Source organism: Mustela erminea, chromosome 6 (genome assembly GCF_009829155.1).
Source record: "Mustela erminea isolate mMusErm1 chromosome 6, mMusErm1.Pri, whole genome shotgun sequence".
Taxonomy (NCBI): Eukaryota; Metazoa; Chordata; class Mammalia; order Carnivora; family Mustelidae; genus Mustela; species Mustela erminea.
This window is the reverse complement of record NC_045619.1, coordinates 51579303-51706665: the sequence shown is the minus strand read 5'-3', so window position 1 is coordinate 51706665 and position 127363 is coordinate 51579303. Positions and strand designations below refer to the sequence as shown.

General features: G+C 42.8%; 1 protein-coding gene across 4 annotated transcripts; it reads left to right on the top strand.

Moving 5' to 3' along the window:
* The first annotated feature begins 5801 nt into the window (after positions 1 to 5801).
* On the top strand, positions 5802 to 87867 carry TBC1D30 (TBC1 domain family member 30). Of its 4 annotated transcripts, XM_032347151.1 has the most exons (14): positions 5802 to 6535; positions 11219 to 11383; positions 51459 to 51520; positions 52041 to 52106; positions 53920 to 54045; positions 56085 to 56270; positions 61918 to 62086; positions 64427 to 64595; positions 68529 to 68634; positions 75730 to 75842; positions 77338 to 77477; positions 80615 to 80821; positions 80987 to 81046; positions 83979 to 87867. In XM_032347151.1, exons 1-14 carry the CDS (start codon positions 6076 to 6078, stop codon positions 84758 to 84760), a joined length of 2811 nt encoding a protein of 936 aa, XP_032203042.1. In that variant the 5' UTR covers positions 5802 to 6075; the 3' UTR covers positions 84761 to 87867. The 4 variants fall into 4 exon arrangements, with proteins under 4 accessions (XP_032203042.1, XP_032203043.1, XP_032203045.1 ...); XM_032347152.1 differs by lacking the exon at positions 80987 to 81046 and having other exon boundaries at positions 5805 to 6535; XM_032347154.1 differs by lacking the exons at positions 5802 to 6535; positions 11219 to 11383 and adding an exon at positions 46951 to 48033.
* The last annotated feature ends 39496 nt before the right edge of the window (positions 87868 to 127363 follow it).

Sequence of the window (127363 nt, the reverse complement as noted above, 5' to 3'; positions counted from 1 at the left end):
GTGTTCTTTCTGCTATTGCTGCCACCAGTCTGGGCTTTGGTCTTTTCCTGGCCACGGTGGGGCCTTGAGACTCCCTGACTTCCCTGAGGCATGAGCATGCGACAAGTGCTTCGGGCATGACTCCTGCTTACTGTACTCCTTGTCCTGGTTTATCTCTTCTGCTCATGCACATGTCCCATTGGACTTTATTTTCAAAACACAAGTTCAAAGATAAAATTGTTAATAATTTCAAGTTGGTCACCACAAAGCATAAGCCAAGCATGGGGACCTTCTGAGAGTGAGGCTCTGTACAACTACAGGGTCCACATCTTGAAGTCCGTCCAGGTGCCAGGTCCCATTTGTGACACAAGTAATTCTCTTGCTTGGACCATATACTCTGGCAGACCCAATGATATTTTAGGTGTCACTGATGAGAAAAGATGCGATGTGGGACAAGTCTCCATGGGAAAATTACAGTACCAACCCTTAGGGTTTGGGAGCAGGGCCATGTTATCTACAGCAGGAATTATGCATCTTTTGAAAAATGGCTTCAAGTGTACCGAGCCCTGATAGAGATAGAACTCTTGGCCATGAGACACCAAGTGACCATGCATCATGAGTTGGGTCCTCTTGGACCTACCAAGTCAGAGTTCATCAGGATCAGCAGTAATTTTACATGTGATGAACTGTTACATTTGGAACCAAGCACAAATAAGATCAGAGGGCATCGGTAAGTTCCCATATCGTTCATTATGGTTACTGGGTACCAAAGGGAGGAGGAGACGGCCCAAGCTTTGTTTATGGGTAGAACAGCATAGTATATTGGCGCAGGGTGGAAATGGATGGTGGGTTGCATTACAGTTTCACTTAGGGCTGGCCTTGTATGACAGTGGTGTGGGAAAACCATCCTAACAGGCATGGCTTTGGTTGATGCACCTGACCATCCAGTTTGTGAGATAAGGTAAGTAGTCTGAGGTTGGCATATATATGCGTTCATTGGTAGTGGTGAATGGCCTTGGCTGGCCCTGTCATGGGAGTGGAAGGAAAATGACTGGAAGATTGGAGATAGGGAGGTCTGAGGTAGAGGCAAAAGGATGGATATACAGGAACAGGCACAAAGTGTGAAGAACGTGGTGTGACGTATTTATGCTCACCAGAAAGCATTCACCGTGGAAGAGGCACTAAACCGATTAGACAAAATAGCTTATTTGGTTTAGGTTTGCCACTCTGCCTGGATGCTGGTGTGGTAGGAACCTCACTCTCAAAGAATGTAATGTGTACAAATGGGATATCAGAAGTTTGGCTTCCAGCTGATATAACTGAGCAACCACAATTTTTTACTATTACAAAGGAAGGGTGATATTCTGTCACTTTGAAATCTAGTGTCACAATAAAAGTGTAGTCAGATCTCCAAAGTTCCTCTAAGCACTTAAATTTTATGGTTTAAATGTCATTCATCATTAACAGCCTTTGCTTATTGACCGTCTACTATGTATTACTATGTATTTCCCAAGGTCTGTTTAAGGCTTGTTGGTTTTTAGAAGTACTAAAATCCTGTGTTTACCTGGCATCCCAACTTTTTGGATTGAAAAATACGAGTCCTCTTCATGTATAGTTATTAAACTGAGAACAGATTGTATTGCAGTCCAAGCATATAAATAAATTCTAATCAGCAAAAATAAAGGGCAGAAATGAGCTTTCATGAGCAGAAGCTGAAACATAGAAATGACCTTTTGAATTTCTCTTATGCTTGGGAATGAGTAATTCCTGAAGTATTAAAGCGAAAGGTTAAATAGATTTTAGAAATCAGCCATTCCAAGCACTATCAAGCCTTTCATTATAGCAGTTCAGTATTTATGTGTGTGTCTGAACATGCTGAAAAAAATTATCAAATTGTCAAAAATGTTGAGAGTCTTGTTAAGGTATTTTTTTTTTTTTAAGATTTTATTTATTTGAGAGAGGAAGAGAGAGAAAGAGCACGAGAAGGGGCAGGATCAGAGGGAGGAGCAGACTCCCTGCTGAGTGGGGAGCCTAGTGCCGGACTTGATCCCAGGACTCCAGGATCATGACCTGAACGGAAGGCAGATGCTTAACAGACTGAGTAACTCAGGCATCCAAGGTAGTTTTTGTTTTTGTTTTTTTTTTTATTTTATTTATTTATTTATTTATTTATTTATTAAAGATTTTATTTATTTATTTGAGAGAGAAACAGTGAGAGAGAGCATGAGCGAGGAGAAGGTCAGAGAGCGAAGCAGACTCCCCATGGAGCTGGGAGCCTGATGCGGGACTCGATCCCGGGACTCCGGGATCATGACCTGAGCCGAAGGCAGTCGTCCAACCAACTGAGCCACCCAGGCTTAAAGATTTTATTTATTTATTTGACAGAGAGAGATCACAAGCAGGCAGAGAGGCAGGCAGAGAGAGAGGAGGAAGCAGGCTCCCTGCTGAGCAGAGAGCCCGATGCGGGCCTCGATCCCAGGACCCTGAGATCATGACCTGAGCCGAAGGCAGCGGCTTAACCCACTGAGCCACCCAGGCGCCCTTGTTTTTGTTTTTAACAAGCTTTAATTTATTTTTTTGTTAGGTAGTTTTATTTATTTATTTATAAAGATTTTATGTGTTTATTCGTCGGGGGAGAGGGAGAAGCAGGCTCCCTGCTGAGCAAAGGGCCCATTGTGAAACTCAATCCCAGGAAGCTGGGATCATGACCTGAGCTTAAGGTAGCTGTTTAGCGGACTGAGCCACCCAGGCATCTCTTGTTAGGTAGTTTTAAATGATGGGTATCAGAAGGTTATTGACAAGACCCTGATACCTGTTTGGAAATAATTTAAATGTTCATAGCCTGCAGCTTGTGCGCTAGAGTCACATAAATGGCAACCTGTAGGTTTTAGTAAGTTGCACTCAACTTAGAGATAGATGCTTCTTAGCTGCTTGTAAATATAATGCATCACTAGACCTTGTACCTGGTGTAAAATAATGAGTATAATTATTTAAATATTAAAACTCAGGTTCTAAACAAGTTGGAATACTGATTATTATCAGTAGCATAATTGGCCATAGTAAATTTAATTTTAACTATTATCTTTAATCATGATCAGTTTGAAATCATATTCTGTGAGACCAGTAGTTCTCTCCTATACCCAATTAATTGGCTTCAGTCGTTCAGGGAACTCACTTCGGCCCTCTAGTCACCAAGTAGCTGTAATGTAAGATCCAAAAATGGGCTGCTCTTTGCTAAGAGTACTTCTAAGATTCTTTTTAATGAGAATCACTTTTCATAGGAAAGCAGGTAGTTGGTTGGTCTTTTGTCTAGTTTGATGGGCTCACATCAGTGAACAAAATAGACAAAAATTCCTGCCTTGCCGAGCTTACATTTTACTGGCAGAAGGTAGATAATAAATCAGTAGATGATATAGTATATCGGAGGGTGGAGTATATTACGGAAAAAAGAAAACAATGAGGGGGAATAAGGGAGGGTGGGAAGCCACAGTTTCAAATAAGGTGGTTAGACCCACTAAGAAGATGACGTTTAAGCAGAGACTTGACCCTGGTGAGGTAAGGTCATTTGCATACTGGGTGGATGATCATTCCAACATGTCCAAGGATCTTGAATCTGCTTTCCTTGTTATATTTTATTTTGACAGTTTCTTTTTATGTGATTTGATACTGATGGGAAATGAGAAATGATTTTTGAAGTTCTAGTTAATTTTGAAATGCTGATTGTCAATGATCTATTGTGTTTACTGGTCTCTTTCACCATCCCTTTCAGTTCACTTTTAATTTCTTCATGCATATGTCCCAACAGAGATACCCAGCATGAGGTGCTGAAAACTAGTAATCACATCTCTTACTGCATGGAGTTAGAGAACGGGCTGGGAAGTCAGATAAGAAACAACCCAATTTCAGTGTTTCCCTTTATGCAAGTCCTGCTTGTTGCAAAGTTTGACATGTGAAGGAAGGCTCCCAGGACTCTAGTCAATGCTGGAAACAATAATTAAAAAAAAAAAAGCTCAAAAAACAAAACAAAATAATTTTATTTTTTCTATTTCATACATTTTAAATTAAATGAATATAGTAGTAGTTAATATAGTTATAAAACCATAAAATAATATTTCTAAAATAACTTCAAATTCTGGATGCCTAAGGAAAAAGTTACTAACAGTTTGCTTTTCTTATAATAACTCCAATTTCAAAAAGGGTCCTATTGTTCTCACCCTGTTTACAAGTATTGTGGTGGTAGTGCCAAGAGACATCAGGTTTTTACCTGTAGGGTCAGGCTCTATTATGAAAATGCCTTGAAAAGTAAAAAGTGTGCTGAACAGACATACAGCACCACCACTGTTCACTAGGGGCATTGTGGCTCTTTTTAGTAATACAGCAAATATTTAATAGTGCTAGGAGATAGAAAAATACATACTCATCCGTAAGGAATATGTATTTATTCATAATGAAAACCAGACACTTAAAGATTTAAGAGAAGTTCACTTTATTCTTTGTGATGGGCAGTAATTCAGCCTCTCTGTGCCTCAGCTCCCTCATCTGAAAAGTGAGAATAAAATAGCACTTACCTTTGTAACAATGTATGGTGAGGAATGTTAACTAGGCTTGTCCTGGTGATCATCTGGAAATATACTGAAATACTGAAGTGTTATGTTGTGTACCTGAAATAAACTAAAAAAAAAAAAGTTTTTATTTGAGAGTAAGTGAAGGAGAGAGAGAGCATGAACGGGGTTGGGGTGGGGGGGAGGGGCAGAGGCAGAGGGAGAAGCAGGCTCCCCACCAAACAGGGAGCCCAACTCCGTTCCAGGGTCCTCGGATCCTGACCTGAGCTGAAGGCAGACGCCCAGCACAGTCATCCAGGTGTTCTGAAATTAATTTTTTTTTTTTTTTTTGGGATAAAGATTATTTATTTGTTAGAGAGAGGGAGAGTGAGCACAAGCAGGGGGAGTGGCAGGCAGAGGGAGAAGCAGGCTCCCCACTGAAGGAGCCGCATCCCATCCACGGCTCCATAACAGGACGCTGGGATCATGACCTGAGCTGAAGGCAGACCCTTAACTGACTGAGCCACCCAGGCGCCCCTGAAGCTAACTTAATGTTACGTCAATTATACCTCAATTAAAAAAATACTATTTACCCACTTTATAGGGTTAACATGAGAACTAGGATAAATTGTGCAAAGAACGAAGAAGAGTTTCTGGCACACAAAAAGCGCTCAAAACTGAAAATTGTTATTAAATTCACAAAAATACAGTGGAGGGGCATCTCCGAGTTGAGATCTAATATAAAGATACATCGTTCAGGATATCACAAAAACTTTTGATTTTACTGTCAGAATCAGCCATGTCAATTTATTGGTTTGGTCATCTCATGGACAGTTATTAAAAGCCTCATTCTGTTAGGTCCCATGCCTGGGAATTAGTTGATCTTAATCTAGTACTTCACTTTTCACTGAAGGATAAAAGTTCACAGCGTTATTAAATCTCAAGTATATGCCAACTCTTCCAAAAGGTTATTGTCAGAAACTAAGAGCGCCTTGAAGGCGCCCAGATCAGGTGGGGAGGTGGGAAGGGCTGGGTATTGTGTCCGGACTATGCCAAGAAGGGAGCTCCTGGCCTCCGCCGACTGCGTGGTATTTAGAACTCTGGGCCTGATTTCGAGCTGGTGGCTGAATCGGATGCAGGAGTTGCCCTCTTTCTGACTTGAATCAAGTGCTTAAAAGTGAAGGTGGCGGCGGCCAGAGCGTTCTACCCCCTCCAGCTAAAGGCTTCATCCTGGTGTGTTCTGGCCACATCCTCCTCCTTAACGCGGATCGGATAGCGCTCCCGGGCGAAGTGGGGCCTCACCTGCCGCAGGTGTCCCTAGGGAGTCCGGAGGCGTGGCCGCACCCCCACCCCGCCCCTCCAGGCCGGGAGCTGCGGGCCGCCGCTCGGGTCCCCTAAGCCGGGAGGTCAGGCGTCCCAGGGATTTGGGGCCCGCTGGCGCGGCGCCCGGCCGAGGGCACCCCAGGCGCCGAATAGGCCGCGCCTCCTCCCGGAACTGGCCCGCGCCGCAGGGCGGGAGGAGCGGCAGGAGCCCGGCTATCGCACGCCGCGGGCCATGGAGGTCCTTCCCGCAGGCGGGGGCCGGATGGGGCGCCCGGAGCCGGGGGCAGGGCCGGAGGACGCGGAGGAGGAAGCGGTTCCCGGAGTGCCCGGAGCCCCGTGCCTGCAAGGGACGCCGTCGGCGGAGCGGCTTCGGGGCTCTCGGGACTCCTGGGGGACGGAGGAGGACCCGGAGTCCGGCGAGCCGCGGGACGGCCGGACCAGCCGCACGGCGTCCCTGGTGAGCGGGCTGCTCACCGAGCTGTACAGCTGCGCGGAGGAGGAGGAGGCGGTGGGCGCGGGCCGCGGGCCCGGGGGTCGCCAGCGGCGCCGCGACAGCCTGGACAGCTCGACGGAGGCTTCCGGCTCCGACGTGTTCCTGGGCGGCCGCGGCAGCGCGGGCGACTCGCGCGTGCTGCAGGAGCTGCAGGAGCGGCCGAGCCAGCGGCACCAGAGGCAGTACCTGCGGCAGAAAGGTGAGCGCCGGGGCCGGGGGCTTCGGGGACTGCCTGGAGCCCCGCCCGCTGCGCCCGCCCGCGCCCCCGCGCTCACCTGGGCTCACCTGGCGGAGCCGCGGGGCGCTCAGTACGTTTGCGGCGTCTCCTCTGACCTGCTGCTAATGCCCGCAGTGTTACCAATTCTAGACCAAACTTGGTTCTTACTGCCCCTCGACCCCCATTCCCTCTCGAGTTGTCCAGTGGAACCTTAGCGCCGGGTCACGTGTTCGTGGAGGCCCAAAGGGAGAGTCCGTCCACCTTCTGATTTCCCCAGAACAGCCGTGAGGACAGGTTTGGAGTTTCTGATACGTGTACCAGAAGTCACCTAGAGGGCGCCGGGAGAAAAGAGGTGACTCCTGTGGCTGATTTTTTCCCCCCTTCCCCTAATCCGTCCTACCCTGGCTACGCACTAGGATAGTGTTTCACTAGTGAGGCGGAATAACTCGATAATGCAGTTTCTAAGCAGAGCGCATGAATTCCATTTCGGCCCGCCTGTCTGGTTTCAGGAAGCTCACTAGGCGAATCCCGCCCCCCCCCCCCCCCCCGCCCTGCCCCTACAGTGGAGGATTACCGGAGGGCCCCACTGTGTTGGCGGTATCACAGGATTTGACTGCTGGTGCCTTCAGTTGGAAAGGTCGACCTGAAAATGGCCTTCCTTTTGGTGGGTAGAGGCTAATTTGGTATTTCTTTTGTTACCAGACTCAGAGGCTCACGGCCTGATTGAGATTTTTTCCCCCTGTCAACTGTGCGTAATAGTTTGCCTTTCAGGCACTAACACAGTTATTACACTGTCTTTTTTATAGGTATACCAAGACTCCAATTTACAAAAGAAGTGGGATGTGGAAAACAGATGCTAAGTCACCATAACATTTCTTGAATTAATATCCTCGTGCTAAATTACCAGAAGAGGGAGGAAGGAGAGGATACTGTCGAATGGCCTCCTGTCTCCTGATTGTAGTTGGGGGTGGGGGTGGGGAAGGGGCCGAGGAGGAAAACACACAGCAGAAAAGGAATAAATCTGTCCGCTTTCTCAAATCTATGTAAACAGTTTTCAACTTCCTCTTGGCTTCCTAGCTTTTTTTTTTTTTTTTTTTTCTTTCCCATCTGATTGTTACAAATGGCTTCCACCTTCCTCCCTCTGCCTGGGACTTTGCCTGGAATAGGGCCATTTTATTTGATACAGTTATTTGGCTGTTCTGAGTGTCTTGTTTATGCCAAGAGTTCCGCAGGGCAGTAGTTTTTTCAGAATCCAACAAAGTCAATTTTGAAGAATTATGATTTGGCTTTCTGTTTTTGCAAGGCTGTTTGCTTTTTCATTACTGAGCAAATTCTGGGGATTGGTAATTTCCTTTTGGAAGAGGAAATTTGGCAAACTACATTATAAAGAAGAGGTAACAGTACAGCTTTGCATGTGGATTTCAAACCAGTGACCACTCTATTAATTCATAAGACCTTTAAGAGTATGTTTTTTCCCCAAGTCTCCAGTCTTCTTGCCTGGTTAGTTGCCTGCTAACCTTTTCTTTCCTTTAAATCAACCCTATCAGGATGAACAAAAGTGCTATATTCTAATAGTCTTACACACAGACACCCATTTATTGATGAACATCATTAGAATACTAAGAATAAAGAGCTGTGAAAACAGCTGCCTATATAAATAATTTTATAGTTTATTAGATTACTTGATATATTTTCAGGGTCAAAAAGTGTCCCTGCTAACCTAGTGCTCAGTAAGAATTTCATATAATGCAAATAGATAACCGGTATGATAATTCAGTCTTCTATTAGGAATTTTGCTGTAGCACTGATCTAAAGATCTTTAACATGTGTGGGCCCTTTATTTATGTGCGATGTGATGACTTCTCAGGAAATCTTGGCTCTATTCTCAGCATTTTTATAAAGCTGGTGGACTTTGAGGTCAGAATGCTGGAATTCTGTTCATTACTGTTCATTACTGCCACTGTTCATTACTAGCTGTGTGACTTCGGACAAAATTTTTAACCTTTCTGTGTCTCATTTTCCTCACTTACAAGTGGAGATAATAATAACACCTAACCGGAGAGAAGGCTGTGGTGATAATTACATAAGTTAATGTGTGTAAAATACTCAACAAATGTTAGATATGATTTTTATTATTATCGTATATACCAGAATGCCTTAGAGAGGAGGTCATCCACAGCTTGTCAGTTGGTGGTCTCACTTTTACTCATTTATTTAACACTCATTTAACAGCAAAAGTGTCTGATGTGGTAGAACATACAAAGATAAAGGAGAGCTTCCTTCTGTCTTCAGGATGCTTATGTATCAGCAGGTATTACTGTAGAAATTTCTAAACTCACTCTGGAGATTTTTTCCTACTTTGGACAATACATGTAATTCAGAGAGTCACAGAGCTGTAGATACCTTAAGAGTCACTAAAAATGATCGTTTGTTGGAAGAAATCTATAATGTAAATTCAAGATGATGATATTCCTACCCTTTTTCTTTATGGAAGGAAAAATTTTAAACATTGATAGAAAGACTCTTTGTTCAATGGAAAGAATCTAGGAACTTGATCTAAGAGCCCTCTGGTCTCTTGTAGCTTGTTTCCATATTTAATTGTCCTTAGAGCACAAAAAATATCATTTAACCTAAATATGCTCTTACTTCCCACTAGATACTACCATGTTAAACTCAAGGTAAGAGAAATAACCGGCCTTTGTTCTCTTCCCTTATTCTTATTTTAGTGTTATTTATATTGATGTTTATAAAGACTATTCACATTAGTCTCTTAGAATGATCTTGTATGCTAAGCATTAGACATTAGTCTCTCAGAATAATCTTGTATGCTAAGCAGAATTTGAGACTCAGAGCACTACCTTGCCTAAGATCAGAAAGGTAGTTGCTTGATCCAAAGGGAGTTCTTTTTAAGATCAAATGCATTTTCCATGTTGTAGTCAAATAAGACTGCTGTTAAAGGACCCCCTTGTACTTCTGTTATACAGACCCCCAAAGTTCATTTTCTTTGACCTCTAAAATTTATTTATTTTTACTTTTGAACACTTCCTTTGTTCTCTTCTGGTCCTCACTAGTTTCTCCAAATCCCTTTAAAAATGAATGGATCCAAATCTCACACAGGACCTTTAATGAGAGCCTAGCTAATGCCAAGCTGAGTGGAAGCTTCTTGCCTGACTGGCAGTCACACTATAGTGACTAATGATAATATCAAGTGACAAACAGGGGCGTCTGGGTGGCTCAGTCAATTAAGCATCTGCCTTTGGCTCAGGTCCTGATCCCAGGGTCTTGGGATCTAGCCCTGTGTCCCTGCTGAGCAGGGAGCCTGCTTCTTCCTCTGCCCGCTACCCCCATTTGTGCTCTTTTTGTCTGTCTCTCTATCAAATAAATAATAAGTTCTTTAAAAGAAAAAGTGTGACAAACAGAACTCCCAATAGTAATGATTATTCATATAAAGATTGTCAATAGTTCTGATCCCCAAATCTTTTTTCACTTGTGGAAAGACAGCTTTTGTTAATATTAATTTTATGAATGTGGAATTATCCTTACTTTATCCATTGAAAGGAAATGTATTTTCTCTCATATTTGAAAAATTGCTGAGTTTCTAATATGTTGTACCTAATAGTCAAGCTACTGGAAGATTGTATATTCAAAACAAAACCAATATTGCTATATTCATCTACATTAAAAAAATGTGGTTCTATTATTTACTTTTTTAACTGATCGTGTACAAACATGTAAGTGGTTTTAAAAACATTTGTTATCAGCTATTAGGTTTATCATTGATGTGATAGCCCCAAAAGGATTCTTTTTCTTTTTTAAAAGATTTTATTTATTTATTTGATAGACAGAGATCACAAGTAGGTAGAGAGGCAGGCAGAGAGAGAGGCAGAAGCAGGCGTCCTGCTGAGCAGAGAGCCCGATGCTCGGCTCGATTCCAGGACCCTGGGACCATGACCTGAGCTGAAAGCAGAGACTTTAACCCATTGAGCCACCGAGGCGCCCCCCAAAAAGATTCTTATAAGCTTACCATCTGAGCTGAAGTTTAATGATACAAAATACACATGCCAATTTTCAGGCAAGGAAAAGTAAACCAGAGCTAAATATGACAAGAGACTTTGCTTACATGTTGCAGGTAGTCTCAGGGGTAAAATTTACCTTATAGTATTTGTTTCAGTGACAGGGCAGGAAATGAGTGAGTGACTTATTTGATCAGAATATCTCAGCTGGGGGGTATAGCTCAGTGGTAGAGCATTTGACTGCAGAATATCTCAGCTGGGTGCACCTGCATAGCTCAGTGGATTAACTGTATGCTTTTGGCTCAGGCTGTGATCTCAGGATGGTGGGATCGAGCCCCCTCATTGAGCTCCCTCTTAAGAGAGTCTGCTTCTTCCTTGCCCTTGCACCCCCCCCCCCCCCGCACCGTCCTGCCCCGCCCCTGCTCCTGCTTTCTCTCTCTCTGTCTCAAATAAATAAAATCTTAAAAAACAAATAAAAAGAATATCTCAGCTGAATACATACATGTAATCCTGGGTGAGAGAACCCAGAATTACCTGGTTTAAATGAGTGTTGTAGGTGTTTATCCTATGATTAGCATTACATTGGAATTTGTGTCCCTCTCTGGGTATTTATTTTCTTTTCCTTTTTCTCTTTCTTTTTCTTTACTGATAGACACTAATGAACTGAAGACAATCCTTCAAGAGCTAAAGTACAGAATTGGCATTCAGTCGGCAAAGTTACTTCGGCAGCTGAAGCAAAAAGACAGGCTTCTGCACAAAGTACAGAGAAACTGCGACATTGTGACTGCATGCTTGCAGGCTGTGTCCCAGAAGCGAAGTAAGTGCAGGAGTGCGGGTCAGGTTTTTGGCCACATGTGTCTGGAATGTTAGTGGAGTTGAGCAGTGGTCGTGTTTTTGGCTATATTGCAAAGCTTTAATGGAAGCTATGGCATCGCAACTAAGAACTATGAACAGTTCAGTTTCCTAGTTTTTTGGTTGCAATGTATAGTACATGTCTGATGTTACAAACTTAGTTTTACTATTTTGGGTTTGAAGTAGTACTTCATTTTGACAATAGTTTTTAACCTGATGCTAAATAATGACTGAAATATTTATTTTTAGAATTGCATCAAATAGACACAACCTAAAAGACATATCTTTGTTCTCTTACCCTTTGTCACTCTAATAAGTGCATTAAGAATTGACTTAAGAGAAGGACACTTTTGTAACAGGATCTTACAACTTGCTTTGAAATCTAAAAAGGACAAAATATTTTAACAAATTAAATCCGTCTCATGGGTCATCCATTCATAGCTAAGAACTGCGTGGTTTGTTAATTGAGTTAAAAATGTTAAATAACTGATCCATGTTTAATATTATATATAAGAGCTTGTGAATTAATTTTTTAAATTCTCCATGCAGTAGTTTTAGTTTTATTCTGCTAACATGTCCTCATTTTTTTTTTTTTTATTCTTTATTAACATGCAGCATGGCAGAACAGTGTGTTCAGGTATGGCAAATAGAGACACCAATGATGTTTTGATAAAAATGCGTGTGAGAGCTTTTCAAGTGCACGTGATAGTTAGTTGCCTTACTTTGTTCCTTTACCCTGTCACATTTTAGATATAAAGTGATACCTTTTACAGTTTTTTTAAATTCCAAATTAAGATGTGTCTGTTTTCATAAAGCAATTTTCAGGGCTTGATTAGTTTCAGATAATAGAATTAATGGCTTAAATGCCATTCTTCTGTTCATTATTAAAAGTAAATACCACATTTTCTTCCTCTTGTTTTATTATATCACTGTTTGTTATCCCCAAATTATTCTTGCTGTTTACTAAACAAGGTTTCAATCTAATGTATATCAAACAGGATGTTGCTAAATTATCATGATGATATAATGGTCCATAGAGAAAGGGGGGGAGAAGGTCATTGAATAGACTGGTTTTGAATAAGGTTTTCTCCAGAGCCAGGCACTTGTCTGACATAGCTAGAGAAGGAGAATACAGATGGAGATATACATACGCATCTGCATATATTTATATATGTCTGTCTACAAAAAGTTAGAGTGTGTTGTCGGTATTGGATATTTTCCCATGGATTCTGATTCCCAAGTGTCGAGTAAAAATGCTATTATTTTGCCCTTTTATTTTGAAATACCTTGATTTTTCTTTATTTCAACTGTGTTTTCATCTACCCATTATTATCGTTTGTACCAGAAGTTAAAAGCACAAAGTGGTAAATGCATGGAGTTTGGGTGTATGGGAGAGTCTAAGGGCGCATGGGACCAGTATAAGGAGATGGAGAGGAATGGCTGGCTGGCACGGGATCAGGGGTTGATAAGTACCAGGGGCTGATAATCGTTTAGGGTCTAAATTTATGCTTGACTGATAAAAGGACTGGCATTTGTGTCTTTTCAGAAAAATGTGTTCACAAGCACCTAATTCAATTTGCGAATTTGTGAATGCAGCCTTCCTATGTATTTTAGAGTTTGTCTCTTTAAATCCAGCCACAGTTTTGTATTTCAGAGAAAATGGGATGAATGCCTCTTAACCTCGGGAATTCAATTATCACCTTGGCAATAAGACTTAACTAAATGGAACAGAATTTTTTTTGTTGTTGAATTAAGAAAGGACAATGGATCAGAATTATCATTCTCATCATACATTATATTATGACGTAGACATTACTCAGAATTTGACTGAATGGTTATTTCTCCAGAGGTTAAATGTTTTGGGACTCAATGTCTGATTCCCATAGATATATTTGCTTAGAATTCAAAAGAATTTAGATTTCACTATTTTACACTGAATAACTGAGCTTTCATTTTAGTAGTGATGGGCAGTGATGCATTTAAATACAACATGTATGTTGACTTCTTGGTATTTCACATACAAAAGTCCGGATAAACCCCCTTTCCCCTGCTCTATATGGACCCAGTGCTTATAATGCTTTCCGTAAGTGATGCTCCTCCTTCTATAACATGTTGTAATATAAAACTATTTTAATCTTTGATATTAAAATGAGTCATTTCCTGTTGATACACCAAAGGGGATATAATGATTTCCTAAGTAAGTGTGGGTAATGAACCAAAATGACCAGATCGTTTTTATTTTGAACATGTATGATATAACTGCCTGGATATTTTGGTTTCCTACACCAAGGTTTATGGTAGAATCCCTTTCTTTCTTTCTTTTTTTTTTTTTTTTTAAAGATTTTATTTATTTATTTGAGAGAGAGAATGAGAGAGAGAGCATGAGAGGAGAGAGGTCAGTGGGAGAAGCAGACTCCCTGCCAAGCAGGGAGCCTGATGCGGGACCTGAGCCCAGGACTCCAGGATCATGACCTGAGCCGAAGGCAGTTGCTTTACCAATTGAGTCACCCAAGCGCCCCAGAATCCCTTTATTTCAAAACAGGGGTGGGAATAAGAAGAGCAGAATCACTGTATGCCTTGTGAAAGCAAATTTTTCCCTATATTTAACTGTCTATCTAAGGATAACCATGGTATAACCAATTTAATATTAATAATAACATTAATGATAAGAATAGAAGCAGCTGTCACTGTTCATTAAGTACACGGCTGTGTGTGCGGGGAGATCTACTTCATGGCTTCAAGACAGTGAGAAGAATAAGATAAATATTTGGCCTGGAGTTTGATTCTGATGTTAAGATTTTTAAGTGATTTGCTTTCCTTATGATTTAACTACTTTTTCCCCTGAAGGCAGAAGGAAGTTCCTCTTAATTATCAGCATTTCCTAATATTATAATTTTCTGCATCAGTGTAGTAAATATTTAAGTTATTTATGCTGGTTGAGTTTGTGAAATGGTGGTATAATTCAAGTGATAAAATCTAGCTGTCATTGGAAAACTGTGATAAGAGAAAAGGGTGGAAAAAATGTGAACATTCATGGAAGTATTGTCTTTATTTTAACCTTGTCAATAAGTACAGGAATTTTTAAAGTTTACAGCCCTATTTGATTGATGAATTTACCCCAACATCTTGATAAGAATGTGATTAAGGCTTGCTTTCCTTCATAAATGCCTGGTGGTCACTGATACTTGTCAAAGAGTTAGTGGTCTTTGTTCTTTTCCTATGGTTGTCTTCTCTAACACAGTACCTTGTTTTCTGTGGCAGGAGAAGGAATTTGTGTGGCTGAGTTTGGTGGCACTGACATTCAACATTTTCCACAAAGAAACAATTCTCTGTGTTTTTAAAAACAAGTTATAAAAGTAAATGAACTTAAAAAGAAAAAGTGAATGCACTCAACCAGTCATCTCACTCCTAGAGAACTGAAGTTATATGTCTCCATGAAAAGTTGTACATGAATGTTCATAGCGGCATTATTCATAATAGCCCCAAAGTGAAAACAACTCACATGCCTATCAGTGGATGAATGGGTTAACGAGAGAGGTATATCCATATAATGGAAGAGTCTTGTCATAAACCAGGAATGAAGTACTGATTCATGTTACAAGATGGATGACCCTTGAATGCATTTTACTAAGTGAAAGAAGTAAGACACAGAAGTCCATGTTTTGTATGCTTCTATTTGGAATGTCCAGGAGAGGTAAATTCATAGAAATAGGAAGTTCATTCCTGGTTGTCATGGTTTTTTACTGGGATGATGAGAATGTTCTGTAATTAGGTGATGGTGATGGTTACACAACTTGTGACTATACTAGAAATTGCTAAATTATACAGTTTAAAGGGGTGAATTTTATGGTGTTTAAATTATATCTCAATACAAAGTGTTAAAACTATAAAACACTATGGAAACTTTGGAAAATACAAAATTACAAAGAAGAGAAAAATCATTTTCTAAAGACAGTCTTTTCATAGTTCCAAATATTTATTCAAGTTTTTTTTTTTTTTTTAAGATTTATTATTTTTTTTTTTATTTTGAGAGAGAAAGAGAAAGAGAGGAAGCTTGAGCAGGAGGGATGGTTAGAGGGAGAGGGAGACAAGCAGACTTTCCACTGATGTGAGGCTTGATCCCAAGACCGTGAGATTGTGACCTGAGCCAAAATCAAGAGTTGGATGCTTTAACTGCCTGAGCCATCCAGGTACCCTCAAGTCGTTTTTTTATACAAAGTTTTTCCAAAGCCAGTGTATTAAAGAACATTTTTGTATCTTTTTTTTTTTTGCCATTGACATAAATTATCCATAAATACAGTTTTCAATGATTAATGCACTGATTTTCAATCTATTGTTTTTTGTTGTTGTTGTTATAACATTATAATAGTGAAGAATCTTCTTTCATTCATGAGTACAGAAACACAACTTAAACTGATTTAAGGGAAAAAGGAAATTGATTGGCTTACATAATTAAAATTCCAGGGTTGTAGCTTCGGGGGTAACTAAATCAGATACAGCTGCTCAAATAGTTTTTTTTTTTTTAATTTTATTTATTTATTTGACAGATCACAAGTAGGCAGAGAGGCAGGCAGGGAGAGAGGGGGAAGCAGGCTCCATGCTGAGCAGAGAGGCTGATGCGGGTCTGGATCCCAGGACCCTGGGATCATGACCTGAGCCGAAGGCAGAGGCTTTAACCCACTGAGCCACCCAGGTGCCCCTCAAATGTTTTTTTTTTTAAGACTGATCTCTTAGCTGTGCTTTCCTGTATACTGGATAACACCAAAATGGCCAATAGAGCAGCTTCTATTAAGCAACCTTACCTCAAAGAACAGATCTCTTTATCCATAGTTCCAGAAAGTTCCATAATTCATTTTCCTTGACCTAGTTGGGCCACCTGCTCACTAAAAATCAATAACTATTTATGTGTTGTAAGAAGGTGGTCAAGTGATAAATAGGAAATTAAAAAAAAACAAAACAAAACGGTAAAGACAGATTTGGAGTGGCTAACAATTGGTACTGGTGTTGCCAGTCTTTTAAATTTTAACTATTCTAGTGATCACTCACTAGAATAGTGAGTGGCTGTGTGATTTTTAGTTTCATTTTGCTGATTACTTATGTGGTTCAGCATCTCTTCATATATATATTGACTATGTGTCTCCCAAGAAAAGGATTGTCAACTTTTTCTTATAGAGTTTTTAAAGTGTTCTAGATATGATGTTATTTATTTTGGAGAGAAAGAGAGGAAGTGCAAGCCAGGTGGAGGAGCAGGGGGTGAGGGAGAGAATCTGAAGCAGGCTCCCTGCTGAGTGTGGAACCGAGCGTGGGGCTTGATCCCAGGGCCCTGAGTTCATGACCTGAGCCTGAAACCAAGAGTCAGATGCTCAACCAACTGAGCCAGCCAGGGACCCCAAGATCTTTTACCTCTTTGCTTAGGGTTTATTCTTAGGCATCTTATGGTTTTTGGCATATTTTATAGTTTTCTATATAGAGGTCTCACATATCTTTTACTAGATTTATTCTTAGGTAGTTGAGGTTTCTTGCTGTTTTAAATTGGTATGTTTTAAAGAATCCTTTTTTATTTGTTTCTGATACATAGAAATATGATTGTTCTCTGCATATTGACCTTATATCCAATACTCTTACTTTTTAAATTGTTGATTCTACTTATTTATAAATTCTTTTGTGTTTTATGTTTTTTGAATTTTTATTTCATTATTTTTTGAAGATTTTTTAAGGGGGGAAGGGCAGAGGGAGAGGGAGAAACAGAATCTTTTTATTTTTATTTTTATTTTTCATATCCTTGAATCTATATTTATTCCAAGATGGCATTTTTCAAACAGCTTTGGTTATATATATTTTTAATTTTTATTAACATATAATGTATTATTTGCCCCAGGGGTACAGGTCTGGGAATCATCAGGCCTACACATTTTACAGCACTCACCATAGCACATACCCAATGTCCATAACCCAGCTACCCTATCTCTCCCACCTCCCTCCTCTCCAGCAACCCTCAATTTGTTTTGTAAGATTAAGAGTCTCTTATGGTTTGTCTCCCTCCTGATCCCATCTTGTTTCATTTTTTCCTTCTCTACACTCCACAACCCTCTGTCCTGCCTCTCAAATTCCTCATATCAGAGAGATCATGTGGTAATCGTCTTTCTCTGATTGACTTATTTCACTTAGCATTAATACCATCTAGTTCAATACAAATGATGAGATTTCATTCTTTTTGATGGTTGAGTAATATTCCATTGAGTATATATACCACATCTTTATCCATTCATCTGTCGATGGGTATCTGGGCTCTTTCCATATTTGGCTGTTGTGGACATTGCTGCTATAAACATTCGGTGCACTTGCCCCTTTGGATCACGACATTTGTATCTTTAGGGTAAATACCCAGTGGTGCAATTGCTGGGTTGTAGGGTAGCTCTATTTTCAACTTTTTGAGGAACCTCTGTGCTGTTTTCCAGAGCAGCTGCACCAGCTTGCATTCCCACCAACAGTGTAGGAGGGTTCCCCTTTCTCTGCATTTGCCAGCATCTGTCATTCCCTGACTTGTTAATTTTAGCCATTCTGACTGGTGTGAGATGGTATCTCACTGTAGTTTTGATTTGTATTTCCCTGATTCTGAGTGATGTGGAGCACTTTTTCATGTGTCTGTTGGCCATCTGGATGGAGAGACAGAATCTTTTTTTTTTTTTTTAAAGACTTCATTTATTTATTTGGTAGAGAGGGAGATCACAAATAAGCAGAGAGGCAGGCAGAGAGAGAGAGGGGGAAGCAGGCTCCCCGCTGAGCGGAGAGCCTGACGTGGGGCTTGATCCTAGGACCCTGAGATCATGACCGGAGCTGAAGGCAGAGGCTTTAACCCGCTGAGCCACCCAGGCGCCCCCTGGAGAGACAGAATCTTAAGCTGGCTCCATGCCCTCTGTAGTCTGATGTGGGGCTCGATCTTACAACCCTGAGATCATGACCTGAGCTGAAATCAAGAGTCAGATGCTTAACTGACCCAGCCACCCAGGGCCCCAAAGATTTTATTTTCTTTTGAGTAATCTCCACACCTAATGTGGGGCTGAAACTTACATCCCTGAAACCAAGAGTCACACGCTCCATTGACTGAGCCAGTCAGGTGCCTCAGTAAATTCTTTTGTATTTTTCAAAGAATGTAATCTTTATCATCTGTGAACACTGTCAGTTTTATGTCAGTTTTCATTACCATTTTCATTTCTTGTTCTTGTCTAGTTAGGACAAGGTCAACCTTGTACTGGTTAGGACCTCCAGGATAATGTTGAATAGAAGTAGAGATACTGGGGTGAAATTTTTATCTTTGGTACAATCTCAGAGGGAAAGTTTTTTTTTTTCCCTACCATTTCCCTATTGAGTACAATGCTTACTCAAAGTTTTCTGTAGAAATCCTTTATCCAATTATGAAAATTGTCTTGTCCAATTTGCTAAGATGTTGAACTTAATCATATACTTTATTGTTATTTTGAGATAATATGTTGACTGTTAAGACAACTTTGCATTCCTGGAAATATCCTAATTTGGTTATGAGATATATATATATATATATATATATATATATATATATACACACACACACATATATATATCTAGATATATGTGTATGTATATAGATATAGATATATCTATATATCTTTATATATATTTATGTATATATTTATATAAAAATATTTTAATATTATATAATTTAGATTTTATGTATAATTTATATTTTATTTTATATTAATATATAATTTTAATTATATATTGAATATTATAGATCTATAAATATATATTTATATCTATCTGTATATATAGATATATATAGATACATAGATATACATAGATATACAGATATATAACTTCCAAGACTGAATAATAATTACCAGCACATTAGAAGCTCCTGAGTGCTCCTTGCTGGTTGAAATTTCCTCTCTTCCTCACATCTATGTTAATCATGCCCTGACTTTTCTTCATAGTTTTTCTACTTCCTGTATACTTTCCTAAACAATGTATAATTTTGAGAAATAGAGTTGCAAGCCCAACTCTAGCTGTACAGGGAAAGGGTAATTCATGTTGCCTGTGTTAGATTAAAAACTCCCCAAAGATAAACCAGTCTCTGGGTCACAGTCTGGTCTTGGGTTCCCCCGAGAACGCACGGGACCCCCATCTGGGGGATCCAGGGATCAAGGTTATAAGTGAGCTCTGTGGCACCTTTTGCTGAGTGATCATCTAAGTGAGAAAGTGGCCTGCTTTTTATTTTGATTCAAATCTGACCATGGCCTTGCTCTTGTTCACAGAAGTAGGTCAAAGCAGAACACTTTTGTGGACACGGAGGGGAGGAGAGAGTGAGCACTTTGTCAGTACATTGTGAGATGAACAAGTACAGATCAGAATGTGGACCTGCTCTTTTAGGCCTTTTGTCCTCGAGTTAGAAAGATGGTCCAGGAGTAGGAAGGATCCTGTGTTGACTACCATCAGCACACCCGTCACTTTCGCCACACTGCTACCTTCTGGACTGGTTGTGCTCAGTCTGGTGCATGCATAGCTCCTACCTTGGGATTTCCCTTCCCTCTTTGCCTCTCTCCTGGGTTGGATCTTTTGTTCCCTATGTCCCACGTTTTCTTCTTTCTCAATTATTCTTTTTAGACCAGTGCCTGTATTCCCTTGAGCAAGAGTGCCCGTGAGGTTGAATTTTGGAAATTGTGCAGGAATGAGAATGTCTTTAGTAGAACCTCACTTTGACAACTCTATACTTACTGTGTCAACTGCTTGCTTCCACTCTTGCTCTGGAGAAGTCTGAGCCTTTCTGATTCCTCATCCTTTGTCCTGGATTGTTTTTTGTTTCCTCCTTGGAAGCTTATGGAATCTTCACTTTGTTCTTAGTGTCCTGAAATCATCATGTTCATGATTGTGTTGTTTGGTTGTTTTGTGCTGGGTGTAGATAGATTCTTTTAGTCAGGCAACTTACATCCTTCAGTTCTGGAAAATTTATGTGAATGATTTCTTTGATGCTTTTCCTCCCTCCTTTTCTTTTCCCTCTTTCTGGAATTCTGTTTTTGGGCGGTTGGAACTTCTGGACTTTCTTTATTTTCTTCTTTTCCATCTGTCTGTTTTTGGTGGGGTTTTTTTTTTTTGTTTTTGTTTTTGTTTTTGGAAGAGTTATTTATTTTTAGAGCAAAAGAGCATAAATGCATATGAGCAGGAGGGGCAGAGAGAGAGGAGGAGAAAATCTCAAGCAGACTCCATGCTGAGTGTGGAGCCTGACGTGGGGCTCCATCTCACCACCATGAGATCACCACCTGATTGGAAACCAAGAGTCTGATGCTTAAGCAACTGTGCCATCAAGGCACCCTTTTATTTTTGTTTTTGGTTTTTAGTTTTTGATTTACTTTCTTGGAGACCGTCTCAACTTTATTTTCCAATCCTGTTATTGAGACCTCTTTTTTTGCAGTATTTACTTGAATGTTCCTTTTATATATATAGTATCCTACTCTTGTTTCACACATTCATATATTTTCTTATTGCCTCAAACATATTAATGATAGAGACTAAAACAGACAAACAGAAAACAACCATTTGGAAGAAAGAGATTACACAGGGAGGAAAGAAATTTCCAGAAGTGTTCTGATATTTAGAGTCCTTTCTCAGATATCTGGTAGTCCGTGGCTGTCTGCTTATAATTGTGTGTGTGGGAGTCTAGAGCACTGACTTGGACTCTGATCTGTCCAGTAAGGCTTACTGATTTTGAGCTTCACTGAAGAGTCATCTGGATGGGCTCCCAGGTAAGATTCTTCAGGTCTTTCTTTCGGGACTGCTCAGATTCCTCAGGGTAGAGTGCTGACCTCCTGCTTGGATGGCAGCTGTTGGTGGGAATAAGAGTGGGGGTCTTGGCATTCAGCAGTCTGCACGCAGGTGGTCGCCGAATCCGTTTGTTTTAGGAAAGGTTCTCACCCTCAGCTGGCTCTCCAGCGACTCCCTGCTTTATCCTTCTTTAGAAACGAAACCTTCGCACTTTTGTAGGGATGGAAGAGGAGTAATTGCCCCGCCTCATGAAGTAGAGGAGAGCACCTAGGGATGCAGGTGTTTCTCAACGGTCTCCTCCACGTCTCCTCAGACCCGGCTGCCTGCCTCTGAGTGTTCTGTGGACTATGTGGGGTAACAAAGCTTTGCCCTGTCTATTTGGGATTTGGCTTTGTAGGATCTGCTAAGTTGATTTCTACTTGTCCATACGCTTTTTCAGCTTCAAAATTCTGATGTTGTCTGTTTCTTTTCCCCCTGGTCCTTGTAGGTTATGATAAAAATCCCCATACTGTGTTTTTAGTGTGGTTTTGGTGGGGGCCAAAAATACAGGCAATTTTTTTCAGTCTTTCTTCTTAACCTGGATGTGCACATTCCTTTTTTTTTTTTAAAGATTTTATTTATTTATTCGACAGAGAGAGATCACAAGTAGGCAGAGAGGCAGGCAGAGAGAGAGGAGGAAGCAGGCTCCCTGCCAAGCAGAAAGCCCGATGCGGGACTCAATCCCAGGACCCTGAGATCATGACTTGAGCCAAAGGTAGAGGCTTAACCCACTGAGCCACCCAGGCACCCGTGCACATTCCTTTTTAACGGGATCATTTGTTTTGATAGGTGAAAAGCAATCAGCATTTTTTCCCGAGTTTTAGTGAGATATATTTGACATAAAAGGAAGTTAGCTTTTAAAGTAAGGTAAATTTGCCTTCTATTTGGAACGTTGTGGCAGAATTGTGAATTTTGGCATCATTCTGTTAATATTGATAACAGATTTAGGTATATTTTGGTATATAATTAGCAGTTTGGTCTGCCTTGAAGTAACTTAGTAAGGATTTAACTAGATGAAAGAAATGAGATTATAATTGCTTATGATATTTTTAGCCACAGTTTCCTCTTATTTTCTTTAAATTCTTTAGTGTCTTGCAGCTAAGGATCCTTTTTTTTCTGTTTTGTCCTAATTTACTTATTCTTTTTTTTTTATAAAGATTTTATTTATTTGACAGAGAGAGATAGTGAGAGAGTGAACATAAGCAAGGGGAGTACGAGAGGGAGAAGCAGGGAACGCCATGTGGGGCTTGATCCCAGGACTCTGGGATCATGACCTGAGCCCAAGGCAGACGCTTAACGACTGAGCCACCCAGCTACTCCTAATTTGGTTATTCTTACACATAGTGCACATTTGTATAATATTTAAAATAGTAACAGCTTTTGAACCTCTGACTTCTGAGACATTCTTGTGACTTTGGGGGGGAAAAAAACAGCAGATGTTTCTTTGAGCCTTTACAAAGGGAAATGGCTTTTAGAAAAAAAAATCTGAATCTCAAAGTCATAACATTTAGCGTCAGAGGAGAACTTAAACCTGATTTCTACTTACTTCCAACCTTATGGCTGAGCAGGGTGAGGTGTGGGGGAGTTGAGAGCTTTGCTAAAACTCACTCAGCTGGTTGGTGGGTGACTCAGGAGTTCCTGGTTGGTATCCTTGCTCTGAGCTATGACAAAAGAAAAATATATATCCAGTCAGCGGGGGGGGGGGGGGGGGGGGGGGGGGGTCTCGGTCTCTTATAAGCCTTTTTTAAGAGCAGTATTAAATTTATGTTCTCTGTACAGTAGACCTCTTTTATGCATAAGCAGTAGGTTCCAAGAACCCCAGTGGATGTCTGAAACCTAGGGTAGTGCTGAAACCTCCATATGCTGTATTTTTTCCTGTATATCCATACCTAGGATAAAGTTTAATTTATAAATTAGGCACAGTAGGAGATTAACAACAACAACAATAATAAAATAGAACAATTATAATATTAAACTATAATAAAGGCTATGTGAATGTGGTCTCTCTCAAAATATCAGATTGTGCTGTACACACTCTTCCTGTGATGCTATGAAATGATACAGTACTTGTATGATGAGTTGAAGTAGGGATATGATACATCAGGGACATCATTTGCTTCTGGACCTTGGTTGACTGTGGGTGATGGAAAGCCAAGCCACAGATAAGGGGGAGCTTTTGTGTGGTCTGGGCTTGAATCCCACTTCTGCAACTTACTAGATAGGCAGTCTCCTGCAAGTTTCTTAACACCCCTGTGCTTCATTTTACTGATGAGTCTTCTCTTCAGTAAACGGGATGATAATACCTACTTCAGAGCGTTGTTAGGAGAATTAAGTGAGCTGAAGTATGTAAAATGGTTAGAATAGTGTTGGCTGTATTATTTACTATTATGCCCATTATTGTGGGAAGGTTTAGAGGCTGGCTTTTCCATCAGTATTTGGATATTCACTTTTTTAAGGCAACTGTGAAGGTTTCTAAATCTCCTCTTACGTAGAAAAAATGATGGGGTACGGGGAGCGCCTGGGTGGCTCAGTCACCTTGAGCCCAGGTGGTGATCCTGGAGTCCCAGGATCCAGCCTGCATTGACCTCCCTGTTTCTCCTTCTGCCCTTCCCCCCAACTCGTGTGTGTGTTCTCTCTTACTCTCTCAAATAAGTAAAAAAATCTTAAAAAAAAAAAAAAACAAACAAAACCCCGATGGGATGGCTCTTGGAGGAGGAGATAGCAAATAATCATCATTAAGTTTTTTTACATTTTTTTTTAGCTTTCTTGGAAAGAAGAGCGCACTCTTCTCCAAAAACGTTCAAGGGGATTGCTCCTCATTTATGTGTTTTGGTTGGTAAGAAGATGTATAAACATGTTTTGGGGATGCATGTTATATCTGAAAGTAGGCAACTGCCTGTCTGCAGTAGGAGCAAAGATGAGAATCACCTTGAAACATCTCCAAGAGCAAGGATCAGAAGAATGATGGGCATGTGCCTTGGGGACATACGTGCCTCACGGGGAGACATTTCAGGCAGAGATAATGGGCCAGAGGCCTGGAGAGCATCAGGTGTTTGGGAGATATTTAGTACTCAAGGGTTGCTGGATACAAAACTGAGGGCTGGAGGCAAGTAGCACAGCTTGAGGGTGGAGTTGACATGGGGTCCTATAGAGTGATGTGGCTGGATTTTTCTTTCGAGGGTGACTCTGGCATGAATAAGGAGGACAGGCTGGAGAGGGTCAGTGGACATGAGGTGTATCAGGAGGCTGGCGCAGTAGGGCAGTAGAATTGGTGGGCCCAGGGAGAAGGAGCCCTGGGACTGGAGAAAAGGCAGTGCGATGTTTCGGACTGGGAGGATGGTGTGGCAAGAGGAGGACCCTGGGGACTCAAGGATTTGGATAAGGTGTAGGGGGCGTCGGTAAGTGCTTACGGCTGAGACCCCTGAGGGGCACCACATGGGGCAGCTAGGGAGGACTGTGGAATGGCCAGAGCACAGGCCTGGGTCACAGAAGAGCCCACAGACGAGAGCTGGGAGGAGGAAGCTGTTGGAGGACGGAGACAGCTTCGAGGAATTTTAGCTTCTAGAGAACAGTTCTCAAGAGCTATTGTAAGGCACCTGTGGCTGTGCATTTAATTACTATAGAGAAGTCAAATAGGACAATGACGGAAAAGGGCATTGACTTTTGCCTTTTTAAATGTTGGAGAGGACTTTCTATTTCAGTCGAATGGTGGAAACAGAAGCCACATTACACTTGGTTTATACCACAGGGGTGTTATGTTCCTGCCAAAGCATTTGGTGATGGGATGAGATGGGTTGAGAACTAGGCTTGTCCTGACTTTTGTGTATGGAGCCTTTCCTGTGTCCTCTTTGGTTATCATTGATTAACCTTTTCCTCTTCTTAACCCCTCTATTCCCTATCCTTGGTTCTACCAAAGCACCAGTAACGAATAACGTATATGCATCGTTATATAAATTTATGGTGGTAATTTGTTTCTTTATTTCCTTCCCCTGCCATTAGACCCCTCTCCCCTGGGGGAGAGAGGCTGTATCATTCACATTTTTATCTTCAGTGTCTGTTACAGTGCTTGGCATTACAGTGGAGCTCACTGAAGATCTTTTGGATGGATGGATGGGGGGGTGGGGGTGGATAAATTAAGAGGTCGGTTCAAAGTTGCTGTGTACATGGGAAGTGACTTGGTGATGGAAGTGAGACAGGCAGGCAGAGCAGGCTTAGAGCTTGTGAACAACAGTGCTGTTTGGAATCATCACTTTGGTAAACGGGAAAGGGACCGATTAAGAAGGAGCGGTATTAGGATTGCTGAGATTGGAACTTTTTAGTCAGAAAATATGCGGAAATTTTGCAAAATTATCAAATCTTAGAATTTTGGAGCTAGAAGTTTCCTCAGAATTAATCAGTGTCACTATAATTGAACACAGAACACTAGTGTGTGTGAACTGCCTTCCTAGTGACATTGAAAACGATTTGGAAGTTTGGCTATTTGGCAAGTTTATATTTATTAATTGATGATATTAATGCAGTCTTAGCTCTATATGATGAAGGAGTGACTAGAGAAAAATTTGGTTATATCGGTCTAGTTGGAAAGAAGGTCTGAAAAGTTGTTTGAAAATTTATACATCAGGCAGCAGGACAATAGCAAATACAGATAGTTCAGCTTCATTGTCTTTATCTCTTTAACAGCATTGTAAAAGTTTACTTACCTGACTCTAAATAGGCATCTGATTCTATCTCCCTCCCCAGGATGTTGGATTTTTCCCCCTGCCTGCTTCTTGGTGTTTTTGTCATGATTTTTATGTTTGATAGATTATGCATCATTGAAGGGTAATGTAACATCATTTTTTTCCTGGTAATTGCATGAACAGGTAGGTGTTAGCAACAGACTCTATATAAATATGCATATGTGAATATATATTTTTAAAGATTTTATCTTTAAAGAGAGAGAGAGCATGAGTGAGGGGAAGGGGCAGAGGGAAAAGGAGAAGCAGACTCCCAGAGGAGCAGGGAGCCTGATGTGGGGCTCGATCCAAGGACCCTGGCATCATGACCTGAGCTGTAGGAAGCCGCTAAGTGGACTGAGCCACGCAGGCACCCCAGAAATATATTCTGATATCTTATGTTGGCAAAGAATAGTTTCTAATGAGTGTATATTACAACCCGTACCTAGCCTTTTAGATGGAGCTTTTTTTTTTTTAAGATTTTAGTTACTTATCTTATTTGAGAGAGAGAGAATGTGAGCAGGGGAAGGGGCAAAAGGAGAGGAGAAGATCTCAAGAAGACTCTGTGCTAAGTGTGGGGCCAGATGTGGGGCTCCATGCTATCAGCCTGCGATCATGACCTGAGCAGAAACTACGAGTCAGCTGCTCAACCGACTAGCCACCCAGGCACCCCAGACAGAGCTCTTTTCTGGTTTCATCCAGCATCGCCTTCTCAACACCATTTGCAAAAAGGGGTCCCACTAACACAACGTTTGAGTTTGCCCTTTGGCCTGTGATCCCTCCCATAAGTTTTCTGATAGGTGGCAAACTTGTAGATGGGCGGTTTGGTTCTTTGCCTGTCTGCATCCTCATTCTCAGGTCTTGCTGCCACTCTGCAGACTGGCCAGTAGAGGGCAGGCTTGCTCCTTTCCCTGATCTCGGGCTCGGCCCCCCCCACCTTCCCGCCCCTCTCCTTCCTGCTCGGTCTTTCTCATATCCAGCCAGCAGTTTTCTGATTTGTCAGACCGCACAGTTTCTAGACTCGGTATGTAAGATAATTAAAAACGAATGGAAAAAAAGGCACAAAAGTCATTTCTCTGTTTTCTCCACACGGTGTGACTCTTGGGGCGATCTCTTCCAGCCCATGTTGATGGCCTTCTCTGAGTTTTTCTGCCCTAATTCTCCCAAGATCAACCACAGAAAGTATAAGGTACTCAATCTTTGAACCTTGTGGTTTTCAGGTGTTAGATGATGACTCTTAATAGAACATTAAAAGGGCACTTGGGTGGCTCAGTCAGTTAAGAGCCTGCCTTCAACCCAGGGTTCTGGGATCGAGTCCTATAGGGAGCTCCTTGCCCCGCAGAAAGCCTGCTTCTCCCTCTGCTGCTACTTCTCCTCCTTGCTCTTGCTCCCTCTCTCTCTTTCAAATAAATAAGTAAAATTAAAAAAAAACAGACTTTTAAAAAAGAACATTAAAGAGGCTTCTTGTGTTTGATTCCCACACCAAAGTCCTCAATACTTCAGCTGTCCTACAGAAAAGTTTTATGGAGCTAAACAGTCCGTACACATCCACATGCGTAGGTTTTGTTGCTGTTGTTCTTGGAAAGATGTGATAATAATAATCCTCCCTCTTAGAGGAGGAGCCAAATTTATTGTGCACCGTATTGGACTGAGTTCTGGAGTCCTGGATTCTGGTTTTGGTGTTCCTCTTTTTTTTTCGGCAGATCATCCTGCTTGCCTGTTTGTAAGCTTAGTGTTCTTCCCGGTGCCTTACTGGTGGCTCTTCTCCAAGGTGTCTCACTGAGAAAATGTGTTTCCTCTTTTGAAGTTTTACTTGCTGTGTTTGGGAGTGGGGAGGATTCATGCCACACCAGAAAACACAACAGATTTCTTGGGGGTAGTGACCTCTTCTCTCTGCCATCCCAGCATGGCCATTTTTTAAATTTAGTTGCAATTTTATCTCTAAGTTTTTTTTTTTTTTTTAAAGATTTTATTTATTTATTAGAGAGAGAGAGACAGAGACAGAGAGAGCACAAGCAGGGGGAGGGGCAGAGGGAGAAGCAGACTCCCAGCTGAGCAGGGACCCTGATGCGGGACTCAATCCCAGGACCGTGAGATCATGACCTCAGCTGAAGGCAGCCACTGAGCCACCCAGGCACCCCTAAGTTCTATCTGTAAGTGAACGTTGAACAGTGAGTAGAAGGCAGCTCTGTTACGGTCATTGCTAACAAGCTACCCTACCTGTGTTGGGGGTGAACTGTAAAGTTTGCCCCAGCTGTGTGGACCCATCAGCTTCAGTACCCGGTGCTATCTGTGCCCCTCTCTGTGGAGGGCTGGGGCCTGGCTCTCTTAAAGTTGCCCTGCACTTGAGTTTCAGTCTGTGTTTTACTTGAAACCACATCCAGAGTGTGTCACTGCTGTGAATATAGTTAGGGAATGTGAGCCTCAGAGTGATTAAATGACCTGAGTTTTTCCAGGAAGTCAACCTAACTCTCCCCTCACTTCATAGACTGATGAAATTGGAGATCCTTGGGCATCATTTAATGCAATGTACTCATTTTACAGATGATGAAATTGAAGGCCCAGAGGAACTTAACAAGATCTTTACAACCACCTTACACCTATTAGGAAGGTCCCTATTAAAAACAACAACAACCACAACAACAGAAAATAACACTGTTGACAAGAATGTGGAAGAAATGGAAACCCTTATACATTGTTAGTGGGAAAGTAAAATAGTGTTGCTATTATGGAAAATAGTATGATAGTTCCTTAAAAAATTAAAACTAGAATTATCATATGATCCAGCATTTTTGTTTCTGGGTACATGCCCCAGAGAATTAAGAGCAAGGTCATGTGTAAACCCGTGTTCCTAGCAACGTTATTTGTGATAGCCAAAAGGGGGGAAGCAACTCATGTGTCCGTCAGTGGAAGAACCGATAAACAGAACGTGCCATAGTACAGTGAGACATAATCCAGCCTTCCTGACACAGGCCACAGGGGACGAACCTTGAGGACGTTGTGTGAAATGAAATAATGCAATCACATAAATCCTCCAGGATTCCACTTACATGAGGAACCTAGAGTCGTCAGAATTATAGAGATGTAGGGTAGAATGGTGGTTGCCAGGGTACGGAAGAGGGAGGAATGGGAAGTTATTGTTTAATGGGTACAGAGTTTTAGTTTGGGAAGATTAAGTTTTGGAGATGGTTGTGCAACAGTGTGGATGTACTTAACACTACAGAACTGTAGACTTAAAATGGTTACTATGGTAAATTTATGTTATATGTATTTTAGTGCGTACGCACACACAAATGCCTGTGGCCACATGGGTAGTTGGTGCTGTATTTCCTCCCACCTCCTGTCCTGTGCTTGTCCTAAAATGCCATTCAGGGCATTTCTTTCCCCACAAAATTACTAATGGATCAGAAGATAAAGCATCCTTCCTTCGATGGGTTTATTACCATCCAGAAAAATAATTTTCATTGTTGATGTGTGGATGCTGTCTGACTCTCCACTTCCATCTCCCTCACATCACTTCCCACGCTGTGCTCCAGGCAGCAAGAGTTACAGTGCAGTGCCGGAAACTCACCCTGTTCTCTCCACCACAGAGAGGTCCCCTGCCTGCTACTCTTTTCTCCACCCCCTCTGTATGGTAATTTCCTCGTCCTTTCTTCTTTCTCCTTCCTTTTTTCCTTCCTTCCTGATTTTATCTATTCACTTGACAGAGAGAGAGCATAAGCAGGGGAAATAGCAGAGAGAGGGAGAAGCAGACTCCTCGCTGAGCAGGGAGCCAGATGCAGGGCTCCATCCCAGGACCCTGGGATCATGACCGGAGCTGAAGGCAGACACTTAACTGACGGAGCCACCCAGGTGCCCCTATATGGTAATTTCTGTTTTTAGGGTCCAGCTGAGCCATCAGCTCTCCTGCAAAGTACTTTGTTCCACGTAGTCTGAATTAGATGCTCACCCTTTTCAGGGTCATCCTGGCCACATGGAATTGCCATACTTTGTTTCCTGGCCTGTGTCTTACACTGGATTTGATGTTTCCAGTGTCTAGCACACTGCTTATGTAGGGTAGGTGCTGGAAAATGTTTGCCAAAGATGAACCGTACCTTGGAATACCTTGCTATAAGGGACACATTTTCAAAATTACCTGACACCCAACTGCCAATCTGCAACTCGATGGCTTTTTTCCTTTAAGGGCATCTCTCATTTTGTTTTAAAAGATTTTATTTATTTATTTGACAGAGGGAGAGAGAGAGAGAGAGAGAGCACAAGCAGGGGGAGCAGCAGGCAGAGGGAGAGGGAGAAGCAGGCTTCCTGCCGAGCAAGGAGCCTGACATGGGGCTTGATCTCAGGACCCTGGGATCATGACCTGAGCCGAGGGCAGATACTTAACCATCTGAGCTACCCAGGTGCCCTCTCATTTTTTTATTATGATAAAACGCACATAACGGAAGTTTTACCATCTTAATGATTTTAAAGGGTGTACAGTTCAGTGGCATTAAATACCTTTATATTATACAACCATCACCATCACCTAACTCCATATCTCTTTTGATCCTGCAAAACCATGCCCACTAAACAAGAACTTCCCATTTCTCCCTCTCCCCAGCCCCTGTCAACCAGCATTCAGTATTTATCTTTTCGTTAGCCTACTTGTTTCACTTAATGTTGTTAAGGTTCAACCATGTTGTAGCATAGGGCAGAATTGCCTTCCTTTCGAAAACTGAATAATGTTCCACTCTATGTATATACCATGTGTTGTGTATTCATTCGTCTGGCGACGGACACGAAGTGGCTCCCACCCCTTGGCTATTGGGAACAATGAATGCTGCCCCAGAGTAGCTCTGACTTTATAATGTTGTATATTCCTTCATCTGGTGACGGACACGAAGTGGCTCCCACCCTTTGGCTATTGGGAACAATGAATGCTGCCCCAGAGTAGCTCTGACTTTATAAACACGGTGAACCTGTCCCTGTGCTATTCATACAGTCTGACATCAAAAACACACCTTCATACCCTGAGTTCTTTTTTAATTAAAAAAAGAAGATTTTATTTATTTATTTGAGAGAGAGAGAGTGTGTGAGCGAGCACAGGGAGAGAGGGAATGGGAGAGGGAATCCCAAGTAGACTCTACTCTTGAGTGTGGAGCCCAACTGGGCTCAATCTCACCACCCCAAGACCATGGCCAGAGCTGAAGTCAAGAGTCTGACACTTCATGCACTGAGCCACCCAGACACTGCTGCTCTGAGTTCTTTGTAGCCTTCATCCCGAACCATTTTTCTCCATCTGTCTGCTTTCTGTCCTGTTCCAGTCTCCCCAGCTTTGATCTTGGGACTGTTTTTTCTTCACTTGAAATGGCCTCTATGGCTTTCATCCGCTCCTGCGATTCATACCCGCCCACTTGTTTGTGGTTTCAGGTCAGTCATGCTGCAGGTCTAGTCTGAAGACTTGCTGCTATACCTCGCGGGGTATGGGATCTCGTGGTGGAAGGTGTTCCCCTCCGTCTTCCTCCTGTACTTGCTCCTTCCCTCCGCGGCTTTCCCTTCTGCTTTTCCCAGCTGCTCTCATCAGAGAAGGGAGGATTTTCTGGCAGTAGCTCTCCCAGGCTCTGCTCTGCACGAAGCCCCCTTTCCTTACCCTCCATTCCTGCCGCTCCCTCTCCCCACGTCTCCTGCGACTGCCAAGCCTGGGAGAAATGAAAAGTGACCTCCTCGACTAGGGACCACCAATAGCAAAATATAGTCCCTGCTCCCCGCAGCCCTTGTTAGGGGATCTGGGCGGGGGCAGCAGTGTTTTGGATCTATTCTGATGCAGCCATCTGACTTCTCCACTGCTATGTGCTCTCCGCCCCCGTGGTGCATCTTGCCTCCTCATTCCTCTGCTTCACTCTCAACCTGTTCCTCCTCTGTCATTCCCCAAAGTGCCCCTGGCATGAGGCTGGTTGTGAGCTGAAGGTTCCAGCGTAACACGGAAGAAAGCTATACCACTCATGGAAGGACACAAGAAAAGGCTGGCTGTTGAATTAAGTCTGAAACGATATTGTTCTTAAGTGTTCTGCTCTTTGACAGTCATTTCTGTTAGGCCCTAGTCATCTATTTTATTTATTTTATTTTAAAGATTTCATTTATTTATTTGTGAGAGAGCTTGAGAGACAGAGCACAGTGGAAGGGGAGGGACAGAGGAAGAGGAAGAAGCTGGACTTTGGATACAGGGCCCCATCCCAGGACCCTAGAATCGTGACCTGAGCCGAAGGCAGGCGCTTCACCAACTGAGCCACCCAGGCACCCCCCAAGTAATCTATTTTAGCGCTCAACTGTCCTTACTGTTAGGAAGCCAGAAGACTTAGGGGGTAGAAGGTAAACTCACATCACTGGCCTAATCTAACTTCTCCTCCTGGAAGAGTCTGTCATAGAGGAATTTGCTACCTCTATGAGGTCAGGTGTGATGGTGGAAAGCACCCTAAACACTTCTCTTTGACTAAAGTTCATCTTGAATCAAGTTGTACATTGAATTTTGTAATGCAAATGTTGGACATTTGGCAAGGGAGCATCTGAAGTCTTGACTCACTGCATCCAATCTTCAGCATCCATGAGATTTTGCTACCGTGTGTGATACTGCGCAAGAGTTTTCAAACACGTTTTTAAAAGTCTGGGCAATTTGGTTTGAATCATCTCAAATGTTATCCTGACTCCGAGATGTAGTAATTACAACAGCTGCTCCTTGCACATGAGGGAATGCAACAACGGCACGAGCGTCATTCAAGACTGATTATACCCTGAGTCCGCGTCATTTACCACCCGCTCTCTGTGGAGAGGGTCTCTGGTTGTTGCTTTCTCAGCTAATTAAACCAGCTTCCTGTTTCCTGTTTCACATTTGGCAAATTCTTTTTAGAGATAAATCATATCTGCAGTTTCTTGGGGGGACTTCACGGTGGCCCAGATTTTCCTTGGATGAGTTCTGGGGTGAGCTGATGCAGAAAGACATGCCCCGTGGGGTCTCCACTCAGCCTCCCTCTCTGAGGGCATTAATTAGCTCCTGCGTGCCCCATCATGTTGTGCTGGTTTTCTGTAATCCGAGCCTAAGAACTTCCCTCATTTGCTCTGGCATCATGGGATTTTTGTTGTTGTTGTTCAGGGGTGGGCTAAGCTGACCTTGCTGAAGAAGCTCCTTTGTTACTGCCAACCACACTTTGTTTTAGTAGGTAAATAGAACCAGGGGGAATTTGAGGAAATGATGGGTATTTTATTCACTTTTGGGTAACATAAATGGGGCTGTGAACACGTCTTTCAGAACTTCCAAAATGTTTTTGATCCTGCTCAGATTAAAAAAATGTCTGGTTCTGGGGCGCTTGGGTGGCTCAGTGGGTTAAGCCTCTGCCTTCGGCTCAGGTCATGATCTCAGGGTCCTGGGATCAGAGCCCCACATCAGGCTTTCTGCTCGGCAGGGAGCCTGCTTTCCCCTCTCCCTCTGCCTGCCTCTCTGCCTACTTGTGATCTCTCTCTGTCAAATAAATAAATAAATAAATAAATAAATAAATAAAAGTCTGGTTTTATTTTATTGGCATAGCAGATAGAGTGTGGCTTTGGAGTGAGACACACCTGGGTTCAAATCCTAGCCCCACCACTTATTATTTGTGTGACCTTTGGAAAGTTATTTCATCTCTTGGTTTCTTTGTTTTTTGTTTGTTCCTTCTTTCTTTCCTTCCTTGGTTCCTTCTTAGGGAATAAAAAAAGTCAGGAAAGTACAAAGAAAAACACAGGAAGCTCCTATATTCTCACTACCCAGAATTAATGGTATTGGATTATATTTTTCTTTTAGGCATTTGTTTCCAATGCTTAGCAAAAAGTTATCCTGGTAATGTATGCATATACTTCCTTTTACTCCCATTTCTTGGAAGATAATACCTGCCTTTCTGGGTTAAAATGAGATCATTAAATCATCCAGCTTAGTAGAGACTCAGAGTAGACAATTGGTATGTGATGGTTGTTGTTATTAGTTGTTCATCTCCTTTTATCCTTGCTTCTTTCTTTGTGCATCTCCCTTAGAAAATATAGTCCTGGGAAATTGACAGACTTGTAAAAATGATTTTTTTTTTGGACTACTTATTTCTCCTTCTGGGATGTCTTTGCTACCCTCAACGCAAGGAATTAGTGTTAATACATGTGAGAATGTGGAATACACCATAAAACTTATTTATATTGCAAATCAAAATTTACTGAAAGTCCAGAACATTCTAATAAATGATGGTCTACATTTGGGAAACCCTATAAAATGAAATGATTGAACCAATTTTTGGACACTTGCATACATTATTTAAAAAGTTATAATATTGGTGGAATGGAAGGATTGAGAAGAAAATTGCTTACTTAAATTATGCCGTGAATGATTGATTTCCTGCTTGCAGCGATCTTGCAGAGCAAGTGGCTGTTGGGTAATTAATGCTAGGACTTTATTAATTCACGAAGAGCAAGGAAGGATTAGCTTGTCTGCATTGAAGTGAATTCTCCTCAACATGTTAAAAAAAATCAGGATGATGAAAAATGCGGGCAACTTGTCAATTTAAATGATGTCTTTTTTTAATGGGCTTCCTAGACTAGTTTTGCACTAAAATCTGTATTCCAAAATGGGTAGTGACATAATAAAAGAGCAAAGATGCTGGAGTGTGCTGGTTGCGTTGCTTGTAATCGGTAGCAATATTGATGAATTAGTTTAAAATGTCTTTCCTTGAAAAGAGAGTCTCGGGGCACCTGGGTGGCTGTCAGTTGAGTGGCTGACTCCTGATTTTGGCTCAGGTTGTGGGATCAAGCCCTGCCTTGGGCTTCAGACTCAGCGCAGAGTCTGCTTGTCCCTCTGCCTCTGTTCCTCCCTCTGCTCTCTCTCAAATAGAGAAATATAAAATCTTAAAAAAAAGATAGTCAAAATGCCTTTTGTATTATATATTTCTCTAAGATGTATTGTATTTGTTTGTTTGTTTGTTTTAGAGGGAGAGAGAGTGCATGCGTGTGAGTGCACACTTCCTGCAAACAGAGAGAGGAACAGAGGGAAAGGGAGAAGGAGAGAGAGGCAGGCTCCTCTCTGAGTGGGGAGCCCATTGCAGAGCTCCATCTTACCACCCTGTGATAATGACCTGAACTGCAATCAAGAGTCTTATGTTCAACCAACTAAGCCACCCGGGTACCCCCATTGTACTATATATTAAATATATAATAGGGGGAGCCTGAGTGGCTCAGTTGTTAATCGCCTGCCTTCAGCTCAGGTCCTGGTCCCAAAGTCCTGGGGTCCAGCCACGCATTGGGCTGCCTGCTCAGCCGGAAACCTGCTTCTCCCTCTCCCACTCCTCCTGTTTGTGTTCCTTCTCTCATGGTCTCTCTCTCTCAAGTTGTCTCTCTCTTTCAAATAAATAAGTAAAATCTTTTAAAAACCCCAATATAATTGATAATATTCATATAGAGCTTACTGTGGACCAGACAGTGTAGTAAGAGCTTTACCTATATCATTGGATCATTAGAATAACTCCTATGAAGTAGGTACTTTAATGGTCCCATTTGTGGATGAGAAAATTGAGACAATGAGTTTACCCCAGTTACGTAGCTATGGAGTGGTAGAGCCAGATTTCAAATCCAGGCAGCTGGTTCTAGAGTGTGTGCTTTTTAGCTACTATATTGTGCTGACTCCTATATATAGCATTTCTTTTTTTTTTTTTTTTAAGGTTTTTCCCCCTTATTCTTAGAGCATTGCTTTTCTCACTTTTATTTTTTTTTAAAGATTGTATTTATTTATTTGAGAAAGAAGGAGTGGAGGGGGAGCAGGGGCATCGGGAGAGAGAGAAACAGTCTCCCTGCTGAGCAGGGAGCCTGACATAGGGCTTGATCCCAGGATCCTGAGATTGTGACCTACGCCGAAGGCAGATGCTCAACTGACTGAGCTACCTAGGCGCCCCTATATCTAGCATTTCAAGAGCATCTTTCACCTGATATGTAGAGCAAGTATGTGACATTTGAGCATCACATATTTTTGAAACTTGTCAGGGAGACTAAGAATAGTGTTTTTAGATTTTTTGGTACATTGTACAAATGTCAGTCAAAATAACTGTTTATAAACACATCTGCTGCTTGTTTCTCTTGTAGTTGAATAAAAAGCTCTTTTTCAATGAGTGGGAAGGTAGGGCTCTCTTTTTGGCATGATGAATTTATGATGTTTATTTTTAACATTCGTGTACTGAGGCCCAAATGTGTACAGAGTCCCAGGTTTGCTGCAGGCTGGGGAGGGGAGAGATACAACAATGAGTAAGACTTCATCCCTACGCTAAAGGAGTTAATGATCTATCGAGAGGAAAAGATCTGCCTATAAATAATTCAAACACAAAGATGAGTCAGCTGTGGGGTTGGGAGAAGTGTGTCATATGGAATATAGGTGTGAAAGCAGGTACCATTTCTAAAAAATGACTTATTTTTATTGAGAAATAATTTACCTAAAACACTGTATTAGTTTTAGGTGTATAGCATAGTGATTTGATATATGTACATATTGTAAAGTCATTGCCACGATATGCAGGTAACATTTTTATTTTTTTATTTTATTGTTTAAATTTTTATTTGAGGATGGTTGGTGCATGATGTCACATCCATTCCAGGTGTACAACATGGTGATTCAGCTTCTTGTCCATTATGCTGTGCTCACCACAAATAGAGCTACCATTTGTCACCATAGAACACTATCACAGTGCCGTTGACCATATGCCCTGTGCTGAACCTTTCATTCCCATGACTTACTCGCTCTATAACTGGAAACCTGCATCCTTCCTTTACTCTCCATCCATTTTGCCCATCTCCCCCCACTCCCTTCCTTCTGGCAGCCATCCGTTCTCTATAGTTCTGATTTTGCTTTTTGTTTGTTTGTTCGTGCATTTTGTTTTTTAGATTCTACAAATGAGTGAAATCATACAATATTTTAATCTTTTTTTTAAAAAAGATTTTATTTATTTATTTATTTGACAGACAGAGATCACAAGCAGGCAGAGAAGCAGGCAGAGAGAGAGAGAAGGGGAAGCAGGCTCCCTGCTGAGCGGAGAGCCCGATGCGGGGCTCGATCCCGGGACCCGGAGATCACAACCTGAGCTGAAGGCAGAGGCTTAACCCACTGAGCCATCCAGGTGTCCCCAGTATTTGTCTTTCTCTGCCTGACTTATTTCATTTAGCATAACACCTTCTGGGTCCATCTATGTCGTAACAGATGGCAAGATTGCATTCTTTCTCACGGCTGGGTAATGGACCAGTGTATATTTATACCACATCTTCCTTATTCATTTGAATATCAGTGGGCACTTAGATGGCTTCCATATCTTGGCTATTGTAAATAATGGTGCAATGAACATAGAGGTGCCTATAGCTTTTTGAATTAGTGTTTTTGTTTTCTTTGAGTAAACACCCAGTAGTGGAATTATTGGATTGTATGGATTTCTATTTTTGATTTTTAAAGGATCCTCCATACTCTTTTCCACAGTGGCAGTATCAATTTGCATTCCCACCAACAGGGCATGAGGGTTCCTTTTTCTCCACATCCTCGCCAACACTCATTATTTCTTGTCGGATTGATTTTAGCCGTTCTGCCAAGTGTGAGGTGATAGCTCATTGTGGTTTTGATTTGCATTCCCTTGATGATGAGTGATGTTGAACATCTTTTCATGTGTCTGTTGGCCATCTGAATGTCTTCTTTCGAAAAATGTCCATTCGGGTCCTCATGCAGGTACCATTTTTTTTTTTTTTTTTTTTTTAAAGATTTTATTTATTTATTTATTTGACAGACAGAGATCACAAGTAGACAGAGAGGCAAGCAGAGAGAGAGGAGAGGAAGCAGGCTCCCTGCTGAGCAGAGAGCCCGATGTGGGGCTCGATCCCAGGACCCTGAGATCATGACCTGAGCCGAAGGCAGAGGCTTAACCCACTGAGCCACCCAGGCGCCCTATGCAGGTACCATTTTTAAAAGTTTAATCCAGGACCATGGTCTGATATTCTTTGTGTGTCATAGAGGCAATTAAAAAAACCCACAGTGTTTACTGAGTGTCTATGTTGTATCAGGCCCTGTGCTAGAAAATTACTTAGACTTTTTCTAAAATACATGGTGATACTTAGTTTTCAAAGATCAGGAGGGTTTAAAATTTAGAGAAACCAGAGGAAACTTTACTTGTTTTAGGACAATCTATTCCCTTGCTAGGAACTGGCATATCTGATTGATTCTGGCATTAGGCCAGAATGACATATTGCCAAGTGACTCCCTGTGTAAGCTGGGACTTAAGACAATGGTAATTAAAGGTGTCAGCGCTGCTGTATCAAGTACAAGAGTATAATAGGCCACATTTGTATTACTTCAGGAGCAGAAGGAGCACAGAGAAAGTGTATTTATTAAGAGCTGTCTGCTTCTTTAAGAGTTTCTCTCTATTACTAAAACCTTAGGTTGACTTTCAAAAGCTAGAACACATATATGACCATTCCCAAGGATACACTGCTGGATCCCTAAATCTTTTATAAAGGTAGAGCTAAAAGTGAATGTAAATCACCAGATAGGCTTCACTGAGGTCTGGGTTGTTTGATAAACTATAACATTCCTCTTACTCCCAAGTATCTGTCACCCATGTAGTTCAGGGGATAATCAATTTCCTTTTAATGTACTTCCTAACAAGATTTGGAATTTCTTTCTAATACTTGTCTTGGACTCTTATATGATAAGAATAATGATCTAAAGATAATGTAAGATTCTTAATAAATACATAAAAATTCAGTTTGCTCAGAACATTCTTTTTAAGTCAAGAAAGTATAATAATACATTTTAAGGTATTCTTGAGGCAGCTGGGTGGCTCAGTTGGTTAAGCATCTGCCTTCAGCTCAGGTCATGATCCCGGCATCAGGTTCCCTGCTTAGTGAGGAGCCTGCTTCTCCCTCTCCCTCTCCTGTTGCTCCCCCTGCTTTTGCTCTCTCTCTTTGTCAAATTAAAAAAAAAAAAAAAAGGTATTATTAATGAGGACTGAATCCGAAAGGATTTTTTTTTTTTTTTGCTTAAATTTCAGTTTACCTGAAAATATAACAACCCAGATTGTATTCTCTATGCATCACAGTTGGTAATCATATTGGATCGAGGCCTTCTTACAGCATAATAGCATCTGAGTATCAGTTAAGTTGAAGCTATTATACCGGTATTGATTGTTGAGCCTTACCTCATTTTCCATGTCCTTCCAGGGTACTCCTGAGTGCTGGGTGTGCAGCCTGGGAGCTGTAAAGGACAGGACATTGAAGACCTCCTGAGGCTCAATGTTTTAGTCCAGATAGAGCGTTCTTTAATTCTGCTATCTGCCTCCCTGTGACTCTGATTTGGTCCTTTGGAGTACACATGAGGCTAATCTCAGTATTCTTAGCGGGTGGGTGAGGGCAGTAGGGTAAGAAGGCAAAAGAGGAACGTCTGGAGAGGACCTGAGTGAGGTGCTCTGGCCAGTCAGACTCTCCTGTGGATCCGGTTCTGGGTCCTTTGCTGGGCAGACATCTGGAGGGACCACCCTCTAGCCATTCTAATCTTTATCCTGTAGCAACACTAACAACAAGTACGAGGAAAAAAAGGACACCGAAAGTAAATGTATCGAATGCCGGCTCTGCATCACTGTGTGCTAGACTCTTCACTTGTCACGCCATTGCATTTTCACAAGAACGCAAATTGGTATCATTGGTTCTAAAGGTGAGGAAACAGAAACCCAAGAATTAATGATCTCGCCTAGGGACATTGAGCCAGTGAGTGTGGGCATTAGAATTCTAACCTTATCTGCCTGCCTTCAGTGGTGGTGCTTTTGTGACCCACCACACTGCCTTCTGGAGAGCTGTAGGAGGTGCGGAGATTGCTTTCACACATTCCCTCATTCATCCGCACATTCTGCATCTTTTCTCTGAGTCATCTGAGCCTCCCAGGCCAGCCAGGCCAACATTTATGTCCATTCTGATCTCTCCTTCCCATACTCCTCTCTCCTCACCATCAAAGTTAAACAAGTTCTTTTCCAAAGCATGACCCTTCTCCTCTCTCTGAACATATATTTCTCAGCCATACTAACTTACAACTATAGGTATCAGAAACCTCTCCTTTCATATCACTGGACTGGATCAGAGGAATCTTAGGATGGTTTGGCACAAAATGTTAACCATGACTAGCTTGAACCATGATTTCATCTTCTAAAGCAATGGTGCAAGTCTTCAGTTCTGCTCTTGGTGTGGAAGCAAAGAGCCAAATACCATACTGTAAGAGCAGAGATGAGCTTTGTCCTTGACTTATTTTCAGTGGAAATATTATTGCTCAGTGAAACAAAGCCTAGGAAAACACTGGAATATATAATCCTCAGGAGGAGGTAAAGATAATGCTACCCCTCCGAGTACTCATGTAGTATTTTAAATACTCACAGAGTATTTTATTTTATTTTTAATTTTGTGAGATAGAGAGAGGGAGAGAGCAAGCAAGTGCAGGGGAGGGACAGAGGCAGAGGGAGAGAGAGAGAGAGAGAGAGAGAGAGAATCCCAGGCAGATTCTACGCCTAGTGAGGAGCCCAACTCGGGCTCAATCTCAAAACCCTGAGATTATGACCTGAGCTAACATCAAGAGTCAGAGGCTTAACTGACTGAGCCATCCAGGTGCCCTCTCATAGTAATAATTGAAACCTGTCACACTGTCTTATCAATATCCACTTTGTCTCTCCTTCAGTAAACTATAAGTTTCTTGTGGGTAGAAAATGTACTAAATTCATACTTTTATTTCCCACAGACCATAGCATAATGCCTTTCCAATAGAAATTGACAAATAAATGTTTATTTCATGAATAACTAAATAAACAAAAGAAATAGAAAGATGTTTTTATATCGGCCACATAAACCTACCTGAAGTAGTATTACATCAGTTTCAGTTATTTGGAGGCAAGAAAATACTTCACAGAAAATAACAGACCAAGAGAAATAATATGATGGTTTCTAAAATTTTGGGTTGGCTGTGTATCTGAGGTTACATGGACCTACGTGACTGCAGGATTTTAGGTACATTTCCAGTATGGTACCCTGAAATAGGCTTCCACTCACCTTGTGAATTAAATTATTATATCAGTTTGTGATTTAAAAATTTCTGGTCTGTAGATAAAAACGGATTATTCTTAAAATACTTCATCCAAAATATTTCAGTGTGTTTGGGGGAAATGTGAGGAGTTTTGTTCTTGAAAGTATCTGATTAAAGGGAATGGCCTTGGGAAAGCATCAACAGGGACTCTTAAGAGACAGAAGGAGGTGCTGAGTTGATTTGGTATTGGAATTTAAAAGCTTCTCTGTTTCATGCTTGATAGAATCCTTTCTCTGAAGTAAACCAAATACAAAAGCCACACCTGATGGTCTTCAAGGATGCTTGTATTTATTTATTTATAAAAAAGATTTTATGTATTTATTTGACAGAGAGACAGAGCAAGAGAGGGAACACAAGCAGGGGGAGTGGGAGAGGGAGAAGCAGGCCTCCCTCAGAGCAAGGAGCCTGATTGATGTGGGGCTCGATCCCAGGCCCCTGGGATCATGACCTGAGCTGAAGGCAGATGCTTAATTACTGAACCCCCCAAGTGTCCCCCAAGGATGCTTGTATTTAAATAAAGAAATCAGTTTTTATGACTGAGGGGAGAAATCATACAAAAAGAAAAGGAAATGTTCCCATGTATGTAAGGTGATGGGTCAGACAACTGTAAGGTTTTTCTTCCCCCTCAGTTTCTTCCTGCTTCTTCCTCTGCCTCTTCCATGAGGGGAAAATGGTTATGAAGCTTGTCACCATGAGCTCATAGTGTGTGGGCTTCATCCTGGATAAGGATGAGGGAACTACTTATTACGGCCTTCCTTTAAGGGAGGTCTGAGGAGAGGGTCACCTTTGTACAGTTCTGGCCACAGTTACCGTCCCTTTAGGGGAGATGTTATTTTTGCTATTCAGAAGTTGCTCACCGACCTTCCAGAGCTGTGGGTCGAGCAGAGAGGAGACTAGTGGCTTTATGCCACCAGACCCCTACCGTGTTATTAGCAGGAGTGCAAAGACGTCGTGCCCACTCTCTACCCACTGGGAGACACCCTAGAGCTGCTCTCTGCCCAGACCTCTTCCTACCCTTAGAGACCTGTGCAGTCACGAACAACTGCCAGGGGACTCTGCCACCGGGAGGATGAGCTCCAGGCCCATCTCCCCAGAGCAAGCCAGCTCCCTGTGGTTTTTCTCTCTCCTCAAAGCAGGCTTCCAGGGCCTTTTCTCTTGGTAGTTGTCACCACTTGTTCTGTGCAGTCCCTGAAGATAGGCACGTAGGCCCTTTTTATTTTAAGATTTTACTGTGAAATAAAAATAGCAGCGTTAGGAAATCCAGGAGTCCCAGACCTGATTTCCATCTGGATGCCCCTGGGGACAGAGCTTTTCTTCCTTACGTTGGGCTTTCCGTTCCTTTTGACTTCTTCCCCCTTCTCCCATTCAAGGGAGAGTTTGCTCTCAAGGAAGCCTCACTCCTAGCTCATAGGCCTGAAGGTGCTGGGGTAACCCAGCGGTCCCTACTTCTTGGGTCCACCTAGGAACTTCCCTCTCTGGGGATGGCCCACGGGGACTGGACTCTCTGGGACATGCAGGGTGTTCCTTCAGCAATGCAAGGAAAATCCTTGTGAAGGGTTCACTGAGCCTTCAGTTGTAATTCAGCTTCAATTGTAAGTGCTCTGGACTGGGCCAAGATACAATTTGCCCAAGTGTGAATTCACTGTTATTTGATTAGTAAAGATCACTCAATTAGTAAAGAGGGATGTGAAGTTGGCCTTGGCTGGAAATCTCACCACCCGAGAGCTTTAAGCAAAGTCCATGCTGGCATTGTTTCTGCTGCAAGCTGACTTCAGGTGACATCTTTTGCTTCTAGAAAACAATATTCCAGACATGAATAAGAAACTATGAGTCATACAATAAGCCTAATACTAGGTTTGTGCCATGACTGCTTTTAGACCATTGTATTTTAGTGCTTAATTATCTGTTTGCTATAAAAGTTGGCAATCTTGGCTTTCCTCTCCAATGTAAACAAAATAATATTTCTTAATTCCCTCACTACTTATTGGTATAATAGAAATTTTCAAATTTTTTTTTTTCTGTTTTCCATTTCTGTGTAGTTTAGAATGGGAATGGGAAGTTTTCAAGGAAACTTTTTTTAAGTAGGCTCTGCACCCAGCACGGAGCCCAGTAGAGGGCTTGAGCTCAGAACCCTGAGATCAAGACCTAAGCTGAGGTCAAGAATCAGATGTTTAACTGTCTGAGCCACCCAGGCACCCCAGAGACTTTCTTTCTTTCTTTCTTTTTTTTTAAGTATTTTTTTTAAAGATTTTACTTATTTATTTGACAGAGATCACAAGCAGGCAGAGAGGCAGACAGAGAGAGAGGAGGAAGCAGGCTCCCCACTGAGCAGAGAGCCCAATGCGGGGCTTGATCCCAGGACCCTGAGATCATGACCTGAGCCGAACCCACTGAGCCACCCAGGTGCCCCACCCCTCCCTGCCCCCGCCACAGATTTTCTTTTTAAAGAGTCAGTTTTTCCTTGTGATGAATCTGAGGTAAAAATAGAATTTTTATCAACAAGCGCCCATTACCAATGGCAAAAAAAACTATTGTAACTGAGGAAGAGTTTCAAGGAGAGATCTTTTTGTCAACTATGACACATCTAGGTGGCTTGGCAATCTGGGGTCCAGATTCAGCTTTGGCAGTCCAGAAATTTGATTTCCTCAGCTCCCTGAGAGATTAGCAGATTCAGGGGTATTGACTGTGCTCTTAATGGGTCCAAACATTCTCTTCTTTGCAGCAAAATCTAGGGGAAGTCAGATGACATTCGGTGTTTGCTTGGTGAGCATGGAATCTGAGCCAGAGGAAGGGGGATGGTCTGCGCGGTGTATGTCAGCCAGCTGTGGGAGCTGAATGTCCTTTCCACTCCAGAGGCAATGTTGTAGAGCAGCGCCCATTGCTCCTCCTCTTGGCTGCTTAGGCTGTCTTTCCTGCTGGCCCAGTGCTGGAATCAGAGTGTGAATAGCTTCCCTTGTTAAAAGAGAACACAAAACCCTCAAAGGTTTGAGCAGATGAGAACTGTGGAAGACGAGACGGTGCATGCAGACACCAGCTTGTTTTCTTGGATTTTCCCTCTCCTTCCAGTTCCCTTCCTTTTATTCTGGCCACTAATCACCATCTTCACCCCCAGGGGCCTGGGGTGCCCTCTAAAAAATTGGCCAAAGCCGAACATCATTCACTTTCTGTTATTTTTATCAGCACAGCTGAGATAGGCTGGAATAGTCAACAGACATCAATTTAATTTTATTAAAATTAAGAGAAAGCTAGGGGCGCCTGGGTGGCTCAGTGAGTTAAGCCGCTGCCTTCGGCTCAGGTCATGATCGAGTCCCGCATCGGGCTCTCTGCTCAGCAGGGAGCCTGCTTCCTCCTCTCTCTCTGCCTGCCTCTCTGCCTGCTTGTGGTCTCTCTCTGTCAAATAAATAAATAAAATCTTTAAAAAAAATTAAGAGAAAGCTAAAGAAATGAACATGGACTGAAACTATGAAATCATCAGGCTGATGAAGGATAGATTTTTGTACCCAAGCTTGGTGTAAAATGTTGGGGAATCTAAGCCAAACAGTTAATCATGACCAGGTTAAACAATGACTTCATCTTCTTAAGTGATGAGGCAGAGTATTGCCTTTTCAAAGGACTTTTCCTCTGGTGGGGCAGGCATAACTGAGGAGCTCAAACCCTGTCTGAGCCGTGTTTACTTTTGTAGGTTAACAATCTCATCTTAACAGATTCTTACATATGAAATGTTCATTTCATGCTTAGAGTTGTGTCACTTCTGACGTTGTCCTCAAATTCTGGGGCTACTTCACAAAGCCCAGAATGTACTTCTTACCAAATAAGTCTGCCGGAGTCATTAAGAATGACTGCTTTTCCAGCTCTTGTAGAGTCTCACTAGGAATGCATTTAATAAATATTCAATACTTTTCAATCAATAGCAGCCATTGTTTTTGAGGCTCAAAATTGTCCATCGTTGGCTAATAGTAGTCTATTCATGTGGCCCTTACATCCTTTTGACATGACGCCATTAGTCTTGGAACACTTCCATACTTCCTTAGCTCATCAAAAATGATTTAGGCTCATCTTATACTTTTTTCAGGCTCAGTCCTAGAATCAGTCAGACTTCAAAGAAGCCCTGATTCTTTTCAGTGAGGAATAGTTTTTAGAGACCACCACCTGGGTGCTGTAGGTGTTCATTAGTTTTAACTGTACTCAGGGGATATACCTGACCCTTGAACAACATGGGCTTGAACTGTGTTCATTTATAAGTGGATTTTTTTCAAGAAGTACTGTAAATACATTTTCTGTATGATTAAATTTTTTCTCTAGCTTTATTGTAAGAATACATATTTTAATACATAAAACACACCAAAGTATTTTTTTAATTTTTTATTTTTAAGTAACTGTCTACACCCAGTGTAGGGCTCGAACTCACAACCCAGAGATCAAGAGTCACATACTTTACTGACTGAGCCAGACAGGTGCCCCAAAAGTTTGCATAGGAATTAATTTTTAAAAAGATTTTATTTATTTATTTTACAGAGCTTGTTGGCTGGGGGAGGGACAGAGGTGGAGGGAGAGGGAGAAGGAGGGAGAACATGAAGCGTACTCTGGACTCAGCGCAGACTTCCAACACTGCCTGGCGGATCCTAGGACCATGAGGTCATCACCTGAGCCAAAATCAAGGGTCCCCGCTCAACTGACTGAGCCACCCAGGCACTTCAGGAATTAATTTTTTTTTAAAGTAAGCTCTATATTCAACATGGAACTCAGGACCCCGAGACCAAGGGTTGCATGCTCTACCAACTGAGCCAGCCAGGTGCCCCATCCAGATAGATATGAGTTAATTGACTGTTTGTTATTGGTAAGGGTTCTGGTGAATAGTAGGCTATTAGGTCAAAATTTATTTGCAAATTTTCCACTGTGGGAGGGGAGGGAGGAAGGTTGACCCCCCAACTCCTCTGTTTCTTGTTCAAGGATCAACTGTGTATGTATTTTTGGGAAAAAAAAAGGGGGGGCACCTGGGTGGCTCAGTCCATTAAGCAGCTGCATTCAGCTCAGGTCATGATCCTGGGTTCTGGGATGGAGCCTCCTTCCACCCCTTGTCGTAGGGCTCCCTGCTCAGTGGAGAGTCTGCTTCTCCCTCTCCTCTGCCTCTACCCCCACCTAGGCTCGCTCTCTCCCTCTCGCTCTCCTCTCAAATAAATAAAATCTTAAAAAAAAAAATAAAGACATTTGACACATGTTTCGAGACATTAAAAAAAAGAGTTCATACTAGTATTTCCAATTTAATATAATATTGCAGGATTTAAAAACCCCTAATTTCTTTGTATACTTGTATTTCCTGTCACACTGAACAGATCTTGGTCCCTTTTGACAGTAACAATTATTTGCTTTATCCCATAGTATACATAAGAATTAAAAGAAAGCAATATCAAATAACAATAATGCTACTTGTTGACATTTAAGATTTCTTTGCAGCTCAATTTGCTGTTGGAATATATGCCACCATTGATGTACAGTCATAATACTGTATTCTAAAGCAACTTACTAATTTTTTTCCTGTATTCTTGTGCCATCAACAGGATATTCAGTTAGGTTCATTTTTTCCCATTCATTTTCATTTTTTCTTTTTATTAATATGTTATTCCAGAGTCAAACTATGTAAGGTACATCCAGAAGACCTCTCAGTTTTCCATTCCTCTTTATTCCACACTGTTCCCTCCCATGTAAATATCTTTTAGTTTTGGTTTATCCTTGTAGTGTTCCTTTTCTAAATATTAGCAAATACAGATGTCTCTATTTGCTTCCACATCCTTTCCTTCCTTATTCCTCATTCATTTTTATGATTAATATTCAATTGGTTAATGTCATGGTTTAAGAATGACTTTAAAAAAAAAAACAGTAGTGATAGTTAATAGTTCTAAACTACTTAATCTCCGGCTGGAGAGAGGAGGAAGCACTTAAAAAAACAAAAAACAACCAAAAAACGCTGCTTTTAAATGTGAACACTTTTTTCTTAAAGGCTATTCTTCCAAGAGAAAGAACCATTATTATTATTATTTTTTACGTGCTTCCCATGCCTGTCTAAGCTGCTAGGAGTTTAACACAATTTGGGATCAAGCTTGTGCTTCACCATCTGCCAGCTTCTCTGCCACACTGCCAGATTCATCTTTCGGGCCGCAGTCTCTTCTGACGCTGTTTGGTTAGGTGGACTCTTGCATCTCTCTGATATTCTGCACCTGAGACTTGCCCTCTTTGGTGCCCCTCTCCAGCTCCTCCCAGATCTTGGGAAGAGCACAGCAATCTCCGGCTGCTTCGGGTCCCTGGGCGCAGTTGTTCCCCCGGCAGTTCTCCAGTTCCCAGGCTCCCGGGCTCCGGGGTTTCCAGGCTCCGCAGCTCTGCGGCTCCCGGCTCCCGGGCGCAGATGCCAGGAGCCGGCCTGGCGTTGGGGAGCTAGGGCCGCCCCGCCTGCGCACAGTGATGCCGGGATTGGGGGCGGGAGCGCCGCCTTCGTCTCCCTCGCGCTCGCTCGCTCCCGCCCTCTTCCCCGCCCCAAGCCGTCTCCTGCCTCAGCCGTGCAGGCTCCGCACTGCAGATGCCTGCCGACCGCTCCGCGCTCGGTGGCTTCTGCGGTGCCCCGCAGGTCCCTTCGACCGTCGAGCGCCGGCCGCACTCTCGCTGCTCCGGAGGGCCCCTCGGCTAAGCGGACTCGCCAAGTCCCGCGCGCGAAGCCGCTACGCCGGCGGGGTAGCTGGGACCCAGGCGGACGGCGGCCGCGCCGGAGTCCGGAGCGCTCTCGAATGCGGCAGGACAAGCTGACCGGCTCCCTGAGGCGCGGAGGGAGATGCCTGAAGCGGCAAGGTGGCGGCGGCGGCGGCGGCGGCGTGGGTACCATCCTGAGCAATGTGCTCAAAAAGCGCAGCTGCATTTCTCGGACCGCGCCCCGGCTGCTCTGCACCCTGGAGCCGGGTGAGGACCCGGGGCTGCAGATGGGGCACTGGAAAGTAGCGTGGCGCCCCGGAACTGATGCCTCTGCCTCAGTTGGACTCCGCCTAGGCCGGGGAGCGCTTGCGGGCCGCGGGGTGCAGGGTACCGCGGCTTGGCGCAGGCGGGGCTGGGTCTGTCTGGGAGGGAAGAGCGCGGGCGAAGGCCTGGGCGCGGGCAGCGGCCTCCCAAGGCTGGGAGGACCCGATGCTGCCGGCGGGTCCCGACCCCGCGGCCTGTGCGCACTCTAGCCCTATTTGTGCCGGGAGCTTCGGGCGAGCGGCGCGCTCGGCCCTGTGCGCGTGGTGGGGAAGTGTCCGCGGCTACCCGGGCCACCAGAGGCCGCGCAACCAATTGTGCTCTCGGCTCACAGGAAGCCAGATCTTGAAAGAGGTGCGTGAGGTGGAGAAAGGCACAGGTTTGATACTTGGGGACGGACGGGAAGGCAGCGGCTGCGAAGGAAAAATTGGGGGCATTTTCCTGAGGATCTGTGCGGCGTGAGTGCCAGGGCCAGCTCGCCTGGAGCCTTTAATTTGTGTGTCCGTGTGGGGAACGGGTTTGAAACACTCTTGCAAGTAGTGATTCTTTCTTAGAGCCAAAGTCCGGGAGCTCGCCTTGCTTGCTAGGCTAGGCCCTTTATGCTGCTAGCTTGTGTTTACATATCCCTGTTTCTCTAGGCTGCATAACTCCGCGTCTGCTCCACCGCCCAGTATCCCTCCCTGGGGTTTTATGGGCCCGGCCGTGGCGCGGACGCCTGGGGCAGAGAGCTTTCTGCAAGGGGTGGCCGCAGAGGGAGCCGGCTGCATTCTCATCGGTGCTTAGCGCTGCTCGCTTGTCCCCAGCGTCGCCCCAGCGGGGTGCCAGACGACTTTGTCCTCCCCGAGCCCCTGCCTCCCAGCGCCATCGGGAACCTGCTATCCTGAGGCTGCTGGAGAGAATATGACGAGGCGCGGAACCCCAAAAGGTGGAACGCTTGACTGCCTTTACGAACCTTGTGGTTTCTTTGTTTTTCTCCCCAAGGAAGTGTCTAATTGCAGAGACTGTAGTATTTATTCACCATCTTCCTTTACCCTTAAAAAAAGCTTCTTCCCACGTTAAGTGTTTTGTATTTCTGAATCCGGAACAGCCGTGACTATCAGATGAAACATAAACCTTCTCCCCTCCCTTACTCAGTTAGAAGAAAAGAGGGAAAATGACCTGATTTCAGCTATCGCATGCAGGTGGTGAATGATCAATTCCAGTTAAGTCCTGTGACTCATTTTAGATCGTGAGAAAATAGTTGTGGTTTAGACTAACCCCAGCCGGTTTTCAGCACCTGATGCCCAGCAGGTGCTCTGAAAAAGCAAGGGAGCATATTCGGTCATACGGTCAGGGAATCCAGAGATTTTAGGTCGGTTGAAGTAACTGCGCGGGCCGAATTTTCTTGCCTTTGTTACAATAAAGCAAAAGTCATGACGACATGCTCCTCCGTTCAGCACTCCGCATCTGGACAGCAACCTTACAACGAAGTGTGTTTCTCATAGTGCCTTAAATCATTCGCCCCAGCTGGAGGCAATCATGTGGCCATTGTGTCATTGCTCTGCACCATCGAAGCAGGACTTCATTTAAATCATCTCAGAGAGATTAGAATTTGAGGGGGGTACTTCTCTTGGGGAAGGAAATCTTTTCAGGCAGAATATGCTTGTGGTCCTGAAGCTCTGAAAAGACGGATCAGGGCATTGACTGGATGCCTGGGATTCTGTAACACAGCTTGACTTTAGAAATCTAGGACCCAAGTCTTGTATTCACAGTACTCTTCTAGGACTTCCAAGAAGGGCATCTGCACACTGTCATGGGCTTGGGCAAATCGTATATTTCTTGAGTCCACTAGTCTACTTTATTATTGTAATTCTAAATTCTGAAGATAGTTTCTATCTACATACCAACTCCTAAGCAGTGGAAGGTGTCAGGAGGTTTTCAGTATGCCTAATCTGCAGTCAACATCTTAGAAGGAAACATATTGTCATAAATGAGACTCATAAATTTTAAAACTGAAATTCTGTTAATAATGTTTGATATATCTTGATCCTTGAACTTTTAAGTAATAATCTTTAAAAAATGACTTGAAATATGATTTAGTTGATTTTGAAATTGTAGAAAAAAATAACACTTTCAGATTTGATTTTATTATTATTTTTTAAAGATTTTGTTTTATTTGAGAGCAAATGAGAGAGAGAGAGAGAGAGAGAGAGAGCAAGCACCAACAGTGGGGGAGGGGCAGAGGGAGAGGGAGAAGCGGACTCCCCATTGATCAGGGAGCCTGACACTGGGCTGGATCCCAGGACCTTAGGTTCATGACCTGAGCCGAAGGCAGACGTTTAAAGACTGAGCCACCAGGCATCCCTGATATTATTTTTAATAAAATAAACATGGGAATAAAAATTGTCATGTAATTTCCTTCAGGAACAACAGCACATACATCTAACATGGGATTCTGAGTAAGAGCCCAATATGAGTATTTCATATTGTCTTTGTATATTATAAGCACATTGTCTTGATACATTCTCCTATTTTTTTTCTCTTCTTCCTTAGATTTGGGACTGGAATCAAAGAAGTTTATTTAAAGTTATAGACAACTTGGAATTAGCTCAGTTATATTTTTAGCTTGTAGTCTATGATTAAACATACCAACTGTTTTATCTTCAATGAGCAAGTGTATCATGACAGAATTTTAAGATACATGAAAATCTCTGAATAAGATTGTTAATGTGGATTATTCCACAAGTGAGAAGGCAGTGGCATTATTTTCATAACTTTTAATATTTCACTGAGGTTTCCTACATAGATTTAGTTCATGCATGTATTAGAAAACAAATTCTATAAGTAGAGAATTATCTTCCTAAATTTCATAAATATAAATTATACTGTGCTAGGTGATTTATAGTTAATCATTACAACACTTAGTCTACTGAGATAGATATTTTTACCCTCATTTTAAAGATAAAGAATTGGGCTCCTGGGTGGCCCAATGGGTTAAGCCATGGACTCTTGGTTTCGGCCCAAGTCATGATCTCATGGTCCTGAGATCCAGCCCTGCCTGGGCTCTGCTGTGGGCATGGAGCCTGCATAAGATTCTCTCCCTCCCCCTCCAAGTCTTTGGTGTCATTTTTTTTTTTTTTTTACTACTCCAGACAGCTGTGGAAGCCACCATTCTATGTGATAAGCTTCATTCTAGTGGCCACAGGGTATTTTTCTATTTTAGAAAATCAATATTGTTACTTTCTATTTTAACAAAATTGACTAAAATTTAGCAAAAAATATATGTTCTAAAAATTTATGATGATTCAGTAGAATCAGGTTAATTTTTACTTTTATTTTTGGTCTAGCTTGGTATTTTCTTCCAAAATAACAGTTTTATATTTTTCTTTTAGGAGTTGATACAAAGTTGAAGTTCACTCTTGAGCCATCTTTAGGTCAAAATGGTTTTCAGCAGGTAACTATTTTTGGTTATTGAAAATACTCTTACTTGGGGGAATCAACAAGGCACACAGGGTATATTCTCAAAGTAGGAAAACTAACATATACTTTACTACACATAAGGCACGTCAGTTTTTAAAATTATAGATAAATTAGCTTAGGAGCTTATAAATGGCCTGTGTTTATACCTGCAATGAAAAATTTTGTACTTGCTATGTGTGTGAGTTTTGTACTTGCTAGGTGTGAAAAAAATTTTTAAAAACGGAATATCTATTATTTTGAATCCATAATACATGTTTTTGTTTCTGAACTAGAGCTTCCCAGCCATTGTGTGTGGATGTGAGTCTCAGGTGTCTTAAGAGGACTTCAGGTGGGGGGTGGGCAGGCCTTGGAGCCTGGCTGAAAGAAGCTCTGTTTACCTCAGTGTGCTGTACAAATTTTCTCATACTTTTTGGATGTCAAAATAGGAAAAAGGTTGAAAAGTGCTTATCCAGGTCAATATTATCACTTTGCCAATGTTTTTTCTGTGTTCCTAGTGGTATGATGCTCTGAAGGCAGTTGCCAGGCTGTCAACAGGTATACCAAAGGAATGGAGGAGAAAGGTAAGGAGGATTCAGAGGGCTAAAATACAAAAGGATCGGCACTCTGTTCCTCTTTAAAATGTCTGAAATGTCCAAAAGAACATTCTAGATTTAGTAATTTGAAGGCTGTCTCTTCATGATTTATTCATCTAGTAAGTATTTATTGATTATTGATTCTATGCCAAGTACTGTTCCAGGTCCTGAGGATACAGGAGTGGGAGGATTAAGAAAAACAGACCCAAATTTTCCTCCTCATGGAGTTTACAATGCATCCAATATAAAGTATGTCAGATGGTGATAAGCGCCCTGCATAAAAATAAAGCAGAGAAGGAAAGGAGAGCCCTGGGGGTGGGGGAATGGAGATAAGGAGGTGGCATTTTAAATAGCAAGGTAAAATTTGAATAGGGCCCTGATGGTGGTGAGGGGAGCTACCTGAGGGACCAGCACTCCAAACAGGAAGCACCCTCCCACGATTGTCTCAGGAGTATGCAAGCACTAGGAAGGCACTGGGGGTGCTGAGGACAGTGAACCAAGGGGAAAGCATTTGGAGAGAGGGTCATAGAGGTAAATGTGATGGGGGTCAGGAGTTGGCAGGTCATGTAGACATTAGAGACTGCCGTAAGACCTTTGCCCAGTCTCAGATGGGAAGCATTGGGAAGTTTTGAGCTGGGGAGTAACATGATAAAACATATTTTAAATGGACCTCCCTGGCTTGATAATATGAAGGACAAGGGCGGAAGCAGGGAGATCAGTGGAAGACTTGGGGTAATTCAGGCAAGACGTGGATCAGGGTTGCCATAGTGGAGATGGAGAAAAGGGGTCAGAGTCTAGATGTATTTTGAAGGCTAAGTGGACATGGATTCCTGTTAGATTGAATATAAGGTATGTGATTCTGATGCTTGGGAGAAAAATCTGGCTGGTGATATTGATCAGTGTTCCTCCTGCTAAATTATGTTCAAATACCAAAACTTGAAGTGCTTTCTTAATATATTAATTTACAAATCTAGTCTTTTTTTTAAAAAGTAAAATATCATGTATTATTTGTTTCAGAGGTACAGGTCTGTGATTCATCAGTCTTACACAATTCACAGCACTCACCATAGCACAAACCCTCCCCAATGTGCATCATCCGGCCACCCCATCCTTCCCACCCTCCTCCCCTCCAGCAACCCTCACTACAAACCTAGTTTTAATACTTTTAGAGTTTGAACATTGGGGGTTCCCCTATTTCTTACAGAAACAGCTTTTTGGAATAAAGTCATCAAAGGAATAAAAATATCCAGTGACTCTTTTAAAAAAAAGTTATTCATTATGGGACCCCATCTGTCAGTTTTGTGTGTGAGAGAGAGATTGAGGGATGATTTAAAGGCAGAGGCTGCTCCATGGTGAAAAAAGACCCATTTTCCATGAGTGTCCAAATACAGAGAGTGATTCCAAGCCAAGTATAATAAGCTCAGAAGATAGTATAGCTAATCCAGTGAACTGAGATAAGAGTTGAAAAAATTTTTTGTTTCCTTAACAGTATCCCTCCCTAATGGCTGAATCATTGCTTAGTGCATAATAGAAGCTCAACAAATATTAATGGAAAGAATAAATGAAAGACCCTAATTGGTGCAATTCAGTATAGCAAACATTTCAATGAAACGTTGATTTCTACATGTGGATCTGTTCCCATTTTCTTGTTAGCTGCAATAACTATTTTTTTTTAATAAAGAAAGGTGAAATTATATATTTTACTTTAGGATTTTTCTTTATCTCTTAATATTTTACTTTAGGATTCTTCTTTATCTCTTAATATTCTTCTTTATCTCTTAATATCTCTTAAATATTTTAGGTGTGGTTGACTTTGGCAGATCAGTATTTGCACAGTATAGCTATTGATTGGGACAAAACCATGCGTTTCACTTTCAATGAAAGGAGTAATCCTGATGATGACTCGATGGGAATTCAGATAGTCAAGGTAAGGCCCCTGAGTTTGACCTGTTTATTTTGACTTGGAAGGAGGTTTCTAAGAGCCAGATGTTTCCTGGACAGAGGATCAAATGCAATGGTCTGAATGTCCGTATATTTTCTGCTTTCTTATTCCCTTAGTTAACAGCCTTTTAATGGGAACTTTGACTCTGTCTTGTTTTCATAAATTTGCATGTTGGCGGTAAGAAGAAAATGTTCCTATTCATATTCTATTTACTTGCTCACTTGATAGGAGATTGAAATTTCTTTTTCTTTCTTTAGCATGGGTCAGTGCTGTTAGCTGGATTTTTACATGAAAGTTACAGGTTGTGAAATTTAAAGTTAAGTATATTTCATGTTAGAGTGGGTTCTTATTAGGATCTTTGATAATTTCTTAACTGCCAATTTATGAAGATAGTCAGATTGACTGATGGGTCTACTTAAAACCAGATGGTCAAGGGTTCAAGCCAGCTGTGGAGACAGCTGTGGTTTGCCTACTGGGATTATTTCAATTGATTAGGGTCTGTTGCCAAAAGCCAAGGTTGCTGATTCAATTTGATCCCACTCTTGTTCTCTTACATAAGCCTCTAACACATGGCTTTTGGTTTTATATGAGTTCATTACAGTATAATGCTAAGCTCGGGTTTTATTTATTTTTATTTTTTATTTTTTGGAAAGATTTTATTTATTTATTTTATTTAATTAATTAATTAATTTATTTGACAGCAAGCAAAGGAACACAGGCAGGGGGAGTGGGAGAGGGAGAAGCAGACTTACCGCTGGGCAGGGAGCAGATCAGGGAGCCTGGATGGAGTGGGGGGTTAGGAAGTGGGGATGGGGGGTTTGGGGGGTTGGGGGGCTCCAGGGGCTTGATTCTGATTCCAGGACCCTGGGATCATGACCCGAGCCAAAGGCAGACACTTAACAACTGAGCCACCCAGGCACCCCTAAGCTGGAGTTTTAAAAGGGAAATTGTCTTTCATTAATTTTGGCCATCAGAATTTGGCTAAGGTTTTGACAGATTTGAAGATACTTTTTTCATGAAGAAGTCCTAACTATGAAAGGAGTTGCTTTATGATCTAACTCAGTCCATTTCAGACAAATGTTAAAAAGAATGATGAAATTCTATTTTGTATGTTTATAAAGCCTGGGCGCTGTCCATATTTTAGCTGTTTATTTGGAATTTCAGAATGTTTCTCAGAGATAAGTATTCCATGTTTGAAATGTTTTCTTTCTGTTTAAATTGTGAGTTAAGGCAGTATACATTTTATAACAATCATGTTATTTAGAGGATCTTTAATTTTTCTCATTGAAGTGAAAGCTGTGTCAGTAAAATGACATGAACTCCTGAAAATCATAGTCTCTGCTTAGTTATTAAATTATATATATTGTCTTCATTAAATACTAAAGCACGATAGAGGTTTATTTTTTATACAAATTTATAAAATAATTTGGATAGATTTTTCTGTCTTGGACAGAATGATTTTCCTGTCTCTCTACAGTATTGCATTTTTTGATATTTTGATATTGCTCCTTAATATTATTTGGAGTTGAATATGATAGTTGAATATTACATCTCATTTCAGAGAAAGGAATAAGACTAGCATTGATCACGCATATATTGAAATGACTCTTATTTTATCCGAGACTTAGAACTTAAGGAAACTTTCAGTTTATATAGAAATAGAATGTAATTTCTGTTAATTGAGTCACTTTTGTATTAATTCTGGAAATACCTTAAATTTTGACAGAAAATTCTGAAGAAGGTTAGAAAATTTGCCTGACTGAAATTGCTCTTGACAGTGTTCAAGTCAACTACATCTCAGAAAAACTGGGAATAAAAAATGTATCTTAGCATATTAGAAAACATTAGGAAAAAGAAAATTTTAAAAATTGTTTTGGCCCATGTGTATAGGGTACATAAACATTCTTAAAAGCTAAAATCCATGCTGATAATCTGATTCTATTTAATGCTGAGGCAAAGTTAAAGGCATTTTTTGGAGAGACTATAAGGAGATATTTTAAAAGAATATTGTTTGCCTTCTTCAGGATCTTCACCGCACAGGCTGCAGTTCCTACTGTGGCCAGGAGGCTGAGCAGGACAGGGTTGTGTTAAAACGGGTCCTGTTGGCCTATGCCCGATGGAACAAGAATGTTGGGTACTGCCAAGGCTTTAACATCCTGGCTGCTCTAATTCTGGAAGTAGTGGAAGGCAACGAAGGGGATGCACTGAAGGTGAGTTTGGGGCTCTGAAGAAGGCAGTTGAAATTCTTCTGAGAGTGAACTGTCATTCCTCTTCCCTGATGGCCATTTGCTACACCTTGTACTGACCCATAATCACCACTTCCCCCATGTTAAAGCCAGGTCAAGTGACGGACTCACATATCTGCCAGATGTGAGGAGAATGATTGTTTTTGGTCCCATAGATAAAACATCACATTTTTAAAGCAAGTTGAATATGAATTGTATTAATTTATCGTGATTTGTAACAAATTAACTGCTTAAAATAGCAAACATGATTTACCTCACAGTTTCTTGGAATCAGGAACCCGGGTCCACTGTAGCTGGCTCTAAGTCATATTGTTGTGTCATCCAAACTGCTGGCTGGGTCTGCAGCCTCATCTGAAGGCTCAGCTGGGGACAGCATTCACTTCCAAGTTCATGTGGTTGTTGGCAAGATTTAATTCCTCACAGGTGGCTGGCCCAGGGCCTGGGTTCCTGGTTGGCTATTGGCCGGAGACCTTTTATAGTTCTTTGCCATGTCTCCATCTTACAGCGAGGTGGCTGGCATCCCTCAGAGTGAGGAGGAGAGTAAAAGAGAATGAGCAAGGCAGGAGAGATTAAACTGCAGATTTGTACCCTAATACCAGAAGCTGCATTCCATCATTTTTGCCATATTCTATTCATTAGAAGCCAGTCATTGGGTCCAGCTCTTACTCAAGGGGAAGGGCTCATATAAGAATGTGACTGTCAAGAGGTGGAGGTCATAAGGTCGTCATGTTAGAAGCTGCCTGCTCCACAAGTTATGTTTAATTCCAGTTGTATCTTTTTATTGCTTTACTATCTCATAGATGGGGAGTGGTATGGAGGAGGTAAGCTAAGAGTACATGTATATGATGGAAGGTATTTGCATGGAAAAAGGTTATGGAAATGAATGATATTTTATTATCTTTTAATCTTTAGTGCCTGGAGCCTTTATCAGTAAAAACATTTTGGAAACACTTTGAGATGGGTTACAAACAATTTAAGCTAATAAATTGGAATGTGAGTCCGTGAGTCACCAGAAATAATCTTTATGAGAAATGAAACATTTCACAGGCACAGGATGGCTGCTTCCTTATTAGCCTGGGGCAGTATGGGGTTGCTAATTCATAATTGAACCCTCAAACTGCTAGGGGTTGTAATGCTTTGTGATGGATGGGATGGATACTCAGTCTTTGTTTTCAGGAGCCTCCCCCGGCCCCAGCCTTGTGTTTGACTGCGATAAATACCTTAGTGATATTCCCGGGCACTGACTAATGTCATATGGAAAAATAAACAAATGTTCCTCCAGGTTTTATATGCATCATGGTGGAATTAATTATAAACCCAGCCTGACCTGGTCTAAATCTCTATTCACCCTTTCATTTTTTTCCGTTCTTGTACTTCAGGAAACAGCTCTGAAACTCCTTCTTCATCACATTAAGTGAGGGAGAGGGGAGCCAATGACAAATCAAATACATGAGTTCAAAACATTTTTTATTAAGCCTTTGTTTTGCTCAGTCTATTAGCTTTAGGTGATTTTGTTCTTTTCAGATGTTATTTCTGTCACTATAAAAAGGACTGTTGAAAAGTTGGAATAAGCAATTCAGGTTAGGAGTGAGGTGGAGAGGTCTGGGGGCGGGGACATACTTGCCATTCAAATCATGAAAGAAACTCCTTGACAAACTAAAAATTCACATAAAAAAGATGGATGAGATAAAGCTGAGGAACTGAATATTTATATTTCTGCCTCTAAGAAAATGAACTCCGTGAGATGAAATGACATCATCATCATTTCAGAATCTTGTGGTTAGACATTGAATATGCAGACAAAGATTGGATTCATGAAGAATCACTTCAGATACAAGGGAAGATATTGGGGTCAGTGTTTTTTAGCTGCCACTTTGGACCCTGCAAGTTTTAATTATTAGGCAAATAAATAGTTTATTTGGGAAGTAATTAAACCATTTTGTGTGCTTTTGAGCACTTACTGTTTTTTTCTTAGCAACTGTTTTTAACTATTTGTTAAAATGTTTAGGCTCCTTCATTATTTACTTTTAAAAAATATGTAATTTTTTTAGAGCAGTTTCAGATTCACAGCAAAACTGAGAGGAAGGTGCAGAGATTTTCCATATGCCTCTTGCTCCCACAAGTGTACAGCTTCCCCGCTATCAACATTCCCCACCAAATGTACATTTGTTACAATCCATGACTGTAACATGGATTACAATCCACAGGTTGCCTGGTACAGGTCATAGGCGCCTAAATTGCATAGTTTACATTAGAATTCACCCTTGGTGTTGTACATTCTGTGGGTCAGACAGATGTTTAATGATGTATCTTTATAATATTCGTCCAGAGTGTGTTTACTGCCTTAACAATCCTCTGTGCTCTGCCTGGTTATCCCCCCGCCTTTCCCCCCTACCCTACCCCCACTCCCCGGGCAACCACTGGTCTTTTTATGATCTCTTGCTCTATCCTGATGTCATATAGTTGGAATCATACAGTATGTAGCCTTTTAAGATTGGCTTCTTTCACTTTGTAATAAGCATGTAAGGTTCCTTCTTTCCTGTCTTTTCATGGCTTGGTGGCTCATTTATTTTTAGGGCTGAATAATACTCTACTGTCTGGGTATGCACGGTTTATCCGTTCACCTACTGAAGGATGTCTCTGCTGCTTCCAAGTTCCAGCAAATATGAATATAGCTGCTATAAACATCTGTGCACAAGTTTTTGTGTGGACATGAGTTTTTAGCTCCTTTGGGTAAATACCAATGAGAGTGATCGCTGGATCAGATGGTGAAAGTATATTTAGTTTTGTGAGAAACCACCAAACTGTCTTCCCAAGTGGCTATAGAGTTTTGCATTCCCATCAGCAATGTGTGAGAGTTTCTGTTGCTCCATATCCTTGTCAACATTGGGTGTATTCCAGATTTTGGCCATTCTTTTTTTCTTTCTTTCTTTCTTTTTTTTTTTTTTTTAAGATTTTATTTATTTATTTGACAGAGAGAGAGATCACAAGTAGGCAGAGGCAGGCAGAGAGAGAGGGGGAAGCAGGCTTCCTGCCGAGCAGAGAACCCAATGTGGGGCCCAATCCTAGGACCCTGGGATCATGACCTGAGCCAAAGGCAGAGGCTTAACCCATTGAGCCACCCAGGCACCCCTGGATTTTGGCTATTCTAGTAGTTGTGTGCCATGGTATCCTGTTTTAATTTGAATTTTCCTAATGATATATGATGTGAAGATTCTTTCATATGCTTATATCCCATCTTTTTCTTTTTTCTTATATCCCATCTGAATGCATCTTTGGCAAAGGACTTGTTTGGTCCATTTTTAGTCACATTATTTTATTTGGAGTTTTAAGAATTCTTTGTATATTTTGGATGACCGTCTTTTATCAGATACGTCTTTGACAAATATTTCTCCCAATCTGTGGCATGTCCTTTCATTCTCTTGACATTGTCTTTCACAAAACCGAAGTTTTTAATTTTTTTTTTAAAGATTTTATTTATTTATTTGACAGAGAGAGATCACAAGTAGGCAGAGAGGTAGGGAGAGAGAGAGAGAGGAGGAAGCAGGCTCCCTGCTGAGCAGAGAGCCTGATGCGGGACTCGATCCCAGGACCCTGAGATCATGACCTGAGCCGAAGGCAGCGGCTCAACCCACTGAGCCAGCCAGGCGCCCGAAGTTTTTAATTTTGAAGTAATCTAACTTACCAATGGTTTCTTTCATTGATCGTGTCCTTGCTGTTGCATCTAAAAAGTCATAACCATACCCAAGGTCATCTAGGCTATGTTATCTTCTAAGAGATTTATAGTTTTGCATTTTACATTTAGGTATGCGTTCTCTCTTGAGTCATTTTTTGGTGAAAGGTGTAAGTTTTGTGTCTAGGTTTAGTTTTTGGCATGTGGACGTCCCATTGGTCCAGCACCATTTATTGCAGACACTATTTTTGCTCTATTGCCATTATTTATCTGAATTTTTTTAAAGATCTAATGCTTGGGGACGCCTGGGTGGCTCAGTGGGTTAAAGCCTCTTACTTCGGCTCAGGTCATGATCTCAGGTCCTGGGGTCGAGCCCCACGTTGGGCTCTCTGCTGAGCAGGGAGCCTGCTTCCGCCTCTCTCTCTTCCTACCTCTCTGCCTACTTGTGATCTCTGTCTGTCAAATAAATAAATAAAATCTTAAAAAAAAAAAAATCTAATGTGTGGTCTTCAAAATGTATCAGTGGGTGGAGTGACCCACCTAGCACGACACACGGCTGTCTCTGATGCCCTGCGTGAGACTTTGAGATGCCTTTGGACAGAGAATTTCAGTGTGTCACAGGAATTACCATGATAACTGAAAATGTTTGTTCTTCTTGTTTCATGTAATTTTGAGAGATCATCATTTCTTCAGAAAAGCTGAAGTATCTCTCTTGGATTATATCCTTAGATAAAAAGTACCATAATAGACCATTACCTTTAAATATTGCCTTTGTGAGCCTGTCCATCCCTCTTCTCCTTACTCAGAGAGGGCAGTCTGCTCCGCTGGACATCTGTACCCCCTCATCAGCTGGCCCTAGTCCCTCCAGGACCTCCTTCCTCCACACAGACTGAATCTACTGTTCTCCTCTTATTGCGCAGCTCCCTCTGTAATAAAGGTCTCAGAGGTATTCTCTCAAGAGAATGGCCCAGTCCTTATTGGCTTAGTCAAAACAATGATCCTAAAAAGTAGAAACTGGAAGCCAGCGATGAGGGAAAGATGGGCCCTTGTCAGGTCTGGGAGAGAATTTTCTTGGGAAATAGAGTTTTGTGTTAGACTGAAAATTAAAATGTGAGACCACGATATAGGGCCAGCTATGATTTTATTCTTAATTTTGTTTTTCCTGTGCTCCGGGGAGTGAGTGGTCTTCTAGGGAGGAGGAGCACAGCAGAGGATACCAGCTGACAGAGTAAGGACCCGAGACTGACACACAGAACTCGTGTGTTTTGCTGGGTCATTCTGGTGGTTCTTGACATCTTAGCAAAGGTAACACAACTAGAAAAGTTAGAATGAAAATAGTAATTTGAAGAACTTGTGAGATAATCTTATGAAAGAAATCCAGACTTTGAAAGTACCCCACGTTCAAACAAAAACCTTGTTGCATTGTCCTGGGAGAGGAAAGTGGACGGAAAGCCACTCTCAGTTCCAATAACCAGGTTGATGCTAAGTATGTCTCTAGACTTGCTTTCGTTTGAGGCGGAGTGGGGTGAGGTTTATGATGGTTCAGCGCTTGGTTTTCATATGAAGGTTGTGAAACTGTGCTGCCACCAGGGAGCCAGTATGGGATTGCTGCTTGCTGCTGATGGAGCTCGGGCTCCGCCACCGAGTGAGGCTGAGCCTTGTACCAGCACAGCTCCTAGGGGCTGAACTCGGGTCTGGTGGCCCATCTAGAAACTTGAGACAGCAGTGGACTGTGGGTCTGAGTTCCTTTAATAATTATGCCTCTCACTTCTCACCCAGCGTGCACATGAGCTACGGAAGTCCAGAACATTCAGTATTGACACATTGAAATGATGGTGTGCTTTGGCTAACTGCATTTTTAAATATGTTCCTTTTATTTGGGACATGTTGGGATCTCAGTGTTTAGGAAGCGATCTTATTCTTTATCTTTTTCTTCAGATTATGATTTACCTTATTGATAAGGTACTTCCTGAAAGCTATTTTGTCAATAACCTCCGGGCTCTGTCCGTGGACATGGCTGTCTTCAGGGATCTCTTGAGCCTGAAGCTCCCCGAGTTATCTCAGCACCTGGACACTCTTCAGAGAACCGCGAACAAGGAAAGTGGAGGTAGTGATGACTCGGCGCCGTTACACTCCTGGGAATATTTCACTTCCCCGATTCCACTGTCCCCCCTGAGCCTAGACCTTGCGCAGAAATACTTGTATTCAGGTATTTCTATTCATGAGCGTTTGGTGCATTGAAATAGATGATTAGAGAACAAAAACACAACTGAAAAAAAATCATAGGGCCCCGTGTTGAACCTCAGACTGGTCCTGGTTGGGAAGTCCGTCAAGAACCGAGTACTGGGGCGCCTGGGTGGCTCAGTGGGTTAAGCCGCTGCCTTCGGCTCAGGTCATGATCTCAGGGTTCTGAGATCGAGTCCCGCATTGGGCTCTCTGCTCAGCAGGGAGCCTGCTTCCTCCTCTCTCTCTCTGCCTGCCTCTCTGCCTACTTGTGATCTCTCTCTGTCAAATAAATAAATAAAATCTTAAAAAAAAAAAAAAAAAAGAACCGAGTACTTTACCAGTCCTGAATGGACATCTAACAGGATGCATTTCTCCCTAGATGGAGTCTGTCTTACCATCTAGTTCAGCTGCTCTCAGCTCATACCAACCTATAGGAGTTCTTTAAAGCTGAGCGACTGTACGATTTCTCACAGACTGTGCTTTTGCCTGAACCATGGAACCTGTGGAGAGTCAAATATGCATCCCCCTTAACTTTTAGGAGATAAACCAACAGTCTTTTGCATTCAGATGTTCAGTGCTCCTCTTATCTATCCGTGGTAGGGGTATTTAGGTTTACTAGAGATGAATAGGTCCACTCTTTCTGGAGAAGGGCTCCCCGGACCACCAAGTAGGCTTTGGAGCCCTGCGGTGTGGGGGGAGGCCCTGGATCGAGGGAGGGGTGGAGCCTCTGCTCAGCAAGTGGGAGGCCCTGAGTTGTCGCTGTCTGGTGGGCATGGCCCCGCTTGCTGAGGAGCCCGAGCTTGAGGCTGTGGTCATACCTGCTGCCTATACTTGCCTGGCTCTGTGCAGGGGTCCCAGAAAGAATAATGAAGTTTGTTGTGTTTCCTGGAAATGGTTGCCAGTTCTGCACCCGTGCACTGAAATCTGGGAAAATAGGAAAGGTTGTGAGGACCTAATCTGTGATTACAGGACACTGGACATTTTAGTGATGCCTGGCTGTCTCTCAGCATTTTCTTCTCCGCCACCTGAATAATCTTTAATTTGGCTGTGCAGTACCCTTGCACACCTCTGGGGGTGTCCTAATACGTCCAGATAGACTGCCTTGCCTGTCCGATGTCAGACATGCTTTCCTGGGTTCCACCTTTGCCTCCAAATGTCCTGAACTTGCCCGTAAGCCCTGTCCTCAGATTCTTGATTTTCTGAACCGTGGTGTTCCTTTGTTTTTGCAGAAGAAGAGAGAAAATGAGGGCAGGAGAACAGATCTTGTTTGGCTAATCCTTGGGTAAATGTGTAGTCTGACTGACTTGGAGGGAGAATCAGTTTAAATACCTACATTTTTACATTTCATAAAATACATACTTAATGCCATCACAGAAAGTAGGAGGGAGCTCTGTGTTTTTGGTAAATTCAGAAACTTCAGTGTGAGCTGTGTGGATTGTTTAATTCACAATATTTTTAAAATTTCATGTTGTTTAATCTGCAAATACTCTGAGCTTTTCCAGCTCTCTTTCTGTTATGATTTCCAGTTTAATTCCACTGTGGTCTGAGAGCTGTGCATAATTTAAGAAGTAGACAAATAATTTCATAAAGAGCCATATTTTTATCAGCAGCACTTGAATAAAAGTGGGCTTTATGAGGTTTCGAAAATTGGATTCTACTTTTAAGAGGCTAAAATCCTTTCTTTTTATCCTGTTTTTGGTGAGGAGAGCATTCTCCTTAATTTTGAACACCCCAAAATAGGTAGAGCCAAATTAAGTTTTAGGTTAAGATTTCTGAAATATCAGGGCACCTGGGTGGCTCAGTCAGTTAAGCATCTGCCTTCGGCTCAGGTCATGATCCCAGGGTCCTGAGATTGAGCCCTGCGATGGGCTCCCTGCTTAGCGGGGAGCCTGCTTCCCCCTCTCCTTCTGCCTACCATTCCCCTACTTGTGCTCTCCTTCTCTCTCTGTCATATAACTAAATAAATAAAATCTTTGATAAAAGATTTTTGAAGTATCATAAAGAATTTGTGAAAATCGCTTATTGGGATTTTTTTTTGTCAAACACACCTGTGTTCTTCCAAAAAAAGGAAGGAGAAAAGGGAGGAAAGAACCAAAATGTAGAGATCTAAAGAAATCAGTCAGGAAATGTAACATATTTGGTGGTTGTGGATGATTGAACAAGGCTAATTTTATATCTTGCATCAATTCTGAAGAAACACAGAATGTTTGTTTCATTTCAGGTGGCTATGAGCCTCCACTCACGAATGTCTTCACGATGCAGTGGTTTCTGACTCTCTTTGCTACGTGCCTCCCTCACCATACGGTCTTCAAGATCTGGGATTCAGTCTTCTTTGAAGGTTCGGAAATCATCTTGAGAGTGTCGTTGGCCATCTGGGCAAAATTGGGAGAGTAAGTGATTTGCCCATTCTGTTTTGTTCTGTGGTTTGGGGGGCTTGAAGCAGTTTTGTGCTCTGACGTGAAAAGCATCTGTATTTAAGGAGGCGCAAAAGAGAAAGTTGGGAACTTGGTTGAATTGCTTTAGCCTTCTGAAATCTTAGTTGGCTGATTCTTGATTATGGGCAAATAGAATCTATGTTGGGGAAGGGGGGGCAGGCTTTTCCAGGTCTGTAGATCTCCACTTCAGTGCTAGTGTCCTGGCTGGTTTACTGTGCACCCTCTCCCTAGACTCTAGTTGGGAAGAGAGGGAGGGGGAGGAACTGAGATGGAAGAGAGGAAGATTGGAAGAGGAGTAGCTGTGTTTGTTGGTTAACATTCACGATGTGAATGATTTTTAAGTCCTTAGTATTTATTTAGTTCTGCCCTTCAGGGCCATAATGAAATTAAATGAAATAATATGTATAGGGTCTCTCTGGTGCTTAGTACATAGTCAAGAGTAAAACACACAGAGGGCACCTGGCTGGCTCAGTTAGAGCACACGACTCTTGATCGCATGGTCGTGAGTTCAAGCCCTACTTTGGGAGTGGATCCTACTTTAAAAAAATAGCAGAACACATTGAGCCTCTTATTTTTCATCAGGAATTAATTCTGTGGTGAAATCTGTTACTACCAAACATAGTACCACATAGATGTTACTTGTATTTGTTACCAGTAGTGGGACTGTGAAAAGGAGGGTATTTTCACCCATCTCTAATATATTATGACTATTATGTTAAAATTCTACATTTTGGGTAATGGAAGGGACATTGGGATGAAATTGTTAAGAGTTAAGATGCAGAGAAGTTTTTAATGTTTGTTTCCTAGAGTTTTAAATGACTTGAGTGAGTACTCATAGACAACATGTCAGAAAACTAATAAATCACTGCCAGTGTTTTGCTTCAAAAACCTTTTAACCAGCCTTTTATTTATGTTAAGTTGTTTCCTGGGAGACTTGCAGTATTTCCCATTTTTTGCAAGAAAGATCCACCAACTATCAATTCAGGGATTTAGAAAGATCATTATTTTGTACAACTATTTGGAAACAGCACATAGCCATCTCCTTCGCTTTTGATTTTTGGTATACTGCTTCTCAGCTGGGCAAATAAATGAGTCTGCTGGGGATTTGGAGTGCTGTTTACTTATCTTTTCGTTTTCCCTCGATATCTAGATCTTTCTGCAGTCCTATATTTCCAACCTACTCTATGCCCAAAGCTCCTTGAACTTTGACTGTGTCTGTGGGTAGGATAGTCCAGTTATCAGGTAACTAGTTTATGGAATTAAAACAGTGTAACACTTTACTGAGGCTGAGTCTGTTAAAGTCACCTTTGTACTCATTCTTAGTTATGGGGCAGGAGGAAAAGAAGAGATTCTGGTTTTACTCCCCCCATCCATTACGCGTAGGATCAGAATTTGTCTGGTCCTCCCAGGGGAGTCATGGTGTGGACCAGCATTGCTCGAAGCACTGTAGAGGTGAAGCTAGCTCGTTTAGTACTCACCATTATTTTATGAGGTAGGTACTGTTCTCACCCCCATCTTACAGATGTGGGAGCTGAGCCACAGAGAAGTTAAGTGAATCGCCCAAGGTCACTCAGTAAGTGTTAGGGCCTGATTTTGAACCCAGATATCCTGACACTAGGATCTGCACTTTTTTGTTTTTAAGATTTTATTTTTACATAATCTCTACCACTAATGTGGGTCTCGAACCCACAACCCTGAGATCCAGAGTCACATGTTCTACCCCCTACTGAGCCAGCCGCGTGCCCCTAGATTCTCACTTTTACTAACGTGAGTCTACTGACAATAAACTGGTATTGTTTATGAAGTTCAGGGGATAGAGGAATGACACTGGTGGGACTTTAAATGTTTCAGTGTCTTTGCTCCCTGCACTTCTACATCTTTTTGAGTATGCCACTTATTAAACGAAAGGAAGGGCAGCCAGCACAGTGCTGTCATGACGTCAGGCAGCTTAAACGCCTGGTCTCATTCGGTACTCTGCATAACTCCAGGGAGTAGGTAGGATTCTTCTCCTGCCTTTCCAAGTGGGAAAGCTAACCCAGAGGGTGAATTAACTAGCTCATGGTCCCATAGCTCATCAGCCGCAGAGCTGGGACTTAATCCTGGATCTTTCGGACTCCAGCGCCTGTATTCCTCCCCACAAACTTTTTGCTGGAAAAATCATGAACTACAGCTCCGTGGGACCTCTCCATTCCTCTTCCTCCTGCAACTTGGCATTTCTTCTTTGCACTCACATCACGCGGTGCTTTGGGAATCCGTAAGCCGTGGACCCTCAGCACAGCCTTCCCTGGCGTCTCTCAAGTATCCGTTCTCCTATGACACCCTGTGTTGTCTTGCTCCCTCATACGTCATCCTGGCCTAGCGCCATGTTTCCTCCCTGGTCTTCCCATCATACCCTACACTTGCCGTGCGACCTCCAGCCGACCTTGCCGAGGGCACATCTGTTCCCACACTCCCTCGGAAGTGCCTCTCAGGGACTCTTGCCCCGAGAGCCTCAGCAGGCACGTGACGCCATTGCCATCTGCTGTCTGTAGCTCTGTACCCTCACTCTCTCCGTCACCCTCTGGCCATGCAGGCCACCTGGCCACCTTTGGTCGCATGGAGCTCCTTCCACAGCCTGGAAAGGGCCTGCCATCTCCCACATCCATGTCTTTGGAAAGCTTTTTCTTCCTTGTCAGCCTGAAGTATATTTTTCAGAACTCTTCTGAAGCATTATTTCCTTTCCTCACCCTCCAGGGTACACTTAACCACTTTTTCAATTATGCCCACACGCTACTCTGGAGTTTTGCAATAACACTTCAACAGGCTATTTCGCTTGATGGCAAGGGGACTGAAGAGCGCACTCGAGCACCTGCAGTTTTTCCATCATCATGGTGTTTTCTGGATGGCCCCATGGAAATTCCCTGACATTAGCGTATGTCAAAGTGTATGTCTTATAGGTTGGGGGGGCAAATACAATTATCCTACTGTACAGAAAACGTGATAGTAGATAAAATACATGCACGGTATTTTTGCTTTATTTTTTTGATATTTATTTATTTGCTTATTTATTTATCCGTGCCAAAAAGGTGGTTGCAGTAAAGCACGGCCCCAGGACCCGTGGGCAGGAAGAGCTGCTCACGGCGCTCTGTGCTTGAAACTCTTCCTTTTTTCTCCCCCCCGCAGAAGGATGAAAGTCTAACCTGCCTTACAGGTTGCCAGGTGACAGGTTTCTTTATTTACATGTAGATGCAAGAAGCAAATGCAAGAAGCACAGTGTAATGGCCAGCTGGCTACAGTAGCTAGAGAAGAACCGAAAAATTGCTGTCTGTGAAAGCGTGCTGGGGATGGTGAAATGTGCACAAAAGTTAGAAGTTCTTGTTCTTGTATTTTTCATCTATCACTTCTACTGCAGTTTGGTTTCAGTCTATTGGTGATAGCACCATCGTGGCCCCAGATTCCCTACAGGGGGGTAATTGTTCTTCGGGACCCAATTTTGTGGTTATTAGTTCTGACAGATGGTGGGTGTATTGTGTAGAACATGTCACATGAAAATAAGCAAGATGCCGCGGGTGGGGCTGTGAGGCTGGTGGGCAGAAACGAGAGAGAGCTCATCCTGTAACAAGTACCTCTAAGCCGCCTTTGGTGTTTTTTTTGCAGACTGTGTACCAGGATTGTGACTTATAAAAAAAAAATCAGCAAAAATGGGTTAATTTGGAAATAGCAGAGAATTGCAAGCAGGGACATGCAAACTGTGTCTAAGCCATGGGCAAGTGCCTAGGATTGTGATTTTTGTTGATTGCTAACTTTGATGGCAAGAGGCAATACCTTGTTTTGCACCTGCAGCATATACCTGATAAACAACAACAGGGGGGCCTAAATATTTTCTTCTACTCTCCTTTCTTTATCTAGGCAGATAGAATGCTGTGAGACAGCAGATGAATTCTACAGCACCATGGGGCGCCTTACCCAGGAGATGCTAGAGAATGACCTTCTGGAAAGCCATGAACTCATGCAGGTGAGTGGGCAGCATGACCTGACATCAAGGAACTCAGGAAAATATGTTTGGCTAGCCCTCAGATTGTTTTTTACTTGACCAAGAGTCTATATATAATTTGATCAAAATCTGTCACAAGAGGAAGGAAGAAATGAATAATGGGTATTTGTTATGCTTCCATTCAAGCTGTGTTGCTTAAGAGTCCAACCTCCAAAAAAACCACAAAAACCCAAAACTTCTAAATCTGATTATTTTTAGATTTATTTATCTTTGAGGGGCGCCTGGGTGGCTCAGTGGGTTAAGCCTCTGCCTTCGGCTCAGGTCATGATCTTAGGGTCCTGGGATCGAGCCCCACATCGGGCTCTCTGCTCAGAGGGGAGCCTGCTTGCCCCTCTCTCTCTGCCTGCCTCTCTGCCTACTTTTGATCTCTCTCTCTGTCAAATAATAAATAAAATCTTAAAAAAAAAAAAGAAGATTTATTTATTTTTGAGAGAAAGAGAGTGTGTGAGTAGGGGGAGGGGCAGAGGCAGGGCATCCTCAGATAGACTCCCCACTGGGCAGAGAGCCTGCCGTGCGGCTCGATCCCAGGACCCTGAGATTGTGACCTCTCGTGACCTGTGCTGAAATTAAGAGTTGGATGCTCAACAGACTGAGCCACTCAGGCACCCCTGAATCTGATTTTTAACCTTTTAAAAGGAGACCTGTGGGGCAACATAATGATTTTGGGGAAGAAATTGTTGAGGATAAAAAGGAGATTATTGGATAAAAAGGAGATTATTCTAATCAGCATAGTAGTTTATTTGTTTTATCCATATTTTATACTCATGTCATTATTTTTTTTTTTTTAAGATTTTGTTTATTTGAGAGGTTGAGAGAGAGCACAGTGCGGGGGTGGGCAGGGGTTGCAGTGCAGAGGGAGAAGGAGCAGGAAGCCCGGTGCAGGGCTCAATCCCAGGACTCTGAGATCTATGTATTAATCATAAGTTTTAATATGAAAGACTTGAAGGGTTTTGTTATTTTCTGGCATGTTATTATATCTCAGTATCATATTCACAAAGGCATTAAAATTGATAGTATAGTAATAACAGCAACATTGTTAATATTCTCTCTTGTATTACGTTCTATAATATGATTTTACCCTTGTTTTCCTCTGACGCTTCTAACTGCTGCTTCTCTTTCTGGTTGTTCCTTCTGCCCACCCACCAACCATGGGTCTTATCCAAGGTTGTCCTTGGGCCTTATTTCCTTCTTTCTCTGTGATTTCTCTCTCCTGTTTCTGGGTTTCAGTTTGTACTCATATGCTGGGTTCCATGCACGAGGTCATGTTTGGGTGCTCCGTCCCATCAACAGATTGGAAACCGAAGACTCAGACCCTGACTTAGGGCTGGGGAAGTGAGGAGTTTCTCTTTCTTTGTTCATTTCCTGGCATCTCCAGCTCCTTCTCAGAATCCCTGATGTTTAGCAGACAGCTGCCTGACTCATTGAGAATGGTGACCACCCGACAGAACTTCCCTGAAAATTTATAGTTTTTATTTCAACTTTTCTTTGCATTCTCTTCTCTTCTTCCTTTTTTCCTGTCTCAGAGGAGGAAGGGTTCTGTCTGAGGTTCTGTCTCGATGCTCTCCTCACATATCCCAGGGCCATGGCTGCATCATTGCTCATTCTCTCTCAGAGGGAAGTACCTTTATTGAGCACGGCTCTGTGTGTGAGGTCCACGCTTGGCATTTTCCATATATGAGATCCTCCATGTCCCACAGAACTGCCAGAATCATATGCCCAAGGCAGGACGTTGGGGTACCATGCCTTCTCCCTCACTTGTGAAACTTCAGTGGCTACTTCCGTGTCCTGCCTACAAAATGAAGCAGGACTTCTCAGCTTTAGCATCAGTACTCTTGACCGGCATTAACCCATCTTTTTAGCCACAGCTTTTGCGTTTTGTACCCTTGACTTACTCTAGTCAAGTCAAGCTGTCTTCCGTGCTCCCTGAAATCCCTGAGAATATGCCCCCTCTGTCCCTGTACCCCCGCTGCTCAGTCATTCCCTTCTACCTCCACATGTTCAAGGCCTGCCTCCTCCTGAAAAGTTTAGATATCATTTCCTTTGTGGAACATTCTCTGATAGTCTCAATGAAAATCATCTCCGTCCCCCCCACCCCGCCAAAGAAAACCATCTCCCATTTCTTTGAACCACTGCAGCATTTTCTTTGTACATCTCTCAAGAGCACTCATCACATTTGACCTTGACTGAGGACCATCTTCTTTCCTAGGTGATATTTTTAAGCTCCTTGAGGATAGGGATTGTGCTTTGCTCATAAACACTTAGCACTTTGCCTTTTACTAGGGCTGCTCAATAAATTTATTACTTCATTTAGCAAACACCTGTTCAGAGTCTGTGATTAGTTTCCTGCCTTCTCTTTTTCAATAAATGTTTGCTGGATTAAACAACACTCACAGATGGTGGCCCTCCTTCTAGATTCCCTCAGCTCTAATACAGTTGGCCTTTTACTGCCAGAGTGATTGTCCACACTGCTGCCTGGGTGTCTGCACATGTGAGATTGTGTGTGTGTGTGTGTGTGTGTGTGTGTTGAGGGCAATGGTACAGAACAGAGCAGGAAGGGGACTCATGGTTGAGGGAGTGGCATGCACAAACTCATAGCCACTGGAAAAGCTGGTGGCATGTGAAGGAAATGACGAGGAGTTTGGCATTTGGGGTGGGTATGGCAGACTCCAGCCCATGGTAAGGATTGGACTTGACCTTTTAGGCCAGTGGTTGTGAAATTGTGCTTGCTGGAATTCCAGGGTTTCTGTGGAGCCTTTGGAAAGGGAAAAAGAAGACCTGAAAGGTCCTAAGGAGAGAAGGAAAATGATCTGAGTTGTGACTTCTGCCAGATACGGGCAGGGGCAGCATTGTGAAGGGTGGACTTGAGGGGTCAAGTCTGACAGCAGGAGCTTGTGAGAGGCAGTGACGGGTAGAAACAAGGATGGAATAGACGATACTTAGAAGGCGAAATTGATAGGAGTTGGCCTTAGAAGATGGATATGCGGAGAGGGAAGAAGAAATGGGGAAACGAAGACAACCGATGAGTCCCTGGCTTAGGAAGGCAAGCCCAAGTGTACGGGGGGAGGAGGACGGGTTTGTTTGCAGACAGGTTGTGTCGGAGGCCCAGTTTGGATGCCCATGCCTTACCTATGCAAGGTGTTCCCACTATTTCACGGCCAGAACCTTCTGCACTGGTCTGAGCTCTGTTCCCACCCAGCCCTCTCTGCTCCTGCCCTCTTTCTCTCGCTCTCTCACTTGCTCTCAAATAAATAAATAAAATCTTCAAAGAAAAACAAAAGAAGCTTAAAGATCAACTGCTCTAATCCTCTCACTTGACAGAGAGTGAGCATGTGGCCAGTTCCCTTGGCTGTATAGCGGCAGACCCAGGACCGGGAGCCAAGTCCTCCACTCCTGGCTTGGTGCTTTTTCCCTACCGCCCAGCACACGGCTTCTGCCTTAGTCAAACCATGTCTTTCTCAAAACGGGACTTCCCTTTACAAAAATAAAGGTACATTTTATTTCCCTTAAACATTGCCAGAACAAAGGAGAGCTATGTTGACATACACCCTCTTTGTCCTACAGAAATGTCCAATCTTGGGAATTAGGAGAAGAGAGAACCACCTCATTCCCCTGCTTTAAGAGAATCCTCGAGGGAAAAATGCAGGCTGTGGTTTGATTGATTAGAAGCATTTTAGTGGCTTTTCTTCTGCTGAGGAAAACATCTGGGTGGAGATGAACTGAGCTTAATTTTGTACAACTTATGTTTTTAGGCTTTTTTTGCAAAGCATGTCAGACATGAAAAAAGACATAGAAATTTTTTTTCCCAGCAGTATCTAAATATAAATGTCTGTTTAAGTGCACGTCCATAGTTTGGATCATAAATTGACTTGTTGGTTTTCTTTGGCATCATAGGGTGTTACGGAGAGAAATGGTGAATGTCATTACAAGGCACCCTTTTTCCTGTATTCAGTCTTAAAAAAAAAACAAAAAACTAATTCAGTGGCTGGGATCCAATTATGGTGGGCCATAAATCTGTTAGCAAACCTGAAATGGCTCCAGATGAAAAATGTGGACTGTGTATAAGGTCTTTATTTTCGAGCTGAAGACGTGGAAGGATTCTCCCTGGTGGTCTTCCTCTGTTCTTTCAGTTCTCAGTGCCACACACAGAATAATCTGCTGGCTTTTTTCCTTCTGTAAATCACCTCGTTCTTTTTTAATTTTTAATTTTATTAGCAATGGCTGGTTTAAAAAAAAATGGATAGTGTCTGGAAAAGAGATTGGGAGGATGCCGGCGAAATTGGATATATGGATTTCAGTAAGACGTTTGACGAAGTCTATTATGACTTCCTTGAGGGCAACAGAAAGAAAAATTAGGTGCTTTTGTTAGAAGAGTCTGTGGGTGCTTGGGAAAACCTACGTGGAAGTGCTCGTCAGTAACGATTGTTACCTGTGGGGGGCGCTCCAGTGCCATCACGTGGGATCTGCCCTTGGACTGTTCATCCCCTTTTTTAAAGATTTATTTATTTGAGAGAGAGAGAAAGAGAGAGCACGCACCTGGGAGAGAGTTGGGAAGGGGCAGAGAGAAAGGGAGAGAGAAAAATCCCAAGCAAATTCCCTGTGAGCACAGAGTCCAACATGGGGCTTGATCCTAGGACACCGATTTCATGACCTGAGCTGAAACCAAGAGTCAGACACTCAACCAGCTGAGCCACCCAGTTGCTCCTGGAATGTTCGGTTTCTCCCATCAGTGATGGCGTGGAGATGACAAGAATGTGGATGCGTGTCCAAAAGAAGGATCATGTCTGATTAATGAGGGCTGTCAAAAATTGTAACCGTCTGCTCTGCAAAACAATGTGTGCCTGTAACTGGGAGTGTGTAAGCAGTGCCTTTGTGACCATCTGTTATAGGAGATGTTCTAGAAGGAATCTCTGTTGCAGAAGGAGGTTTAGCGAAATTATGTTTACATTCCTTTCTAGCCCTAAGATCCTATTAGCGTACCATATTTGGCTGTAAGGCGACTCGTAACATACCTTCCTTGGAATCTGTTGTAAACCTCTGATTTACAAAGTTGGGAACCTAGAGCTTCTCGGGTACTCTGAGGGCTGTGGTGATGTGTTGTGTGCATTCTTGGCATAAACTTGCCTTCAGATGTGAGACCTTCAAATACGTGAATGAACACATGAGGAGTAGTAGTATAAACACGTTTGTCTCAGGAGCACTGATTTCTTCTGTGTAGGACTAACTGAAAGTAAAGGATAGAGAAAGAAAGATCAAAACTAGAGAATGAAAACACCAGTGGGGCCAGTTTTCTTTTTGCTCAGTTGTCTGAAACTGAGTGGAAGCTTGAAGGAGATCTCTAGGAGCTCGGGCCAATTACCCTGGGGTAGGATGAGATGAAGCAGGGGCAGGATGGACTTCCCGTTCCTTACTGATCAAGCTTCCTTCATGAGGCTGGACAAGGGAATATTTTGATAACTTTTTATAAAGACTGGCAAAAATAAAACACAAGTGAATCTTTAGCTGGTTGCCCTATTAATTGTCTTCAGTGAGATATCTTACTTCATTTATAAGGAATTTTGAAATTCCTAGCATTAACAATGTCATTTTTTAAAGTTGAATCCAAATGGTATGGGTTTCTTTTTTCAAATTATCGAGGTATGGTTGACATATAGCATTGTTAGTTTTTGGTGAATGGCTTCCCGGGAGAAATGAAACTGTGATTAATACACATTTTCTGGTGAATACTTACTTGAAGGATTGAAGTAATATGTTTGGAGCAATTAAATTTTAATACAATTAAGAGAGCAAACAGGACTACTTTCCTCCTGCTGATACAGTGATTTATAATTTTGGAATCCTGGAGGAAGCACAGGTGCTTTTCCCATTTTTATTTATATAGATTTTTGGCAGCCTATGCTTTACACCCTGTCACTTTTTTCTTCTTTCTTTTTTTTTTTTTCCTTTAAAAATAACAGCTAACAATTTTCACCTAGAACTCATTCACGGGCATTTGAAAAGGTGGTATCTTTGGAGAAAGTGGGCAGCTGATCACGATATCATCCACTAGATTTAATTTTGTCCAGAAAGTTGACATTAAATGTCTATAAAATCATCAAACAACGCTTTGAAAAATAAGCACTAGTATGAAGATCATCAATGGGTACTTTATTAAAGAAGTAATAGGGGGCTCCTGGGTGGCTCAGTTGGTTAAGCATCTGACTCTTGAACTCAGCTCAGGTCTTGATCTAGGGGTCATGATTTCGGGCCCTTATTAGAAAAAAAAAAAAAAAGTAATCTGGAGCTGTGAATTTCTGAATTAACCCACTTGTCATTGGGCCTGGAGGAAGTCAGATTGCCCCCATCTGCCACCCATGTTCACCACTTGGGCTTACTGTCGGCTCTGTCTCTGTAGCCGGTTTTCCCGTTCCAATACCCGCAAGCTCTGCGACACTCAGACACCCCCGATCCTTCTGTGACCCTGCGGGACCTGAGGCCACGCTGACCCCGCGTGGGCTTTGCCCCGGTTTAGCCTCTGGAGCGATGTCCCTCAGCGGAACAGACTTTTAAAAGTCCTGATTTTGTGCGCGGTTGCTCCGCCGCTTGCCGGGAGCCGGCCCCTCCCCCCGGGGTCTATCTTCCCGTCGCTTTGGATTCACTTCTCCGCCGGTCCTACCTTTCAGAAAGTGGTTGTTTTTCTGTTTCCAGAATTGCTGTTCTTCTTCTCTTCGATCTGCCGATGGATTTGCAGGTGTTTGCAATCTTTAGATAAGCTATCTAGCTGATCTCCTGCTAGCTGAAGTAGTCTCAGCCTGCTACTTCTCCGCCATCTTGACTCCTCCTGTTCACCACTTGGAATGCCCAGTCACAGCCAGATTGATTTGAGAACTTACCCCTGCGTTCATCAGTACTGTTGTCTTTCTCTAAAACAGGTATTGAATAGAATCTCCTACCTGCTGGGTAAGGTGCAGAATCGACCTCTTCTCATCCAAATCATAAAACTCTAATGTCTTCCCAGGACTGATCCAAGTTGTCTGAGGCCACCGTTTCAGACTTGGCATTTTTGCTTTTGTTTTCCAGACTGTTTATTCTATGGCTCCATTCCCTTTCCCACAGTTGGCGGAGTTGAGGGAAAAGTACACCTACAACATTACACCATTCCCAGCCACAGTTAAACCCACCTCTGTTTCTGGGTAAGGTCTTTTTATCCACCCCCCTTCTTGTTTTCATGATGGGAGGCTTAATACTTTAATGTGTTATTGTAACTTTGTATTTGTTAATCCCCAGATATATATATGTATTTTTTTTCCAAAGTATTTTGGGGCTTAAAATCTGAATGTCTCTTTCCCAAAGGTTTTGATTGACATTCAAGAGACAGATTTTTAAAACTTTACTTTCCAAAGAAGATTGAAGCATCAACTAAAGGAGTATTTAGAAACTTATTTAACAGTATCAAATATTAAACATTTTAATAATTAAAATAGGGTAGAACAGGTGCATGAAGAGACAGATGAACTATTTTGAAATGTAAAGACTGACATTGACAAATATATGTATAGAAATTTAGTGTTTGAAAACTTAGCATATCAAATCAATAGTGAAACTTTTTACTTAAATGGAAAAAATGAAATAATAAAATTAGCAGAAGAAAATGTGGGAAAATATCTTTAGTTCTTTGGAAAGGGAAGGCCTTAATCATGGATTCAAAAACACCAGGGAAAAAGTTAAGTACTTTTAAAAATAGTTTTCTGCATGATTGAAAACAGTACCAAACCAAACAAACCTCCATAAACAGGAACAAAAAAATGTTTGTGAAAAAATATTTGTACCTGGTATTTTGCATATATAAAGCTCCTAGAAATCAATAAGAAAATGAACACTCAATTGAAAAATGATGAGAGAACGGGCATAGGTAGTTTACATAAGGAATGACATCACTGGTATTAAGAGAAATACAGCTTAAAGCTAGATTGAGACTCTGTTTTTATCTGTCAGATGGATAAAAATTCAGAAGGTTGATGTGCACTCTGTTGATGAGGCTCATTGTTGGCTGGAGGTTAATTATTACAAGATTTGTGGCAGGCAATTTGGCAGTATTTCCCTAGATTATTAGTACATATTTCCTTTGACCCAGCAATTCTGTCTTTATGACTTACTCCACAAATATATTTTTACACCCGCCCAAACCCAGTATGTATCAGGTTATTTATAGCGGCATTGCTTAATGACAGTATGTGAGTGTAGACCACTCAGGTGTGTGGCCTGGTCCTGTAACATGAGCCATATGCATTCAGTCTAATGCAGTGATAAAAACAGGGTGAGGAAGCTCTACGTGTGGATCTGGAGAGATTTTTAGGTAAATAGATGTGAGGTGCACAACAGTGTAGATAGTATGCTGATAGTTATTCAAAAAGAGAACAATAAACTGTAGAGTTATATTGGCTTACGTATGCATAACAAAACTGAAGAACACATCAGAAATTAGTAACAAGGGTCACCTTTGGGAATTAGGTGGGGCAGGGGCTGAAGTTGGACGGGGAAGGGATGGAGACTTTTTATAGTTAAGTTGTATGTCCACTTCTATATAAAACTCATGTGTATGTCATTTAAGCCATGTGACTGTATCATTTATTTTTTAAAAATACCACTATTTTCCTTGAATATTTTTCTTCTTCTTTGTTTTCCAAGACGGCATGGAAAGGTCAGAGACAGTGATGAGGAGAACGACCCAGACGATGAAGATGCTGTTGCTACAGCCGTGGGGTGTCTTGGACCGTTCAGTGGGCTCCTGGCGCCTGAACTGCAGAAGTACCAAAAGCAGATCAAAGGTAGAGAGGTGGCTTTCTATGTAGGCGATCTCTGTGCATTAAATTATTATTGTGTTGGATAAATGCCTGCTGTTTCCTGGCCTGATTACCCATCTTTATTGAAAGTGTCTTCTGTGTTACTTTATCTTTTATTTTAAGATTTATTTATTTATTTTAAGTTTTGTTTTTAAGATTTTATTTATTTATTTGACAGCTCACAAGTAGGCGGAGAGGCAGGCAGAGAGAGGGGGGAAGCAGGCTCCATGCTGGGCAGAGAGGCCAATATGGGGCTCGATCCCAGGACCCTGAGATCATGACCTGAGCCCAAGACAGAGGCTTAACCCACTGAGCCACCCAGGTGCCCCAAGATTTATTTATTTTTGAGAGAGGGAGAGAGAGAAAGTGTGTACACATGGGGGAGGGGCAGAATCCTTAAGCAGACTCCATGATGATCATGTAGCCCAGGGCAGGGCTCAATCTCATGACCCTGAGATGACCACTGGAGCTGAATCCAAGAGTTGGTCACTTAACCTTCTAAGCCACCCAGGCACCCCTACTTTATCACTTAGTAGGATCTCTCTGTGAGGTGTTGCATACATCATATATATTTCTTTTTCTTTCTGAGGAGTTTTGTGCCCCCTTTACCTGATTCCACTTGGTATGCTCAGCTTCCTAGCTCAGAACCTGGCGTAGAACAGATGCTTAGTACCACATTGTATCTGAGTTCAATTGATACAGACTGGCTTCTTTTCCACTATAGAAATGTCCTCTGAAACATTAAGATAGCCTCTACTTGAATCTGAGTGATTAAAAACTCATTATCTCATAAGACATTCTGCTGGATCCTCTGCTTAGTCCATGACTTCTAGTCATGAAGAGATAATCTCCACCTACCAGTTCTTTTAATAGTTCTTTTGAACAAAACAGAACAAGTCTTCTTCCTCTTCTGTTGGACATTTCACCAGATCTTTGAGGACAGCCATCGTGTCGTCCAAGTTAGGAGTTTTTCAAAAGATACGACTTCTAGAACTTTTTTTTTTTAAAGATTTTCTTTATTTATTTGACAGACAGAGATCACAAGTAGGCAGAGAAGCAGGCAGAGAGAGAGGAAGGGAAGCAGGCTCCCCACTGAGCGGAGAACCTAATGCGGGGCTCAATCCCAGGACCCTGGGATCATGACCTGAGCCGAAGGCAGGGGCCTAACTCACTGAGTCACCCAGGCACCCCGACTTATAGAACTTTTAATATTCTGTATATTCACCTTTTAATGCCCTGCAGTTGGGTCGTGTCTCCCTTTGAGTTGGATGCTATGCTACATTTGTTTTTTTTTCTTGTGGAGAATGGACTTCCTGTGGTCTGGACACCATTGATGGAATGAACTCTTAGGAAGCAGTTGGTGGTCCTCCTGCCATGTGGAGGGTGGTCCATCTCCATATGTTCTTTCCTATCTTGGGTGGCGGTTCCTTCTTTAGGACATTTGTTCTACGTCTTCTAGTTTGAAGACTGTCTTCCTTGCAAAGGAGGACAGAGACAAGAGTTAGCAGGCCCTCTGCATATTCTTGGCCCTTGGCTAGTTTCCTACTGCCTTCTCAGAGTCGTGGGGCTATTTTCTCACTTTTGTTCTTTGTGTTTAGAAGGTTTCTTTTTTTTTTTGTTTGTTTGGCTGTTTTCTTCTGCCTGTGATTGTTTCATGGTAATCTGGTCCTTAAGCCTTAGCTTCTTTTGACTTTTAGCCTGCTTTATAGTTTTGGTTCACATGACTTTACGTGTATGTCTTTGCTATGTCCTCTCCTCTCATCTCTTTAAATGGCTTTTAAAACACCTAAACTCAGCAAGAGTCCTATTGATTTTGTCATGTCCTCTACCCCTTCTCTCTGTGACCTGAATTTCAGCTTTTGGTGTGTAGCCCCATGAAATCAATATGTATTTTAACTCCAAAATTTTTGCATCTGTGTTTCTGTAGTCTGGCTGTATGTCTCCCCCCGCCCCCCGCCCCCCCGCCCTTTTCCCTTCTGTTTTTCTGTCTGGGTAGCTGTACATACTTCAGGATGATAGGATCACTTTCTCTCAAGTTTTGTCATTAGCCTTTCTTGTCAGTTTTAAGTAAGCTCAGATTAGCAGGACCGTTTTAATTTTTTTCTCCTTAAAAAAGTGTTTTCTGTGAAAAAGTAAGTAAGCTTATCTGATATTTAGGCTTTATCTGGATAACACTTTTAGTAGATGTTAACATAATTGAAATGCTCCATTAATAATTTTTTTTAAAGATTTTATTTATTTATTTGACAGAGAGAGATCACAAGTAGGCAGAGAGGCAGGTAGAGAGAGAGGGGGAGGCAGGCTCCCTGCTGAGCAGAGAGCCTGATGTGGGGCTCGATCCCAGGACCCTGAGATCATGATGTGGGCTGAAGGCAGCGGCTTAACCCACTGAGCCACCCAGGCACCACCCCCCCATTAGTCAATTTTTAAAAGCTGGTTCCCAGGCCACTTTTCTATATTGTGCTAGAAAAGCTTGTGCAATATGTGTGTGCGCCCTCACACCGTGCTTATTTCTGCTTCTTAGATGTAATCTCAGATGAATCTATTAGTTGTAGGTATTAGAGGAGGAGAAACCACATCGGACAAAACATACAGAGTAGACAGCAGGAAATGTTTTTTACATGAAAAAAAAATTTATTGCTAGAGATGCAGTGATCTGAAGTTCTGATGATTTTATAGAACGTGTTGCTATTTTTAACTTAAGAAAAACTCACTTCTAATGACTGACTAAACTCTATAATCAATTCCTTGTAAGTCCTCATGCAATTACATGCAAATCTCTAAACCGACTTCAGACACCTGGAGTTCCCTTTCCATGAGGGAATTGTGGGAAATGGCAGTGACTTTTACATGGAAACAATTGAACTTAGGTCTACGTAATGAACAAAGTGGTAATAAAAATTCAACAGTGAACCCATCCAGCTTGTTTGGGATCCACAGTTAGGCTAATAAGAAAATGCAGACCTATTTTCAGGGCCAAAGGAAAACACCTATCAGACAAATTGTAGCAAACTGATTGATTGATTGATTGATGGTTCGAACCCCGGGGCATAGTGTCACCCGTGCTCATTAATTCCTTTCTCCCCCATGACACCGTCCTATCCCTCTCCCCTGGAGTGCAGAACCGAACGAAGAGCAGAGTCTGCGGTCTAACAACATCGCGGAGCTGAGTCCGGGAGCGATCAATTCCTGTCGGAGTGAGTACCATGCGGCCTTCAACAGCATGATGATGGAGCGCATGACCACGGACATCAACGCGCTGAAGCAGCAGTATTCTCGGATTAAGAAGAAGCAGCAGCAGCAGGTCCACCAGGTGTACATCCGGGCAGGTAATGTGGTTTTCGGAACGATTTCAAGTCTGTGTCACCTTGTGGAAGAAAGAACGAGTGCTCCGAGGACGGCCTCCTCATGGCAACTCGCGGTGGCTCAGCAACCACAGACACGGCTGGCCCGAGCGGACAGCACATTTGGCATCTCATTTTTTATTTTATCAGGCCCTGCAGAAGAAAAAGGCCACGGGTTCCTTTTAGGTACCAAGAACCAGGCAGCTGATGGTAGTAAACACATCTTTACTCTGTGTGCTTGTGGAGAGGGGTAGCTGAATGATGAAAATGTTGCAGATGCCAAGCAGTCCTTGGACTTGAGACATTTTGGAGCTCTCACCTCTAGAACCTATTCTTCTGTGGGCTAGTACATGAAGCTACCCACCAGTCATGTAGGTAGTCATATAACCAATAGTCATGGTCAGACAGAAAGAAAAAAAAAAAACAACCCATCCCTGTGCCTCACTGATAGGTTAGCAGTGTCTTGGGGGTCTGCTGAGAAGAACGTAATTGGAATACAGTAGGAAATGCTCTTTTCCAAGGACTGTCAAACTGCCTTTTTTTTTTTTTTCTTCTAAAAATCCCAGGGAATAGTCTGCTTTATTATTTAACACATGCTGATTTGGGAAGTGGTTTGTCTTGTTCCAAGTGAAATCCTAATGATTATGATGCCTGCCCAGTGTTAATCAAAATAGGAAGTTGCCATGTTTCTAAGAGGCTTGTGCGAGCGTGTGACTGATTTTGCACAAAAACTGAACTTACCTTACACTTGTGCGGGAGGAGTGGGCCGCTTCCCCAAGAGTCTTACTTCAGCCTGAATCCTTAAGAAAGAAGGCGCAAAGGAAACAAAGGTAGCACTTTAATGTTCAAAGCACTGGCTCATGCGTATCCTCATTTTGTCCTTGAAGCACATCTGTGAGGAAGGTAAGGATGGATATTCTTATGTCCTTTTAAAAGATGAGGGAATGGTGTCTCAGGAAGGCTTCGCAGAGTTAGTAGCTGTGGTGGGTGGTCAGGCCAGAGCTAGACCCCTGTGTTCTGATTCCTTGTATCGTCCATTTTCAACTGCACCGTACCCATCTCTGGGTGGGATGGTGAACAGTTGGTATTCTCAGTGGTTATTAGGTCAGCCCAGTGCCTTGTACTCTAGTCAGAGGTCAGTAAACTATGCTCCACAGGCCAAATCCTCCTAGCTGCCTGTTTCTGTAAATAAAGTTTTATGTGAACACAGGCATGCCCATTTATTTACATATTGTCTATGACTGCTTATACACTATAGTGTCTAAAATTACCTAGAATCAGGTCCTTTTCAGGAAAAGTTGGCTGACTCCTCTAGATCACAGTTTACATGGTCCTTTTTAGGGAGAGATTGTTGCTCAAAAGCAATGTTCTAGAGCATTCCTTCTGAAACTTCAGGGTGCATATAAATCACTTGGGGATCTGTTAAAATGAAGAGTCTGTTTCAGCAGGTTTGGGGTGGGGCTGAGATTATGCATTTCCAGCAAGCTCCTGGGTGATGCCAGTATTGCTGGGTGGGGATCCCGCTTTGAGTAGAAGCTTTTAGAGGTGATGGCAGAAGGTGGCATCAGCACTGTGGGCAGGAGAGGCTGCACCTGACCTCTGCTCCTGAGATGGAAAGGACGATGGTGAGCATGGTGGTTGAGTGGTGGTTGAGGTACCAGCCTCCCAGGTTAGGGAGGACAGGAAGTTAGGCCTTTTGGATCTGATAGCTTCTGTTTTTGTGGAGCAATTGGAGGAAAAGTCATTTGCTTGGGAGTCAGTTGGGGGACTAAAGTGGGGGAGTAGAGAAACTAAGGAAGATTTGGATAAAGGTCATGGGATGGAATGGAAGAAGGAAAGAAAAGGATTGTTCAGTGTCTTTGAGGACCTAATAAAATAGGAAGTTAATGAATCTGAAGGGCTTTCAGTCCACACGTCTGTGTGATCCCACCTCCCACCCCACTTTGAAAAGATAATGTGATTTGTGGCTCCAGGGTTAGGATTTTGCCAGGTATCAAGGCATGGGGATGTTGGGAATGTCTGGGTTTTGGTGAGGCACCAGTCCCAGTGATTAGCCACACATCTAGCCTGGTAGGGGTATGAGTGACCCAGAGACAGACAAGGGGTTGAAAGATCAAAGAACCCAAGTCTCTTTGGCCCAGTACTGTCAATGGCTATATTGAGAGAGACTAGAAGAGTCAAAGAGAACAATAGGAGAGTTAAATATTTTTCAGGGAAGGTAGATCTCAGTGATGAGGTTTAGGATGGAATTGGGGTGGTAGAAGGAAGTGTGCGGATGGGTCAGAGAAACAGTCAGGTGACCGAGGGTGGGTAATAGGATATGGAGTGAAGAGGAGGCATCTTCAGTAAGGACTGGAGTGTGACCAGAGGTAGATGACAGTAGTCGAGAAGTATAGAAGTGAGTTCAGCAGATGACATGGACATCAGGACAAAGGTGGTTCACACGAAGATGGTGGGGCCTTCTGCCTGGGGCCATGTGTGTTTGAGCATCATCTGAAAGAGACGCTTGGTCTTAGCCAAGGGAGAAGAAGGACAATAATACTATCGACAGTGCCCTCCAGGAGAACACAGCTTTTGGTACTCTCCAGTCTTCAGTTTGCTTTCAAAGTCCATTGAGGACACAGGGATGGATTTTCGTACTTAGGACCAGGCATCGGGGAGCAGTGACTTCACTGTGTTTTTACCACCTTATTAATCACTTCTCTCATCCTGCCGTCTCTCACTTCACAATACATGGTGTGTGTTCTTTTCCTACCTCTCAGGAGCTAACAGCTGATCATCCAAATGGTCATAGTGTTTGACTTATTTTTAAAAAGTCTTCTAAGATTTTCTAGATACAAGACCTCTGAGGTTGTTTCTCGGAGACAAAAACTCTTGGGAAGAAACAGGGCATCTGCCCATGAATTAGCAACAAGGGACCAATGAGTCTCAGTCTCCTGTCTCCTCCTCTCTGAAGAGGAGGGAATAGGTATGCCAGGGCTCTAGGGTTGAATTCAGTTTTTGTTACCTTCAGTCACATGGCTCTGCCCAAATCTGGGAAATACATGGGTGAGATTGGGGGATAAGCTCTATGTGATTCTCGTACTGTGATGGCTGGTTTCTCTGTGGTACGTTTCATCCAACCTTTCACCATTTCTTTCAGACAAAGGGCCAGTGACCAGCATTCTCCCGTCTCAGGTGAACAACTCTCCAGTTATCAACCACCTTCTTTTAGGAAAGAAGATGAAAATGTCAAACAGACCTGCCAAGAACGCCGTCATCCACATCCCCGGTCACATGGGAGGCAAGATGTCTCCTGTCCCCTACGAAGATCTGAAGACAAAGCTCAATTCACCGTGGCGGACTCACATCCGAGTCCACAAAAAGACCATGACGAGGACCAGGAGTCAGCTGGGCTGCGGGGACACCGTCGGGCTGATCGAGGAGCAGAATGAGGGATGCAAGACTAGCAGCCTGGGGGCAGCAGAGGCCTCCTCCAGTGGGGCAGCCGCCGGAAGGGAGGGCAGCTGCTCCGGAAGCAGCGCAGGGCGGACGATCGAAGGGCGGTCCCCAGAGCCCGCGTTCGGGGAGGCCGATGCCGACGTGTCTGAGGTCCAGGTGAAGTTAGAAGCCCTGGAACTGAGCCAGAGGGATGCAGCTGCAGGCCCGGAGCCCAAGGCACACCAGCCCTGCCCACCGCCCTTCTCAGAGCTGTCTGAGGCCCCCGGTGAAAACAGAGCCCCCAGCAAGCCTCCCCAGGGCAGCCACCCGAAAGCACCCATCTTCAGCCCTTTCCCCAGCGTCAAACCGCTGCGGAAGTCAGCCACCGCCAGGAATTTGGGATTGTATGGTCCTACCGAAAGAACCCCCACCGTGCACTTTCCACACATGAGCAGGAGCTTCAGCAAATCGGGGGGTGGAAGCAGTGGTACAAAGAAACGATGATGGCCCACGGTAGCTGATTCTCCATTCACCTTCTCCCAGCGGCCTAAGGATTCCAGCTGAATGGCTCCAAAAGCGTTTTGACTGCCCCGTGAAAACGAGTGGATAGGTTCAGAGATGAACACTGGGCCATGGAACTGAGAACGAGAACTTTGAGAATGGGAGCTCGAAAGGGTCCGTCTTCCCCACCTACCAATCACGGATCCAGTGAATTCTTGTGGCAGAATAAATAGCGTAGTTTTCAAGTGTGACGTTTTCCCAGTTTTTCATTGTGACTTGTTTAGACAAGACTGTGAATCTGGACTGTTAACCCCTCTTCCTTCTTCCTGTTCTGAAGACCTGCAGGGGTCCCCGTGACCACCCTCCCCTCAAATCTTCTGGTTCCCTGGGTGTTTCCGACCCTGGAGCACGCACACGCTAACTCACTAGAATAGAAACTGTAAAAAGGAATTACGTTTCTTTATTGCAAAAAACTTCTTAATTTCCCTCTTCCAGTCCCACCGAGGGAATGTGTGTGTGTGTGTGTGTGTGTGTGTGTGTGTGTGTGTTTCTTTAGTAGTTTCTTTCAGCCAAGCTCAAGATTTTTTTTTTTTTTAAATTCTTACACTAAAGTGCAGGAGAAGAGTGTAGATAGCCATTCTTTCTCTTTCTATCCGCAAAATGAAGAAAACCTGTATCTGCTGAAATTTAGGTTGGTACAACAACTTGAAGATCTTATGCAGAGAACACACATGGGATGGGTATCCAAACATCAGCCTGCATAGCGGGCTGATTCCACGAAGCTTTCTGTCCTCTGATGAAGAGTTCAGGTCCTCAGTGCGGGGAGGACGTGATGGGCTCTGAGGAGCTTGTCCTGTGTCTTCCGCCCCGTAGTCACTCACCTACCAGCTCTCCTTCCGGGTCGCAGCGGGGCCCCTGTGGTTCTGTTACTTGAATCTTGTGCTTTTTTGATTGAAGTGCTTTGTTGAGTTTTTTGCTACTTGAACCCTGCCTTTCTTTGGAGAAGGCATTCGTGCTTTCTAGCTCTCTCTTCCCCACCTGGCCGCCGGTCCCCGCGGGCAGAGACGACACCTGTTTTTCCACTATGCAGATGGGAACTCTGAGCCACAGCAGAATGAAGGAGCAGTTCAGACGCACAAGGTGAACTCTCCTGGTATTCAGTGTGACTCCCTCACGTTTCTGGAGGCGGATTTAATGCTCCTTGTGCACAGATGCATTGGTACGTAGGTTCTGAAAACCACCACCAGGAAGCCATTCATTCTGCTCCCTCCTGACTCAGAAGACCTCCCTCCAGATGCTTCAGAGCCCTGTGATGGCATTTCACAAAACCAGCACTAACCTTTTAACCCCCCAAAGTCGTTCATTTTAAAAAGGCTTCATGCAGCTGTCATTCCTCTGAACAAAGGCTCACTCCTCGGTCTCCTTCTCTTACTATCATTAGAAGAATAGACGCGACATCATTACCCTCATTTTTGAAAGACCTTGGCCGTGCTGGCTGGCATATCGTTGATGCAGTTGATGTTAATTTGAGCTAATTGGGTTGCCAGTTCTGAAACCAAAGCTGTAATTCTAGAGAGGGCTTTTACTAGGAGAGGTATTAATTTTTGTAATAGAGAATGTGGTTGTGTGGGCTCTTTTGAACAGCAAAACACAAGAAGGACATATAGCGAGAAAAGCCATTTTATTCCTTCTGTGGTATTTTTACCCCCAAAGGAGCTAAAGTTGGAAAATGTGACGAATAAGTCATTGCAGTTCTGGTCTTGAATTCTGTGCCATCTGAAGTTAGCATGCGGCTTCTTAAAAAGCAGCGTTGCCCACCACCTCTGTCTTGGGAAGAGCGGAGGTGGAATGCTGGGCTTACTTTGCATTCCACCCGCGGGGGACGAGACCCACTGCATTTTCCAAAGTTAAGCAAATGACATGATTTCCCTCCATCTGCTAAAACTTTACAGACAAGATCATTCCACCTTAGGTTCTTATCTCCTCCCCCGACCTGCATGAGTCATAACAGACTCATCCCTTTGAGGGATGTCTGACTCCAGTAGAGAATTGTTCTTTCTTTTCTTGCAGCCCCTTGAGGATCTTGTTTCGGGGGTGGGGTCTGGGGAGAAGGCTGCTTACCATCCTTAGGCTGCTGCTGTTGCTGTCTGTAAAGCATCTTGGTATTAACCAGCGTGTGCCCTGCCCATTCCCGGCTCTGGTCTTTCTGAGAAAGGGCTGGATGAGCCTGCACAGGCTTGGGAGTAAGTATTGACCCCCAATGAAGGAACAAAGACATGAAAGTGTAATAGCCCTTTGAGGTAAAAATGACCTTGTCAGGATTTTAAAAACCGGAGGATTTCTGTCGAAGCGCTCTCTGTACCGATAACATGCATGCCTCGTACCACGTACTCATGATGTGAATCGGGCAATTTTGGAGCCGTGCCTGCTTCTGAAAATGAAGACCAGTGGCGTTGCCTCTACCACACAGCAGATGCAAAGACCAATCTGGACCTGTTATTGTCCCTGTAGACTAGACGCTGTATGCAAGCACCAGAAGTACTTGCTGGGTAGCGGTTTCTTTATTTCTAGCTACGTCTGTCCCCTGTCAACACTTGTGCGGGGAGTCGACACCTTCCAATGCTTCTGCACCTCAGTCCTTTTACAAAAGCCTCCAGATGATTTAACCCTAGTTTGTAATGTTGACCTCCGGGCTGTCAGTGTTTGAAACATTGTATTCCTTTTTTGGGTCTCTGTTGTTCTGAAGAATTGTACTGATTACAGAGATATGTGCATAAAGATTCTCATTGTTGTAGCTGTTGTGCCGTTTTCTCTCAGAGCGCATGCGTAGAATACTGTCATGCCCTTAACATTCCCCTTCCTCTCCAGCCTTTTCCCTCCATGGTCACACCATCCAGGGAACCCGCCCTGTAAGCTCCATCTCCTCCAGTCTGATCACTGGGTTAAAGGTGGCCTATGACCTTTGGAGAACTTGGCAGAATGGCGGGTTCCTATGAGTAAATGGAGAGTTTATTTAAGAATGCGTGTGTGAATGTTCATGTGTGTATAAAATTAACCTTTAGATTTGTCATTTTCCTTTGTTTAAATAAAACAAAAAAATAAGAATGCAATTAAGCTTCCTGGTCTTATGGATTCTAGACGAACAGAGAGTTGTGAACAAGTGTGTAGCTGCAGCCTGACCCCCGTAAGAAGTCCCCCTTTACTCTTTCTGAGCCCCCCCCTTTTTTTTTTGCTGTCTACAGCAATCATTTGAGGCAGTATTTAAAATACAGATTGCCCGATTTTCCTAATTAGAAAAGTGGTATGTATTTTAAGAAAATTTGCAAAACAGAGCATAAGGAATCATCAGTATTCTGGTATGGGCTTTTCTAGTATGTTCTTGTTTGTGTGTGTGTGTGTGTGTGTGTGTGTGTGTGTGCGCACGCGCAGACACACACAAAAAGGTAGATTAAGCTGTCTTTTCAGTAAATGCACTTACACTGCGGCATTTTCAGTGACTAGTAGACCATCCCGTTTTCACGCCAGAATTCACATAACCAGTACCTTGTCAGACAGGTCATTCCCGTTCACAGGTGGTTCTTTGAGCCAGCGCACCTTATACTTACTCTTTGTGACCAGCCTTAAGTGTTTCCTCCGGGTCTGTGCCCTGAGGTGGTGGTGCTGGGTCAGAAAGTATGAACGTTTCTAAGTCCTGTTTTGTCAAATTGCTACCCTTAAAGGCTGACCTTCTTATACAAGCTGTGAATGAGAATGCCTGCTTCTCTCCACCCTTGGATGAGGCAGCAGTCTCCCTTTTATCTTTTTTTCTAGGACATCCAGTATTGATAGAAGCAGTGATAATGGGCATTCATATCTCATTCCTGACTTTTAAGGGAACCATTAAGTAAGATGTTGGCTGAGATTTCTGGTAGGTATCCTTTATCAGGTTAAAGAAATTGCCGTTTATTCTTTGCTCGCTAAGTTTTTCAAAAAGTCCTCAGTAGGTACAGCTGACCTTGAACCGTGGGAGTTTGAGCATCTCAGGCCCACTTATATGTAGACCTACTTGATAAATACTGTACCATAAATACATTTTTTCTTAACGATTTTCCTAACCTTTTCTCTAGTTTACTTCATTGTAAGAATACAGGATATAATGCATATAACCTACAAAATATGTGTTAATTGATTTTATGTTATTGGTAAAGCTGCTGGTCAACAGTGGGCTAATAGTAGTCAAGTTTTGGGGGAGTCAGAAGTTATATGTGGATTTTTTACTGTGCCCTAACTCTCCCATTCTTCAATGGTTAACTGTATTGAACTTTCTCAAATGATGTCCAATTGCCTCCTCAGAGAAGAAAGTGGTGTTTGAGATTTGAACTTGAACTTGAGAAAATAACCATTACCAGGTTTCATCGAAGAGTATTGGGTATTTTAGAGCTGGAAGTGATGGCAGTAAAAGTTTATGTGCAAATTTTCTTTGCAGTAAATTCACTAGTAGAAATTTGGAAAGAAAGTAAACATGTGAGAATGGGGGAAGTGGTTGGTTGCGTGAATTATGGCTCATCCATAAGATGGAAATGCACTGGCCCATGAGTGGCCCATTGAAATGACTGTTACCTATTACCCATATGAAGAAGTTTAAAGTCGGCGAAGTCTGGATACAGTCAGCCAGTGGGATATAGCTGTGGATTGGAAGCCCTTACTGGATGGTGGTGGAAAGCAGGCAGAAAGAACCAGGCAGTGGTGCTCAGTCAAATGGGGACTGAGTGGGGACTGGGAGACTGTTGGGTAGGATCAACTCTCAAGAGGTTCCCAGCTGGCCATCTCCTTCCTGGAGTTACATCCTTCCTGGAGCTCAGCTCTGGTGAGACCCACTGATGACCTGAAAATCATGCTCCCTCCCATTCTCTTCACTCTTTCTGGCACCGCCAATCCTTATCTGATTGCCCCACTCTGCACCCAAGGGGCCTCAAGAATCCTGGAGTTAAGAAAACCAGAGAGTTCAGTGTTACTCAATATTTGCATTCCTGCTACAATCCAAGTTTTCCTTTAGGCAGTGCTGATTCTTGGAAGGAGGTTAATCAATTCCCTCTAAGGGACCAACAGGGCTGGGTGGAAACTAACTGATACCTCAACCCAGATGTTTCCCCACCCTTGAGAATTCCAGAAATCTGTATTAAAACAAACAAAAATCCAAGTAATTTTGACACTGAGCTAGATTTGGCCACCACCGGTCAATCTAACCTACTCTGATGGTCTCTTCACTAGAACTTACCCCACTCCCCACTGCAGTGATTATACGTTGCTGCTAGGGTGATCCTTCTAAAATGAAAAACTGATCTGGCCATCCCTCTGGTCAGAATAATCCTTCCATTGTTCCCCATTTTCTAGAGGATAAAATCTAAAATCCTCATCTTAGCATGATCTGGCCTATGGTTATTTTTTGAGCCTATTTTTCTTACCATCTTTCCCGTTTGTCACCTTCTACAACCCATCATCAGCGCAATAATATCTACCATTTGTTGAGTTTCTATGTGTTAGGTGCTCCATATTATTATGTTATCTTGCTTATTCCTCCCAAGAACCCAGGAAACATATTGTCCCTGTATTACAGATGATGATGTGAGCTGAGCAGTTCTGTCCTTACCCGCGGTCACCTACTGGTAAATAACAAGAGTCCTGATCCCTCTGACACCAGATTGTGCTCTCTTCTTTGCTGTGCTGACAACTTTGCAAACAACTTGGAATTCCCTGGAAGGTCCTTGTCCTCCCAACATCCTCGTAACTGTGTATCCACAAACCTCTGCCCAGAGCACACTCCTTCTCCAGTTCGCCTGGGACACACCCACTCATCCTTTTAGTCTTAGCTTACACAGCACTGAGGTCAAATCCAATCTGTGCAGACGCACACAAAATTCTGTGATTTTTGTGCCAATCACCTAACAGCTGGGCTTTTTGATATCCCCATCTGTATGGTGAGAATAATCATTTCAACCTCACAAGTTTTGTTGTGGACTCTGCTATTTCTGCTGCCTACAATTAACTACCTTCCTTTGGCAGCAATGACCTGATTTTGCTTGGCGAGCTGGCCCTCCTCCACTTCTGTCTGAGGACTTCTGGTGAGGTTGGTGCCCCTGAAGCACAGGGCCTGAGCTAAGCCCCTCTGTACTCTCCTTCCTCCCAGCTGTGGTGTCTGACTTATGGACAAGCACGTGGGTGCAGAAACTCAGATGCTGAGCTCTTGTTTTCGAGTCTTGGGGAAGCTGACTTGCTCATTTCTAATGGATTTGTACCTTGAGGGGAAAAGCTCTTAAGTTGCTACTGGGAACAGTCCTGTAATCACAAGGGCAGAGCCTGCTGGAGAAGACTCAACACTGAGCAAGCAGAGGTGAGAAACAGAAATCAGGCCATTTTTCTATCAAGTAACCCCTGGATCAGGCCATACCTGAAACTAAATCTGTCTCTCTGTGGCATTTTATTACATCAACAAACATTCCAGTGTAGCTTTTAGCCCAGTTTGGCCAGGTTTTCTACTGTTCATATTAAACATCTCTTACTTGGAAGAGGGATGTTATGAAGATTACAGATAGTAAAGGCAAACCAGTCATTATATCATCAGTGAAAAATGATAACTATTTCTTACTTTATAGTGCTTCTAGCCTCTCCTTGGCTGTTCTCTGTTATTTTTGGCTTTGTCCTCCCTAGCATAAAAACAGTGTAAAGAGGGGCACCTGGTGGCTCAGTGGGTTAAGTGTCTGCCTTCAGCTCAGGTCATGATCCCAGGGTCCTGGGATCGAGCCCCAAGTTGGACTCCGTTTCCCTCTGCTGTTCCCCCTGCTTGTGTGCGCATGCTCTCTCTCTCTGTGTCAAATAAATAAATACCATTTTAAAAACAATAATAGTGTAAAGAGGTGAAGAGTCAGGGAGCATGATTCTTACAATTTTATGAAGAGGGTTCTTGCCTCAAGCTCTTGAGTCTTTGGTCTTGTATCTCCTTGTCACAGAAGGAGAGGTGATTCTGAGTATGAAACTGTCTTTGGCTGATTTTGCCTACTATTCCAGCCCCATCTGCATTCATGGCTGAGTCCTGTGGAGAGCAGAGTGATGGTAAGCAAAACACAAAAGAAGTATTTTCATGAAGTTCCACAAAATTTGGGAGCCCAAGCTGCATCCTTGGGGAACTCCTATCACAGAGGTTCCCTCCGCCTTCATCAGGTGGCTATTCATCTCTCTCACAAAGAAGGTTCCAGCATGTCTCAGGTATGGTCTGCTAGGAAGCTGCAGGGCTGGACATGAGTGTGGTCCTCATGGGTACCTGTAGTGTTCAGCAGAGCCATGGGGGCACATGCCGGGACCACATCTTTTTGGGAACACATAAGAGGCACCCTCTGAGGATTTCAAGAAAGCCTTGCCTGGCGTTAAGGGGATGGGAAGACTTCATAGACATCATTTCAAAATATATCTGTGAGAAGAGTGATTTGAGTCATTGTTGTTATAAGGAGCCCACCTGGACCAAAAAGGTGCTGAGGTCCGGGAAAAATCAGATTATAGGGAACTGTTCCATGATAAATTCCACAAATGTCTGTGCAGCAGAACCTAACAAATAGTGAAAAGCTTGAAAATCTACTTTGCATGTTGAGCTATGGACTAGAATTTGTTGTGCATTTTTCAAGAGGGAAATAAATAGCATGAATATGGAATTATTTAATAAAAACGTATTGGAATAATGAAATCAATAAATGTCAGATGGAGAGATCATGTAGCTTAGTAGTTTTCAATGTTTTTTAAGCAACAGAATTACAAAATGATTGCATGTTTACTCTTAACAGGTAGCATTTGCTCATGGTGAAAATTCAAAATGTACAAAAAACTGTGTAGTAAAAACTAGGTCTCTTGCTGTACCTCATCCTTGAGCCATCCAGTTTCTCCACCTACAGGAAGGCACTGTTAGTACTTTCATTCACATCCTCCCAGAGTTATTTTGTGCATACTCAAACATGTTGGCACACACACAAGTTTTCATAAATAGTAACATAGTAGCATTCTGACTCTTCTTTTCACTAAATGTATCAGGGACACTTTCCTAACAGTGCAGGTAGACTGACGTCATTCCTTTTACTGTTGCATCCATTCCCACTCTAGGTCTGTGCACAGTGAATTCATTCTCTTGTCTATTGCCAGAGAATTTTTTGGCTTCCTGTTGCATGTGTATGGAATCTGCATGTCCTTGTATATATGTTGTTATATTACAAATGAGCAAGTTTAGTTTACAGGATATATTCTTATATATGGGATTACTTGTCAACAATGTATATTTTAGATTTTTAAAAAAGATTTTATTTGACAGAGAGCACAAGCAGGGGGAGCGCAGAGGGGGAGGGAGAAGTAGGCTCCCCCGTGAGCAGGGAGTCCCATGTGGGGCTCGATCCCAGGACCCTGGGATCATGACCTGAGCCAAAGGCAGATGCTTAATCGACTGAGCCACCCAGGTACCCCTAAATGTTAGATTTTGATAGATTTTGCTAAATTGCTCTCCACAGATGTTCTGTAAATTCTTCACATGATTCAATATCTTATCAAACTTTTTAATATTTTCTGATTAGAAAGGTATTAATGTCCATTTAAAAATATGCATGAGGGGGCGCCTGGGTAGCTCAGTGGGTTAAAGCCTCTGCCTTGGCTCAGGTCATGGTCTCAGGGTCCTGGGATCGATCCCCACATCAGGCTCTCTGCTCAGCAGGGAACCTGCTTCCCTTCCTCTCTCTCTCCCTGCCTCTCTGCCTACTTGTGATCTCTGTCAAATAAATAAATAAAATCTTTAAAAAAATATGCATGAGGTTAACATATATTTAAAAATCATTTGTATGTCCTTTGTTCATAGCCTTTGCTCCTATTTGGTCTTTTTTTCTTATTGATACAAGTTCTCTATGCATTAAGAAAAATGTCTTTGTAGTATTGTAATATTCTCATTTTTTTCTGGTTATCTTGACTTTATGCTAGTTTACTGACCTGCATATAGATTTCAAAACATTTATTCAAATTTGGTCTTTTATGACTTCTAGGTCTCATATGATATTTAGAAAGGCCTTCCCTACATCTTTGTAATTATTTGAAAATTCTCTTTTTTTCTTTTGAGGGGTTTCATTTTCCGTGCTTAAATCTTTGATCCATCTGGAATTTACTTTTGTGTAAGACGTGCACTAAGGTTCCATCTTATCATTTTCCCAAATGGTTACCCAGTGGGCCAAACACCATTTATTAAATAATCCATTTTCTCTTTTTTAATTTATCCCGTACTTGATACCTGTGTATTTTAGGGTTTATTTCTGGACTTTCAGATCCACAGTAGAACCCTGTCTTCAAACCAAATCCAAGCAATACTAGAGCTGCTGTAGTTGAGCCTGGAGCAGAGGGGCCAAATCCCCCCAGCTTATTCCCCCTTTTTTTTTTAATTTTTAAAATTTATTTTTTAATAAACATATAATGTATTTTTATCCCCAGGGGTACAGGTCTGTGAATCACCAGGTTTACACACTTCACAGCACTCACCATAGCACATACCCTCCCCAATGTCCATAACCCCACTCCCCTCTCCCGAGACCCCTCCCCCATCAACCCTCAGTTTGTTTTGTGAGATTAAGAGTCACTTATGGTTTGTCTCCCTCCCAATCCCATCTTATTTCATTTATTCTTTTCCTATCCCCCAAACCCCCAAATTGCATCTCCACTTCCTCATATCAGGGAGATCGTATGATAGTTGTCTTTCTCCAATTGACTTATTTCGCTAAGCATGATACGCTCTAGTTCCATCCACGTTATCGCAAATGGGAAGATTTCATTTCTTTTGATGGCTGCATAGTATTCCATTGTGTGTGTGTGTGTGTGTGTGTGTGTGTGTGTGTGTGTGTACCTCATCTTCTTTATCCATTCATCTGTTGATGGACATCTAGGTTCTTTCCATAGTTTGGCTATTGTGGACATTGCTACTATAAACATTCGGGTGCATGTGCCCCTTTGGATCTCTACATTTGTATCTTTAGGGTAAATACTCAGCAGTGCAATTGCTGGGTCATAAGGTAGCTCTATTTTCAACTTTTTGAGGAACCTCCATGGTGTTTTCCAGAGTGGTTGCACCAGCTTGCATTCCCACCAACAGTGTAGGAGGGTTCCCCTTTCTCCGCATCGTCGCCAGTATCTGTCATTTCTTGACTTGCTAATTTTAGCCATTCTAACTGGTGTGAGGCGGTATCTCATTGTGGTTTTGATTTGTATTTCCCTGATGCCGAGTGATATGGAGCACTTTTTCATGTGTCCGTTGGCTATCTGGATGTCTTCTTTGCAGAAATGTCTGTTCATGTCCTCTGCCCATTTCTTGATTGGATTATTTGTTCTTTAGGTGTTGAGTTTGCTAAGCTCTTTATAGATTTTGGACACTAGCCCTTTATCTGATATGTCGTTCACAAATATCTTCTCCCATTCTGTCAGTTGTCTTTTGGTTTTGTTAACTGTTTCCTTTGCTGTGCAAAAGCTTTTGATCTTGATGAAATCCCAATAGTTCATTTTTGCCCTTGCTTCCCTTGCCTTTGGTGATGTTCCCAGGAAGGAGTTACTGCGGCTGAGGTCGAAGAGGTTGCTGCCTGTGTTCTCCTCAAGTATTTTGATGGATTCATTTCTCACATTGAGGTCCTTCATCCATTTTGAGTCTATTTTTGTGTGTGGTGTAAGGAAATGGTCCAATTTCATTTCTCTGCATGTGGCTGTCCAATTTTCCCAACACCATTTGTTGAACAGACTGTCTTTTTTCTATTGGACATACTTTCCTGCTTTGTCGAAGATTAGTTGACCATAGAGTTGAGGGTCTATTTCTGGGCTCTCTATTCTGTTCCATTGATCTATGTGTCTGTTTTTGTGCCAGTACCATGCTTTCTTGATTATGACAGCTTTGTAACAGAGCTTGAAGTCCGGAATTGTGATGCCACCAACTTTGGCTTTCTTTTTCAATATTACTTTGGCTATTCAAGGTCTTTCCTGGTTCTATATAAATCTTAGGATTATTTGTTTCATTTATTTGAAAAAAAAAAAGGATGGGATTTTGATAGGATTGCATGAAACGTATAGATTGCTTTAGGTAGCATAGACATTTTCACAATATTTTTTCTTCCAATCCAGAAGCATGGAACATTTTTCCATTTCCTTGTGTCTTCCTCAATTTCTTTCATGAGTACTTTATAGTTTTCTGAGTATAGATTCTTTGCCTCTTTGTTTAGGTTTATTCCTAGGTATCTTATGGTTTTGGGTGCAACTGTAAATGGGATTGACTCCTTAATTTCTCTTTCTTCTGTCTTGTTGTTGGTGTAGAGAAATGCACCTGATTTTTGTGCATTGATTTTATATCCTGACACTATACTGAATTCCTGTACAAGTTCTAGCAGTTTTGGAGTGGAGTCTTTTGGGTTTTCCACATATAGTATCATATCATCTGCAAAGAGTGATAGTTTGACTTCTTCTTTGCCGATTTGGATGCCTTTAATTTCTTTTTGTTGTCTGATTGCTGAGGCTAGGACTTATAGTACTATGTTGAATAGCAGTGGTGATAATGGACATCCCTGCCGTGTTCCTGACCCTAGTGTAAAAGCTTTCAGATTTTCCCCATTGAGAATATTTGTGGTGGGTTTTTAATAGATGGCTTTGATAATATTGAGGTATGTGCCCTCTATCCCTACACTTTGAAGAGTTTTGATCAGGAAGGGATGCTGTACTTTGTCAAATGCTTTTTCAGCATCTATTGAGAGTATCATATGGTTCTTGTTCTTTCTTTTATTAATGTATTATATCACATTGATTGGTGGATGTTGAACCAACCTTGCAGTCCTGGAATAAATCCCACTTGATCGTGGTGAATAATCCTTTCAATGTACTGTTGAATCCTATTGGCTTGTATTTTGGTAAGAACTTTTGCATCTGTGTTCATCAAGGATATTGGTCTGTAATTCTCTTTTTTGATGGGATCCTTGTCTGGTTTGGGGATCAAGGTGATGCTTGCCTCATAAAATGAGTTTGGAAGTTTTCTTTCCATTTCTATTTTTTGGAACAGTTTCAGGAGAATAGGTATAAATTCTTCTTTAAATATTTGGTAGAATTCCCCTGGGAAGCTGTCTGGTCCTGGGCTTTTGTTTGTTTGGAGATTTTTGATGACTGTTTCAATCTCCTTACTGGTTATAGGTCTGTTCAGGTTTTCTATTTCTTCCTGATTCAGTGTTGGTAGTTTATATGTCTCTAGGAATGCATCCATTTCTTCCAGATTGTCAAATTTGTTGGCATAGAGTTGTTCATAATATGTTCTTATAATTGTTTGTATTTTTTTGGTGTTGGTTGTGATCTCTCCTCTTTCATTCATGATTTTATTTATTTGCATCCTTTCTCTTTTCTTTTTGATAAGTCTGGCCAGGTGTTTATCAATCTTATTAATTCTGTCAAAGAACCAGCTCCTAGTTTCGTTGATTTGTTCTATTGTTTTTTTGGCTTCTATTTCATTGATTTCTGCTTTGATCTTTATTATTTCTCTTCTCCTTCTGGGTTTAGGCTTTCTTTGTTGTTCTTTCTCTAGCTTCTTTAGGTGTAGGGTTAGGTTGTATACCTGAGACCTTTCTTGTTTCTTGAGAAAGGCTTGTACTGCTATATATACTCCTCTCAGGACTGCCTTTGCTGTGTCCCACAGATTTTGAACCATTGTGTTTTCATTATCATTTGTTTCCATGAATTTTTTCAATTCGTCTTTAATTTCTTGGTTGACCCATTCATTCTTTAGAAGGATGCTGTTTAGTCTCCATGTATTTGGGTTCTTTCCAAATTTCCTCTTGGGATTGGGTTCTAGCTTCAGAGCATTGTGGTCTGAAAATATACAGGGAATGATCCCAATCTTTTCATACTGGTTGAGACCTGATTTATGACCCAGGATGTGATCTATTCTTGAGAATGTTCCATGTGCACTAGAGAAGAATGTGTATTCTGTTGCTTTGGGATGAAATGTTCTGAATATGTCTGTGATGTCCATCTGGTCCAGTGTCATTTAAGGCCTTTATTTCCTTGTTGATCTTTTGCTTGGATACTCTGTCCATTTCAGTGAGGGGAGTGTTAAAGTCCCCTACTATTATTGTATTATTGTCGATATATTTCTTTGATTTTGTTATTAATAGGTTTATATAGTTGGCTGCTCCCATGTTAGGGGCATAGATATTTAAAATTGTTAGATTTTCTTGTTAGACCCTTTGAGTACGATATAGTGTCCTTCCTCATCTCTTATTATAGTCTTTGGCTTAAAATCTAATTGATCTGATATAAGGATTGCCACCCCAACCTTCTTCTGATGTCCATTAGCATGGTAAATTGTTTTCCACCCCCTCACTTTAAATCTGGAGGTGTCTTCAGGTCTAAAATGAGTTTCTTGTAGGCAGCATATTGATGGGTTTTGTTTTTTTATGCATTCTGATACACTGTGTCTTTTGATTGGGGCCTTTAGCCTATTAACATTCAGGGTAACTATTGAGAGAGATGAGTTTAGTGCCATTGTATTTCCTGTAAGGTGACTGTTACTGTATATTGTCTGTTCCTTTCTGATCTACTACTTTAAGGGTCTCTCTTTGCTTAGAGGACCCCTTTCAATATTTCCTGTAGAGCTGGTTTGGTGTTTGCAAATTCTTTCCATTTTTGTTTGTCCTGGAAGCTTTTTATCTCTCCTTCTATTTTCAATGATAGCCCAGCTGGATATAGTATTCTTGGCTGCATGATTTTCTCGTTTAGTGCTCTGAATATATCATGCCAGTTCTTTCTGGCCTGCCAGGTCTCTGTGGATAAGTCCGTTGCCAATCTCATATTTTTACCATTGTATGTTACAGACTTCATCTCCTGGGCTGCTTTCAGGATTTTCTCTTTGTTGCTAAGACTTGTAAATTTTACTATCAGGTGATGGGCTGTGGACCTATTCTTATTGATTTTGAGGGGGGTTCTCTGCACCTTCTGGATTCTTTTTTTTTAAAGATTTTATTTATTTATTGGACAGAGAGAGAGATCACAAGTAGGCAGAGAGGCAGGCAGAGAGAGAAGAGGAAGCAGGCTCCCCGCTGAGCAGAGAGCCTGATGTGGGGCTTGATCCCAGCACCCTGGGATCATGACCTGAGCCGAAGGCAGAGGCTTAACCCACTGAGCCACCCAGGCGCCCCCACCTCCTGGATTTTGATGCTTGTTCCTTTTGTAGGGAAATTCTCTACAATAATTCTCTCCAATATACCTTCTGCTCCTCTCTCTCTTTCTTCTTCTTCTGGAATCCCAATTATTCTAATGTTGTTCCATCTTATGGTGTCACTTATCTCTCGAATTCTCCCCTCGTGGTCCAGTATTTGTTTGTCTCTCCTTTGCTCAGCTTCTTCATTCTCTGTCATTTGGTCTTCTATATCACTAATTCTTTCTTCTGCCTCATTTATCCTAGCAGTAAGAGCCTCCCTTTTTGATTGCACCTCATTAATAGCTTTTTTGATTTCAACCTGGTTAGATTTTAGTTCTTTTATTTCTCCAGAAAGGGCTTTTATCTCTCCAGAGAGGGTTTCTCTAATATCTTCCATGCCTTTTTCGAGCCCAGCTAGAACCTTGGTAATCGTCATTCTGAACTCTGGATCTGACATATTACCAATGTCTGTATTGATTAGGTCCCTAGCCTTTGGTATTGCCTCTTGTTCTTTTTTTTTGTGGTGAGTTTTTCCGCCTTGTCATTTTGTCTAGATAAGAATATATGAAGGAGCAAGTAAAATACTAAAAGGGTAGCAAAGACCCCAGGAAAATGCACTTTAACCAAATCAGAAGAGACCCCAAATCATGGGGGGGGGGTAGAAAAGGTATAAAAAGAAGTTCAGAAAAAAAAATTTTTAAAAAGAAAATAAATTTAAAAAATATAAAAAAGAAAAAAATATATATATTAGACTGGGGACTATAACAGGGTCACCCACTTAATTTTGGGAGTATTTTGGTCTCTTAGAAGAAACTACCTCTCAAAATTTTAAAAAGTGAAAAACATATATAAGGGTAAACACAATGAAGGGATGGGATATGCCTATAAAGATGAAAAAAAAAATTTTTTTAAATTTCTGAAAAAGGGGGGGCACCTGGTTGGCTCAGTGGGTTAAAGCCTCTGCCTTTGGCTTAGGTCACGATCCCAGGGTCCTGGAATCGAGCCCCGCATGGGGCTCTCTGCTCAGCAGGGAGCCTGCTTCCTCCTCTCTCTCTGCCTGCCTCCCTGCCTACCTTTGATCTCTGTCTGTCAAATAAATAAATAAAATCTTTAAAAAGATTTTTCTAAAAAAGTTGATAAAGTAAGTTGGTTGGGAGAATAAAGAAAAAGAAAGTGGAGAGATTTTCTCAGGCTGGAGACTAGAAGAAGCCCGGAGCTATATTTAGGGTATATTTTGATCTATTAGTAGAAGTTGTACCCCAAATTGTTTAGAAGAAAAAACCCTATGTGTATACAAAAAATAAATTAGATACAATGAAGGATAAAACATGACTATAATAATGAAGGTTCAAAAAAGGTTATTATTATTTTTTTAATGAAAGGTATTGTTAAGATAAACTAGTTAAAAAACGTTAAAAGAGGGAGGGGTAAAAGTTAAAGAAAATTTAGAAGAAGAAAAAAAAAATTAAAAAAAAAATTAAATTAACTGCCAGACTAAGGATCATGGGGAGAAAGCCATAAATTCCATGCTTTGCTTTCTCCTCCTCTGGAATTCTGCTGTACTCGGTGTGTGAACTTGGTCTTGGCTGGATTTCTTGTTGATCTTTTTGGGGAGGGGCCTGTTGTAGTGATTCTCAAGTGTCTTTGCCCCAGCCGGAATTGCACTGTCCTTACCAGGGGCTGGGCTAAATAATCCGCTCCGGTTGCTTTCGGGAGGTTTTATTCCCTGAACGCTTTCCGTAGAGTTCCAGACGATGGGAATGAAAATGGCGGCCTCCCAATCTCCAGTCCAGAGGAGCCAAGAGTTTGGGGCCCCACTCCTCAGTGCGCCCTCAGAGAAAAGCGCTCAATCACTCAAGTCTCCCTGGCCTCTGGCTGCGCTCCGAGCTCACCCAGCCTGTGACCGGTTCAAGGTAACCCTGAGCTGAGAGCGCACTTCTTTGCTCTGTCTCTGTAGCCGGTTTCCCCGCTCTAATACCTGCGAGCTCTGCGACACTCAGACAGCCCCGATTTTTCTGTGACCTGTGGGACCTGGGGCCATGCTGACCCCGCGTTGGCTTCACCCCGGTTTAGCCTCTGGAGCGATGTCCCTCAGTGGAGCAGACTTTTAAAAGTCCTGATTTTGTGCTCCGTTGCTCCGCTGCTTGCCGGGAGCCGGCCCCTCCCCCCCGCGGTCTATCTTCTCATTGCTTTGGATTCACTTCTCCGTTGTCCTACCTTTCATAAAGCGGTCGATTTTCTGTTTCTAGAATTGTTGCTGTTCTTCTCTTCTGTCTCCCATTGGATTTGTAGGTGTTTGCAATCTTTAGATAAGCTATCTAGCTTATCTCCTGCTACCTGATGTAGCCACAGCCTGCTATTTCTCTGCCATCTTGACTCCTCCCCTCCTTTTTTTTTTTTTAAGATTTTATTTATTTATTTGACAGAGAGAGAGAGAGGCAGAGAGGCAGGCTAAGAGAGGGGGAAGCAGGCTCCCCGCTGAGCAGAGAGCCCGATGCGGGACTCGATCCCAGAACCCTGAGATCATGACCTGAGCTGAAGGCAGAGGCTTTAACCCACTGAGCCACCCAGGCGCCTGCATATTCTCCTCTTGTTGCCTGAGGTCACCCCCTAGCTGCTCTTTGTAGGCCTTGGGGTCCTGCGGAGTAGAGTTTGCAAACTACTTATCTGGCCCCCTCTCTCTTTGTCCCTGAGGACGACTGTAGTTCAGAGTTATTACATGCCATAAAACGATGTTCTGGTAACATCTCCCTTTCCTCCCTGCATGCACGGAATGTACCTGGTGTAGGGATGCCAGGGGTGGGGGAGGGGTACAGGAAAGTGACCAGAGAGGGAAGTCAGGGACCACTACTGCATCATAGGTCCTCCTGCAGGTGTTTGGGGAGAGATGTTCTAGGCAGAGGGAGGAGCAAGCACACAGTTACTGGGATACAGGTGTGTACGTAGAGATGTAGGGAAGGATAGAAACAGGACAGGCACAATATAGCTCATGGAGAGAGGCAGGGATGGAGGTAGGCCTGGGGATTATACTTCACCTAAGAGTAGGAAGACTTTCACCCAGAATCCTGTTTAAATGAATAAGAAAGGGTTCCTATGTTATAATATTCCTAGCCCACAATCTATGTGTCGTACTGTTTATATCTTTGTGGCTCCTGGATTGAGTGCAATCATCTCAAGGTGTTTCTAAGAAACAAGCATTTCCCTCCAGTGCTTGCTCTACTATAGCGGCTTTCGTTGGGGTTTCGGTGCCGGCAGCCTAGTTTTGACTGACACAGTAACTTTTGAAGTTTCTAGAGCTAATGTGTTGGGGGAGGGATGCCCTGTGTTGTAGAGCCTTGTGGAGAGAAAAATGTAAGCTCTGATCCCAAAGCCAGCAGCTCCAAGGAGCCCTGATGCTACATTCCTTTTGAAAACTGTCTTTGAGATGATCTCTGGAGGCTCTCCGTCTCCACCGCTTGCAGAGAATGAACCACTGCCTAAGTTTGCCTCGTATGTGGTTTTGAGTGTCATAGAGGGACATAGTGACTGTGGTGTCACCTCGTAGATGAGATTTAAGTAGCTTGAAAGGTTGATAAAGAATAAATAAAACACTAAGAGGGTCTCACTCAGGGGGACCTGGGTGGCTCAGTGGGTTAAGCGTCTGCCTTCAGTTTGGGTCAGTTCAGGACCCTGCAATCAAGTCCCATATTGGGCTCCTTGCTCAGTAGGGAAGCTGCTCTCTTTGCTTGTGCTCTCTATCTCTTTTACTCTCTCTCAAATAATATCTTTTTTTTTTTTTTTAAATTTACTTGAGAGAGAGAGAGTGAGAAGGTGAGAGAGGAGAAGGTCAGAGAGAGAAGCAGACTCCCCATGGAGCTGGGAGTCCGATGCGGGACTCGATCCCGGGACTCCAGGATCATGACCTGAGCCGAAGGCAGTCGTCCAACCAACTGAGCCACCCAGGCGTCCCTCTCTCAAATAATATCTTAAAAAAAAAAAAAAAAAAGAGGGTCTCACTCAGCAACATTTGTGTAAAAGCTTGCCAAAACCACCACCACCAATCAATCCAACCTATAATGATGTAGAAATAACAATGATTAAGTCACACACAACTATTGGATTTCCAGAATTAACAAAACAAAACAAAACACGGACACAAACCATTAGAGACTCTTAAATGTAGAGAACAAACTGATGGGTGCGGGAGGGGAGGCGGGGGGGATGGGTTAAACGGGGGCGGCAGATGAAGGAGGATGCTGGTTGGGATGAGCCTGGGGTGTTACACGTAAGTGACGGATCGTTAAATTCTGCTCTGGAAACTATTATTACACTAGATATTCACTCACTGGAATGAAACAGTTTTTTTTTTTTTTTAAAGGTTCTATTTTTTAACTTAGAACAAGGTGAGGGGCAGAGAGGGAGGAAGAGGCCGAGAATGTCAAGCAGACTCCAGGCTGAGCACAGAACCCACATGAGGCTTGATCTCACGACGCTGAAATCATGACAGGAGCAGGAAATAAGAATCCAACGCTTAACCAACTGTGTCATCCAGCCCTCCCCACACCCCCACCCCCTGCCCCTCGAAATATTTCTGAGAAAGGAATTACATTAGGCGAATGTTTTCGTTTCCTGGAATTGGCTCTTTTCCATAACAACAACAACAAGAACAAAAACTAAAACAAGAAAAACAGTAACAGCAAACAATTGTATCCCATCAACTAGAAAAATGGACAGATTCCAGGAAGGATATTATTAGTCACAACCAAGCTTGGTCCACCCAGTAGAGCAGCAGGACTCTGGCCTTCCGTGTGGACCGAGTCTGAGTTTCTGAGCCAGAGGGTTTGTGGTAGACTTGGGGGTAAGGGGTTGCCTGCCCCTTTCACCAGCAGCTGTGTGTTTATGTCCAGTTTCATTGACGTGTTAGTCTGTGGAAATCCTCCCAGTTTTGCCAGTGGGCTGACCTCGGGTCTGCTGGTCTCATCTGCTCTGTTGGTACCAACACCAGGAACCCTGGGCGGTGCTCTGGGCCACAGCTGCCAACTGCCACGTGTGGTCTGGGCACCCCAGTGTGTTCCTGAGGTCCTTTGGTGGAGCCCAGGAGGCCAAGACTCTCTTCATAATCACACTGAGTTGTTATTTGCCTTTTCCACTCTCCTTTTCTCGTAAGTGTACAAGGAGTTTTTCAGAGGCTACATGATGTGTGAGGTTAGAACAGATTGAATGGAGGAGCAGAGAGGGGAAACCAACCATCTTAATAACCTTACAGGAAAGAGATTTGCGAAAGTGTGAAACAATGCCTTTCTCTTACCAAGTATTCTTGTTAGGGAGAATGTAGTTATTTTTTTGCAAAATGTTAGCTACATTAATGGATTTATTGTCTTTTTTTTTGATTGAGTGTCATTTTAAAGAAGAATTCAAATATTTTTATTTGGTTTATAAAACCATAAATGTCAAAAGATATAACATATATAGACTTAAGAACTTAGGGTCCTTTTAATTTTGAAGAATTTATGTAAAGGGGTCCTAAGATGAAAAAGTTTGAGAACTGCAGTTCTATGGGATAAACACAAAATACCAATAAATAATTATTGGTTAAATGCTTCCTGTTTGTGAGGCCCTGTGCCAAGGTCCATACATGGATTACTTCATGTAATTCTCATATCCACCCCAAGAGTAGGAGCCAGTGTTCTTTCTTATGTTCCAGATAAGGAACCTGGCTTTAGACAGGATAAAGAACTTTCTTAAGACCATAGAGTTGGCAGAGATCAAAGTGGCAGACGCTAGAATTAAAGCTAAGGAGTGTGGTTCCAGCTCTCACACCCTAAACCACCTGTTGACAGTGCTTCTAGAAGCTCGTGCCTCCACCGGCCTCGTGGAGCCCCCTCCTCCCAGTAGAAATTTTGATACAATGAGAGGCAGACATGAGAGGCCACTGGAGAAGGGTGATGGGATGCTTACAAGATCCTGTCTCTACATCAGGGATGGCCTAGAACAGCTGTTGGCCTCCCATGGTGTGCTAGATGCCACGTGGGGGAACTAGATCCCCCAATACTGAAACCCACACTGCTGTCTTCTCCCTTTCAAGTTAGACTTGGAGCCGAAGGGCCATGGTTTTTTAAAAAAGCAGTAAGAGATAACTATAAGAAAAAAAACTCCTAGGGGTGCCTGGGTGGCTCAGTGGGTTAAAGCCTCTGCCTTTGGCTTAGGTCATGATCCCAGGGTCCTGGGATCGAGCCCTGCATCGGGCTCTGTACTCAGCAGGGAGCCTGCTTCCTCCTCCTCTCTCTCCCTGCCTGCCTCTCTGCCTACTTGTAATCTCTGCCTGTCAAATAAATAAATAAATAATCTAAAAAAAAAAAATTAAAAAAAAAAAACTCCTATAAAAACCAGTGGAGGAAATCTTGTTTCACGGGTGTCTTAAGGTTCTCACCTGCTTAAATAAACAACAGCTGGCTCCAGTAGATGATGTATAATGGTTGGTTTATGCAGCACAGACTAGCACCAACTTAATGGGTTGGCGTTTGGGAGAGAAATTTTGGCGTGCGTTGATGGTTGAATGAAAGCATAGTGAGATGAGTGTTTAGTAACCTGCATGTGTCATTTTAATGATTCCCTGTTTTTACCAACTTTTCCTGTTTCCCAGCCAACTTGTCATCAGGTCTGGTTGAATAAGAGGAACAAAGGGAAGTTGGGGAGAAAGATTAGGGTTTTGTCAGTTTTTCTGACATGAACGGAGGCAGCATGTGGTTACCTTATATTGCCACTAGATGCCAATGTTGCTTCATACAAACATCACAAGACCGCCAGGTTCTGACAATATGCGGGCAGTTTCACTCCAATGTGTTCAGGATGCTTATGTGAGGAAGGGAGCAAGAAATTGCATCTGTCCTCCCCAGCACTCTGATCTCATCAAGTTTTAAAAGTATGTGGAATGGGTTCCTGGATTGGGAACACTTAGGTCCAAAGTTCCCAGCCAAAGATCTCTATATCTTGAAGAATGACTTCAGAAACAGCTTCCTTTTGAAACAAGTAGAGTGGGAAGCTGGGTAAGCGAAATCAAGTGCTGTGGCTGGTTTAGGGCATAGCTACCCAGTGTCCAGTAGGTCACCCTGTCACAACAAGGTGCCCCACAGGTGGCTCCGTGGCTGAGCAAATGGTAAAGTTGCAGCCCCAAGCCCAGCAGCCTCACCCTTTGTAGACTAGGACGCTGGCAGGGGCTCGCTGGGGAGGGGAGCCACACAGGCTGGATGGTGTTCTAAGCTAGCTATGGACATAACCTTGTCGGCCCTGATACCTGTCCAGGTTGCTAAGACTGAAAGAGCTTTTGGAGGCCATCCCTTTCAATTTCCCACTTAGTATATAAGCAATTCTTTTTTTTTTTTTTTCTTAAGATTTTATTTATTTGACAGCAAGAGAGGGAATACAAGTAGGGGGAGTGGAAGAGGGAGAAGCAGGCTTCCCACCGAGCAGGGAGCCCGATGTGGGGCTTGATCCCAGGACTCTGGGATCATGGCCTGAGCCATGCTTAACCGACTGAGCCACCCAGGTGCCCCAGTATAAGCAATTCTTTGGTACCATCCATAGTAGATAAGCGTTTTCACCTGATGGAATATTCTCTGTACTAGGATTCCTACTTCATTGGGCATCTCATTTTATCATGTGGCAGTTCTGCTAGAGAGTGCATTCTGTGTTAAGCGAAAATCTGCCTCCCTTCAGCTTCCCTTAATCATTTCTCATATGATTTCCAGACTCTTCCATATCAGTTCAGGGTGTTTCAGTATTTAACTTATTGAGCAGCTTTAGGTCCAAGACCCTGTGCTAAGCAATATGGGGGCATCCTCTGGAGAAAATTGAAATTGCTAATGGCCTTCTTATTATGTCTTTCTCGGAACAAAACAAAACATTCCAGATGAGGTCTAACTCACATCAAGGATAGGGATAATTATTGCACTTAATCTGGAAGCTTCCATATAATAAGATTGTTTTATCTTTTTATATACTATAATGATGCTCGTTCATTTGACTTTGAGTTGAATTTCAGTTCCCAGATTTTCTTTTCTCAGGATCTGTGTCCAGCCAGTTTTTTCCATCCTGGACTTTTTTAAAACAGAAATCTTCACCATCAACCCTGGTCTTTATCTCTATGCATCCATTCATTCAATTAGTGGGTATCGAGAACTCACAGTCCCACATGCCAGTTAAGTAAGAGAAATGGCAAGCATTCTACCTTTTCTTTCATCTAGTGAAACAGACCCTCCCGGGCTGCAACATTTACAGATTCGAAACGTATGGCTCTTCTGGGTCTCCATCCTAATTGCTAAAACATGACTGCATGGGCTTATTTGTTCTATGGGAGCTTTGAAAGAGTCTAATTTTTACGGAATCTGATTCCACAAGGAACGTGAATGAAACTTCTCTAGGGTTTGGTGCTCTATTTACCACTGTGTTATAAAAAGGGTGTTTTAAAAAATTTTGAAATGGTTACTTAATTTAACATTTTTTGGGTAAAATTTAGTACATGTAGATTCATAATTATGTTCAAGGAGTTTGCAGAACAATAGTGTATATGAGGTAAATCATAGGGAGCATATACCCTCTTATATGTGGGAAGCACTGGTAATATTTAGTTTCAGGAGCTCAATTACTGTTTTGAGGCAATATGACCTTGAAGGCCTTTTAAAAAAAGAATTAATTAATTCATTTTTTTTTTTTTTAGTACATCTGCTCTGATCTTCTGACTTAGAAGGATGATCAGAAGCAGAGATTAGGCATCCTCAGTTTCATGGGGGAGGAAATGTTTCTAAGAAGCCATCTAGAAACACAGTAGACATCTTTTTTCTTACAGAGATGGTGACCCAAGTTCCAATTCTGGTTTTGTTTGTACCTTGCTTGCTATGGTAACTCATGAATGTTGTACTCACCTGACCAATACTCACCTGTATAGCACTGGAAGAAATAGCGAAGTGACGTGGTTCCAAATGCTAAGTAAGTCTTGGCTAAACCTTCAAAATTAACTAATTAATATATTGTCTGAATAATGTCAGATTGGTAATTAAATAGTAGCCATTTTGTGTTTAAGGGGTTTCATTATGATGAAGGTTAGTGATAAGAACAACCCATTCCCTAGTTTTGGATTTTAGGAAGTTATTTTGGCAAATGACAAGATTAATAGTTAGATAATGTCAAAATACACTTAAGATATTAGTCATACATGTTGATTTGGTATTTCTACCTTCATAGGCCCTATTCATATAACATCTCAGCTTTTGGTTTATTTAGTTAAACTGTGATAGCATGATAAATAGGAAAACAGATGGACATTGAATGGAGACAAGACCCTGAACTGCATGAACTATATGTGATAAATTAGTGGATAATTAAGCACAATGATGAAAGAAATATTTACACTGTGCTCTGCATTTTCTTATGCAAGTAGATTGTACATTTCCTAGAGAAGTCCCTAAGATGAATCCAGGTTTAGTGAGAAACCTTTAATTCACAGACTTTAGTTCACCGATGATTGTTTTCAGACTTAGTCGATGGGACATGTCACCCTCTTGTTTTCCCCTGTACCTCACTGACTGCTGCTTTTCAATCTCCTCTGCTGGTTGGTTCCTCCTTTCTTTTCTACTCACTTAATATTAGTGTCCCCCGAGGCTCAGTCCTTTGGTTCTCTTTGTCTTTATCTACTCCCTTGATGACCTGGCCCAGGCTTATGTCTTTAAATACTCTGTATTTAAACAACGCCCAACATTATACCAAAAACTCCCAAATTATACCCCCAGTCCCAAATCCCGCTGGGTTCTACACTTAAGGAGTGAGAAGGAGAGAGAGAGAATCTTAAGCAGGCTTCACACCCAGCATGGAGCCCAACATGGGGCACAGTCTCATGACCCTGAGATCATGACATGAGCCGAAATCAAGAGTCACACACTCAAAAGACTGAGCCACGCAGGTGCCCCTAAGAGTTACTTATTTAAGTTATCTCTATGCCCAGCATATGGCTGGAACTCATGACTCCAAGATCAAGAGTCACACACTCCATGTTTTGATACAATGTCTCCGCTGGATATATAAGAACATCCAAACATGAGTTCCCAGTTGTACCTTCCAAATCTGCTCCTCTCAGCTTTCTCATCTCAGGTGATAACAGAAAGAGCACTTTATAAGATCAGAGAGGTACCAAGGGGTTAGATTACATAAGGACTAGTAAGGACTTTGACTTTCCTCTGAGTGAGATGCAAAGACATTGGAGGGGTTTCAGCAAGGAATGAAATGATCATACTTCTATTTAAAAATACTCATCTGGAAAGAATAAATGAAACAAGATGGGATCTGGAGGAGACAAACCATAAGAGACTCTTACTGTCACAAAACAAACTGAGGGTGACTGGGGGAAGGGGGATAGGGAGAGGGTGGTGGGGTTATGGACATTCGGGAGGGTATGTGCTATGGTGAGTGCTGTGAAGTGTGTAAACCTGGCGAGTCACAGACTTGTACTCCTGGGGCTAATAATACATCATGTGTTAATAAAAAAAAAAAAATACTCATCTGGGGTGGCTGGATGGCTCAGTTGGTGGAGTGTGTGTCTCTTGGTTTTGGCTGTCATGATCTCAGGGTCCTGAGATCGAGCCCCCATGGGGCTCCGAGCTGGGTGTGGAGCCTGCTTAAGATTCTCACTCTCCTTTTCCCTCTGTACTTCCCCATCACAAAAAAACAAAAAACAAAATAAAACAAAAAACCCACCAAAAACCAAAAAGCCTCATCGGACAGCTTTGCTGAGAATAGATAGTAAGGGGCAGAAGGATATGACCAGGTATGAGATCACAGTGACTTGGATCAGGTAGTAAATGTAGAGGTGGCGTAAATGCTTACATTCTGGATATATTTTGATGGTAGAGTTAATAAGATTTCTTGGCAGGATGTGAAAAAGAGAAGTCAAGGATGATGCCAAGACTTCTACTCGGCGAGACTGGAATGATGGGGTTAACTTCAACTGAGATGGGAAAGACTGCATTTTGAGGTTGGGATATCTGTTAGACATCAAAGTGAAATATTTGAATGGGAAATAGACCATGAGTGAGGTCTAGAGTGAATATATAGATTTGGGAGTCATTGGATGTAGATAGTATTTAAAACCTAAAACCTAGGAGAGATCAGTTAAGTCTAAAATATTTAAAGGAGCGTTTCCTGTAGACTTCCAACAGTGGTTCCCAACCAGAGGTGATTCCCTGTTCCACCCAGGGAACATTTGGCAATGTCTAGAAACATTTTTATTGTCACAAGTTGGGGGAAGGGTTGCTATTAGCATCTAGTAAGTAGAGGCAAGAGATGCTTCTCTAAGCCTACAATGTGTAGGATAGCCCCCTACTGTCAAACGAAGAATTCCGTGGCCCCAAATGTTAATAGTGCCAAAGCTGAGAAACCATTGTATGGCTGGAGAAGAGAAGGTCAAGGACCCAGCCTGGGCTACCCAGCAAGACGTAAGAAGTAGGGGTGAAGAAGAGGAATCAGCAAGGGAGACAGGAAAGGGATAATCAGGCAAGTAGGACAAACCCAAAAGTTGTGGATCCTAGAAGCCAAGTAAAGAAAGTTTATCAAGAAGATGTGTCAGATGGTTCTGATTAGACATGTAAGACGAGAAATGAATATTAATTGCTGTATTTAGGGTCAGGCACGTCTTGGGTGATCTTGACAAAAGTAGGTTAGGTGTGTGTGGTGGGTGGGTCTGAGATAGAATGGAGGGCGGGGTATTGGGGACAGCCAGTGCAGAAAAGTCTTTGGAGAGTTTTTGCTGTAGAGATAGCAGTGAAATGGGGGCCGTGATCAGTCAGAGGTAAATGTCAGAGAAGTGGACATAAGGTTTGGGTGCTGATTGTAAGACCACAACCAGCAAATGAGGCAAGGGCCCCAGAACCAAAAACAAGGCAGATTTGGATGATAATGATTGAGAACACAGCTCAAGACTAAGGCAAGGTCTAGGGATCAGACATTTTGGGGTTGGCTTTACGGGTCAGAAACAGGCCTGATGGCTGGGGCCAAGCTGGACTAGACCGTCCCAAGACATGCTATTCTTTATATCCTTTTAAACAAAGGACTGGAGTTGGCTACATGAATTGCTCACAATTACTGTCTACGAAATTTCCTCTCATCTCTAACTTCTCCCTAGAAGTACTTCTTTCATGTTGCTTTGAGGATGCAGGTAAATTTTGGGGCAATGAGTGTTTGGACTATGGCAGCAGCCATTTCTCCGTGTTCCCTCCAACTATCTTTTCTACTCCCAGTCTTTCTACATGCTAATCCGATTCTTTCGTTCCCCTGCCTGAAAACTTGATAGCTTCCCATGTAGTCAAGATAAGAGTTTAGCTCCCTTGTGTGGCATACAGTGTTATCCTGGACTTAGTTCCTTCTTATGCATACCCTGCCTTGTCCTGCCATGCAGTGTGTACTAGACTTCCTGATACCCACTGCAGTGTGTGTGCGCGTGCGCACACACACACACACACACACACACACAGATGCACACACACAGAATTTAGTTTCACACCTCCACACCTGTGCTCATGCTGTTTATCTTTCTAAACATCCTACCTACTTTTCTGCGCTTGGCTAACCCCTGCTCATTGTTCAAGACTTATTTCTTTGGGGAAGCTGTATCAATTGAATTGCATTTGGCAAGTGACTAAAAATAGCAGTGGCTTTGCTGCTGTTCTGGAGTGGGAACACGAGGAAGACAGGGCTATTTAGAAGCCCATGGAGAGGAATGTCCAATGTTCCCACAATCTGTTCTTAGAATACCTATGGGCTAACTGGGCCTGGCGAGTCCTTGCCTGGTCTTTCTTAGACTCTGAGACTATGATATTGTTGCTGTCTGCTATCTGCCTTCAGTTCTAGGGACTCAAATAATCATACATTTTTGTTTCATCTGGTTCTGAAGTTTGTCCTGAGCCTTATTTTAGATGGATTGATCAGTTCCTTGACTCATCAATGGCTGATTCACATACCATTTCACTGGAACTTATATATGAGGAGCCCATTTCTTCTGGCTTAATCATTAGGGTTGGTGTGGAGGTGTAAATAGTAGGCCACGTATCCTTCTGGAAACTCTCACATTCTTGAGATGAATTACCCATATCTTTAATTCTTCTCTGCCCACTGATTATTTGTTGAAAAATAATAATTGAGCACATGGCATTTGCCAGACATAGTGCTTGGTGCTCAAAATACAGAATGAAAGAGATTCTTCGTGCTGGTGGGACTGCAGTCTAGCGTAGGGGTGGGCAAGGAAAGGGATGGAGAGGAGTGTAGGAAGTGCTTTTTAAGAAAGCATAGCTGAGGGACGCCTGGGTGGCTCAGTTGGTTGAGTGGCTGCCTTCGGCTCAGGTCGTGATCCCAGCGTCCTGGGATCGAGTCCCACATCGGGCTCCTGGCTCGGCAGGGAGCCTGCTTCTCCCTCTGCCTCTGCCTGCCATTCTGTCTGCCTGTGCTCACTCTCGCTCTCTCTCTGATAAATAAATAAAAAATCTTAAAAAGAAAAAAAAAAAGAAAGCATAGCTGAAATGTTAGGAGATTCCAGAAGAGTATGTGTTCCAGATTAGGATGTCTGGCCAGAATCTTGAGAAAGTGATGCTTGAGCTGAGTGATGAGAGAGACCGAAGAGTTAGCAGGAAGCTAAAGTGGGGATAAACCAGAAAAAAAAAAAAAGTGAAGGTAAATCAGGGGTGGCTTGAGGAGAATAGAACTCTCCAAATTTCCATCCACCCTAACTCACACCACCCCCAAGTGAATAATTAATCAGACGATATCCTGGTAGGCAAACACTGCTTTAGTACAACCCCTTTCATCTCCATCACCCCCAACTCAGGTTCTCCCAAACTGAAATACAACACAACTTCTGCAATCGCAGGTAGATTCCTATCTGAATCTCCTCCTAAAGACACTCACGAAGATGTCACTACCCCACATCCCTCATTGCAACCACCCTTCAAATTCGTTCTCGATACCAACAAATCAGATCATCCTGGGGCTCAACCAAAGAGAAGGAGGAGGGATGGGTGGAGTTAAAGGACAAGGGGAGACTCAGGGTGGGCTGAGGCTTTGGGATGAGTAAGGACCAGGAATAGGGTAGGGTATTATGTGATATTATGTGGTATATGTCCTCTGCTCTATACTTCTGAAGAACTCTTTCTCTGTCTGGCGGTTGTGTGGAGGAGAAAGTGGAGAGGCTCTCATTCACTAGGGAAGAGTTAAAGAAATAGTCCATGAAACATGATTACGAGGGTCTTGCTAAAAGCTGTGGTGATGAAGGGACATATTTAAGAAATAGATAGATTTTACAGCATCCTTATAATTATAAAAGAAATACATATTCATTGTTATGAAATTTAGAAAATATTTGGAAATCATTAAAAACCTACCAGAAATTTCAACCTCTAGTGATAAGAGCTATTCATATTGTAGAATGTTTTTTCCAGTGTATTTTCTATGTATATTCAGATAAATTATATATATTAACTGTTCTACATAATCAGGATCTAACTTTATGTACACTTTTTTCTGGTACTTCTTTTTAATTGTGTTAGAATATACATAACAAAATTTATAATTTTAACCATTTAAAAGTATATAGTTCTGTGACATTGAGTACATTCACACTGTTATGTTTTCTTGGTGCTTCTTGAGCTCTTTCTACCTGCAGACAATGCTCCTCCTTTAAGTCAAGAGAATTCTTTTCTAGCATATGTTGATTATTTCTTTGGTTCCTGTGTGTGTGTGTGTGTGTGTGTGTGTGTGTGTGTGTGTGTGTGTTTTAACCAAATTTGCATGTCCAATTTGGAGGACAGTATAACAATTTGGGTTCTAGTGGTTTCTCTGTTTTTACCCTCTTGGATGGCTTCAGAATTTAGATGTTTCCTTTGATCATGGTAAGACCTTTATTTTGGAGACAGGTCAACAAAATGCTCTACAGCTAAACCACAGTGTTAGCATGCAAAGAACTTTTGGTAGCCTTTTACCTGAAGAACTCCGTGTGGTGTGAGTGAATGCCCCCATGCTTGAATATCCTTGGTTTCCCAGGTCATCTACAGAGGGAGAGATAACATCTCTCAACAGAAAAATCATTTCCTCTGTTGGATGATGCGTGCATCTTGGCATCTGGAATTCAATGGACTGTTCTCTGTCTTAGAGCCAAGAATCTGGAAAGTGGGTGGGAACATGAGCTGTGATTCAGTCTTTCACAATGGCCCTGAAGAGAACTTATCAACACTCAGTTAACAGGCAGCAGCTCACTGAGGGTGATGATGAAGGCTGGACATGTGTGAGGATGTGAGGCAGGAAGAGGTTGGGGTTGGGAACTGTGGGAAGTGATTTCAGTGCCAAGCTCCGTGCTGGGCACATGTTTGTTGCTTATTTCTAGGTTGGACATTTCTTTACTGAGAGTCTGATTGAACCCGAGTTTAAATGACCTGTGTGTTGACTGTGGTTTTCTAATTGTTTTAGTTTTAAAAGGTTGTTAGTGAAATCAACTGAATGCTGATCCGGTACATCGACTAACCACTTCAGTGATAAGAAAAGCACAAACATTAAATACTTGTGTGTTCCAGACATCATCAGTTACTGCTACAATATTTATACTAAAGGGATAGTTCAAGCCCAACAAAGTGTTGGGAAGGAAGTGTTAGTTTTAACTGAGGGGTGAATTTGATACTCTGGAGGCAGCGGATTGTGAAGAGACAGATCAAGTTCTGGATTTAGACATTTTGAAATCATAAATGTGGGTTGGACTAGGTTAACTTGAAAGAGTCCTTCTCTCTCTAAAATTCTGGAAAGTCTCCCGTTAAAAAGTCTCCCATTATTTTTCTTGTTTAGGTCAGTGGCATCACCACCCACTTAGGTCCCTAACTAAAAAGTGTAGAGCTGTCTTTGAGTTCTCTCTTCCTCACTTCTGGGACTGGGTGGGGGGGGTGGGTCTGAGCAGGTAGAGGGAAAAAGCCAGGCTTGGACTCCAGACAGCCTCGGAGAAGTCCCACTATCTTGCAGATGTGGAGAGCTCTGTGGCCTTGGTCACATCACATCCATCTCCAAGTCTATTTCCTCATCCGTTAGAGAAAACAGGGTTAATACTACTTGCTGCTGAGAGTAGAGAAAAGTATGGAAAGCGCGGAGCTCAGCACTGTGCACAGAACAGGTCTGATATATGTTACTTATTACTGAATCAGGTTAAAGCTGAAATATTTATTTATGTATCTTTAGGGGGGTTGGAGAGGGGAGAAGGAGAGGGAGAGAGAGAATCCCTTCTCAGCAGACTCCTTGCTGAGCATGGACACTGAGGTGGGGCTAGATCCCGGGACACTGAGACCATGACCTCAGATAAAACCAAGAGTCAGACATTCAACCAACTGAGCCACCGGGGTGTCCCTGAGCCATCATCTTTTAACCAACCATCCTACATTGGATTTTTAGGTTATTTCCACCTTCCCCACTACTATAAATAATACGGAGCTAAATGTCCTACATATATACATCTTTGTGCCCCTTTTCAGATATATTTACCCAAACACTCTTAAGAAAATGTTAGGTTATTTTCAACCTTTTCCTATTACTATAGACAATACTTGGACAAACATCTTTGTACATACATCTTTGTCTTCCTTCCAATTAATTTTTTCAGGATAGCTTCCTAGAAGTAACCTCATCAGTTATCCATTGGTCAAAGGGCATGTATGTTGTAAAGATTTTGGATACATATTGTCAGTTTCTCTAGGGAAGTGTATCTTACCTAAATGGCCAATTTTAAAAATAACCTTTCCCCATAAGTGGCAAATGGCTTGTGAAAAATACTCTGGACTTTTTCTTTAACATTACTCATTAGAAAGTGTACCAGAGGGTGCCTGGGAAGCTCAGTTGGTTAAGGATCTGTCTTCTACTCAGGTCATGATCTCTGGGTCCCAGGATCGAGTCCCATGTGGGGCTCCCTGCTCAGTGGGGAGCCTGCTTCTCCCTCTATCCCACCACTTGTTCTCTCTCTTTCTCTCTCTCTCAAATGAATAAATAAAATCTTTTTTTTTTTTTTTTTTTTTTTTTAAATAGAGAGTGTATGGGGTATGAGCTGGGTCCCTCCATGTCAGCTCAGTGGCTGTGTACTAAAATACCCCAAAGAAAAATAGCCTCTCCTTTAAGGAAGTCCTGTGACATGCAGCCACACGACATTATCATGTTGTTCTAGAGGATCTCTATCATGCATTAATAGGATAAAAGGGCCAGTGGTATTTAGAAGTATACCCAAGACCCCCTGTGAAAATGCAGGGCGGGAGCTTAACTGGTGAGTTTTCCCCACCAATTTCAGCTTTTAGTCCAGCAAAATTATATGTAGACACCTGGCATGAGAAATATTGTAGGCAAACTGGAGAGCGTTCAGAGAAAAGCAGTAAAAATGATGAAGGAAATGGAGGGACTGATTTATGAGGAGAGATTAAAGAAACCAAGCACACGGAGCAGGGACCCAGAGGTGACTTCGGGGAACTGGATAACAGACAACAAATATCTGGAAGGTGTAAACCACCTACGTGAGGGTGTATTGAGCCCATTCCCCAAAACATCAGCAACGAATGGGAGGGGAATTGAAAGAGAAGAGGACTCACTGATTTATTCGGGATTGTCCCCAGGGAAAGATTAGAAGGTCTTTGACTGGAAACGTTTAGCACCAGACAACACTCAGCTCCACAGGGAGAGGATTCTAGACCGGAAAGCAAGAAGATAGACTCGCGGTTCAGATCATGCCAAACCTTGGAGCCTCTCCACGTCGTTACCTCATGGTGACCGTATAAACATACTATCTGGGGTCCCGAAGGTAAAGTAATACGGCTCATCTCTTTTTCATTTCCTGCCTTTAATGCCTCTTTAAGTTAGCAAGTTTAATCGTGTCTGAACACATGCTTCTTCAATCAAGTCTCTCCACATGGGTCTGAGTGATGGCGGGGTTGCTGACGCTATTGTTCTGGGAGACAATGGACATATCCCCGGTGTCCTTGGGTGCCTGTTCGAAATCGTGAAAGAGGATGGAGCAAAGAGCCAGTCAGGCACAGAGCCCACCAGCCCAAGACCGCAGAGGATGTCTCTCCCCAGTTAGTCCTCATAATTTTTGTCTAAACTCTCACCCCCGTCCAGACATGGAGGGACTTTTGTGTCCTCAATCATTCATGCACACCAGCGGTAGGTTCCAGGGGAGGTGGAGAACGCCCGGGAGGGCCTATTTAGGGGATATGGTCCTGATTTTGGTCTCCTTGTTCTGCTGTCAATAATAGAAAGTTAATTTGCTTGGATGTGCTCCAGGAAGTACTCAATTTTCATAAAACAGGGAACAGAAGAGTAAGGATCTCATTGAGATGAATGGTCACATGCGTACACACACACATGCACGCACACACACACTGTTTAAAGCGTTCTGTCCCTCCATGACAAGCCAACAAATATTAATAAGCAGTTGTCATCTGCTTGATGCTGGCGTTGGAGCTGTGAGCAACGGCGAAGCAGGCTTTCTGTGTCATGTCCGGAATCAGCATGGAGGCAACTCGCGGTGACAACATAAAGTGGGAAGGACAAAAGCAGAGGCTACTGCCATCTCTCATTAGGGGTGTGTGTGTGTGTGTGTGTGTGTGTGTGTGGATGCACAAGAGAGAGTCTATCTCTGTAGCATTAGCCATAGGCCAGGGCGTCTGTGCTTGTTAACCGTGTGCCTGCGGTAAGTACGGTACTGAACTCAGAGGAAGGTTGGGGAGGGTTCAGTAAATAAAACGTGCAATGTATTTAATGCGTCTTGTACAGCGTAAGCACTCATTACATGTCATGGTATCCGCTCCCTCTTCCTGCACCTACACACAGCCGCTCCTAATTCAAAGTCCTGGTGTCGGGCTCCACGCCAACTGTGGAGCCTGCTTAAGATTTTCTCTCACTCTGCCCTCTCGCCGACCCTGTTCATGCTTGCTGTCTTACCTGTGAAAGAGAGAAAGTGATCTTCTCCTCTGAAGATATACATTTTTTCAAAGATTTCATTTTTTAAAAATTTTAAAGTTTTTTAATAACATATAATGTATTATTAGCCCCAGGGGTGCAGGTCTGTGAATCACCAGGTTTACACACTTCATAGCACATGCCCTCCCCAATGTCCATAACCCCACCACCCTCTCCCTACCCACCTCCACCTGGCAACCCTCGGTTTGTGAGATTAAGAGTCTCTTATGGTTTGTCTCCTTCCTGATCCCATCTTGTTTCATTTATTCTTTTCCTACCCCTCAAAACCCTCCACGTTGCATCTCCACTTCCTCATATCAGGGAGATCATATGATAGTTGTCTTTCTCCGCTTGGCTTATTTTGCTAAGCATGATACGCTCTAGTTCCATCCACGTTGTTGCAAATGGCAAGATTTCATTTCTTTTGATGGCTGCATAGTATTCCATTGTATATATGTACCACATCTTCTTTATCCATTCATCAAAGATTTCATTTTTAAGTAATCTCCCCACGCAACCTGGGGCTTGAGCTTACGATCTTGTGATCAAGAGTCGCACACTCTCCTGACTAAGCCAGCCGCCCATTAAATAAGGTGTTTCTTAAGCTGCCAGCTATGAATTCCCAGGAGATCCATGAGTTCAGTGAGAAGTTTACATTTTTATTTTTTTAAATCTTAAAGTTTTGTTTATTTACTTACGTTTAATTTATTTAAGTAATTTCTGCACCCCATATGGGGCTTGAACTCATGATCCTTAGATCAAGAGTCACGTGCTCTTCTGACTGAGCCAGGCACGTGCCCCTAAATTTTTATTTTTTATGTTAATATTTTAATATTGAATATATTTAATGTTTCAATATTTAAAAAAGCAATTTAATCTGATTCTGGATCATATCATGATCACCTTAGAACCAAGCACTGTCATAATTTTAGTGCCCGCATTTGCATCTAGATTCATAACTAAGGGTCACAGAAGGGGACAGCTTTAAATTTTCTCTTAAAGTGCAGAATGGGTCTGCCACCCCCTCCCCCATTTTTTCCTTTATGTTTCTCAAGTTTGAGAAACTGAGCTACAGTACACACTGTACAGGTAGGGGTGGGGGAGATGGGAGGGCCTATGTGTGTGGGAGAGTCACAGGAATTCCAGAAGAAAGGAGAAACAGGAGGCAGCATCAGGTACTAGTAGTTCAGTGTGGGGTGTGAACAAGGCTGATTTGTGTTCAAAGTCTAGCTGGCTGCGACCTTGGAGCCTAGAGACCATCACAGAAATGTGGGATTTTTTTTTCCTTTTTAGAGAGAGAGTGAGGGACAGCAAACATGAACGGGGTTGGGGGAGGAGCAGAGAGCAAGAGAAAATCTTAAGCAGGCTCCACACTCAGCGTGGAGCCCAACGCCAGGCTTGATCTCATGACCCTGTGATCATGACCTGAGCCAAATTTAAGAGTCAGACACTTGCCCAACTGAGTCACCCAGGTGCTCCTGAAATGTGGACTTCAGAGAATCATTTATGTGAAATCCCTTGTTCTGTCCACCTGTCAGCACACACTCATCCCCCAACACCAACACCCCTCACTCACATAGCACAACATATGTGCAAAGGGAGTGGATTTGCAGTCCCTGTGGAAGGTTCTAGCCAGGGCATGAACTGGGGCAGCAGACGTGCCCCCAGAGTGACCTGGCCGTGGCCACGAAGCTGTCACCCCCACACTGCCACCACAAGGGAGAGACGGTGAGGAGCACTTCTGTATAAAGAGCACAGGGTCAACAGGGTCCTGCGACTCGCCTGGGAATGGCAGCGGCAGAGGACGTCTTTCCAAGAAAGCCCTAGGGCGATGGTCTGTGGGAGGTTGTCTTAGGGAGGGGTGATGTCAATTGTATAAAGTATCGAGTAATGGGATTGGAGCTGGAGCCCTGTGGACTTGGGATACCTTGCTGTAATATATCTGCTGTAACCGGCTGTCGTGGTGTACTCCCATACGAGTCTTTTTTTTTTTTTTTTTAAAGATTTTATTTATTTATTTGACAGAGAGAGAAATCACAAGTAGGAGGAGAGTCAGGCAGAGAGAGAGAGAGAAGCAGGCTCCCGCTGAGCAAAGAGCCCGATGCGGGGCTCGATCCCAGGACACTGAGATAATCACCTGAGCCGAAGGCAGCGGCTTAATCCACTGAGCCACCCAGGCGCCCCTCCCATACGAGTCTTAATGCCACCAGCTTAGCTACCTCTCCTCTGTCCCCTGGGGCAGAAAAGGCCCCAGAGGCACAAGGCTCCGCTCCATGGACCTACTGTCCCATGGGGTCCTAAGAGCCTAGGAGCTCCCCACTTTTGGAGAGAGCCCACGGCAGTGCACACTCCTGGCTGACCGAAGCGTGGCCTGGAGAGCGGCAGGGAGGGAGGGAGACCAAAGGATTAGCCTGGTTGAGTCTCAATTTTCTCATCAGAAAAAGAGGAGTAATTGTGAGGCTATAGGTAAACCACCTAGTCCAGTTTTCGCCAGCCAACAAGTTATATCTATTGTCATAATTTAAATTCAGCAATGGATAGAATGGTGGTGGGGGGAGCCCTGCTTTCAGCCCAGAGAACACAGAGAGAAGAAAACATTAGTTGCTCGGCGATTGGAGCCTTTTTACTTCACCTGCTGCCCTGAGGCTCTCTAGCCCCTCTGTTGAGCCAGTGGTCTGTCTGCTTAGATAACTCTTTCTCTATTTAGATAACTGCCTTTTCTATCCACCACACGTAGGCCACTGATGTGCTCGCTTGTAGGGCATGAGACTGTTGGGGAGAAAGGGTCGCTCTCAGTTTCTTGGGACTGGCTGTGCCAACTTCTCCTCTCCAGCTTTTGAACATGAATGGATCTGTCTGACCAAATAATCCCTTTCCATTTCCAGTCTGTAGCTGATTAAGGTGAACTTAAACTCTGTAGGTAGTAGATTTTAAATATATGCCTAGGGACTGGTATCTGTGTCTAAGAAATGTGGCATATCACCTTCTGAAGGGTCTGGACATTCAGGGTCTAGGTCATCCTGACTATATGACCCAGGCCTGGCGCATTCAGGATCTGGGCCTTGCCTTCTTCATGAGCAAACTCCTCAGCATTTTCAGTTGGCCCACGAATGCATTACAAGGGTACCGGGGTCGTTTATGATTTCTTAAAGGTCTTGGAGCTGACTGCAGTATTCTTAGGAAGGCAGCTCTTTGAACCCTCACTTTCAGGGAGCAGGTATTAATTTGAGGATCATTTCTGCCTTTAAATTCACCTTTTTCTCTTCTCTTTCTGCCTTGGGGTCTACTCCTTGTTGGTATTTCCATGATACAACAGGAATAAGAGGAGGTGAGCACCCTGTCTACAGTGGTCAGGAAAATCTTTGCTGCCTTTGGCTAAATTGTAGTTACTGTGAATGATGAGTTTGCCCGAATTTAAGCCTGCCTAGGAGTGTTCAGAGACGGGACTATAGTGGCCTGGAGAAGCATTAGGAGGATAGAGAACATGAGACTGCGGAATTCCTCTTTACAAAGCTGCCTTTCCAGACCAAGGCTCAAGGGCCTTGCAGTGGTCTTATGTGCCTGGAGAAAAATGGAAACACCTTCACAGGGGAGCTCCCCAGCACCGCAGACTCCTAGGTATTGCTGTGACTGTTGACAGGATGGCCAGCTCTGAGCTCCAGCCCTCTTCTCCTCTCCTTCGATCCCACTCAGTCAGACTCAAGGGAGGGCAGGAGCGTGTCTGTGATGAATCAAGAGTCCCAAGAGGGATACTGACGTGTGCTCCTCTTCTAAGGCCACCTTAGGTCCTGGAAGCGCCCATGGAATTTTATCTGGACAGAGCTGGTTCTAGAGTCTGAGGCAGAGAAGCAGGAGGTAGATTTTCTGCAGCCCGAGTTCTTCTTTTAAGTGTTTTTGTACAGGTTGAAGGATCAGAAAAACCTGAAGTTAATGCACTCAGTGTTCTTACCAGCTTCTTTATGGAAGCAGGCAGGCACATTTCCAGGAAGGACTGGGGAGGGGAGCAAGTATGTGGGAACTCTGTACTTTCTTTTTTTTTTTTAAAGATTTTATTTATTTATTTGACAGACAGAGATCACAAGTAGACAGAGAGACAGGCAGAGAGAGAGGAGGAAGCAGGCTCCCTGCTGAGCAGAGAGCCCGATGCGGGGCTCGATCCCAGGACCCTGTGATCACGACCTGAGCCGAAGGCAGAGGCTTTAACCCACTGAGCCACCCAGGCGCCCCAACTCTGTACTTTCTGATCAATTTATCTGTAAACCTAAAACTGCTGTAAAAACATCTATTAGTTAATGAAAATGAAAAACTACAGTTGGTAGTACAGTTGGTAGTACACTCTAACAACTATCAATCACTTATCTATATTTGCTCCCTTTTCCGTTGTTACTGAATCAAAACTCACTTCATAATATTAATTAAAAAATAACTTGTACTCTTTCTCGTCATGTCTGAAAGCAAATGTCCAGACCGCTTTTTGACTTAAAGGGTTTGTTGTCAGTTATAGGGGAATAGAAGCACGTTAGAATTTCTTTCTATAATTTGTAGAATATTACAGAATTCTTAGTGCCCTGGATTCTGACATCTAGCTCTTTCCTTGCTGCTGCAGTGGCCACAGGATGGCCGTTTGATTTCCAGTGACTGGCTTTTATTGACTGTCACGTCACCCTCCTTACTAGTTAACATTATTCGTCTTCTTGGTTATGATCTGCCTCACTTTGTCTGGGTCTCTGCCAGAGTGGGTGCACTGGTTGGAGAATGAACAAGTGAAACCCAAGAGTTGAAGCCAGTTTGGAGGAGAAATTTGAACCTGAGTGGTGCTATCGGCAGAACGCAGACACTTTTGTCAGGCAACTGGAGATAGGGATGTTCAACTTGTTGATTCATTGAAAAATTATTACCTGAGCATGTACTATGGGCCTGCTACCATGTGGATGCTCTAAATAGAGGTTTGGCTTTTAGCCTTTGATGCCCAAGCCTGGGAATAGAACCTCCAGGCCATGGTCTCTACTAACTTCTGCCTGCCGATTTGCTGTGTGGTTAGGATCAGTCACCTAGTGTCTCTGTTTACTGAGTAGGCTAGCCAATAGCCTGTCACCTTGCAGGGAAGTTGCAAGGATTAACTGGCATTTACAGAGTGCTTTGAGATCTGAGATGAAAGGACTATGGCTTGTGCCAAGTCACACGATTGCAGTAGCAAGTCAAGGACAAATGATTTGGGCTTGTGACAGACTTTGAAGATGAAGAGAGATTAAGTCTTACGACTTCTTTTAGCTCCTGGCCAGCAGTGACCAGTGGTGCCCCTGAGCTTTCCTGGGACCGCTGGAGTTTTGTCTCAGGAAGTTCCATCGGCACTCAACATTTTTAATCTGCATGGTTTCCAAAAGAAAAACCAAAGTAGCTTGCTACGTTAGAGGAGCTCAACATTCCTGAACCTATAGGTAAGGGAAGAGGAGGAAGGCACAGAATAGATTTTTCTCTGACATTCTCACCCCTGGATTTATATTCAGTTATTTACTAATTGCAGGAGCCAGTGGATTCTACCGAAGGGTAGAGCAGCTCCCTCAGCAAAAGAAAGCTGAGTAGTAACTAACCCAAAGGGTGGTTTGAAGCATCACTTTGCTTGATGTTAGAATTAGAAATATATTCTAAATCAAATCTAAATTGAATCTCTGAGAACATGGTAAAATTGCTTTACATAAAAACCAAAATACCTATATCCTGTGCCTTTCTGGACTTTCTGTCCCTAATGAGGACCCAGAGGACCCACTGCCACAGGTGCAGAGCCTCCCGCAGGGTCCTTCCAGGTTCCCAGGCCCCCATTGGAATGGAGACTGAAGCAAGGTCATATCTTGGAGGAGCCTTCTGGGCCCGGGGTAGCAAAACTGATGTGGGGTCCAGCCTAGATAATCTCACTTGAAAGGAGTCTGCTCTATCAGAGTTTTTCAAAGCCTGCTCGGGACTGAAAATTTGAAATGGACTTTAATGGGGTTTGGAAGAGAAAATGATGCTTCCTGCCTACCCATGCCTTACATGTGGGGTCTAGAGTCACTGTCCAACTTGTTCTAACCCAGGGACAGGCCAACACAGGAGGATGAGCGTTCAGGCAGCGGGTGCCTTCTGATTTCCCCCTGCTTGGGAAGTTTTCCTGTGGACATTCAGATGCTGCTCCTGATTTAGAAGAACGGGATCCTGAAGGTAGTACACTCAGATGGGAACTGGATTGTGGCTACATGCATAACTGTTCTAAAGAAGCCTACGTGCATAACTCTGTTCTAAAGAAGACCATCGAGTTTTCACTTTCCTAATTCTAGAAGGGAGGTGAAAATTGTCTTTTGTCTGCTCTTTTCAAAACCTGACTGGGTGGAGGGGAACACCTGGATGGCTCAGTTGATTAAGCGACTGCCTTTGGTTCAGGCCATGATCCCAGGGACCTGGGATCGAGTCCCACATCAGGTTCCTTGCTCAGCAGGGAACCTGCTTCTCTCTCTGCCTCTGCCTGCCACTCTGCCTGCTTGTGCTCTCTCTCTCCCTCTCTCTATCTGAAAAATAAATAAATAAAATCTTAAAAAAAAAAACCTGACTGTGGGGACAGAGACAGTTGTCTGGTCTTGGTCCCTCCCTGCATGCCTGTATCTCCTCCACTTCATTTGCTCGGTCTGAGCATCTCTGTGGGATTCAGAGTGTACATGGGTTAGTATTAGCCAGGAGGTGAGGCGTGTTTCACGGCGATGGCATCCCACTTTTTATTATAGAAACAGGTTAATGAGGCTTTTGAAAAACACAAAGCGTAGGTGATTTTAAGTCAACAGTATGAAGACTCATTGAGACCCATTTCTGGGCACTCTTATCACTCTACGAAAATCACTAGTGTGCTAAGCTTTACATGAAAGCTATAATTCTGTGCCTTGCCAAGGGGCATGGACATTTCTGAACAACACAGTTTGCATCCGAAAGATCGGGGCTGAGTGCCAAGTGGACAGAGCGCCCCACCAGACTGTGAGTGAGGCTGGGAGGAAAAGTGTTCATTTGTGGGGCGCCTGGGTGGCTCAGTCATTAAGTGCCTGCATTCAGCTCAGGTCATGATCCAGGGTCCTTGGATGGAGCCCTACATCAGGCTCCTTGCTCAGCAGGAAGCCTGCTTCTCCCTTTCCTGCTCCCCCTGCTTGTGTTCCCTTTCTCACTGTGTCTCTCTCTGTCAGATATAAAAACCTTTAATAAAAAAAAGAGTGTTCATCTATTTTTTCAAATCTTTGCAGTAACTCACAAACAGGCAGGCCATTCAGTGGCATAATTTGGTTTCCCATTTCTTTTCTTTCTTTTTTTTTTTTTTTTTTTAAGATTTTATTTATTTATTTGACAGAGAGAGACCAAGCAGGCAGAGAGAGAGAGGAGGAATCAGGCTCCCTGATAAGCAGAGAGCCCAATGCGGGACTCGATCCCAGGACCCTGAGATCCGAAGGCAGAGCCACCCAGGCACCCCAGGTTTCCCATTTCTAATTAGAGATATGATAAGTACCATAGTAGTTTGATCCAAAGTTCTGTCCCAGAATGTCCCAGATCTCGGCAGGGCTTTTTTTCCAGCGGCACAACAAAACTTTACCGGATTTGGGGACTATTTCCAGTTTTCTATGCGGGGCTTTCTGAAGTCATGTGATTCCTTGAGGAAAGGTGCTTTGTGAAAACTACCTTGTTTTAGGGAAATAATATTATTCAACTTTCATGCTATGTCTTTCTCCATTTTGTGCATTAATATTGCCCTAGGTATATATAGAATTGCATGGTTTTTAAGCACTGTTTCTATATACATTTACTGTTTTTTTTTTATAGTCCCTGAAGATTGTCCCCAGTAGTTTTCTATAGATCTTGTTTTTGTTATGTCTGATTCTAAATTTATCCAGAGACGACTGTGGTTTGATGAGTTTAAATCATAGGAAGGACAAGTGCCAAATTAAAGGCTTGTTGGTAATTCTTTCTTTCTCTCTCTTTCTTTCTTTCTTTCTTTCTTCCTTTCTTTCAGATGCTAGGTAATTTTAACTCTCCCCTCTTCCCTGAGGGGAATAGATTTTTATAAAAAAGTGTATTTAAAAATATTTTTGATGCACGACTTCTGAAGTCAAAGCGCTACAGCGTAAGATGGGGTTGAAAGAATAATTTGCAAGAGAAACATAAAAATGAGAGATGAATATGTTCAGACCTTAGCTTCAAGGCCTTTGTTCTCTAGAAAATTAAAACTGCCACATTTCATTTCCTTAGGCCCGGTTGTCTCACACAGCTGATACGTCTTTGTTATTTAATTATAGGCCCAAGGAGTCACTGGAGAGAGAGGGCATTTGGTCTCAGTTGCTTTTGTTTATTGGCTGTGGTCAGGTTGGAGACCTCTGGAAAAGAGGAACTTTCCAAGAATAGCAGATTTTAGATGTCACTTTGTTGCCCTATTCAAAGGACTGGGTAACTGACCTAGAGCGCGGAAGCTGCCTGACTTGCAAGTAGAGCGTACTGAGTGTCATTATCCCGCGTGCGGAGTTCAATATGAAACTAGCTGGGCTCTCCTGGAAAAAATCTCCCAAGATGGAGCTGGGAGGAAGTGTGGTTTGTCTAGCCGGTTGGACTGACATCATTAGAGTCTTGATTTTGAGAAGAATGATAAAATACCAGGGTCCCATATCTATTAAATTTATAGGTTTGTCTGGCTGTGCGTTCGTCTGGTAAGAGAGTGAATAGGTTTTATGCGATTTCCCCCCAAGAGTTGCAACCTTGAAAAACTGAGGAGGACCCTTTAGTGGTGGCTCAGTCTCCTGCTCTGTGGACTGGCTCCTACAGCTTCTCATATATGGTCCCTGCCGTGGGGGATGCCAGCCCCTATGAGGACAGCTCTGATTTACTGAGAGCTGGAGTGGGAAGGAGAGCAGGAGATTCCCTCAGATCCCTCAAGGCGGGTGGAAGTGAGTAAAGCAGGACCCAGGGTGGGGCTGGGGGCTGGGGGGCATGGTGGTGACTGGGAGGCACATCCCCTTTGAGAAGGGGTCATTTCGCTATCTCCAGGGTAAGCTTTTCTGAGCAACCATGCAGCTCAGTGCCGAGGTGTGTGTGTGTGTGTGTGTGTTAAGTAAGCTTTCTGCCTAATGTGGGGCTTGAATTCATGACCCCAAGATCAAGAGTCACATATTCTACTAACTGAGCCAGACAGGGCCCCCTGGGTGTATATATATATTGAGATGTCAACAACTAATTCAGAACCTTAAAGGATATTGAAGAAATCCCATGAAAATGCTTGTAAGGGCAGATATGGGGGCCTCCTTTGGTTTGTCACCTGTCTGGCAGAGTAGTGTTTGACATCAAGAGGAAACTCAATGCTCCATTTTTATAACATATATTTGACATCAACATTTTTCCTATTAAAAAATGAAATCTTGCAG

Excerpts from the sequence above, each read along its gene's own strand:
- TBC1D30 (XM_032347151.1), top strand. The coding sequence starts at position 6,076 with ATGGAGGTCCTTCCCGCAGGCGGGGGCCGGATGGGGCGCCCGGAGCCG. Across the intron at positions 64,596-68,528 it reads ATCTGGGCAAAATTGGGAGA|GCAGATAGAATGCTGTGAGA; the intron begins GTAAGTGATTTG and ends TTCTTTATCTAG. Across the intron at positions 81,047-83,978 it reads CAAGAACCAGGCAGCTGATG|ACAAAGGGCCAGTGACCAGC; the intron begins GTAGTAAACACA and ends CATTTCTTTCAG.